General features: G+C 53.8%; 4 protein-coding genes and 1 long non-coding RNA gene across 8 annotated transcripts; 2 read left to right on the top strand and 3 right to left on the bottom strand.

Moving 5' to 3' along the window:
* Positions 1 to 4,849: 4,849 nt before the first annotated feature.
* Positions 4,850 to 10,255, bottom strand: RDH8 (retinol dehydrogenase 8). Its single transcript, XM_047849511.1, has 6 exons — positions 10,153 to 10,255; positions 7,533 to 7,694; positions 6,723 to 6,902; positions 5,661 to 5,754; positions 5,196 to 5,379; positions 4,850 to 5,065 (listed from the first exon to the last, which is right to left on the bottom strand). The coding sequence occupies exons 1-6, from the start codon at positions 10,253 to 10,255 to the stop codon at positions 4,850 to 4,852; spliced, it is 939 nt and encodes a 312-aa protein (XP_047705467.1).
* Positions 10,256 to 12,432: 2,177 nt separating this feature from the next.
* On the top strand, positions 12,433 to 48,457 carry COL5A3 (collagen type V alpha 3 chain). 3 transcript variants are annotated; one of them, XM_047849509.1, is made up of 67 exons: positions 12,433 to 12,655; positions 16,543 to 16,701; positions 16,796 to 16,985; positions 17,061 to 17,217; positions 17,820 to 17,924; positions 18,244 to 18,399; positions 20,203 to 20,316; positions 20,431 to 20,577; positions 21,624 to 21,671; positions 21,745 to 21,786; positions 22,101 to 22,163; positions 22,535 to 22,609; positions 22,703 to 22,786; positions 22,969 to 23,025; positions 23,117 to 23,170; positions 23,365 to 23,418; positions 23,987 to 24,040; positions 24,122 to 24,175; positions 24,360 to 24,413; positions 24,755 to 24,799; positions 24,907 to 24,960; positions 25,143 to 25,187; positions 25,348 to 25,401; positions 25,552 to 25,596; positions 26,521 to 26,574; positions 26,668 to 26,712; positions 26,857 to 26,910; positions 28,399 to 28,443; positions 28,545 to 28,598; positions 28,995 to 29,102; positions 29,544 to 29,597; positions 32,771 to 32,824; positions 33,280 to 33,324; positions 33,569 to 33,622; positions 33,743 to 33,787; positions 34,159 to 34,212; positions 34,313 to 34,366; positions 34,457 to 34,510; positions 34,652 to 34,759; positions 34,924 to 35,013; positions 35,273 to 35,326; positions 36,143 to 36,250; positions 36,367 to 36,474; positions 36,571 to 36,624; positions 37,072 to 37,125; positions 37,768 to 37,875; positions 37,950 to 38,003; positions 38,207 to 38,260; positions 38,376 to 38,429; positions 38,566 to 38,619; positions 39,170 to 39,277; positions 39,879 to 39,932; positions 40,095 to 40,148; positions 40,445 to 40,498; positions 40,636 to 40,689; positions 40,863 to 40,970; positions 41,117 to 41,170; positions 41,639 to 41,692; positions 41,890 to 41,997; positions 42,301 to 42,354; positions 42,435 to 42,470; positions 42,944 to 42,997; positions 43,414 to 43,633; positions 43,722 to 43,834; positions 45,379 to 45,447; positions 47,169 to 47,408; positions 47,490 to 48,457. In XM_047849509.1, exons 1-67 carry the CDS (start codon positions 12,568 to 12,570, stop codon positions 47,634 to 47,636), a joined length of 5,253 nt encoding a protein of 1,750 aa, XP_047705465.1. In that variant the 5' UTR covers positions 12,433 to 12,567; the 3' UTR covers positions 47,637 to 48,457. The 3 variants fall into 3 exon arrangements, with proteins under 3 accessions (XP_047705465.1, XP_047705464.1, XP_047705466.1); XM_047849508.1 differs by having other exon boundaries at positions 16,540 to 16,701; XM_047849510.1 differs by lacking the exons at positions 12,433 to 12,655; positions 16,796 to 16,985 and having other exon boundaries at positions 16,576 to 16,701.
* Positions 24,076 to 27,405, bottom strand: LOC125160519 (uncharacterized). Its single transcript, XR_007150272.1, has 3 exons — positions 27,215 to 27,405; positions 25,618 to 25,726; positions 24,076 to 24,155 (listed from the first exon to the last, which is right to left on the bottom strand). It is a non-coding gene; the product is annotated as an uncharacterized LOC125160519 (long non-coding RNA).
* A 13,637-nt stretch (positions 48,458 to 62,094) lies between the features above and the next one.
* On the top strand, positions 62,095 to 122,036 carry OLFM2 (olfactomedin 2). Of its 2 annotated transcripts, none has more exons than XM_047848969.1 (6): positions 62,095 to 62,197; positions 117,175 to 117,324; positions 118,646 to 118,792; positions 119,252 to 119,471; positions 119,804 to 119,910; positions 120,888 to 122,036. In XM_047848969.1, exons 1-6 carry the CDS (start codon positions 62,117 to 62,119, stop codon positions 121,563 to 121,565), a joined length of 1,383 nt encoding a protein of 460 aa, XP_047704925.1. In that variant the 5' UTR covers positions 62,095 to 62,116; the 3' UTR covers positions 121,566 to 122,036. The 2 variants fall into 2 exon arrangements, with proteins under 2 accessions (XP_047704925.1, XP_047704924.1); XM_047848968.1 differs by lacking the exon at positions 62,095 to 62,197 and adding an exon at positions 78,650 to 78,784.
* Positions 122,037 to 125,688: 3,652 nt separating this feature from the next.
* On the bottom strand, positions 125,689 to 138,343 carry PIN1 (peptidylprolyl cis/trans isomerase, NIMA-interacting 1). The gene is made up of 4 exons (XM_047850643.1): positions 138,232 to 138,343; positions 135,977 to 136,189; positions 127,199 to 127,309; positions 125,689 to 126,311 (listed from the first exon to the last, which is right to left on the bottom strand). The coding sequence occupies exons 1-4, from the start codon at positions 138,287 to 138,289 to the stop codon at positions 126,202 to 126,204; spliced, it is 492 nt and encodes a 163-aa protein (XP_047706599.1). The 5' UTR covers positions 138,290 to 138,343; the 3' UTR covers positions 125,689 to 126,201.
* Between the last annotated feature and the right edge of the window lie 486 nt (positions 138,344 to 138,829).

Genomic DNA, 138,829 nt, shown 5'->3' with positions numbered 1-138,829 from the left:
TTAGCTAGTCAAAAGCTGATTTTAAACATCCTCTGGCGGCGGGGGGGGGGGGGGGGGCGCCTGGGTGGCTCAGTTGGTTGAGCATCCGACTTCAGCTCAGGTCATGATCTCGCGGTCCGTGAGTTCAAGCCCCGCCTCGGGCTCTGTGCTGACAGCTCAGAGCCTGGAACCTGCTTCGGATTCTGTGTCTCCCTCTCTCTGCCCCTTCCCCGCTCATGCTCTGTCTCTCTCTCTCTCAAAGGTGAATAAACGTTAAAAAAAATAATTTAAAGATCCTCTGGGCTGTTGCGTGGAGAATGGACTGTAGGGGGAGCGAGTGCAGAAGCGGGGAGGGGGCTGGTGCAATGCTCCAGGTGAGAAATGATGGTGGTTGGACTAGGGTGGGGGCCCAGAAGGTGTTGCAACACGGTTGGTTGGATATATTTGAATCTATTTTACAGGTCAAGTGAGCAAGATCTGATTAGCCGTGAGGTATGATGACTCCGAGAGTTTTGGCGTGAGCAATCAGAACAGACTTCCCTCTGCTAAGATGGGGAGAGAGGACAAAGGAGCAGGTGTGAGTGCACAAATCGAGAACCAAGGGTTAGTGCGTCAACACCTTCTGAACGTCGGCCTATTTCTGTTGTAAGCAATAGCATCCAGCTAAAATGTAGTAACAGTCCCTGCCCCAAAACACACACTCTGCTTTTGCTTTTATGTTGCCATCTGGATTGGTGGTGATTCTTCTTTATATGCAACAGAAACTGGCTCAGGGTGATTTAAGCTGCAAAGCAATTTACCTGGTTGGATGCTGGGGGCTAATGAAATCACCAGCCTTCGAAGATGGACAGGGACAAAGTGGGGGTGCAGGGCAGGAGCTTAAATCCTCCTCCTGAGTCCAACCTGAAACTCTGGCTTTCCATGACACTTCCGTCAATGCCCCGTCTCTCCTGCCACCTCCCTTTCCTGATCCCTCCTCCTTTGGGGGGGGGGGTTCTCAACTCTAAATCCTGTACATCTGTTGAGTGGAATCGGGGTCACATGCTCACTTGTGTAGCTGCTGGGGAATCTGAGAAGAAGGTCTGGTATGTTCTCACACCAGGAGTCTATGAGTCTGGGGTTCGGAATACTGTATGCCCCACCTGTAAATAACTATCGAGTTTGGCTTCACGCACGGTGACTTTGATGGCTTTTCCTTGTTGGCAAGAAGATAAATTTGTCTTTTAAAATAATTTATTTGGGGCGCCTGGGTGGCTCAGTCAGTTAAGCGGCCGACTTCGGCTCAGGTCATGATCTCGCGGTCTGTGAGTTCGAGCCCCGCGTCGGGCTCTGTGCTGACGGCTCAGAGCCTGGAGCCTGTTTCGGATTCTGTGTCTCCCTCTCTCTGACCCTCCCCCGTTCATGCTCTGTCTCAAAAATAAATAAACGTTAAAGAAAAATTTAAAAATAAATAAATAAATAAAATTATTTATTTAAGGGAGTTTTTGGGTTTTTTTTTTTTTTTTAAACAAGAGAATATTGGACATAGAATTCAGGACAGTGGAGACTCTTGGGGTAAGGCAGGCATCAAATATCAATAATGTTCTAATGGTGGAGTCTGATGGTGGGCTCGTGTGTATGTGTTTTGCTCCCCTGGTCTTTTGCACACATGCATGATGTCAGTCAGAGTCCCGGATGGAAAGAGATAGTACACTCAAAGTGGGTAATTTGGGGCTCCATGAAGACAGGGACAATTGCAAAAGTAGAGACAGAAGGCGGGTAGCCCTATGGAGTGCAGTACCATTCTGCTGACCTCTGGGGGGTCCTATCACCATCTTTAGCTGAAAGGGGCAAGGGGGGAGTGGCTCTTAGACACTGGAGCTGGGGCCTCAGCTGGGACCATCTGTCATAAGGCAGTGGCCCCCATGGAGGGAGCTCTGGGGCGGGGTGGGGGGAGACAAATACTCTGGCCTTTCTCCTCCCAGCCTCTCATCCCCCGCTGATGCCTCCTATCGGCAGAGCCCCACACAACCAAAAACTAGATGTGGAGGAAACCGGCTGATGTAAACCTTGGGTGAACCTCTTGAGGCAGCCCAAAGACCTTTTTACACACGTGTGCCCCTTATATTCTTTTTAAAAATGTGTTTAAATTTTAAATTGAGATGTAATTCATATACCGTGAAATCTGCCATTTTAAAGCGTGAGATTCAGTGGTTTGGGTCAAGTCACAAGGCTGTGCAACGGGCGTCATGATCTAATTTCATACATTCTTTTGTAGGTATTTCCAACACGCTTGAGAAATCCAATGTCGGGGAGGGGAAAGAGGAGCGCATTTGAGAAAAAAATAGTAAGCAGCTCCATTATCTCTGACTCAAAGACACGTGTGGAGGGCCCTGGACTCAGTTTCCCTTTTCCTAGAAGATGTTACTAGAGGTCCCTGGAGGTCAGCATAGACTGAGTTGGAGAGACCCAGGCTTGATTCCTGCCCCTCCCTCTGCTCTGGACAACCTCGGTTTCCTCATTTATGAACTGGGCAGCTTCTGAGTGCCTCTGTCTACTAAGGTTGCAAGAGCAAACATTGATGAAAACCCCTTCGCCCGGGGCCTGGCCCTCCACGGTGGTAGCCAGACGTGAAGCATCACAAAGACTCCACCTCCAGCGCGCGGGACTCTTCCTGTCATTTCGGTGCTGTTACCGTTAGCTCCGCTCTCTGGGAGATGCCACCAGCACGTCACCTGCCCAGGGTCACCCAGTGAACAAGAAACAGAATCAGCATTGGACACGGAGTCAGTCCATTTGCTTCCGAATTCTCCACATGAGGACTAAGAAACTTGGTAATACTCTCTTGGGGGCTCCAGTAGGACCCTTATTGCTTAAAAAATTTTTAAGGTTTATTTATTTATTTTAAGAGAGCGAGAGAGCAGGGGAGGGGCAGAGAGAGAGGGAGAGAGAGAGAGAGTGAGAGAGAGAGAGAGAGAGAGAGAGAGAGTCCCAAGCATGCTCCACACTGTGAGCGTGAAGCCCGATGTGGGACTCAAACTCATAAACTACAGGATCATGACCTGAGGGGCGCCTGGGTGGCTCAGTCGGTTAAGCATCCGACTTTGGCTCAGGTCATGATCTCATGGTCCGTGAGTTCGAGCCCTGCATCGGGCTCTGTGCTGACAGCTCAGAGCCTGGAGACTGCTTCAGATTCTGTGTCTCCCTCTCTCTCTGACCCTCCCCCGTTCATGCTCTGTCTCTCTCTGTCCCAAAAATAAACATTGAAAAAAAAATTAAAAAAAAAATAAATAAATAAAATAAAAATTTTTAACTGTGGGGGTGCCTGGGTGACTCAGTCGGTTAAGTATCTGACATCAGCTCAGGTCGTGATCTCTCATGGCTCATGAGTTTGACCCCACGTGGGGCTCTCCTCTGTCAGCCCAGACCCCGCTTCAGATCTTCTGTCTCCTTCTCTCTCTGCCCCTCACCCACTCACGCTCTCTCTCTCTCTCTCTGTCAAAAATAAATAAACATAAAAAATAATGAAAAATAAAAATTTTAATTGTGATAAAATGTACATAACACGAAATTTACCATGTTCACCATTTTTAAGTGTTCAGTTCTGTGGCGTTAAGTACATTCTCGTGGTTGTGCAGCCCTCCCTACCGCCCATCTCCAGAACGCATTATGTCTTGCAAACTGAGACTCTGTCCCCCCAAAACACTGACTCCCCACCCCCTCCTGGAGCCCACCATCTACTTCCTATCTCTGTGAATGGGACTCCTCTAGGGACCTCATCCAAGTGGAATCCTACAGTATCTGTCCTTTCGTGTCTAGCTTATTTCACGGAGTATAATGCTCTCGAGGTTTATTCGTATTGTAGCAGGTGTTGGAACTGACTTCCTTTTAAGGCTGAAGAACATTCCATCGTGTGGATGTACCTCATTGTGTTCATCCAGTCTTCTGTTGATGGACCCGTTGATGGGGTTGCTTCCACATTTGGCCGTTGTGAATCATGCTGCCATGAATGTGGGTGTGCCAATATCTCCTTGAGACCCTGCTTTCAGTTCTTTGGGTCACACCCAGAAATGGAACTGCTGAGTCACGTGATAATTCTGTCTCGTTTTTTGAGGAACTATCACGCTATTTTCCACAGTGACCGTACCGTTTTACATTCTCACCGACAGTGCACAAGGCTTCCGATTTCTTCACCTTGTCACCAATACTTGTTGTTTTCTCGAGTGTTGTTTGCGCGGTTTATTTATAGCAGTCGTTCTAATGTGTGTGAAGTGAATCTCATTGCTTTTTAAATTTTTTATTTAGACATAGGGAGTTGAGCTTTATTAAATATTTAATATAGGGATTGCTAGTGGTAACAAATATATATTTGATAAAAAAATATACATGTGCCGCTGGTGAGTGCATGAAACATTTTGCTGATGGGCTGTGTGACCGGAAAAGTCTTGAAGACCCCTTAGTCAACTCGGTTCTATGTGGAGGGCGTTTTAGATCATCCTTGTATTTCCAGGCCCAAGATAATAAAGTCCAGAGGTTGAATGAGGCAGTCTATTTCATCTTTCAAGGTCCAGCAACAATGTCCCCTCCTCCAGGAAGCCTACCTTGCGTTCCCAGACACAGCTCCAGCCTCCCTACTCTGGGCTCCTCAGCCCAGGGTCCAAGGCTCCCTCTTTCTGCCCGAGCCCTGACCATGGGGGGGGGGGGGGAGGGCGGGGTGTGTGTGCCTTGAGGCTGAGGGATTTCTGGGGCCCCACCAAGGCCCAGGCACAGAGTGGGTCAGGCAGATTGCTGAGTGCATGAATGAATGAAGAGTCCGTAGAGGCCTCTGAGATCGGTATGAACTGAAGACGCCTGGCTGTGCAGGGGTGGGGAGGGTCGGGTGAAGCTCTGCTCACCGGGGCCATATTCGGATGCGGAGGCAGCCGCAGGCCAGACATCGGAGGCCAAGGTTGAGGAAGCGCGTCCAGCGGAAGAGCAGGCGGTGGGAGGTGCGCACGTAAAGGCTGCCGGAGGGGTCCACAGCCTTGAGTGCAGCCAGCGGGGTGTAGCGGGCGTTGGTCTGTCGGCGCAGGGGGGGTCTGGGTGAACTGATGACCTTGACGATGACCTATGGGGTGGAGCCCTGAGTTCTTGGATTCAGGGAGGCGGGGTTTGCAGGGTGGGGCACCCTCCCCTCCCCCCTCCCCCCTCCCCGAGCCGCGTCTTTGGGGCTCTGCGCTCCCCCTCCCCCCACTCACCTGGGCCACATCCCGTGGGCTCTGCCCTACGGAGCGAAAGAGCTCCCTGGAGGCTGGGAGGTAGAAATCTCGGAAGTAGTGCAAGGTGTCAGGGTCGGTGTCTGGGAACTCGGCCGTGGAAACCTGCTCCAGGAGCTTCCCCTCAAAGTCAGTGACCACTGGACCAGGTTCCACCAGGGTGATGCTGGGGATATAGGGAGGGGCACCGGGGCCTGGTACCCCGACCCCCTCGCGGCCCCATTGACGTCCCTCTCCTCCTCGCTCTCCCCATCCTTCCTGGTTCCCCAGCCCACCCACTGCCCTTCCCCTGGTACCGCCCATCCTCCTCCCATACCTCCATTTCCTGATTCCATTTCCCCACCATCACTGCCTTCCCACCCCACTCCTCCTCGCTGCCTCCGTTTCCCTTGTCTTTCCCCACCACTGTCTCCCGTTCCCCCTTCACTACCCAAACGCCCGCCTCACAAGATGTTGAATTGCAGCAGCTGTACAGCCAGGCTCTCAAAGAATCCCTCCAGGGCGAACTTGGAGGCTGCATAGACTTCATTGAACACGACACCTGAGAGGATTGGAGGAGGTTGAGCCCTTTGGGGTCTGGGTGATGGGCTTGTGGGTCCAGAGGGACATGGGGTCTTCAGGAGACAGAGCAAAGCGGGTTTGAAGATCAGGATGAGGGGCTATCGAGGGCCAACATGGTGAGTGTATGTATGTGTGATGGGAGCATATGGGCTCAGGATTAGGTTGTCCTGGGTTGCCCTGTGCTCCACCTGTCCTTAGCCCTGGAAAACCCTTCTTCCCTCCATCCTCTAAACCTCTGGGCCACTTGAGCATAGGATTTCCAGGGCCCCTGAAGGCAAGTCCGATTCACTGGGGCTCTTATCTGTTTTTATGAAGAGGGAATGTAGCCCCTGAGGTTAGGAGGTGCAGCTGGAAGAGGGACCAAAGAGATGGGGCTGAGTAGTAGAATCAGATTCTTAACAAGTAAGGGGGATTCTTTAAGGGGCCTGCTGAGGAGGGGGGCGGATCCCAGGGAGTTTCCTTGGGGAGGAAGGGAGTCTAGAGGGACTCAAGGAGGAAAGACCCAGGAGCCTGGATGGCAAACAGGTGGTCTCCATAGCAGGCCAATAGCAGACATCACTGAGCAATCACTGCTCCCCGTTTCTGCAGAACCTCAGAGCCCCAGAGCTAGACGTCGCCAGGGCTTGGTCGGAGGTGTTTGGCAAGAAAACGTCACAGAGGAGTTCTGACGGTTCTTTCGGGTTTGGGGAGATGGGCGAGACTTGTAGAGGTGTTGGGAAGTAGGTCTGATACTGGATGTGGATGGCCATTGGCCGTATTTGTAAGACCACTGCCTCCTCTTACAGTATGGTGGACATAGACTCTTCCCGAAATTCTTCCTTCAGAGCTTTGGAATCCTTCCCCACACAGGCTCATTTGGAGTATGAGCTAAAACCTATTTGCCATCCTTCCGGCCTGGGGAGGGTCAGACACTGGGGGGATTCGCAGGGATGGGTCCCCAGGGCTTACCCTGCAGCCCCATCACACTGCTGACCACCACAATGTGGCCCTTTCTCCTTTTCTTCATGCCAGGAAGCACAGCTCTGACGAGACGCACAGCCCCGAAAAAGTTGGTATCGAAGACGTTCTGCATGGCAGCTAGGCTGAGCCCCTCCAAGGGCCCCACCAGGCCCACTCCAGCATTATTCACTAAGGGGGGTGAGGTTACATTGAGGTCCCCCAAACCCCTCTAGTGCCACTCCTGTGGGGACACTCCCTGGATCATCCCATCCCCTGCTCCAAATTCAGGGCCAGGCCAGAGTATCTCGAGTGGAAGAGTGTGGAGCCCTGGTGATTTTTACATATAGTTTAACATTTGTTATAGGGACCCTGAACCCTGGGTGGGGGGGGAAGGGCTGCTGGGAACAGCCTCCCCTTAATACATGAGCCGTTCAGCTCTGACCCCACATTGCGTCAAAACAGCCACACCTGCCCTCCTTCAAAAGCCTCTGAGGGAACTTGTGTCGCTTCTTCAACAGAAGCTCTTTCCCCAAAATGACTCATCAGAGTAATTTTTCCAACTGCATATGGTTTTCTCCAAATGTGGGAAGTTCTATTCAATAAAATCCATCCTACACCCAGGACTCAAGTTTATTCTTGTATCCTTAATAAACAGGTACCCTGGGCTTTTAGCCGGCTTGTCTACCCCTTCTGTCCAGGGCTACAGGTTTCTGGTGAAGCAGGAAAGCTGGTGCTCAGACAGTGGAGAGGATTCGCTGGGACGAGGACCTGTGGTTAGGGCAGGGAGGGGAGTGACCCCCGGGGGCTGTTCGGTCTCACCCAGCACGTCCACTTCCCCTCCCTGGATGCAGCTGAGACACTGGGCCACTGACTCGTCACTGCACACGTCCAGCTGGGCCACGGTGAGGGTCTGCCCCAGAGCCTCTCCAGCAGCTGCTTCCAGTGCCCCCTTCTTTCCCAGGTCCCTCATGGTGGCCACCACTGGGAACAGAGACCGGTGTTGGGTCAGGCACTGGGCTCCTTTTCCCTCTGCATTCATTTGCATGTATTTCCATAATCTTGCATGAACAGTCACAGAGGGATGGGGACCCATAGGTTTACCTACTTACATTCACTACACGGCCACAAATGCATATTTGTGTACATTCACTTACCTGTACTTTCATCCATTCATTCATCCATCCTTTACTGAGCACCTACTTAGTATCCACTGTGCCCTATTCTAGGTGCTGAGACTATTGCATGAAATGAGATAGGCAAAGTCCCTGGCTTCACAGAATGTATAGCCCAGGAAGGACGCCAATAAAATAAACATAGAACATATTGCCTTGAGGAAAGAAATACATACTTAGGGTCAGTGTGTGTGTGTGTGTGTGTGTGTGTGTGTGTACATGCAAATAGCCAAGTTTCCATCATCTACAGAAATTTCAGCTTGTTGAATACCTGCCATGTGCCAAACACTGTGCTGAACACTTTTATAAACCCTACCTCTAATCCTAGGACTCTAATCCTCCCTATGATTAGGCCACTGACTAATTTTCCAAAGATGGCCACAATATCTTTCATCGCATACGCTCTTTGAGAACTTTGCTGCTCCCCCTCAAGTCATGAAATCTCATGTCCCTCTCCTTGAATCTTGTGACTAGCCGGGAGTCAATAGAATAGGGTGAAGGTAACATTGGATGGCTTCTGGGATTCAGCCAGAAAAGATGCTGCAGTTTCTGCCTTGTTTGCCGTAACGTTCACTCTCAACATCTTCAGCCACCTTGTCGCGGCCCAGCTATCCCGAGACTACCCTGCTGGGAGGAAGCCCAAGCTAGCCAGATAGAGGGACCACATGGAGAAGCCCTGAGGTTCATGCCTGCCCAGGCCCATGACTACCCCGCGCTGTTCCAGTTGTAGCCTTTGACCCTGAGCCAGAACTGCCTGGCCGAGCCCTTCCAAATTTATGGCCTTTGTAAAGCATGAGACACAGATGATTACAGTTGTTCTATTACACCATAAGTTTTGGGATGATTTGCTACTTAGCAATAGAAGCCAGGACAAGTAGGTGAAGTGGCTGACACACTGAGGCTCAGCAAAGTGAAGTTCCTCGTCTGTCCCGCCCCTACAACAACCTGGGTTTGTTGGCGTGCTGAGCTCAAATACCTGTGTACCTGTTTGTACCCCTCGTGCATGTACCCACAATCACACATGCACAGCCCTGGTGGGCACTTTCACGTGATCCGTGGGCCTGTGTGATTCATGGGTGTTGCACAGATGAATGGGACCACATGCATCTACATACAGTGACGAGTGTGGCCACAGGGACTGGGTTGCCTGGGTTCAAATCCGGGCTTTGCCACTTTCCAGCTGGGCGACCTTGGGCAAGGATCTTTGGCCCAATGTGCCTCAGTTTCCTCATTTCTAAGATGGAGCTAATGGTAATGGCCACCTCATAGAGGTGATACGGGGATTAACTGATACACGTGATGCGAGACACTTTGATCAGAACCTGGCACATTGTAAGCACTCGGTAAACATCCTTCACACCTGATCTTCGCCAAAAGGCCGGGAAGTGATTGAATAAACATCCTTCAGCAGTTTTACACACTCACTGCGTGTGCACAGAGACACATACAGTGCTATGGCTTCCTTGCACCCTGGCCCTCAGACTGTCACACCCAAAGCTGTGTGTGTGTCTAAGACAGAGGGCAGAGGGCTGGGAGAATCAGCCCCGCCAACTGGGGCAATGCCCTTGCCTTGCAACCTCCTCTTACGTAGTGGCCCTGTGCCCACTTCAGCTCCAGCGTGCTCTGGGTCAGAGGTTCCCGGGGGGGGGGGAGTGCAGACTGGGGCACTTTACTCCAGAGTTGCAGGACGCCAGGTCCCTAGATTTAGAGCCCCCCCACCCCCTTAAGCCCCGAAGGTCAGGGTCACTTAAGAGGCTTATTTCGGAGCGGTAATCAGGGGAGGGGTGGGGGAGGGGAGTCCTAGGGAATGCCAAGTGGAGCCTCCGGGAAGCCCTCCCCACCAGCCCTTTAAAAAATATCACCAACCTCCCACTTCCTACCACACTCTACCCTTGTTTTAGTTTGCTTCTTAGCACTTATTGGCACTAGACATATTATACAATTTTAAAATCTGTTTATTGTCTGTTCTCCCTCTCCTCCCTCACACCACTGCTCGGGGCAGAGATTTTTGTCTATTTTGTTCAGAGCTGTGTTTCCAGCACCTTGAATAGTGCCTGACGCCCAGTAGGTGCACAAGAAATATTGGTTGGATGAAGGGGTGATTCCTGAGCAGAGGTGGGAAGGGGGCCTCCATGTGTCCTGGGTCCTCCTCAAGCCCACAAATACAGCTGAAGGGATGGGCTAGTGGAAATAGTGCCAGGACGGCTGAAGGTCCTCAGAAGCCGTGCCCACCCCTGCCCTTCCCGGCCCCACCCTGGGCCTCTAACCTTGGTAGCGCTGCCTGTGGTCATGAGCCAGCTGTACTGCGAGCTCCAGGCCAATTCCCGACGAGCAGCCTGAGATCAGTACAGTCCGGGGTGCGTCGGCCATGTTGATCCCTCCCTGGATGGGTGACCTCTGCTGGCCAGCACCTGACTCCTGCCACCCATCCCTTGGCTCCTCTGCCCCCTCCTAGACACCCTCCAACGCATTCCCCGCAAGGCGAAGGGGTCCCAGATGATGCCAATTCCGAACGGACCCTGGACAGGCAGCTGGGAGGAAACTTTTAACCTCAAAATAGCCTCTTTCCTTTATCTGTGAAAAATTTCTTCTCCTCACTGCTACACTCATAACTAGGGTCTTTTTATTACGATTTCAAATTATTTAGGGCTGGGGGAACTAGCAGGGGTATTCCCTTCCTGTCTCTATTCTGGGCAAAGAATCTCTGATTAGAGGGAGAGAATGAGAGAAAATGACAGCGAGTGTGGTCCCAGAAAGGTCCTTTCAAAAAGGGGAATGGGCATAGATATGTCCGAAGATGGGCTTAGACTAGGAAGAACTTCCCAGCAAGGCAGGGCAGGGCAGGGCAGGGCAGTATCTTTATGAGAATCTTTTAGCAGAAGTCTTAGCCTCAAGGTCCCTGAGGAGGGAGGAGGAGCAGCTTGGGGAGATTCCCTCTCTCTCCCCACCCCACAGCCCCCATTTCACCCTCAGGCCAGATGGGGCCCCACCCCTCCTCTCCAGGGACACAGAGACTCTTTGTCCGTGGAGCCAGAGCCTGGGAGGGAGACACTGCCGGCTTCTCCCTCTTCCCCATGGTGGGGCAGTTTAGGGCCCAGGATACGCCCCTTGGGTTCCTCCTTGCAGAAGCACCCTGAGATCCTGCAAGTCTGTGCTTGTTCAATTGCACAGACAGCTCCATGTGACCCCCTGGGGTGGGGGGAGGGAACTTCACAGTGGGGGGTCCCAGTAGGATGAGAGACAGCTCTGCCTCACCCCAGACGTGGCAGGGATCCACCTCCCCGCCACCTCCCCCTGCGGCAGTGCCCTGTTTTCAGATAGGGCAAGACTCCCCCATTTAATAGGGGCATATGTGAAGATTTGGAATTGGGGCTAGGGCATCCATTTGGGGACCTGAGTCAGGGAGAGGGGAGAGGAAGGCTAGAGATGGAGATGGGACCCTTTGTTTCAAGGTTAAGAGTTTGGGGGGGGGGCGCCTGGGTGGCGCAGTCGGTTAAGCGTCCGACTTCAGCCAGGTCACGATCTCGCGCTCCATGAGTTCGAGCCCCGCGTCGGGCTCTGGGCTGATGGCTCAGAGCCTGGAGCCTGTTTCCGATTCTGTGTCTCCCTCTCTCTCTGCCCCTCCCCCGTTCATGCTCTGTCTCTCTCTGTCCCCAAAATAAATAAATAAACGTTGAAGGGGCGCCTGGGTGGCGCAGTCGGTTAAGCGTCCGACTTCAGCCAGGTCCCGATCTCGCGGTCCGTGAGTTCGAGCCCCGCGTCGGGCTCTGGGCTGATGGCTCAGAGCCTGGAGCCTGTTTCCGATTCTGTGTCTCCCTCTCTCTCTGCCCCTCCCCCGTTCATGCTCTGTCTCTCTCTGTCCCAAAAATAAATAAAAACGTTGAAAAAAAATAAAAAAAAAAAAAGAGTTTGGGGGGAAGTAGAGAGCTATGTTTTGGAATGCATGTCGAGGGTTTAGGGGTGAGGCCAGGACATCCAATTCTGGAATTTAGGTGGGGAAAAGAGAGTTTGGGGTAAATCTGGGAACCGCACTTTGTAACCTGGGGTGAGGTTGGAGGTGGGATCAGGATTCTCTATTTAGACACCTGAAGAGAAGGCCTTGGGATGAAGCTGGTACCTTTCATAGTGTGACTAAGCACTGGGGCAAAGGAAATGAGTGAGAATTGAGCATCAGGCTCGAACCCCATTTGGGGGCCTGGGTGAGACAGAATAGATTTGGTACAAAGCTATACCCCTTAATTCCAGGGCTTGGATGGAGGCTGAAAGTTTGAATGAGGCTCAGACTTCCCTTGAGGGAGCCTGTTAGGAGGAAAGAGTTTGGGGTAAGTCTGGGACCCCGAATTCTAAGGCTGGGTGGGAGTGACCCTTTTCCTCCACTGTGGGGTGGGGCATAGAGGACCCAGCTCCTTGCCCAGGGCTCCGGCCTTGGCCGGCCAATCAGCACTCAGCACAAACTTTCCCAACTCCCCCACCAGCTGTCAGCCACCCCCCCCCCCTCCCTCCAGCGAGCCCCGCCCGGCCGGGCTCTGGAGCGCAGGGCGAGGCCAGGGCGGGGTCTCCCGCAGTCTCCTGCCGATCCCGAGTGGAGCCGGCCGCGGCAAGTGAGCGCACGGAGCCCGAGGAGACGCCGCGCCCCGTAGACGCCCCGGCCGGTCCCCGCCTTGCGTGTGGGGCCCGCCGGGATGGGGAGTCGCCGAGGCCTGAGCCAGCCGCGGGCCGGCCTCTGCCTGCTCCTGGCCTCGCTGCAGCTTCTGCTCCGGACGCAGGCCGGTGAGTCCGGAGGGAGGAGATAGGAAAAAGACCCCGGTGCAGGATCTAACGAGGTCCTAAAGATGGGGTGGAGTCAGGAATGGGGGGGGCGTGCAGGGGGGGCGTGCGCGTTGCGCGTGGATAGGGTGTTGTGTTCGGGCTCGCGTGTCAGACTCTGGGCGATTTGTGGGTGTGACAGCTGGCGGGAGGGGGGAAACGTGTGGCCGTGTTTTACTGGTGGATGCGTTGGAATGAATGCGACGTAGAGTTGTGTGTGCGGCAATGTGTGTGTGAGGCCATTTGAAGTGAAATCGTGTGTGGGAAAGTGGGTGTGGGAGTTGACGACTATTGTATGAATGTGGGTGATGGGTGATTCCTGGCCAAGGGTATGGTGATTGTGAGTTGTGGGTGTGTCTGTGTGGGGCTGACCTAAGAGAATAATCGTGTGAGTGTTACGCGTATGATTGTTTGTCTTTGGGTGACCCGATGAGGGTCGGTTGTGATTCTGGGGCGTAAACAATCGCCCATGAGGACGTGAGTGGGTGATTTTGGGGGTGAAGGTGAGTGGGGACGAGTAAGGGAGGGGGCTAATCGGGGACTCAGAGTTTCCTTTCCATCTCCCCTAATGGCTGCATCCTATTCTTCCTCTCCCTCCTCTGCCTCCAATTGGCGCGCGCCCACCTCCTCTGTCCCCACTTCTCCCCCCTCCCCCCACCCCGCGCTCCCCAGAGCCGCGATCAGCACCATGGACAGGGCCTCGCGAGGGCCGCGGTGAGGGGCGAGGCGGGGCGGGGCGCGGGGCGGGGCGGGGCGGAGCGCGGGCGGGGGCGGAAGTGGAAGTTGCTCCCCCCAGCCGAGCGAGCTGCGGGTGTTTTTCCCGAGGAATTTCTCAGGGGCCCCAAGGGTCCCGGGGGCCGGCGGACGGGTGAGTCAGCGCTGACGCACGCCCAGCTGCGCGCTTTTGGCTGGACGCCGAGCTCCGCCCCACAGGGTTCGCGGTTGGGGGCGCCCACGGGTTTGGGAAGGTCCCTCAAGTGGCATCCCTGGTCTGAGAGAGGCTGGGCTAGAGCCTCCTGGAAATCGCTTCCTAGGGTGAGCTCAGTCCCCCAACACACACACACACACACACACACACACACACACACACACACACAAACACACACACAAACACACACACCCCATCCTGCACTTTCTCACTTTCTCTGGAGTTCAGGGAGGTGCCTGTTCACGTGGATTATCCTAAATTGGCTTATGTCCCATTCCCATGCTGACACATGCATACATTCGTGCCATCATAGGCATCCATTAAAAATATAAGCCCTCTGGGACACCCCAAAGTGAAACACCGGGGCCCACGCCCCAGGCAACCCCAGCAGCCACCCGCCACAGGGTCACAGCCTTTGTCACCCTCCTACACGTTCCAACTCTTGCACATGTGTGCACTGGTATCCACACAACACAGTCAGCATTCACAACCAGTCACCTGCTCGCCGACTTGTCCGTACTCTCCCATGTGACCACAGTTCCCCATCTCAAGTGTCGCCTATTATAATCACGGACTCACCTGCGTGACCAGCCGGACCGTGAACTCACTGCCAGGAGATACCCACCCACACATCAAATAGTTGCACCTCGGCTCTCCATTGTCGGCCAAATCCTTGGCCTATGCTGACAACGTGCTCAGCCATTCCCTGGTCCATACAGAGTCATGCACGTGCTTACACAATCTCATGTACACAGTAGCACCCACACCCACACCTGTGCTCTCCTGAACATCTGAGGAGATCCCAACCATGCCCCAGCCTAGTTAGGCCCTGCCTGCCTCCCTTCATATCCTAGACCCCATCCAACATCTTCCTGGGGCCCTGACCAGCACAGGAGAGAGAGTGGGGGAAGGTCAGGCTGGGTCCCTGACAGACCCCCACCCTCTGACCCTGCAGGCAGGACTCAATGCCTCTTGTGTGTCCCCTTGTCACAAAGCCAGTCATGAAAAGAAAGGGCAGTCAGTTTCTGAAAGGTCACTACAGAAGATATGCAAGATTGAAGCAAGAGACATTTGGGTTAGGTGCTGAGAAGGACTTTTTAAATGTGAGTGAGCAGCTGGTTGAGGGGACACCCATTCCTGCTGCATCGAGACAGGGGTCTGGGTGAGGGGAAAGCCTGGGAGAGCCACACTGTACGGGGTCGTGACTCTCAGCCCTCCCTGGGGCTCCAGCCTGGAGAGGGGGCAGCTGGGATGATCATTCCATGGGGGAGTGACCCTTGTGGTTGACAGAGCCTGGGAGCCCAGATCTTAGTCTCAGGGGACTGTAACCCAAATACCTCTTAATGACAGCCTAGCCAGAGAACAGGCAATTAGAGACGGGGCTGGTGGTGGCAGCAGCAGAACAGGGGTGTGTGTGTGTGTGTGTGTGTGTGTGTGTGTGTGTGTGTGTGTGGAGAGAGAGGGGGATGAGGAGAGTAACCCCTGCCAGTTATGCGGTATATATGTATATATATGTACATGTCTATCTATCTATCTATCTATCTATCTATCTATCTATAGAGAGAGAGAGAGAGGGAGAGGGAGAGAGAGGAGGGACAGAGGGACAGAGAGACAGAGAGGAAGGAGAACCAATGAAGTACCAGGAGACACGCAGAAAGAGCTAGGAAACAAGAGAGTGAGAGAGACAGACTGATTCAGAGTTGGATGCAGAGAAAGACCTGGAAAGACCAACACAGAAAGTGGGACAGAGAGAGGGCAGGGAGGGGGAGAGGAGAAAGACAGAACAGGAGGTTGGAGGCAAGAGTGAGTGGAGGCTGGAATAAGGGTCTGTAAATCTGGAGAATGAAGGGTCTGACCCAGGAGGAGCTGGGACGGGGGTCCCTCATCCAAGCCCCTGTCTCCCCCAAGTCTGGCCCCCCACCCTCACTCCCAATGGTGAGGTCAGTAGAACCGCCCCCAGGGTGAGGTCATGGACAGATTTGACAGAATCTGACTCCTGCCAAGAGGCTGGGTCAGGGGGTCAGTGGGACAGTCTGCTGGGGGGAGGGGAGAGCAGGCAGGGGCTTTGGGCCCAGAGGAAGCCCCCGCCCTCCCCTGCCCAAGCCATGTGGTTCCACTTAGCACTGGCCTGCTGTGTGGGGTGGGGCTGGTAGGATGGCCTGGATTAGGATCTGGTTGGGCCAGACCAGTTCCCTCCTTTGCTAGGATAAGAGGGATAGGGTCAGAGGGAGGAGGTCAGGAGGGATAGGGTCAGAGGGAGGAGGTCAGGAGGTTATTAGAGAGAGGCAGTCATCAGGAGGAGGTCAGAGAAGGTGATAAAATGGGGAGGTCACAGGTCAGATGGAGGAGACTGGGTTAGGCAGAAAGAGGAGGTCATGGGTGATGGTGATCAAGGAAGGAGGGGGTCAGAAGGAAGAAGTCAGGAGAGGTAGTGGTGAAAGGGAGTAGATCATGGGTGATGATCAGGGAGGAGGAATTCAGAGGAAGTGGCAGTCAAAGGAGGAGGTCAGAGGGAGGAGGTGGGGGAAACACACACTAGGAGCCCCCCCTCTCCAAGCGGGTTTCCCCTGGCAGGGGGCTTCAGGCTGGGAAGCAGCCCCAGGGAGTTGGTGCGGGGGAGAGCAGAGAGGGGGACAGTCTGGCTCTGGGGCTCAGGCCAGGAAGCCTTGATTCATCCCAGAAGTAGGTCAGCTTTTTTTTTTTCCCCTACCAAAAACCAAGCGGGGGGGTGGTGGGGAACAGGAGTCAACAGGCTGACGAGGCTGAACAGCTGTGGGGTGGTGAGATGGGTCAGGTCCTGCGCCCGCTCCTTCTCTCTGACCCACAAACACCGTGGGGGGCTGAAGCCCCCAAACCTGAGCTACTCACATGGAGTCCTAGATTTGTTTTAACTGCCCTGCACCCTGGCTTCTCTCTACAGCAGACCCTGTGGATGTGCTGAAGGCCCTGGGTGTGCGAGGGGGCCAGGCTGGGGTCTCTGAAGGGCCTGGCTTCTGCCCCCAGAGGGCCCCGGAGGGTGACCGGGCATTCAGGGTTGGCAAGGCCACCACACTTGGCATCCCTACGTGGGAGCTTTTTCCAGGTGAGTCAGTGCAGGAGGGGTTGGGGGGAGTCATCCTGGGAGCATGGGTCCCTGCCAGGCCCTCTAAGCTGCCCCTTTCCCTCTGCCCCTTCAGATGGGCACTTTCCCGAGAACTTTTCCGTGCTGATCACTCTGCGGGGCCAGCCAGCCAACCAATCTGTCCTTCTGTCCATTTATGATGAGGGTGGTGCTCGGCAGCTGGGCCTGGCTCTGGGGCCAGCTCTGGGTCTCCTAGGTGACTCCTTCAGCCCCCTCCCCCAGCAGGTCAACCTCATGGATGGCAGGTGAGTATAGGGAAGGTTGGGGTCCAGAGAGAAGTGGGGTGAGAAGCACCCCCCACTGAGACTGTCCTCTTGCAGGTGGCACCGTGTGGCAATCAGTGTGGATGGCAGGATGGTGACTCTGGTGGCCGACTGTGAACCTCAGCCCCCCACGTTGGGCCAGGGGCCTCGATTCATTAGCACGGCTGGACTCACTGTGTTGGGAACCCAGGACCTCGGGGAGGAGACTTTTGAGGTAGGGGTTCAGTGGTCGGGGAAACTGAGGCAGGGGACGGGAAGGCATTTTGTCCAGCTTCACCCCAGGTCCAGGAAGCTGAGGAGAGGGAGTGGAATGCATCATTGTGCATCATTGTGCGTCTTGTGGTGCGTGAGATTGTAGAGCCACAAAACAACAGTACGCGATAGTGCATACTTGACTCGTGGTAGAATACGGTGGAGACGTGGGACTGTACTGGTTGCTACGATGGTGTGTGACTGTGTGTGGTTGTGATGTGTGTCCCCTCCAGGGGGCCAGGGACCACATTCATCTTGTTCCCCTCCTTATCCCCAATACCTTAAAGGGCACCTGGCACATATTAGGTGTCAGGTGCCTGGGGGCAAAGGAATAAATGTGCCTCTGATGGGACAGATGTTGTAGGGTATGATTTATGGCTGTGATTTGGTGTGACCGTGACAGAATCTTCCTCCCTCTCAGAGGGATTGTGGGGGCTGTGGTGGGGCCACTCCCTCTTTATACTTATGGGGCCCTGGGTAGAGAAATACCAAGCCTTGGTGCTTGGAATAGGGTGTCAGAGTCAGCCTGTGGCTTTCTTTCCCTGGCCCCCATCCTCTCTCCAGGGAGATATTCAGGAGTTGCTGATAAGTCCAGATCCTCAGGCTGCCTTCCAGGCCTGTGAACGGTACCTTCCTGGCTGTGACAACCTGGACCCTGTAGCCACAGGGGTAAGTGAGGCATTTGTCCTGAGGTCAGGCTGAATCATCCCTGGATCCAGATCTCAGGAATGAGTGAATTCTGACCCCTACCTGGGACTGAGTGACTCCTGCCCTCAAGAAGATCCTAGGCATGAGTGACCTTGATCTAAGTCACATAACTGAGTGATTCTTGGATCCAGATCGTGTGTTTGACCCTAGGTCACAGGACTGAGTGAGCCCTGGGTTCAAAACATGGGATCAATGAGCCATGTGCCAGCATGGTCCCAGATGACTGAGCCATGGGGGCTCCACTGAGGGGCTCTGGACCTGATGGAGGTCCTCTTCCCAGGCCCCCCAGGGTGAGCCAGAAACTCCAGCCCCTCGACGTAAGGGGAAGGGAAAAGGGAAGAAAAAAGGGCGAGGTCGTAAGGGGAAGGGCAGGAAGAAGAAGAAGAACAAGGAGACTTTGACCCCAAGCCTACCTCCTGGCTCCCTGGAGAACCAGGTAAGGGATCTGCAGCCACTCACCTCTGCTCTTTGACTGCCTGACCTCTGGTCTCTGATTCCTACTGACTGCTGGTACCTCATCCAAGTTCTATGCCTTTGGTCTCCAATCCCTGACCTTTGACTTGTTTCAGCTGACTGATATCTATGTCTGTGTGGCAGGGGGGCTGGAACTGTCTTATGAGCTTTCTCATCTCTGCTCCTCAATGTCCAGTTTTTGGGGCTGGAGGAAAGGGGCAAACCCAGATGATTACCTTATATTAGGAGGTTCTTGATGGAGGCTACTGCTTAAGGGCAGCAATTAGCTGGAGTGAATAATGGGTTCATTAGTTAGAGTGTCATTGTTTGGGATTGATTGGTCTAGGTAGCTGGTGAGGGTTATTCATTGGAGAAGTCTAATTGGGGGGCACTATTTGGCTTTCCTGATAGAGATTGCGGGTTGGGAGGTCACTAAAGGGAGATATTGATTGAGGTTGATGTTTGAGAGGTTCCTAAGTGGGGGTCATTGTTGGAAGTCATTGATAGAGACCACTGTTGGTGTTATTGTTGTCACTGGTTTAGGGTTAATGGGAAGGGGCCATTGATGGGGATTATTAGTTGGGAAGGAAGGTAGGTCATCAGTAGGGGACCACTGATTAGAAGGCACTAGTGGGGTCACCAGTTATAGTCACCAGTTGGAGAAATGACTTTCAGGGGTCATGGATGAGATAATTGGTTTGGGAGTCCCTGATGGATTATTAGTTGGGAAGGCATTGATGGGTCACTGATTAGTGAAATTACTGTTTGGGTCATTGGTGGGGTAGCAATAGATGGGCTCACTCATGGTTGCTTGTTGTTGGAGGATCACTGGTTAGGGGAATAATTGATTAGGGGGTCACTGGTAAGGCTTAGTAGTTGAGGGTCTACTAGCTAGTACTTGTTGTGGAGGGGGTCATTGGTTGGGGAGGTCACTGGATGGGAGAGTAAATGGTTGTAGTCATTGACTGCAGGGGCCGCTGATGGATCACTAGTTACAGGAATAACTAGTTATAGGAATAAAAGCCAGTGATGTGAGTTATTAGTTGGAGGGGTCATTGGTTAAGTCCCTTAGTGGGATCATTAGTCAGGGGATATTGATGGGGGTCATTAATTAGGGAGTCACTAATGGGCCCCTGGTTGTAGGAATCATTAGAGGTCATTAATGGGAGATCATTAGCTGGTGAGTCACTGGGTAGGCATCCTTGGTGCAGGCCAATGGTTGGGGGAGAGTCACTGGTTACATTCCATCTGTTCTCACTGATGTACTAACTCAGTGGAGAGAAAGAAATGATCACTTCAGGCCCAGAAAAAGAACCCCTCCCCAACCCCTTCCTCAGGAAGGGCCTGGGCCTCTACTACCCTCTTTGTGCCCTTGACCAAATTTCTCTACAGCTGTCCAGGCCTCTCTAATTGTGGCCTGGCTGGCTGACCACTGAGCTCTGCCTTGGGAGAAGACATGTGGGGTGGGCTTCTTGGAGTCTGGCCCCGAGTACTGGACCTTGACTGTGGTTATCGAGCCAGCCCCACTCTGCCTTCTAGGTCTCCCAGACCTGACCCAGCCTTGCTCTTCTTCCACACAAGAGGCCTCCCCCTGCTGGCGGCTGTCCTGATCCAGTCAGAACACATTTGCCTCCATTGACCAGTCCCAGTCCCCTACCTTACACCCCGCTGATGGTTTTTTGGGGGACTCCTCCTTTGTTTCCTTCCTCGGACTGGGCATTGCTGGGGGCGGGGGCAGGGTCCAGCTTCCCCTGGGGGACTGATACTTCTTCTGTTCCTGCTGCAGACCTCCACTGACATCCCCCAAACAGAGACACCAGCTTCAACTTTACCTCCGATTCCCACGCCTTTGGTCATGACCACCACTGTGACTATTGGCCACAATGTCACCATGCTAGAGGTCGGTGGGAAGTGGACGGGGCTGGAAGGGAAGGGAAGGGAAAGTCCTGGGAACTGGTGGTGGCAGACAATGAGGACATCAGGGACAAACTTGGGTCTGTCACAATGTTCTCAGGGGCCTCTGGACCCTGACAGTGGAACAGAACTGAGGACCCTGGAGACTAAGTTAGCCAAAGAAGACAAAGAAGGAGGTGGCCCTACCATTGTCCCTGTCTTCCGGGCAGCAGAGCAGCCGTCACAGACTCAGTTCCAGATTTTTTCTGTGAGTCTGAGTATTTGGGTGGGGGGCGGGGCGGGGAGGAGGTCCTGCCTGGAACCACATAGGACCACATTTTCTCTTTTGCCTTCTTTTAATCTTGCCTAGAATGCCTTCCCACCACCCCACTGTAGTTGCTAAATATTATCACTATGCTGATGTGACAGGAACTTCGCGAATGGATGGCTCTGTGTATAGAATTATGCGTTTGGCCTTTAGTCCAAGCGTGATGAGAAACCTCTTGATCAAGCTCATGGAGCCTGATCGGACTTGGAGCTTTAAAAGCTCTTTCTGGCTGCTGAACAGCATATGGACTGTAGGGGGAGCCAGAGGGGCAGCAGGGAAACCAGTGGTCTGTGCAGCAAGAGCCTGGTGACCTGGAGCAAGGTGGTGACAGTGGGGACAGAAAGAAGTGGACAGATCTGGGCCTGTCTTACTACTGGAGATGGAGAAAGATGCGGGGATGACTTAGCCGATGCATGGTGGCACCTTTGAACAAGATGGGGACGCCTAAAGGAAGAGCGGGTGGAAAGCATCAAGGGTCCCATTTTGGATGTGCTAAATTGGCAACCCCTGCTTGGCATCCAAATGGAGATGCCAAGTGGGTGATTGTTTAGAAGATTCTGGAGTTCAAGGGACATGGTCTAGGCTGGAGATAAAGACTTGGGAACCCTCAACCGGAGGGATGCTACCTTTAGCCAAGGGATTGGACAAGATTGCTTCAGAAAATAGTGCAGACTGGAAAGGGTCCCAGGTTCTAGCCCTTGGTATTGGGCAAGGGAAGAGGGGAATGCTCATAGCCAACCTACCCTGAGGGCTTGTTATGTGTCCACCATTGTTTTCATTTATTCTTCTTCCTGGGGGACATACACTGTTATCATTTGCCTACTGACTCTGCAGGTGAGGCCATAGGAGTCAAATAAGTTGTTCCCCGTCACCAGATAGTGAGAGGCAGCTCCAGGATTAGGACCCCACAGCACACCCTGAAGTTCATGCTCTTCTTGACCATGATCAGGGCTCACATCTCTTTTCTGTTCATTCCCCTGCCCCAGGGTGCTGGAGAGAAGGGAGCAAAAGGGGAACCAGCAGTGATTGAACAGGTGAGGGGCCTGGGGCTAGGAGGAGGTGGAGAGGTCTGGGCTAGAATGGGGGTCACACTCATTTATCCCTCAGGGACAGCAGTTTGAGGGACCTCCAGGAGCCCCAGGACCCCGGGTGAGTGATGGCTGCACCCCCCTCTTCCTTTCTATTCTAGTTGGGGTATTTGAGACCCTGGGGTGGAGGGTTGAGGTGTAACATTGCCATATTGTTAAAAGATTATTGCATATTTGAGGCTCAAAGGGTGAATCAAAATAGGGGTTGGGATGTAAAGTTGGGGGGAGGTATGGGTCAATATAGTACTGAGGGGCCAGGAATGGCTCAGTGATGGGTGAGGAGGTCTGCATGGGGTCAGAGTCAGTGGTGGGTCGGAAGTTGGCCTGGCTCGAGCTTTGCACTCCTTATGAACCTCTGTTCTCTGTCCCCAACAGGGGGTGGTCGGCCCCTCAGGCCCTCCCGGCCCCCCAGGATTCCCTGGAGACCCTGGTCTACCGGTAAGAGACTCCCTCTGGGTTGTATCCTTTTTGGGGGGGTGAGGTTTTGGGCCATGTGGCCGAAGGTGGGCACGTGTATGTCTGAACATGGATCTGGGAGGCAGGGACTGAGGACACCACACTGAAGCTGGCACTGGCCCCACTTGCTCATCTCTCTTTCCATCTGTGAATTGTCACTCTGGCCCATGTCCTGTCTCTGGGGGTGTATCCCCTGCTTTTGTCCTTCCATCTGTCTCTATCCCTGAGTGTCCTTCATCTCTGTCTTTCTCCCTGTGTCTCGGTCTCTCCCCTCTCCCCCTCTATCTCTATCTCTCATCTCTGTCTGTCTATCTCTCTGCCTCCATCCCCCTCTGTGTCTCTCCCTCTCTCAGGGTCCTGCTGGCCTCCCCGGAATCCCTGGCATCGATGGCATCCGGGGTCTACCAGGCACTGTGATCATGATGCCGGTAAGAGGGGGATAGGGTAGCACATCCTTGGGGGTGTAGTCCTGACCCAGGAGGGGCCTCTCCTTGGGCCCCCTCATGACTAGCTGCCCCTAGTTCCAGTTTGCAAGCAGCTCCCTCAAAGGACCCCCAGTCTCCTTCCAGCAAGCCCAGGCGCAGGCAGTCCTGCAACAGGCTCAGGTGAGTGGAAGATAATCAGGGGACCAATGGGGGGTAATGGGAGGACATTGAGGGAGTGACAGAGATGGGGATAATGGAGGCTAGTTGGGGGGCAGGTGGATGTTTGTCTCCTGAAGATGCTCTTTTGGAGGGTGTTGGGGTTTTGTGGGAGACCTGAGGATCTCTTTCCCCCATCTTTCCAGCTGTCTATGAAAGGTCCTCCTGGCCCGGTGGGGCTCACTGGGCGCCCAGGCCCTGTGGTGAGTAAGGAGACTGTACAGAGGAGGGGGACACATCAGTGGAGAAAGGCAACCTCCCTCTAATTCCATTTCCCCATCTCTTTCCTCCAAGGGTCTCCCTGGATATCCCGGTCAGAAAGGAGAGATGGGAGAAATGGGGCCACAGGTGAGGCTGGTGGGGATGGGGCCAGGATTGGAGGGGAAGGGTCTTCTCCCGGAGCCACAGGATAAAGTGCTGTTTGAGGACAATGACAAAGGGGCTGACGATACCTTTGCAACTGCTGCCCTTCCTAGAGAATGATTAAAAATAAGTCCTTTCTCCTTCTTGTTCTCCTTTTTCTTCCTCCTTTTCTCTCCTAGGGTCCCCGAGGCCTTCAGGGACCTCTTGGGCCCCCTGGCCGGGAGGGAAAGATGGTGAGTAACTCGTAAGTCTTTAGGCCATCCCTCATCTATCCCTCAACACCCAACAGGAGTCTTGGCTCCGTGCCCACAGGGTCTGCTGGTGTCATTGGTGGGATAAGGGCACCGAGGACAGAGAATGGCAGCTCCACTGAGTTTGTCACAAAGGGATCTGGTCAGGTCACAGAGCCAAGGAGGACTTTCTAGAGAGAATGATGCTTGAACTGAGGTCTGAGGTATAACCAAGTAAACAGGAGAGGAAGGGCATTCCGGTAGAAGGAACAGCATGCGCGAAAGAAAAGACTGGTATACTGAGGGAGATGATGAGCAAGATAATTCCAGACAATTTTTAAATGCAGCGGGGAATGAAGAACTGGGACAATTAATGGAGACCGGAGATTTTAATTTTTGTGATCCTGGTGATGTGCACTCGGGGAAAGGGCCTGGAGATAAAGAACAGTGGACGGGTTTGAGATGTGTTTGGGAGGTTAAACTGATACACAGAGAATCCCCCAGGATTCTTCACGAGGGAGGAGCTCAACAGACAGCGATGGGTGTCTTGATGTTGTCACCTCCCTGACAGGGCCGCTCTGGAGCAGATGGGGCCCGGGGCCTCCCAGGGGACACAGGACCTAAGGTAGGTGATAAGGTCAGGTTCGGGACTTGGAGGGACGGTTGGGTCGAGGATTCGGGGTTCAGGCGGTGTCTCTTTGTGCAGGGTGATCGGGGCTTTGACGGCCTGCCAGGGCTGCCTGGTGAGAAGGGCCAAAGGGTGAGTGTGTGAGGCCCCTCCTGCATGTCAAGCCTCCCAGTATTCAGGATGCCCTCCCCACCCCCAGGGTCAGAATCCCCATCCCCATGTCCGAGCTCTCATTCCTGTGCCGCATGTCCTTCCCTGGGAGGCTGGTCTCTACCCTCACATCTCCACTCTGAACGCCCCCCCCTCCTAACTCCAGGGTGACTTTGGCCATGTGGGGCAACCTGGCCCCCCAGGAGAGGATGGTGAGAAGGTAAGTTTGGGGAAGAGAGGGAATGGTTTAGAGTGAGAGTCAGAGAGGAATGGAGTCTTCAGGGGCCGGGGTGAGAGGTGAGGGTCTGTGCTGGAGGGCCAGGATCGTCAGTGGGGCTCAAAAAGGTAGACTGAGGGCTGGGAGCTAGTACCAGAGTTGGTAGGTGGGACTCAGGTTTGGGGTCAGGGGCCCGAACTGAATCACGTGTGCTCAGTCTGTTGGTTACTGCCTTACACTCTGGCTCTGGGATCCCCTGGAAGAGGTGCCCAGATGAGGGAAGGTGGTTTTCTGAGGGTTATACTCCCCCCCCCCCCCACCGAGTGATGAATGCTTTCCCACAGGGAGCAGAGGGACCTCCGGGGCCCACAGGCCAGGCTGGGGAACCGGTGAGTACCAGGGCCCTCAGGCCCCTTTGCCTGGCCCAGGGGAGGGAGCCAGGACTCCCGGGGCCTCAGAGCAGGGGTGCTGGAATAATGCTCCTACCTCCTTGCAGGGACCCCGAGGACTGATCGGCCCTAGAGGCTCCCCTGGTCCCCTGGGACGCCCGGTGAGACTGTCGCTATCTGTCCACCTCTCTGCTTGTCTTCCTCTCACCTCTGTCTCCTCTGCGTGCCCATTTCTGTTACCTGATTCTGCTGCCTGCTCATCTTCCCACCTGTACCTCTCGGTGTCTCAGACTCAGGCTCCTGTGTGGTATCTGCCCAGGTCTCACACCCTCTCCTCCCCCAGGGTGTACTTGGGATTGATGGTGCTCCGGGAGCCAAGGGAAATGTGGTACGTGTCCCGCCTTCTGACCCCTAGCGCTTTCTGATGCGCTGACCCCGTGGCCATCTGTCCATATCCCTGTGCACTCCCCTGGCCCCCTTGTCAACTTCACTGGCACCTCCACGCTGGGGTCCCTTCCAGAGTCACAGCACCCCCACTTTCTCCCCAGGGTCCTCCAGGAGAACCAGGTCCTCCAGGACAGCAGGGAAATCCTGGATCCCAGGTTTGAGCTATCGATTTCAATAACCGGGGTTTGACAGTAGTCGGCCATGGTCACAGACCCCTCCCAGCCTCCCCACTCCCCAGCTCATTGCTCATTTCTCATGTCTTCCTTCACCTTCCTTTTTTTTTTTTTCTTTCTTTATGTCCCCAGGGACTCCCTGGCCCCCAGGGGCCCATTGGCACTCCTGGGGAGAAGGTGAGTGACAACCCCACCTACCACCACCTTCTCCTGTCTTCTTCCTTCAATTCTGCTGCAGGAAAAGCTTCCCACCAGGGCCCTGTGGTTAGCCCTGGATAATGGTGAATCGCAACAATCCTTCAGCAAGCTGAGAGTTTAAAAAAAAAAAAAAATCACTGACGGGAAAGGGTTGATTGGGAGAAATGGAAATAAGGGCACATTGTCAGGATTTAGGGGAACCCACAGAAGCCACCGTCATCAAAAATATTAGCGAGATCCATGGGCCCGGAAGGCCTTTCTCTGGGGTCTGTGGTGTCATCTTTATTCCCCGGCACATGTGTTCCCTCTCCCTCAAGCAGACAGGCTTTTTCCTGCACGTGTCTTTGTCCACCCCCCGCCAGTCCCGTTTCTGCACGATTTATCACCATTTCAGCCCCCAGCTCCGCATGGCCTTATAGTTTCTTTACCTAAACCCACCTGATCATAGTTCCTATGAAGTGAGACGTCGCTTACCTCAAATTCTCAGAAGAAAATGATTGGTTTAGTTGGACCCAGTGCCCGCCTCTGGACCTACCAACTATTTGCAGAACACAGGGGGTCACCTCATGCCTGCCTGGGCCCACCTCTCTCAGATGAAGGCGGAGGCACTTCTAAAGAAAGGGCTATAGCTGGGGAGTCCCCCAGCCCAACGTGTTCCTCACCCTGTTTTTACCTCCTTTGTCTCCACTCTCCCAGGAGTGAAGGATTTCTGAGGCTCAGAGAGGGAAAGGGGCTGGCCCAGGGTCACTCAGTAAGACTGGGCAGAGCTAGGGAGAGGTTTCGCAGCCCGTGGGGTGTGCTTGTTCTGTGGCCTTGATGTCGCTGCATGTCTGAGTAGGGCTGTTCTTGGTGGGATGCCAGACTGAGACTCTGCGTCTCTCCCTACTGTTCACCTTCTTTCAGGGCCCCCCTGGAAACCCAGGTATTCCAGGCATTCAAGGATCTGATGGCCCTCCGGTGAGAAGTGGGTGCTGGCAGAAGGGGGAGGGGGAGGGGGAGGCTTGGGAATTTGGATGGCAAATCCAGGTCCCTGACAACTTCTTTCCCCAGGGTCACCCGGGCCATGAGGGTCCCACAGGAGAGAAAGGGGCCCAGGTGAGTGGCCTGGAGAGAGGCCGGGTTGGCGATGAGGGTTGGTAGGGCAGGGCCAGGAGTCAGGGGCTCATGAGGAGAGGAATGAGGGCACTGGTAACATGGAGGGGGAAGGACAGGACGGCACTGACCTTATCTCCATCCCAGGGTCCACCAGGGTCAGCAGGACCCCCGGGCTATCCTGGACCTCGGGGTGTGAAGGTAGGTGATGTTTGGGGCGCATAAGTAGGGGTGATTCATTGGCATGAGCCCCAGGGCACCAGCTTCATGGTAAACCTGTGCACATGTGCTGAGAGGTATCGATCTGCAGGAAAGGCGTGGGGGGAGTGGGGTTTCAATCTGAGTGACAATATGTAGAAACGTGTGTGTTACCTGGAGCTGAACAGCCAAAGGGAGGTACCGTCATGTAGTTGTCACCTTGTAACTGAGAATAGTTAGGCCCATGAAGGGCCTAAGCTCAGTTCAGATCAGCACTCTGTAGTGAAGCAGACAGTTTATGTCTTACCTCAAGCCCAGGGCCATATGATCTTCAAGCACAGAAATGCTGGGATAAGCCAAGAGCCGTACTGTTGACCGAGGGCAGGGACGTTGGACTTCACATTTGTATGAGTCCAGTCACGTTGTAGCCAAGTATGGTACCTGTGGTCTGAGAACAGAGTTTGGTGGTAGCCAAGAGGCAACTTGTCACATTTTTGCACTGGAGGTAAGCTCAGTTATCTCTGAGCCAAGGAGGTGGTTCTATTGCAGCTGGCCACAGAGTCCTATGGGTGGCCAAAGTCAGAGTTATGTCGTAACCAGCCATAATTATAGAGAGCGAGTTGAAGGCCATGTTGTAGCTGAGTCTAGTTTCGTTGTAGCCAGGGTCAGAGAATCACGGTAGCCAAGCTTGGTTACACTGCAGTCAAAGGACTTGCCCGGAGGCAGGCGAGGGTCAAAATACTTCTACTGTATTTAAGTACAACTTCATTGTCGTCTTTGAGCTCAGTTAAACCTTGTGTCTCTGTGGCTGGAGACGGTCATGCTATCGTCAAAACACAGTTATGTTGTATCCAAGTGCAATTTCATTACAGTCTCTGAGCTCAGTTACATGTGTCTTTCTGTGGCTGGAGACAGTCATGCTATTGTCAAAACACAGTTAGGCTGTATCCAAGTGCAATTTCTTTATAGTCTCTGAGCTCAGTCGCATTGTAGCCAAGTGCAGTTTTCACTGCAACCCAAGCCCGGGGTTTGGGCACCTGGGCTTGAACTGAGCAGCCTTGGTGTAGCTAAGCACAGACTGGCTTTGTTGCCAGGCACAGAGTCGCATTGTAGCCAGCACAATGGGGAACATTCCTTTGCCTTTAGAATGAGACTGGGGCCTGGAATGTTCATCCTCATTCTCCTGCCAGAAGGAACTGTGGACACTGTGTCCCTGGGAGATTGGAATCAATTACTCGGAAATTTGGCCTTCCCTGCACACCCCCACACAGATGACCTTGGGAGGCTGCCAGCGGGAAGAGGGGCGGAGAGGCAGCCTCTTGCACACCACACTAGCAAGGCTTTGGAGAAGGGTCATCTCCTCTGAGGCTGCCCCCTTCCACTCGTGTCCAATATCCTTTTGGGACTGTCCTGACTGTTTTGGGACAGGGAACTGAGTTGGAAGGCCCTTCTGAAGCAGGAGCGGGACTGGAGGTCTCTTTTGTTTTTCAGGGTACCTCTGGCAACCGTGGCCTCCAGGGGGAGAAAGGAGAGAAGGTGAGAAGGAAGGGATTCCTGGTTGAGGGGAGCCCTAATAACGGGCTTCTGGTTGTGTCCCTTCCCTGAAACCCTGACCTCTAACACTCTCTCTCCCCCAGGGAGAGGATGGCTTCCCAGGCTTCAAGGGCGATGGGGGGCTTAAAGGAGATCGGGTAAGATGATTTCCAGATGAGGGATCTAGTGGTTCTGGGGAGTTTGGGGAAGACATTGGTGGGGGTGGGGGTGCTCGGGCTAAGACAGGGAGCTGGAGGCGGCCGGAGTGACACAGGGCCTGATACCGCCTTTCTTTTTTTTTTTTTTTTTTTTTTTTTAAATTTTTTTTCAACGTTTATTCATTTTTGGGACAGAGAGAGACAGAGCATGAACGGGGGAGGGGCAGAGAGAGAGGGAGACACAGAATCGGAAACAGGCTCCAGGCTCTGAGCCATCAGCCCAGAGCCCGACGCGGGGCTCGAACTCGCGGACCGCGAGATCGTGACCTGGCTGAAGTCGGACGCTCAACCGACTGCGCCACCCAGGCGCCCCCTGATACCGCCTTTCTATTGCAGGGACCCCCCGGGCCCCCCGGTCCTCGGGGAGAAGATGGTCCCGAAGGGCTGAAGGGGCAGGAGGGGCTGGCCGGCGAGGAGGGGCCCCCAGGCTCAGCTGGGGAGAAGGTGAATGGACCGTGGTCACCCTCTCCAGTCTACCCTCCAGCTTCCCATCCTGCAGCGAAGGTGTTCCCTGGCCCTTTGCCTTCTGCCCTTGGCTGTTTTGTCTCCAGCCTCAGGAGACTGCTACCTCGCTTACCGTCTCTGATTCCTTCACTCATCATGATAGAGAAATCGCACGTACTACATTATCTGATTTTTATCCCCACCGCAGGCGACGGGCATTTTTACCCCCATTTTGCAGACAAAGAAACTGAGGTTCGCAACAGAATGGAATGGAATGAGTTGCCCAAAGACATGCCTGTAGCAGGCAGGAGCCAAGACTTGAACTCACGTTTCTCTGAATTCTACGCTGTTGTCCCCGCCCCCCTGTCCCAGCCGTCCTGCCCTTTCTTTCCTGATCCTCAGGGTTCAACTCCTGACCTCTGTCCCATAATTTTTCTGCAGGGCAAGCTGGGGTTGCCAGGTCTCCCAGGTTACCCAGGACGCCCAGGCCCTAAGGTAAGAAGCTAAGGGGTTAGGGGTGGGCAAGGGCAGGACTCAGAGACTAATCAGCATCTGGAGGGCCAGGCTGTGGTCTGGGGCACTGAGCCATCCACCCCACCGGTCACTGAGAGACGGCGAAGACGTGAGCTTTCGCATCAGACTTGGGTTCAGATACCGACCCCTTACCTGCTAAGGGACCTTGGTCAAGTCTCTTGAACCCACTTGCTTGTTGCAAAATGGAGATCCTGTATTTGTCTCATCAACTTGATTATAGTAACATTGATAATTTTGGTAATCAAACTATAGGATCCTTCTTATTTGGTGTGATTGAGGTCGGTTCAAAGTCAGTAAGGAGGAGAATCACAAAAAATACACATCTGACCTCTCTCTCGTCCCTCTCTGCCCCTCCCCCACTCATGTTCACGCACACACTCTCTCTCTCTCAAGATAAATAAACTAAAAAAACAACACACACACACAAAACAGAAATGGCCTCCTAAATGGCTCAGTCAGTGAAGCGTCTGACTCTTGATATTGGCTCAGGTCATGACCTCATAGTTTGTGAGATCGAGCCCCACATCGGGCTCTGTGCTGACAGTGTGGAGCCTGCTTGGGATTCTTTCTTTCCCTCTCTCTCTCTCTCTCTTTCCTCCTTCCCCTCCCCTGCTCCTGCTCTCTCTCTCTCTCTCTTTCAAAATAAATAAACTTAAAAAATTTTTTTCAACGTTTTTTATTTATTTTTGGGACAGAGAGAGACAGAGCATGAATGGGGGAGGGGCAGAGAGAGAGGGAGACACAGAATCGGAAACAGGCTCCAGGCTCCGAGCCATCAGCCCAGAGCCCGACGTGGGGCTCGAACCCACGGACCGCGAGATCGTGACCTGGCTGAAGTCGGACGCTTAACCGACTGCGCCACCCAGGCGCCCCAAAATAAATAAACTTTAAAAAATACATATTTGACATATCTTGAATTATAACATATTAAAATGCACTTATATAAAATGTACATTTGTTTTGCCAATGTTTTGATGGATGAGGCTGCTGATTAGACATGTATTTCTGCCTAAACCACACCCTCATTACATCACTGATGATTTATAGTGTGGGTTTATATAAAATGAAGCAGAAACTTGGACACTTGGGAAGAGAGCTGAGTGCAGAATCCTTCCAGAGTGCCACAGTTTGTCATTTCCATCTGGCAGTCATCTTATGCGTGCCTAATTTGACAGTGACTTTTTTTTTCAGTGACTTCCCTCTCTATAGCGAGTCTTTTCCATTCGACTTAGGTTCAATAGATGTCTTGTTTTTTTTTTCCATTCTTCATTCCATCCGTTGTTGTAAAAACGTTCACTGAGTCACATGACTCTGAGAGCAAGGGCAACTGACATAAACCGATTTGGGAGGAAACTCAAGGCACCGTAACTTAGAATAGAACTCAATCTGCTGGAGCAGAAGTGCATGGGAGTTAGAGCAAAGCCTCCTAGCCACGACCAGTCTGTGTGTTTTGGGCATCGCGTGCTACACGGCAGAAGGCATGGTGTGTTGGTTGAGTTGAGGTGCCTTAGCCAGTGTCAGGGTCTTAGCGCTGTAACAAAAATACTTTAGATGGGGGGGGGGGTGCTGAAACAACAGAAATTTATTTCTCACAGTTTTGGATGCTAGGAGTCTGAGACCAAAGGTTTAGCATGGCAGTGGAAGAGAAAGAGAGACAAGGAGAGGGAAGAAGGGAGGGAGAGAGAGAGACAGAGAGACCTAGACTCCTTTTCTTTTTAAAGTTTTTTTTTTCTCATTTTATTTATTTTAAAGAGAGAAGGTGGCGTAGAGGGGCAGAGGGAGAGAGAGAGAGAATCCCAAGCAGGCTCCACACTGTCAGCACAGAGCCCGAGATGGGGCTCGGACTCACGAACCGTGAGATCATGACCTGAGCCAGTCAGATGCTTAACCGACTGAACCACCCAGGCGCCCCTCCAAATGACCATTCTTCAACATAGGGCTTCAGCATATGAATTTTGAGGGGACACAAACATTCAGTCCATAGCAGTCAGTGATAATCAGCATGAATGATGACAGCTGATATTTCATAAGCACTTACTATGTGCCACACACAGTGTAAAATGCTTCCTATCCATTATTCTGTTTAATCCTCACCAGGGACGCCTGGGTGGCTTAGTCAGTTAAGCGCCCAATTTTGGCTCAGGTCATGATCTCATGGTCCGTGAGTTCGCGTCCCACGTCGGGCTCTGTGCTGTCAGATCGGAGCCTGGAGCCTGCTTCGGATTCTGTGTCTCCCTCTCTTTCTGCCCCTCCCCCGCTCATGCTCCGTCTCTCTCTGTGTCTCAAAAAATGAATAAACATTAAAAAAAACATTTTTTTTTAATCTTCACCAAAAACTTGTGAGGGAGGTATCATTGGTGTCCCCAGGCTACAAATGAGGAAACTGATGCTCAGAGAGGGTGGGCCATTTGTCCAGGGCCACACAGCTAATCCAGTGGGGGGTCTGGGATTCAAAACATGGTGAGGAGTGGGAGGGGATAGCAGAACCTGTGATGTGTTCCTCTGTGGGGACGGGGGAGGATGCCTCCAAATGGGCAGGACAGCATGGACTGGGGTCAGTCAGTTAACCAATATCCAGTAAGCCCTGTCTGTGTACCAGGTTGAGGGGATTAAGATCAGGAGATCAGAGCACCATGTCAGAGCAGAGAAAACAGACAACGGATGAGTAAGCAAGTGAACAAGGTCATTTCAATATAAGTATTATGGGAAAACAAACTAGGACAAGGTGACAGAGGGTGACTTGGAGGACGTGGTGGTCAGGATGGTGGCAGAAGACTTCTCTAAGGAACTGACATGTAAATGAGATCCAGACCATAGGGATACCTGCCTGTGTGGGGACCTGAGAGACGAGCATTTTAGACGAAGGAAGCAGCCAGTGCAAAGGCCCTGAGGCAGGAGTGTACTGGTGTGCCTGAGTAGCATGGAGGAGGCCAGTGTGGCTGAAGTGGAGGGAGCAAGGGGTGAGCGAGGGGAAAGAGGAGGGCAGAGGGCTGCCTGGGAGGAGGATGGGCCTGGAAGGACCAAAGAAACTTCTGGAAAGGATGGAGTGGCTGAAGGGTGAGGGGTCAACTTTGCTGACCACCCACTCCACAACCATCACCCCCCATCTTTTCTCTCTATTTCTCTCAACTCAGGGATCTACTGGCTTTCCTGGGCCGCTGGGACCCTTAGGAGAAAAAGGGAAGCGGGTGAGTCCAGGGGCCGGGGGAAGGGTAGGGCTTATTCGGGGGAACACGTGCAGCTCTGCACGGCAGTGGGTAGGCCCCCGTAGCTAAGCCTGGAAGCACTTGTCTGCATGCACATTCCCATCTGCGGTGCGGGGCACAGGTAGGTGACCCCACCTCGCGTTACTGTGCGTGAGTCTGCGTGTACGGGTGCCTCTCGGTGTAGATCAGATGGGGTCTGGGTGTTACAACCCGCGGGCCTGCAGTAAACAAGGACATAAGCCTGCATGCACGTGCGTGGCCGTGGACATAAATGTGCGTAGGGGTGTGTGTGTGTGTGTGTGTGTGTGTGTGTGTGTGAAAGTCTTGTGAAGAAATGTACAGCAGGTGCCTTTCTGGGTCTGTGCCCGGTTGTGTGTGTTTCCCGTCTTTGTGCCATAACTGTCTTCTGCTTCCCCGTCACCTGATTTGTTCTCCAGGGCAAAGCGGGGCAGCCGGGCCTGGAAGGAGAGCGGGGGCCACCAGTAAGAAGAGTGAATGCTGGGCCTTGGGGGGCAGGGCTGCGAGGAGGGGCTGCAAGAGGAGGGGGGGGTCGGTGGGGGGGAATCGTGAGCAGGCAGGGCAGAGCGTCTGGGGTCTGGGTTATGTCCGTGTCCCTGGTGGGGCAAGGAGGGGTCACGACGGGAGGCGGCCCAGGCGAGTCGGGCTTGTCTCTCTCCTAGATTCCCGCACCCTCTCACTTCTCATCTTTGCTTCTTTGCTACTCAGGGCTCCCGTGGAGAGAGGGGCCAACCAGGTCCCACCGGGCAACCGGGCCCCAAGGTATGGGCTGGGTGGGCTGGGTGGGTGGCCTCGTGCGGGCCCCCCAACCCCCCGCCTGGGTTCCCCCGGCCCTCCCTGTGAGTTTGTCCTGCAGCCTGAATCCCATCCACTCTGTCCTAGGGTGATGTGGGCCAGGACGGGGCCTCTGGGATCCCTGGGGAAAAGGTGAGTGTGTGTGTGTGTGTGTGTGTGTGTGTGTGTGTGTGTGTGTGTTTCGGGTTGGGAGACGAACCCAGGAGGTGGTTAGGGTGCAGTGGAAGGAACGCAGCCTCTGAAGTCCGGAGCTGTGAGTTCAAGCCCTAGCTCTGCCACTCAGCTGCTGCGTGACCTTGGGCGAGTCACTCCACCTCTCTGGGCCTCAGTTTCCCCCTCTATAAAATGGGAATAACCACAAAGGGCTGCGGTGACAATTGGAATGAATGACTGCGGGTGCGTGTTTGGCCCCCTGCCCGGTGTGCAGAAAGCACTCCACGTGCTCGGTATGTGGGGCTCAGGGGGCAGGAGGGATGAGACCGTGGCTTCTGGTTCCCTTTCAGGGCCTCCCAGGTCTGCAGGGCCCTCCTGGATTCCCCGGGCCAAAGGGTCCCCCTGTAAGTGCGTGCACCCTGGGTGGGGGGGGGCCCGGAGGGAACCCAGGGAGTGGGGAGACTCCTTAGTGCCGTCTCATCTCCCTCCCACCCTGCTCCCCAGGGTCCCCAGGGGAAGGACGGGCGTCCCGGGCACCCTGGACAGAGAGGAGAACTGGTGAGTGGCCCCTTGACTTCTGACCCCTCACCCCCTGAGGCCCTCTGGTTCTCTCTCCCATGTGACACCCCTTTAAATTTTTCTCCCCAGGGCTTCCAAGGTCAGACAGGCCCACCTGGACCAGCTGGTGTCGTGGGTCCTCAGGTCAGAAGGGAGCCCACAGGTCTTTCCAGTTTTGCAGATATTTCGGGGGGAGGTGTATCTCAGACAGACCTTCCCCCCCCCCCCGCCACCGCCTCCAACCCTGGGCGGCCTCCATTCAAGAGAAGCTTCCTTCCTCTCCAGGGAAAGACAGGAGAAGCGGGACCTCTGGGCGAGAGGGGCCCCCCAGGCCCGCCTGGACCTCCGGGTGAACAAGGTCTTCCGGGCCTGGAAGGCAGAGAGGGTGTCAAGGTGAGACCCTACCCCCTAAGAAATCTGGCTGAGTGGCCCCAGAGATTGGCCCCATGCCACCCCAAGGCTCAGAATCAGCTCCGTGGGGGAGGGGCCCAGATTCACAGAGGGGGAAGCACCTCTGCACCTCTCTGGAGGCTGACCTTCCCCCTGCACTCCCATAGGGAGACCTGGGGCCACCCGGGCCCCTTGGGAAGGAAGGGCCGCCTGGACCCAGGGGCTTCCCCGGCCCCCAAGGAGCCCCTGGTGACCCCGTGAGTATTCTTTGGAACCCCTCCTAAATGTGCCTGGCTGGCCTGTGAAGCAGAGAAGGAAAGGGGGGCTCGGGGGGAGGGACATGGTGATGGCATCCCGGGTGCAGTAAAGGAATCATAGCCGGAGGGACCTAAAGGAGAGACACCCCTGACCTTCAGTGCCCAGGAGGAAGGTGGGAACTGTGAGCCCCCAGAGTGAAGACAGGACCTGGGCCACACCCTTGGGGGGGTCTCTTGACTGAATCATCTCCTCCCTCAGGGACCTATTGGTTTAAAGGGTGACAAAGGCCCCCTGGGCCCTGTTGGAGCCAATGTAAGTGTAACCCCATCTGCTGGGTGGGGGGCTGTGTGTGTGTGTGTGTGGGGGGGGCTTGGGGCATCTGGGAAGCTGGGCATCGCTATGATTAAGTCCACTATTTTGGGTGTCAAACAGGCCTGGGTCACCCTCGTGACCTCAGTTTTCTCATCTGTAACACAGCCCTGCCCCACAGACTGTAAATCTCAGTGAGATGATCCGTCTGACACATACTTACCTGCATGCCAGACATCAACATATAAAAACCTCCCTTCTCCTGGAGCTTCTGTTCTAGTTGGTGATGAATGACACAGAGAAGGGGGAGTAGGGAGAGAGCAGTTGAAATGGGTTGGTCAAGGAAGGCCCCCTGAGAAGGTGACATTTGAGCTGAGACCTGAAGGAGGTGAAGGAGGAGCCATGCGGATATACAGGGGAAGGGTGTTCCAGGCAGAGGGAATAGCATGTGCAAAGGCCCTGTGGTTGGGGTGTGCTAGCATGTTGGAGGAAATACTGAAGAGGCCTGTGTGACTGGAAAGAAGTGAGGAGGGGTGAGTGGGAGGCGGAGAGGGCAGGAGGTGATGAGGCAACTCGTGCAGAGCCTTGTGGGCTACCAGGAGGACTTCGCATTTTCTCTGAGTAAGGTGGGAGCCGTGGAGGGCTGTGGGCAGAGGGACATGTGTACCCTGACTCAGGTGTCCCTCTGGCCACTGTGCGGAAGGGAACAGATGGATATGACGCTGGTTAACTACCTGCCTCAGTGCCTGGTGGCTTGAAACCCCCTCTATCCATGAGAACTTTTGCTATTTTTCCCACACTTCTCACCCCTGTTTCCAGGGCCCTCCTGGGGAGCGGGGTCCTGTGGGCCCGGCAGGAGGCATGGGGCTTCCTGGCCAAAGTGGAGGCCAAGGCCCTGTTGGCCCTGCAGGCGAGAAGGGGTCCCCGGTAAGTGCCTGCCTGCTATAGTCCTCAAGCATCCTCAGGACCCAGCACCCCCCACATCCCCGGACCTTCACCTCTGCCCTGGCCCCTGACCATCCCCTCTTCCACTCCCCCATCAGGGCGAACGTGGCTCCCCTGGCCCCACCGGCAAAGATGGGATCCCAGGGCCCCTGGGGCTTCCTGGACCGCCGGGAGCTGTTGGGCCTTCTGGCGAGGATGGGGACAAGGTGAGTTCACGGACACAAGAGCTCGTGGAGGAGGGGCTGGGGGGCTCAGGGTAGGGAGAGGCCATGTTGGTCCTCCCTCACCTGTTTCCTCTGCAGGGGGAAGTGGGTGCCCCTGGCAACAAAGGGAGCAAAGGCGATAAAGGGGATGCGGTGAGTGTGGGGGCCAGTGAGGGAGGTGGGCCTGGGGGAAGGCAGAGGGATGTGAAGGATGAGGGGGATAGCTGGGACCCCAGGAGAATGGGAAGGGTGCTGAGATGGCTACCCTCTCCTCTCCCTTTCCTTGGTGGCCATCTCTCTGTCTGTGACTCTGCATGGCCCTGGGGCATCACCTCCCCAGCTTCCCTCTAGGACCTTCAGCCAAAGCGTTGCATCTGTGAGCCAGCTCAGTCCCTGGAGGGACTTCTGGGGAAAAGTCCTAGTGACCCAAGCATTGGACGATGTCTGTATCTGATCCCACTTGTTGGTGGCTAGGACGACAGGACTGTGGGGGAAGCAGCTCTTGCTTCCTGGCGGGGGCAGTGGGAAGCAGTGAATGTCATCTTGAGCGCGCTCCCAATCTTGAATTTGAGGTGTTTTTGGCTGTGTTCCCTCCCCCAGGGCCCGCCTGGACCAACAGGGGTACGGGGTCCCGTGGGACACCCAGGCTCCCCGGTGAGTGCTCTTGGCTTTGTGGCCATTGCCTGGATCCCAGATGGGAAGGGACAGCGTCCTCCACCATGACCCAGACCCAAACTCAACCCCACTCCTACCCCTCTGTGATGACACCCAACAGGAACTCATCCCAGAGTCTGGCTCAATCCCAACCTCAACCTGAACCCTGAAGGCCATCGCAGTTCCAGTCTCAACCCCACTTATGACCTGAACCTCAATCCCAGCTTAAACTTTATCTTCAAATCTGAGCCTTGACCCAGTCCTACCCTGAAGCCCAACTTTGACCCACCCTCCAGTGCTGACCCCAAACCTGGACCCAAACTTTGAATCTGACTTTGGCCCCAATGTCAAGCCCGACCCTAAATTTCACCTCCACCTCGTCTGAACACTGCTCATGACCTTGACCTCAACCCACCACCCAATGCCCATCTCACCACTCGCTGCCCATCTGAAAACTTTGACTCAACTCTTGACTTAATTCCCAAACTCTGTACCCTTAACCTGTACCCCCACCTCCAAGCCCAACCCTGACCCTTTCCAAACTTAATCCCAAACCTGACTGCAACCGTTAACCTGACTTTGACCCTGTCTCCAACCCTTGACCCACACCCTCACTGTGCCCTGTTTCTGTCCTTCTCCCAGGGAGCAGATGGGGCTCAGGGACGCAGGGGACCACCAGGCCTCTTTGGGCAGAAGGGAGATGATGGAGTGAGAGGCTTCGTTGGGGTGATTGGCCCCCCTGGCCTGCAGGTGTGTGTCTGAGTTTGGGGGCGTGGCCTCTTTCCCCACACTCTGTGCTCCAATCTTGCTTCTTTGTTCCACAGGGACTGCCGGGCCCTCCTGGAGAGAAAGGGGAGGTCGGAGATGTAGGGTCCATGGTATGGACAACCTGGGGAAGGTGGGAGGGCACGAGGATAGCAGGGTGGTGGTGACCGTTAGACTGATTTGGAGGTGGTGGTGTCACAGGGCACATTGTCATTTTAAGATGATGCTGGGAACCAGCATTAAGGATGGTGTTTGTGGTTAGTGGTGCCTTTGAGGGGTCATGAGGTCACTGGATGCTATTCTGACTGTCTCACAGGGTCCCCATGGAGCTCCAGGCCCTAGGGGTCCCCATGGCCCCAGTGGATCGGAGGTGAGGACCCTCTGTGGGGGGTGGGCAGGATGCCTGAGAGGTGGGGGCATCCAATTCCCAAGAAGGGGCTGTTGGCATCCTGCAGTCCCACTTCTACCCCTTGCTGTCTCTCCAGGGCCCTCCAGGGCTGCCCGGGGGAGTTGGTCAGCCTGGCGCTGTGGGCGAGAAGGTGAGAGAACGGGGGCAGGGGACTGCCTAGGGTTGGGAAGACACAGCCAGTCTTGCTTGGGGGTGGCTGTTCTGGGGAGCTCCTTCCTGTCTGTCATAATCAGACCTCTCCTTACGCTCAACTTCGCCTCCTACAGGGTGAGCCAGGGGAGGCTGGAGACCCAGGACCCCCAGGAACCCCAGGCATCCCTGTGAGTGACTGTGTCCTGTGCCCCTGCACCCATCTCAGGGAACCTCTGACCCCTGGGCATCTTGGGGCACCTTGACCCCTGGGCAGACCAGAGTTACCATTGACCCAGGACCTATGGGTAGCCCCAGTTGTCTTGATGACAGAGCCCTGGAAGGTCTCAGATAGGGCTGCTACACAGAGTTCTTCAGGTTGTACACTGCACAAGGGTGTGGGGCTGAGAGAGGGGGTGGGGGCTCGGATCCAAGCCATACACCCTGAGTTGGGGATGAACTTCCCAGAGGGATCCCCTTTTCTAATTCACTCCAATGTGGCATGTGGGCTAGACCAAACTTGGTCATGATCTCTGAGCACCTGGGCCATCCTTGCCCCTGACTCCTATAAGTCCTAGATCCTGTGACCTCTGACTCTTGGACAGTCTAGGCTACTCTGACCCCTGGCCCCAGGAAGTCCCAGACTACCCAGATTCTTCAGTCCAGGGATGCTGACCCTTGACCCCTGACCCTGGACTCTTGTCTAGGCTATTCTGACCTCCGACCTCTATTTCTACAAAGGGGCCCAAGGGAGAAATTGGTGAAAAGGGGGACTCGGGTCCATCTGGGGCTGCTGGACCCCCAGGCAAGAAAGGCCCCCCTGGAGAGGATGGAGTCAAAGGGAACGTGGTGAGTCCTCGGAGAACAGGAGGCAGAGATGGGGAGGGGCCTTGACCCTGCTCCCCGACTTCTAGAGCAGGGCTTCCCTCCTCCAACCTGCTGGCCCCCGAGCCACCCAGAACGTGGCTGACAATGACCAAAGGCACGCTTGTATGTCACGGGATGGGGTGGAAGTTGCTCCCACACAGAACCGATCTGGAAATGTTGGCAACAGAGCTGGGGCTGATGTGGGATTTAGCACCAGGGTGGAGGCTGAGACCGCCCCCCCTCCCCCGGCCATGGCAGAGGGGCTTGGGGTGGTTGGCAGGGCAGTGAGGAGCTCCGGAGTCTGTGGGACCTCAGTTTGCATCTCACCCCTTTTCTGAGGGTCAGTTCTATTGAGTCGTGGGCTGGGAGACACCTGATGGATGAAGTGAGGTGATGCATGTGATGCCCCTAGGTCACCACCTACACGCGTTAGACTGTAGAAAGCTCTGTCTCCCAGGGCAGGGATTTTGTGTTTTGTTCACTATGTGTCCTCAGTAGCCCAAACTGTGCCTGGACGCTGTTCGCCTGTCAGACAAATGCTCGGTAATTCAGAAATGTGATTATTCGTCATTCTGTCTTCCAGGGCCCCACTGGGCTCCCAGGAGATCTAGGCCCCCCCGGAGACCCAGGAGTTTCGGTGTGTGTGAGCCCCCCACTCCCACAATATATTCCTAATTCTGCCCCCATCTCGACTCCCTCCACAGACTTGGGCAAGGTCAGGGGAGCACATAAGCTTTATGTGTCCCCAAGCTTCACCCCAAACTCGTATTGCCTCCATGACCCCTCCCATCCCCCACAGGGTATAGACGGCTCCCCAGGAGAGAAGGGAGACCCTGGTGATGTTGGGGGACCGGTGAGTGGGGGAGCAGAGCATGTCATGCTGGCAGAGGGGGGTTGGGGCTGGTGAGTGGGTAGACTGGGGGGGCCGGAGGAGTAGGCTGATGAGGTACCCAGGGCCCCCATACAGCACCTGCTTTGCCGCTCTGGGCCTTCACCACGATGGTGAGCAGCTTAATGGAGGAGGTGGGAGACGGCTGGTGCTGTGGGGATGTCTGGGGAAGGCCGTCCTGGGATCACAGGCATCCTGACACATAACCCTGCTCAACTGACGTGAGCTAATACTACCCTGGTACTGTTACATATCCATAGGGTCCGCCTGGAGCTTCTGGGGAGCCTGGCCCCCCTGGGCCCCCCGGCAAGAGGGTAAGTGAGACCTGCCTCCTGGTTGACCTGGCTCCAGCTTTGATCCACTCACCCCCACAGGCCCCCACAGGCCCCCGCCCACCTCCACAGGCCCCCTCACCCCCAAAGCATCCCTCCTACACTCTTTCCCTCCTCAGGGTCCTTCAGGCCGCATGGGTCCAGAAGGCAAAGAAGGGGAGAAAGGGGCCAAGGTGAGTACCCCCCCTGCCCAGGGAGGGTCCCCGTGTTGATCCTCGGCCAACAGATGGGCCATCAGAATGGGTGCCCCAATTCCTTCCCCCTCCCTGATAGTTCTTGGCTGGGAGGCCAGGAGGAAGGAACTGTCTGACACTTTCTGCCCTTCCCTTGCCCTGGTCTGTTTCAGGGGGAGCCAGGTCCTGACGGGCCCCCAGGGATGACGGGCCCAGTGGGGGCTCGAGGGCCCCCTGGACGTGTGGGGCCTGAGGGTCTTCGGGGGATCCCCGGCCCTGTGGTGAGTAGGGTGGGATCAGACCCTCTGTGTGTGACCCACCTTATGCTTTCTAATCACAGCCTGAGGTGGCTGACCCTGGAGGGTGGTGGGGACATCTACACGGGGTCTGGCCGAGTGCAGCACCCCTACGTTCTGCTTCATCCTAGGGTGAACCAGGCCTCCTGGGACCTCCTGGACTGATGGGCCCTCCTGGACCCCTGGTAAGAGACCTCTTTGTCCCTGGTGTCTTGGCATGGAGAACCACACTGGGCATCCAGTGGCCACCTGGTGCCGTGGGCTCACCCCTCACTGACAGTCCATCTGACCACCTGTACTAACCATCTATCTTGGTGGTCTTATCCTGATGGTCTATACCGACCCTCCATCTTGGTGGTTTATACCGACCACAGTGACCATCATGACAAGCCAAACTGACCATCTATGTTGATAGTCAACACTGACCACCCACGGCGATCCTGACCACGGACCATTCATACTGGACCTCCTCCAGCCAGCCCTTCATTATCCCTTGTCATCACCCCTCTCTCCTGACCATCCCCATGACCACATCCCTGGTAATTCCCATTTGAAACATGAGTAATTTCCCATTTGACTACCCTCCAATCACCCACATGAACCTTGAGATTTTGTGTTTGAGCCTGACTAACTGAGCCTCACTCTCCTTCCAGGGGCCCTCTGGCCTTCCAGGATTGAAGGGAGATGCTGGCCCCAAGGGGGAAAAAGTAAGGATACCTCCTTCCATTATTCTCCCCCAGTTACCTCTGTCTCCTCCACATTTACCTCCCTCCCTGGCCAGAGGGCTGAGAATTTGGGGTCTCCTCTGCTCCCAACCTCATTACCCCGAGGCTCTAGAAGAAAAATCCTCCAGCAATACCCCCACCATATTTCTTTCCCCGTGTGTGCCTCTCTCGTCCTCCAGGGCCACATTGGATTAATTGGCCTCATCGGCCCCCCTGGGGAAGCTGGTGAGAAAGGGGATCAGGGGTTGCCAGGCGTGCAGGGCCCCCCCGGCCCCAAGGGAGAACCCGTGAGTGTGTGTTCTACCCCAAGTGGAAAGAATGTGTTCAGAGGAAGGGAGGGGTGGGTGGGTGGGTGGGGGCAGAATTGGGGCTTATTTGGAGACTGTGGGGGGCTTGGGAAGCCTGGTCTAGAATGATAAGAGTTGTGTCTGGGGAAAATGGCGGGGGGGGGGTATCTCCATCTAGGGATTTGCGGGTTGGAGGCTGTGTCTGTGGCCTGTTTTTTGAGGGGACCGGAGGCTTGTCTGGGGGATGTGCCTGGATCACAGGGGTGAACCCCATCAGTGATGACCTTGGTGTCCTTTCTCCAGGGTCCCCCCGGTCCCATCGGCTCTCTGGGCCCCCCTGGGCCCCCAGGTGTGGCGGTGAGTAAGAGGGGTTTGTGGGGTGGGGTCACCGTGGTGGGGCAGCTGGGACTCCAGCCCTCCCTGTCTCTACCTCACAGGGTCCTCTGGGACAGAAGGGCTCAAAAGGTTCCCCGGTGAGTATGCACTGCTCCCTCAGGCTCCCACATCCCGGCTTCCCACCCCTTTCAACGTCACCACACCCTCAATCCCTTTGCATTCATTCATTTACTCATTCAATCGTGCATTTGACTATTTACTCAACACCTACCGTTGTATTTTTATCAAATCTGAAATGCCACCGATTGTGAGATGCACCATTATTTTAGAAACTACTGTGAAGAAAAAAACAGTTCTGACAAGGAAACTATGACTTGCCAAAGATTTGTTAGATTTTGATTTCGGAGATGTTAAAATATGGAAAGGGAATGAGTGTTTTATAGTTGGAGCTAAAAAATTGCAGTTCCCTCCCCCAGTGCTGTGTGAGTGAGTGAGTGTGTGTGTGTGTGTGTGTGCGTGCGTGTGTGTGTGTGTGTGTGTGTGTGTGTGTGTGTTGGCAGGCAGGGGTCTCCATAGACAGCGTTCACTCCCAAGTGACTTCTCTCTACAGGGATCCTTTGGTCCCCGTGGCGACACTGGCCCCCCTGGCCCCCCTGGCCCTCCGGTAGGTTCCCCAGGGAGTATGTTGGGAGTGTCTGTCCCACTGGGTCCCCAAGTGCCCAGAACTGGGTGGGGCACACAGCAGGTGCTCAGGGCACCCAGGTGGGGAGGGAGGCGTCTTGAAAGCTGAGGGAGGATGCCGGCTCTGTTGAAGGGTTTGGGGGAACACCCACGGGGGCTCTGACTGGGTCTTGTCTTGCTTGACTCTGTCTCCCCCACCATCTCTCCCTCCGTCCCTTCCATCTCTCCTGGCCTCTGTCTCTATTTCAAATACTTTTTGATCTCTCTCTCCTTTTTCCTATCTATCCCCACCCCTGTGTGTCTCTGCCTCCCTTGTCTCTCTCATCTTTGCTTGTCTCTCTTCCTGTCTCTTCCTCCCGCATCTCTGCTCTCCCCTCTGCCGTCCCCGCCCTCGCTCAGGGTCCCCCGGCCGAGCTGCACGGGCTGCGCCGGCGGCGGCGGCGGCGGCGGCGGCGCTCGGTGCCCCTGGAGGGCCCGGAGGGCGGCCTGGAGGAGGTGCTGGCCTCGCTCACGTCGCTGAGCTTCGAACTGGAGCAGATGCGGCGCCCTCCCGGCACAGCTGAGCGCCCGGGCCTCGTATGCAGTGAGCTGCACCGCAACCATCCGCACCTGCCGGATGGTGAGGTCCCGCCCCTGCCTGGGCCCCGTGGGCAGGAAGCCGTCGGGTCCCGCCCCCGACTCACTGACCCCACCTGGCTCTGCGGCAGGGGAATACTGGATTGACCCCAACCAGGGCTGTGCGCGGGACGCGCTCAGGGTTTTCTGCAACTTCACGGCTGGAGGAGAGACCTGCCTCTATCCCGACAAGAAGTTTGAGACCGTGAGTGCCTGGGCGGGGTGGGGGCAGGGGGCGCAGGGAGAAAAAGGGCACCGGAAGCCGTATCACCCGGGGGGCCGTCCTCCCGCCTCCACCAAAGGCTGTCCCCTGCTTCCCCTCCCTGCCCAACACACACACAGGCTTTGTCTGGGACCTTATCCTAACTTCATCCGACATTTGTTGAGCACCTGCTGTATGCCAAGGCCTGTGAAGGTCTGAAGGTCTGGGACCACAGCCGAGAACCAAAACAAAACTCTGCTTTTATGGAGCTCACCTTCTACGAGAAAATCTAGTGAAGGAAACAATAATGGTGGCAAATCTTTAAATAGTGCTTTATGTGTGCCAGGCTGTTCTGAGCACTTAGCTGCATCAACACTGAGGCCCAGTTCTGCCATCATCCCACAGAGAGGGAAACTAAGGCACAGAGAAGTTACCCGAGGATTACCCAAGGCAGGTTAAGGGCTCTAGAGTCCCAGCCCTTAACCTCCTGTAGGCACTGCCTCCTGATCCGCTGAGGGGCCTGTGGACTCATTGCCCTCCAGGCTGTGGGCTGGGAGGTGAGACCACCTGGGCCCCCAGGAATACTGGGCTTCTCCATCAGGCTCAGCAGCAGAGGGCAGTGGGCAGGCAGCAGCAACTCTAGAACCCCGGGTTGGGATATAAACTGGTGGGAACAGGGTTTTTTTCGTCTGCAAAACGGAGCTCAGGAAGGTATGGACTGGCTGTACAGTTGAGTGCTGATGCAATGTATCAGGAACACTGATTAGACACTGACGATGGGCGGTGCTGTGCTAATGCCTCTGCTGCCGGTAAAGTATGTAGCCAGCACAGAACCTGCAAGAATGCATGGTGGTGTCCCTCTTATTTATGATTATTTTTGACCGGCCAGAGCCCTGGTTTAGTGGGAGCTCAACCCTCCGCCTCCCCCGCACCCTTACACACTAGTGGATGGGAATACAGACAAGCTCAGACCCCGAGGTCACGTAGGATTTGATCCCTAAACAGTTGCTGGTATCTGAGCCTCTCCCGCCAGCTCAGCTTCCTCCGGCCCAGAGGTGTTGGGGAGGGGTGTGAAGACTGATCCAGGTTTGGGTTCCTCAGACACAGACCGTGAGACAAAGACTTGAGGACGAGTCATTTATTTGGGAGGAGATTGCAGGAGGCACGCACCAGGAGAGGAGGGGGGAAGTGAGAGGGGACTGGGGGAGGCAGCCGATGAGGGTTAAAATGTCACCATTGGGCACTGAAGGCTCAGTTCCACTGGGAGACTTCTGGGAGATGGTGTGGAACAGGCACGTGGGGGAGGGAGAGGGAGCTGAGCATTTATCCATCCATTCTTGTCATTGGTGGAGAGCTGCCTCAGAGGGCAGGGACTCCCAACCCCATGGTCTGCCCTGTGCACCGGCCAAGCCAACTCCCATGGCCAGAGAACAACAGCTCAAGGGTCCGGGGTATACAGTCTGCAACTTTCAGTGCTGGGAGGTAAATACAGGAAGACATGGCCGGCACCCAGGCCATCTACACTGACTACCCCCTCCCATCCCCAGGTGAAAATGGCCTCCTGGTCCAAGGAAAAGCCGGGAAACTGGTACAGCACATTCCGTCGAGGGAAGAAGGTGAGTGGCTGGAGACCGAGGTGGGGGATGTTATGAAAACTGGTGGGAACTGGCATGGGGAGTTGGAGGAGGGGCTCTGAGGGATGAGAGGAACAGGGCAGACTCACCTCTGCCTTCATGGTGATTGCAGGCTTGGTAGGGGTAGCAGACTGGGGGCAGGGGAGGGGTGTGTGGAGCATCAGATGTGAAGGGGGGAAGCCCAGGGTATGGTGGAAATCCAGAGGCAGTGCTGCAAGTCCCAGAGGCGTCCTGGTAGCAGTCCCAGATCAACTGAGGCCTAAAGAATGAGCTGGGTTAGCAAGTTAGAGAGGACAAGGAAAAGTGTTCCAGGCAGAGGGAACAGCATACACAAAGGTCCAGAGTTAAAAGAGGGTCTGGGGAATTGAAAGAAAAAGCCACTCGCCCTGCTGTAGAAAGCGTGAGGGGGAATGTGGTAAGAAAGGAGGCTGGGGAGGTAGGTGAGGGCTAGGCCCACCTCCCCAGAAAGACCTGTGAGCAGCAGGGAGCCATGGAATGTGTTTCAGTGAGGGAAGGACCCAAATCTAAGCTCTCAGTTAGAAAAATGCTTCCGGGGCAGGTGGGGAGGGGGCGGTGACTGGCATGTTGGCCCAAAGGAGTGAAGAGGTGGCTCAGGCTGGAGCTGGTGCTATGGGGGTGGGGAGGAGGGCATGGCTTGGAAAATCTAAGAGAGAGGCCAATAGGACCTAGTCACTGATGAAATGGAAGGGAGGGAGGAGAAGGTTGGTGGGCTGGTGTCTGGTGACATTCTGAGATATGTAGATGAGAAGAACAGGTTTGATGGGTGCGGGGATTTGGGGTTCAGCTTGGGAACTGTTCACATGACATACGTGTATCTGCCAAGCACTGGGAATGTAGCAGCAAATAATGAACACGGTTCCTGACTTCATGAAGTTGATACTCTACCGGGAGCATAACCAAGGAAGCGGGCAGACAGGAACCCAAGAAGCAAAGCTGTAATATAACGTGGGGGTATCTTGGTTTGGGTTCCCCCCAAAACAGACCCTTCCACACAGACTCAGTTGCAAGTACTTTATCTGGGAGGTGATTCCAGAAAACATCGGTGGGGGCACATGGAAATGATACAGAGATGAGAAGGAGGCCAGAAGGGACGTATTACCCAGCAGGCTATCTCAGGCCCGTGCTATGTTAATAATATATTTTATTTGACCTAGTGCATCTAAAATAGTGTCATAACAATATAAAGGTTACTGAGGCATTTAAAATTTCTCCCCTACGAGTTCTGCAGAGTCTGACCCATATTTTACGTTTATAGCACATCGTAATTTGGGCACTAAATTTCATTGGAGGTTCTTGATCCATACTTAGATTTCATAAAATCTGCCTTTGAAAAAGTGGATTCGCATACTCGACCTAAGTCCTCTGATACCTGGATGGAGGCTCAGTTATTAGTTATGAATTAAAGTAAAAGCATAAATACAAATTTTTAATTAAACAGTTAAGTAACATGGTTGAAAGTTTCCATCTGATTGGCCGCATTTCGAGTGCTCGGTAGCCACGTGCGCCCGGGGGCTCACAGGGGAACCGTGGGGGGCTGGATGGCGGGTAAGGCCACCCCCAAAGAAGGGGACGTGGCAGAGGTCGTGGGTCTGCCAGCGGATGGAGAGCCTGGGAGGGAGGTGCTGCAGGAGGAGTAGGGGTGACTGGGGGCACCCTCACCTCCTGCTTTGTCCCACCCCCAGTTCTCCTACGTGGACGCTGACGGGTCTCCGGTGAACGTGGTGCAGATGACCTTCCTGAAGTTGCTGAGCGCCACAGCCCGCCAGAGCTTCACCTACTCCTGCCAGAACTCTGCCGCCTGGCTGGACGAAGCTGCAGGCGACTACGGCCGCTCCCTCCGCTTTCTCGGGGCCAACGGGGAAGAGGTGTCCTTCAACCAGACGACAGCAGCCACCATCGCTGTCCCCTACGATGGCTGCCGGGTAAGGGGAAGGGCAGGGGCCGGCCAGAGTGGGGAGAGGCTTTGGCTGCCCTCCTGCTAACTCACCGTTCTGTCTTCCCAGCTCCGCAAGGGACAGACGAAGACCCTCTTGGAGTTCAGCTCTTCCCAAGTGGGGTTTCTGCCTCTGTGGGACGTGGCGGCCACTGACTTCGGCCAGACGAACCAGAAGTTTGGGTTTGAACTGGGCCCTGTCTGCTTTAGCAGCTGAGAGTCTTGGGGTGGGAGGGATAATGAGGGAGCCCCAGACGGGGCACTTTTGGTGCTGAGGCTCTGAAGCCACCGTATTTATCGTGTCCTGTGACTGTGGAGCCGGGGGAGGGTCTGCTCATCACGGTCAAGCAGTCTTCCTTCTCCGTTCCAGGGGGCCGGGGGCTGCACTCCCCTGGCTCAAGTCTAGCCTCCCTTCACTGCACCACAGCTGACATACTGTAGTCTGGCTCTGCCTGCCCGCCCAGCCCTCAGCTCCCCACCCCCGAGGCCCCATGCAATGAACTTCTAACTCAGAGCTGATGAATGCCCCCCCCCATGCCTGCCTCCCCACTCCTCGGTCAGTGCCCCCAACACCTGGTGGTGCTCCCCTTTCCAATAGTTAAGCACTGGATGTCTCCTGATCCCAGGCTGGGACCCCTCCGCTCACTCCTATTTTCAGGTGGGTTCACAGTGAAGGAGCTGAAGTCAGGCTACAGAGGGAAGAGTGGGGCTTCCCTGGACTGAGCTGGGTGCTGCTTCCACTGCCTCAGCCCAGCTCTGAGTACTGCCCCCCCCCACACATCTCCCCGAACTCACCTTGCCATGCCAGGTGGTGGGGGAGCCAAGATGGTGGGGGTGAGTCAGGATCCTAATGGTGCTGCCCTATTTATACCTGGGTCTGTATTAAAAGGGAAAATCCCCTCTGTTGTATATTTAATCTGCTTCCTCCTTTAGGGAAGGCTGGGATATGATGAGAGAGATTCTAGCATGATCCCCACCCCTCCGGGGCCATAGGGCATATTTGGCATCTCAAGTCTGAGAATAAACCGGTGAACTGTGTCCCTGTGTCTTTCATCTAGTGCTGCCTATATCTTTCTTAAGGTCAGGCTCTTGTCTCACCTGAGGCTATCTGCCACCACCTGTCTTAATAGTGTCTTTTGGTAGAGGTGGTTTTGGGAGGTGGGGGAAACCAATTATAACGGTACTCACCGGAGACGATGGGTCTGTTTACCATTTCAGAACCCTAGAAGAAGAGTCAGAAATCACTAGATCTCTAAGAGAGATCTTAAATGTTTTCAGCACGCAAAAAAGAAATTTTAATTATGTGTTGTGATGCCAGTGTTAGCTAATGCTACGGTTGTGATCAGCATACAAGTGTATCAAATCAACAGGTTGTATGCTTAGACTTAGACAATGTCATATGTCAATTCTATGTCAATAAAGCTGGAAAAAAATGTGAACCTATTAGGAATACATCAAACTTGTGAGAGAGAGAGAGAGAGAGAGAGAGAATAGCTAGATCTTTCTGTTGATCTTGGTTAGTCCTGGAGTCATTGGCTGAGCTGAGGGTGAGGGAATGGATCAAGAGGTGACATGGCATGTGGTTTGGGTTTGAGATGAAATGACTAGAAGTCAAAGATTTGGGTGGCGAGTCAGGAGATGAGTTGAGGGGAGAGAGAATTGAGTTACAAGTTGAGCCTCGGGGTGAGTTGGGTGTTAGAGGGTAGAGGTTGGTTGAGTTATGTTGAAAATGGCTTGAAGATGAGTCATTGGAGGCTTCTTTGGAGTCAGTTGAGTGCGTTTGTGGTGGAGTAATGATGGGATCTGCTGAACTGGAGGTTGGGAAATCAGTGGATTGAGGTAAGGGTCTGGAGTTGGAGGTTGGACTGACGTGAATTAGGGTTGATGTGGGAGGTAGGATGAACTGAGAAGAACTAAGTAGGGGTTGCTATGAATGGGGAGTGAGGATCGGCAGTTTGGCAAGTCAAGATGGCACCAGTTAAGATCTGAGTTGGGTTTGAGGCAGCTTGAATTGGAGGTTAGATGTTGGGCTGAGGTTTTTTAAAGTAGATTTATTGAGATGTAATTCATTTACCATATAATTCACCCATTTAAGGTATACAATTAAATGGTTTTTAGTACACGTGCAACCATCACCACAATCAATTTCATCACCTCAAAAAGAAATCCCATATCCATTAGCAGTCACTTTCCATTTCCCCCAAACCTTTCAGTGGTGGGCAACCACTAATCTTTCTGTCCCTATGGATTTGCCCATTCTGGGCATTTCATAAATGGAATCATATAATATGTGGCCCTTTGGTTCTGAGTACTTCATTCCTGTTTATTGCTGAATAATATTCCATTGTCTGGAATTTTTCCATTGTCTGAAACAATTCCATTGTTTATCCATTCATCGGTTGCTGGACATTGCCCAATTGAGTGCCAAATTGGAGTGATGGAGGGCTGGTGTAGTTGAGTTGGGTCAGGTGGGATTGGGTGGGTATAGGTTTCAGGTTGGGGTGAATGGTCTCCCTCAAAGGCAGAGCTTACCCCATCACCTCTGCCACCAGGCCCCACAAGGCCCCCTGAATGCTTGCCCTGGATTCCCTCATGCATTCAATAAACATTACTGGATTGTAACTCTATGAAGAATGTTGGGGCTCAGAGGTTGATTGATGAGTTCACTCATTCATTCATTTACTTAGTTGCTTGTTTTATTGTCTCGACTATTTACTCGGTGCCAGGCACTGTTCCAAATGCTGGGGTAGAAGAGAGATGTGGGGATCTTACTCCTGAGGGAGACGGACTAGACAGACATACAGCTATGTAATGTGATTTCAGGAAAATCAAACAAGTTACAGCGTGATGGAGTGGTGTAAATTTGAGATGAGGTGGTCACAGGAGAGACCTCACTGAAAAGGTAATATTTGAGGACAGAGACCTGAAGGATGAGGGGAAAAGCCATGCGAAATTTGGGGAAGTATCCCCACACACAGAGAAGAACCCAGAAACCCTCAAAAACGAATGAAGACTCTTGAGGAGATGGTGTTTCCCTTGGTTCCCTCTTCTCCCGATTTGTTGCTTTTGCTGATTTTTCCACACTGTTCTATCGACCCCACTGTGCACCCAGGCCTGCTTCCCATTTATTTCCTCTTCCAAACCTCCTTAACTCAAGAATGCATATGGTAACACCAATGCTATGTGTTTTCCTCTTCCTGAGAATCCCTAATTGAGAACACATTTCCCAGCTTGCCTTGCAGTTAGGTTGGGGCACGTGCCTGGGTCTTGGCCAGTAGGATGTGGGTAACCATACAACCTCCTGCTTGATCCCCTGAGCTCTTTCAGTCCGTGATGGCCTCGGAGATCACATCTGTAAGTAAGAGGAGGGTCTCCTATGGAACCAGAAAGAAAGGAGCCACCCTCCCTGAGATATGCTTGCAGGAATACTACGAGGAGAGGTCCATCAATAACTTGATTGCGTTAGGCCCTGGAGATGTTGAAGGGTTGCTTATTACAGCAGCTATTATTAATTATCCTGACGAACCCAGCAAAGGAATCCAACTTTTACTAAAGGTCAGCATGGAAGCGTGCGTGCACACTGGGAGGTCCCATTGCAACAAGGTCAACAACTTAGAATTTAATATGCAATATCTTTGTTCTTGAAAGTTCCCCCACTGTAAATTTGTCACAGCTGGTATGTTTCCCCCTCCCCCCCCCCAGCCTGGATTTCCCACAATTCTGCTGCCCTCCGCCATCTTTCCCTCCCTGACACCTCGCTTGTCTACCCTCTTCACTCCCTTCCTCTAAGGCTGTCTACACTTAGATCAAATTTATCTCACCTTCTGGGGCACCTGGGTGGCTCAGTCGGTTAAGCATCCAACTCTTGATTTTGACTCAGGTCGTGATCCCAGGGTCGTGGGATCGAGCCCCACGTCCGGCTCCATGCTGGACATGGAACCTGCTTGAGATTCTCTCTCTCCCTCTGCCCCTCTCCCTCTGCACTCTTTCTCTCTCTCAAAAAAAATTTTTTTTTAAATCTCACTTTCTTACAAAGAACCATTCACGACATTTCTTGCAGACCACATCTTCACACCCACGCAATCCGTGATTAGCTCAACCAACACTGTTAATAATAAATGACCACTGATCGAGTATCTACATGCCAGGCAGCGTTCATCAAATGTTTCCCCTGGATGAATTTATATATTTTCATCACAACCTTTGAGGAAGGTTCTGTTATCATCCTCTTTTTTTTTAGGTAATGGAACTGGGGAACAGAGAGAGTAACTTGACCGGAGTCTGGAGCTAGAGATTTTGCTAAACAAAAAGCCGTCTTCTCCTTCAGGGGAACTTTCTCCCATTGTTTTAAAAAATTGCATCTAATACACAGCCCAGGGTTTACAAACACAAGTCGGCCTGCTTCTGGTTTTGCAACTCCAGTCCCACCCCTGGTGCAGGTGTTTTGGAAGGGAGGAACAATTAATAATGTAATGAATACTCTTTGATTAGCTAAAAGCTGGTTGAAGAATTAGAATCGCAGCCCTGCTAAATGAAGGTAATTGACAAAGGTGTAAGGAGGGAATTCTGGATCGCATGTGTATTTACCCAGCATCGTGGCCAGCACCCGGGCGGCTGCTGGGAAAACCCCCAGCTGATTTGCATATTCAGTGGCCATAATTAATCACAGCACTTGTGCTTCCTGAGCGCAAGTGTTCTGAACTGGGGGCGGGGCAGGGCGGCCAGTGTGAGAGCCGCCTGTGGCTTCACACATGGTTGTAGGGGGTGGGTGGAGTAGCGGATTTAACCCAGACGCACACGGCGTTGGAAATAGTCATGCTCGGTGACATACACCGACCAAGGGCCCACAGAATCAGACCCTCGTCTTGTCCCGCCCCAGATCACCAGGCAGACTCAGAGAGGCAGTCCCACGTTATACCCAGCCCTACACCTCCGGCTGGTTCCAGACGTGCTGACACGCATAGCAGGCCACACACACAGTTGCACACACCCAGTTGTGCCTGGACACACAGCCAAAGCCCACATCTCACACACACACACACACACACACACACGCACGCAGTCATGTTCATAAACCCACACTTAGATGTGCAGCCACACCCGAGATCCCCGTTTTCAGAATGCGAGCTGCTGCATCCTGGGGTCTGATATCCCGGGGTCTGCCAGGCAGGCAGAGGGACACACAGGCCCACACACGGAGACCTGCCACCAGCACGAACTGCAGGCACGGGCCCAGCTAAACTGACGTCGTTCACGTTTCGAGGTCCCCTCCCCCACACCACACATTCATCCATTCGTTGAAGCACCTGCTCTGTGCCAGGTACTACTGTAGGGTCTGGTGATCCAGCAGGGAATAAAACAAGGGTCCGTTTGCCCTCGTGGAGTTTACACTCGAGTGGGGCCAACAGGCAGTAAGCAAATACACAGGTGACACTTCAAGTGGTGCTATGAAGAAAAAGAAGGCAGGGGCGCCTGGGTGGCTCAGGCGGTGAAGCATCAGACTTTGGCTCGGGTCACGATCTCGCGGTTTGTGGGTTCGAGCCCCGTGTCAGGCTCTGTGTTGACAGCTCAGAGCCTAGAACCTGCTTTGGATTCTGTGTCTCCCTCTCTCTCTGCCCCTCCCTTGCTTGCTCTCTCTCTCTCTCTCTCAAAAATAAACATTAAAAAAAAAAAAGAAGAAGACAGAGAGGAGGACAAGAAAAAGGTGTTCTTTGAGACAGGGTAGTCAGGGAAGGCTGCCTGGAGGAGGCATCCTTGAAGCAGAGGCTCACACAGAGAGAGGGAGGGTGCTTTGTGACTTCTCACCGACACTGACAACAAGGTACAGATTTACAAACGGGCATGTGCCATGCAAACTTACAAGGGCCTGTCCCCACAAGAGCGGATGTGTGCCCTTGTGTCCAGGGTGCCCCAGACACCAGAGTTTTCTTTGGAGAGTGTGGGCCGGTACCTTAAAGGGACAGGGGAGATCCTAGGGAGACAGCAGAAGCTGAGCAAACAGAGGACCAGATTGATCTTGAGAGGCTGTCCTCTCCGTTCCAAGCTGGTCTCACTTTTATACATGCTTCTCCTCCACCCTTGGTATATTTCTTACTTGATTTCATTACTTCTGTGTTAAAAAACGTAAAATTTACCATCTTAATCATTTTTAAGTGTACACTTCATTACTGTTAAGTACATTCACATCGCTGTGCGACAGATGGACCTCTAGAAGTTTTTAATCTTGTAAAACTGTATCTCGGTCCCCATTAAACAACTCCCCGCGCCCGTCCCCCAGCCCCTGGCACCCACCATCTACTTTTAGTGCCTATGATTTCAGCTATTCTGAGGACCTCATACAGGTAGAATTATACAGTACTTGTCTTTTGCGATTGGCTTATTTCACTGAGCATAATGTCCTCAAGGGTCCTTGTAGTATGTCAGAATTTCCCTCTCTTTTAAGGCTGAATACTATTCCTTTGGATGGACATACCACATCTTTTTATCCATCAATAGACACTTGGGTTGCTTCCAACTCTTGGCTGCTGTGAATAATGCTGCTATTGTGAACATGGGTTTGCAAATATCTCTTCAAGACCCTGCTTTCAATTCTTTTGGACCTATACTCGAAATGTGTTTGCATCGGGGTGCGTGGCTGGCTCTGTCAGAAGAGCGTGTGACTCTAGATCGCGGGGCCATGAGTTTGAGCCCCATGTTGGATGTAGAGATTACTAAAAAAAAAAAAAAAATTAATGAGCTTAAAAAAAATTGCACAGAGGCATGCACCATATGATAAGACGCACGGGTCTTAAGTGTTCTGTGTGATGAATTTTGACGACGGCCTACATGCCCTAAAGAAGATATAGACTGTTTCCAATGCCCCCAGGAAGTTCCTCGTATCCCTTCCCATGACCCCTCCAAGACACCACCTCTTCTTGGGTACGTTTCTAGTGTTACAAAGCCAATGAATGAAACATGGAAGGTGTATGGAGGCAGTGTGGTATCTTGGCTAGAGCCAAGCCCTCTGGTCCGGGTTCAACTTCTTCACTGGGGCAAGCGTGACCTTCACTGTGCCCCACAGTCTCCACAGCTGTGACGACGGGGTGTCTGAGAGCATCTAAACGTCAGGCTGTGTGAGGGTTAAATTACTTAAAATAGGTCACTTAGAGCAATGCTCTAAGTCATGCGGCAAGTGCTGCCGTTATAAAAGTGTTGCCGTTATAAAAAATACATATGGGGGGAACTTTATGATAAATACATGCCCACCGCCCACCCTAAAAAATAAAACGCTGCACGCACATTTGAAGCTGTTGTACCCATTTCTGCCATCATCTGCCTTTCTTTCCCCTGATTATGGGTAAATGAGTGTGGAGAATTAAGGTGTTTAAAAAATGTGACCAAATATACCTCATATACCCTTTACCCTTTAGCCATTTTTAAGTGTCTCGTCTGGTGGCATTAAGCACGTTCACGCTGTTGGGCACACATCACTGCCATCCGTCTCCAGAACTTTGTCCTTTTCCCACACTGAAGCTCCGCCCCCATTAAACGCGATGCCCCGTTTCTGTCTTCCCTTGAGTGCGGGGATTTCTGTCCTCAAGAGTATTTCCCGGTGTTTACTGCACGCAGGGGGGGCTGTATCCATGGGTGATGCATAGTTTGGCAGGTTTTGAAACTATCTCTGACTGTTACAATGTTGAAGATGCTTTGGCAACTTGCTTTGTTAGCTCAGCCACAGGCTTTGTATCTTCTCCATCTAGACACAAGTATTTCTACAAGTATTTCTAGTCGTGTCTTTGTAAGTGCTTCCCTCAGCACGGTTATGGGTTATCCGTGGGACTCACAAACTTTTAGGTGCTTTCCATTTTGTTCCTGTTCAAACATCCCAGCACATGTCTTTGGGCACAAGGATAAACGGGTCTGGGGTGTATGAATATACCTGAATGGAAATTCTGGGTTATGGGGAAGGTACGTCTTCAGCTGTCCTGGGTACGATCTTCACACTGGCTGCCCCAACCACACTCTACCCCTTTCCACCCACCAGTCTTCCAAGCTTCCAAGGCTCCCTGTTGGCCCCGAGTTAAAGTCCAGGTCTTTGTACCTCGCAGCTCTGGCCTCACTTGTCACCGTCCCTCACCAGGAGAGCTAGCCTCCTGTGCTTTGCTGCCTCAGGGCCTTTGCATCTGCTCTTTTCTCTGCCCACTGAGCCCTGCCAGTTCTTGCTCAGCTTTTGGCTCTGAACCACCCTGCCCCCAGGCCAGATCAGGGCTCTCCAAACATGCTCAGAGAACTCTGCCCATCTGTTCGTGCACCAAACTCTCAATTATTTTAGGGCAGGAACTTTCTTGTTTGTAGCCACAAATCCAGTGCAGGTGAGGCCCGGGGCCAGTGGCGTGTCTCTACTGATGGATGAATGGAGAAGCCAGGGCTGCGCAGAGACCTGAATTCCAATCCCAGCTCGACCACTTCCTGGCTGTGTGACCTCAGGCAAGAAGCTTAACCTCTCTGAGCCCCTCAGTTGCCTCTCCTCTGAAACCCTTCCCAGGGCTGGTGCAGGGGTTGAAGTGAGCCCCAGCCAGGTCTGGCTCAGGGTAGACCCCTCTTGGTAGGAGCTGCTGTGATTCTGAGCCAAGTTCCGGGCCTGTAACCTCAGATTAGGGCCTTGCTTCTTCCTGGCTTGGCAGGGCTGGGAAGCGATGCTGGGTCTCCTTGTCCCGCCAACTCATGCCTCAATTCCCAGGCCGGTAATGGGAACCACATGCGCTGGACACAGGCCCACCCGTCCTCCGTCCCCCCCCCCCCTCCCCTAGAGAGGCCTCCTTAGTCATTCTGTCCACCTCCCTCTTCCCACAACCTCATTCCCACGCTGCCCTGGCCTGGGTTTGCGTGTCAGAGGGTGTCTGTGCAGTGTTGTAGGTCCCTGCGGGTCCCTGTGTGTGTGTGACGGGGTCTGAGGCGTAGGTCTGTGGGCGTGTCTTGTACAAGCTGTCTGCCTCTGTCGTGCGTGTGTGCTTGTGTGTGAACTACCTGCCTACTTTGTGAGTCATCGGGTAGGTTTGCACACGTGTTCCCGTATGAACTGTTGTGCCCGTTTTACGAACCTCCACACGGGGCTGCGTGGTTGTGGTGCGTCTGTCTTCATGTGGCTAAATTGTGGATTTGTGGGCGATGAGTTGTGGATTTGTGGGTGAACTGCATGTCCATACTGGGGAACTATGTGTGTGAGCTGTGTGCCTGAATGGTGGGGTTTGTGTATTTCTTGTGTTGGGGGTCTGTGTGTGTGTTGGGTCAGGTGTGTTTGTGAGATCATTGTGGCTTCTTGGGTAATTGTGGCTGGTTCCTCTCCGATGTTCTTCCCCCTTCTGACAGCAGATGTGTGTTTCTGTGGGCCCTTGAGCTTGGGATGTGTGTATCTGGCTGTGTGTTGCATGTGGTTGTGTGTGCTCGTTCTGGGTGACACCGTTGTGTCTCGGTGTGATGTGCCTGGACCTTGTATCCCAGTACAGTGTCCCTGGGTGGCTGTGTGCCCCTGTCGTGTGTTTGTGTGTCAGTTTGGGTAACTGGGGACAACTTCCTGTTCCTACAGCTAGGTCGTTCAGTGTGTGTTTATGTGTGTGCATGTGTGTGTGTTTGTGTGTATGTGTGTGCATGTATGGATGCTTATGTGTGTGTGTGTGCTTATGTGTGGGTATGTTTGCATGCGTGTGCATGTGTGTGTGTGTGTATGTGTGTGCATGTGTGGGTGTGTTTGTATGTGTGTGCATGGGTGTGTGTGTATATGTGTGTGTGCTTATGTGTGGGTATGTTTATATGCATGTGTGTGCATGTGTGTGTGCATGTGTGGGTGTGTGTGCATGTATGGGGTGTGGGTGTGTTTGCATGTGTGTGCATGGGTGTGTGTATATGTGTGTGTGCTTATGTGGGTATGTTTGCATGTGTGTGCATGTGTGGGTGTGTGTGCATGTATGGGTGCTTATGTGTGTGTGTGTGCTTATGTGTGGGTATGTTTGTATGTGTGTGCTTGTGTGTATGTGTGGGGTGTGTGCATGTGTGGGTGTGTTTGCATGTGTGTGCATGGGTGTGCGTGTGTATGTGTGTGTGCTTATGTGTGGGTATGTTTGCATGCATGTGCAGGTGCTTATGTGTGTGTGTGTGTGCTAATTTGTGGGTATGTGTTCATGCGTGTGCATGTGTGGGTGTGTTTTATGAATGTGTGTGCATGTGGGTGTGTGCATGAGTGTGCATGTGTGGGTGTGCGTGTGTGGGTGTGCCTGCCCGTGTGTGTGTCTGCGTGAAGCCTGGAAGGGAGGGAGTCCCAGTGCTGGCAGAAGCTCCCCAGTGAGAAATGCCCAACAAAAGGAAAGAACGGGGCTGAACCATGGAGGCAGCCTGCGGGGAGCCCCCGTGGATGAGGGCTGACCTCAGGAGCCTCTCCTGGGACAAGGAAGGAGGGCTGTGCTCCATGCTGCGCGAGCACTTGGAGGTGTGGGATTGGGAGCCCTGGACCCGAGGGCATTGGAACGACCCCCGTGAAGATGCATGGGCTTGGAAGGCCAAGATGCAATGCTCGACTCCCCTGGGAGGGGCCAGGCCTTCTCGACGCCATGTGAAGACCACAGGGTCTGGCCCAGGTATCCCCTTGCAACGCAGCATAAAGAACCTCATGTCAACAGGCGCCTGGAGGGTCAGTTGGTTGAGCATCCGACTTCGGCTCAGGTCATGATCTCACGGTTCCTGAGTTCAAGCCCTACATCAGGCTCTGCGCTGACAGCTCGGAGCCTGGAGCCTGCTTCGGATTCTGTGTCTCCCTCTCTCTCTCTGCCCCTCCCCTGCTCTTTCTCTCTCTCTCTCAAAAACAAAATAAACATTAAAAAATACGTTAAAAAAGAACTTCATGTCTGGAGTCAGACACGAACCAAATTGTGGTCTTAGCTCTGCTGTACGTCCTCTCTGTGGCCTTCATACAGTGTCTTAAGCTCTCTGAACCTCAATCTCTCCATCTGAAAAGTGGGACAGAGGCAGATGATGTCAGTGCCTTGCCCATATCCCCTTGGCTGTGACACGTTCCTCTGCACACTTCCGCCAGCCTCAGGGCTCAGTCCACATACTGGCCAGGCCAGAAATGCCGAAGAGTGGGCACCCCTGGGGACAACCCTCCCCCAATGACATGCAGGACCTGGAGAACAAACGGCCACCTCCATTGCCCTCAAGCAGGACAACTGCGAGGAACAGATTCCACACTCTCTCCCAAGGGTCCCCAGCAGGACTGACCCTCGGTTGCCTGTGTGGATTTGACAAGAAAGGAAAGACGCACAACAAGTAACCCAGTTTTGGAGATGAGAAATGGAGAAAGACAGAATCTTGATGATGTCCCAGGACCCCTGGATCCAGCCATGCCTGAATCCAACTACCCCTGGATTTTTTTTCAGCCGTGTGAGCTGATATTCTTTTTTTGTTGTTAAGACAGTTCTAGCTGCCTTTCTGCTACTTGCTACCAAAGGACCTCTGAGTAATAAATATACAGAGGGATCCGCAAGAGCAAAGGCATGTGTAGACACGCATGGCATAGATTCCTTCACTCATTAACTTCTTGATCATCTCCGTGTCAGGCCCTGTGCAGGGGGAAAACAAAGCTCTGGATGTTTCTTCCTCTGGCTAGACTCAGGAAGGGTCGCAGTAAAGACAATGGCTGCCCAGGCACCAATTAGGAAAAGCCAATGGTGAGCTGGTGAGAGCTGGCAGGGACCCAATGCTCCTTCGTCCTGCCTCCATACATCGTGGAGGGCAGACTTTGCCCCGAGCCAGACCCTGAGTCACCTGGTCCAGTGGTTTTGCCGCATGAGGTCTCTCAAGAAGCTGATCTGTCTTCACTGATGGTCCACAGTCCTGATCACTACCCTGACCACACAGGAAGGTAGACACCATGTTCATCATAGCATTGACCGTGGTGCTGACCTTGAAGTTGACAACAGTGCAACCAGGACGCTGAGTCCGAGCCTGATCAGGATGTGACCTGATCATAATTTTGACCTCGGCACGGCCAGGTCACTGTCGAAAGCAAGGTCAGAACAATGACTACAGCATGGCCAGGACAGTGATTGTGACCCTGAGGACATTCAGCCAGGAAACTGACCATCACGCTGACAACAACACAACCAGGAATGACCCGTAGAGACCACAGAACTGACCACAATGCTGACCCCAGTAGAACCAGGCTGCTGATAGCAGCACAGATCCCAGTTCAATAGGACATTGACCACAGTGTGATCAGGACGGATTGCTAGTGACCACAGCTGTGGCCGTGACCACAGCATTGAATGTATTGGCCAGGGTCCAGTGAGAAAAACAAAGCTCACACCAGGTGGTTCAGCAACAAACTTTCACATGGGGATTTAGCCACAGAGACGTTAGTTAAGCTTTTTTTAAAGAGTAAATGGGAGAAGTGAATTGATTCTAGAGTGAGTAGCAAGCCACCATCTTCCCAAGAGCTGAAGTAACTGAAGGGACGAAGTAGTTAGCAGAGTCCAGAACCTGCCACCACCTGATAGGAGCTGAACCACCAAGGGGACTCCAGTCCCAGTGGGGCTGAGACCACAGAGGAGACACAACAGCCACTGCCAGAAACACTGAAAGGAGAGAGAGGGGGAGAAATACTCTGGCTTCTTCCCACCCCCACTCCCCACCCCATTGGCTGAGCCTCGCCGGATGCAAGGGAGCCTGGGAAATGTAGTTTGCAGAGGCCACACCCCTGAAACAGCAGAGCTGGGAAAGGAGGGGGAATGGACCTAAGGACATACTGACCAATGTCAACTGCATAGCACAGGCCATGCTTGACCATGACAATGACATGAGCCCAGAGGATGTTGTTCATGGTCCTGAAACAGCTCTAACAAGGGCACCACTCTGTAGTAAGGGGACTGTGCAGGGCCTCCCCTCCCCCCACTGTTAACCACAGCCCGCACTCGGTCAAAAGCTTATAGGTTCCACTAACCAACAACATCCCTTTTCTTCTCTACACCTACTGCGGACTTGGCCTGAGTTGTCAGCAAAGGGCAATTTCCCATTGTTATTTTTTTTTAAGTCTATTTATTTTGAGAGAGAGAGAGAGAGAGAGAGAGAGAGAGGAGCACGCAAGCAGGGGAGGGGCAGAGAGAGAGGGAGAGAGAGAATCCCAAGCAGTCTCCACACTATCAGCTTGAAGCAGGACACAAGGTTGGAACTCGTGAACTGTGAAATCCTGACCTGAGCCTAAATCAAGATTCCGGCACTCAAACGACTGAGCCACCTAGGCACCCCAGCAATCTCCCATTTGGGAAAGGAGGTAGGGATGGATGGGATATGGGATGCCTTCCCTGACTCAGATTCTGTTCTGTGTCCCACACCCCATGGCCAATTCCCTCAACTCCATGCTTCACTGTGGTAACGTCCTCAGGGGACTGAGGGCTGGTTGGGGGCTCTATCTTAAGGGTCACAGATGTCTCCCTACAACTCCATGAGGAAACAGGTCTCCTGAGAGAAGGAAAGCTCTTTGCCTAAGGTCACATGGCCAAGACGTGACAGGACCAGGGTCAAACCCCTGTCCATTGGACACCATCCTCTTTTCTTGCTTTGACAAAAGCACCCATAGCGTGTTATATCTGCCTGGCATACGGTAGGGTCAGAGAAGTGCCAGGCCTCCCCACCCCTCTGTTATCGCTGATTCCTCTGTAGCCTGGCGGGCTTGCTTCCCCCCCCCCCCCAAAAAAAAGCCTCTGACAAGGAAGGGAAGGAAGACGACTGCGACTGTGACTGCGGAGAAGAGTGGGGAGAGGCAGAGAAAGGCTGGAGCCTGGACCAGGACGCCCTTCATATGCAAATGGCTTCTCGTTGGAGGCGCGTGAATATTTTGATCCTCTCAGGATCTGGGGATCTGGTCTCCCATCTTGGGCCATGGAAAGGGGGGTGAGAAACTCTCAGGTGTGGCGGGGGAGGGGGACTTTGAGGAGGAGGGGCCTGGAAAATGGGTGGGAGGGGGAGAGTGAAAACAAGGTACCCCGCTTTGCGGGCCAGCCCCCCCCCCCCCTTGGCCATCCCCAGCGGCCGCCGGTCTAACGGTCTCCCTGTTTTTGTCTCTCACTCCTCCTTCCATCTCCGTTCCACCTCCCTTGTCCCGGCAGTGACCCCCTTCCCTCAACGTCCCATTTCACAGCCTCTGCCTCAGTTTCTCCGTTGATTCTTGAGTTCTTTAAGGAGGGGGCCTCTCATGTTCTCTTCCTGGTTGCCAGGCCTTCCTCTTACTCCCCCCGCCCCTTGACCCCCATCCCACCCCTATTTTCAACGTGGGAAATGTCCTGGGAGGGTGAAATTTCCAAACACGTGACGGAGCCCCCTCCCCCATCCCCGTCACCCTCCCCCATCGGGCCTAGGGGACTGCGGGGCCTGGTCCCCAGCTCTCCTCCCCAGTGCCAGCTCCTCCCCCTTCCCCGCCCCCAGACCCACGCTGGGTCCGCGCCCGCAGACGAGCTGGGGGCGGGGCGGGGGGCGGAGCCCGCAACAAAGACTAGGAGCGCGCGAGGGGGGGCGGGGGTGGGGCGGAATCCCGGCCGCCGGCGAGGCGGGGGAGGCGGCGGCGAGGGTCGCCCCGGCCGGGCGGGCGGGGTCACGCGAGGTGGCGGTCCCCGCGCCCAGGCGCCGCTAGCGCGGGCGGGGGAACGGGACACGCCGGGCCGGGGGCGCGTCATGTGGCCGCTCACGGTCCCGCCGCCGCCGCCGCCGCCGCCGCTGCTGCTGCTGCTGCTGTGCTCAGGCCTCGCCGGACAGGTAGGGGCCTGGCGGGCAGGTGCAGGCGCGGGGGGCTCCAGGAGGGGAGAGGGTCCGAGCGGGTCCCGGCAGAAACGCGATTTGGGGGCTCCATAAGCCCCCCCGGGGCTGAGAGGGGCGGGGGTCGCAGCGGGGGAGGGGCTGGACGTGCACCCCGGCTTGGGGGGGGGAGGAGGGGCTTCACATCCAGCCTCAGGCTGAGATGCCTTGGGGGGCAGTGTGACCCCAGCTTCAGGGCTCTCACCCTCTCACTGCCCCGGAGCCCACACCCGCCATCTCACTGGGGCTGAGTGGGGTTGCAAGGGCAACTTCAGGGGGCCTTGGGGTGGTGCTTACCCCACACTTCCCCCGTTACGGCAGGAGGTGCCCGAATTCTGCAGCCGCCCCCCCCCCACTCCTCACCTGAACCCCCAGTGTGGGGAAGGGGGCGGGACTCACGTGTGAGTGACTGACGGGAACGTGTGTGAGGTGTTGGGGGGCTGCTGGGTAAACGTGTGTGTCTGTGTCACGGCTGGGTGTGACTGAGAGTTTGTGGGTTGGGCTGTGCGCGAGTTGGGGGTGTGATGGGAGAGGGTGTACGTGACGGGGGGTCTGTGTGTGACAGCGGGAGGCTGTGGCCGGAGGGTTGATGTGACCGTGGGAGGCTTGGGAGCCTGTCACCTGGAGTTGTGTGTCCGTGTGACTGGTGTGTGGGAGCGAGCGAGGACTGTGTTCATCCCGGCGGTATTTGGGCAACTGGGCTGTGTGCGAAGGTCTGTGTGTGTCCCCACGATTCCGTCCATCTGCCTGGGGGTCGTACAAAATGTGCGTGAGCAGGTGTGTGGCCGCGGAAGAGTCTGGGGTGACCGTGTGCTATTCTGCGCCTTTGAGTGAATCACTGCAAAAGGGGAGCGAAGGGGCGCCTGGGGGGTTCGGTCGGTTGAGCGTCCGGCTTCGGCTCAGGTGATGATCTCGCGGTCGGTGAGTTCGAGCCCCGCGTCGGGCTCTGCGCTGACAGCTCGGGAGCCTGGAGCCTGCTTCGGATTCTGTGTCTCCCTCTCTCTCTGCCCCTCCCCCGCTCGTGCTTTGTGTCTCAAAAATTAAAAAAAACATTAAATTTTTTAAAGGGGAGTGAAGAGCAGGGGCTGTGGGTGCAAACGTGTGCATCCATGCGTGTGTGCGTGTGCGCGCGCGCTGGTGCCTTGTGCACTCCATTCATGCTTTCACAGAAAGAAGCAAGCCTTCCTCTCCATAGTACCCCCATCTCTCCGGCAGGCTTGAGGGGCCTTGCAAAATGGGGGGAGGGGTCCCGGTTTTCTTCGGCTATCGGGAAACCTCGTTGCTCCTCCATCTTGGAGGTGGGAGCCCCTCAGGTTCTCAGATCTGTAGGAGCTCAGAGGGAAGCCAGAGTCTGAAATAACAATGATAATACAGCTAACGTTTATTAAGTGTTTATTATGTGCCGGGCGCACACAACCGGAGCGAAGGCGTTGAACCCTCCTGGCACCTCCTAGAGCACGTTAGTACTGCCTTCGCTTTACAGGTGGGGAAACTGAGGCACAGAGGAGTGAAGTCATTATGTCGAGCTCAGATAGCTAGGAGTGGCAGAGCCAGGATTGAACCAAGGCAGTCCGGTTCCTGAGCCCACACATTTACCTTCTTGTTAAATAATTCACTCCATGGGTGTAGACAGCGGCTATGTCGAAACTAGAAGAGTTTTTTTTTTTTTTTTTAGGTAGAAGCTCCTAGGAAAAATAGTGCTGTACCTTCTCTTTCCTGGTCAAGAGAAGAAAGGACTCAGACCCTTATCTCCACCCCAGGGGGCGTTGTGAGGGGTGGAGGCCAGACTCGAAATAGGATCTTCAGACAACTAGGAGAGGTTGTGGGGTCCCAGGGACCCACATCCTGGCTGGGTACGGAAGCGTGCTCAGTGCCTGGCTTCAGTCCGCACACGGTAGATAATTGATATGTCAGCCAGAGAGAAGTGGAGAGAGACCAAAAGAGGCATAAGGGTGAGAGAATGCTGGTTAAAAATACACCAGGAGTGAAGGTGAATTTGGCTTCCAAGAAGGATCCTGGGGAACCACCACCTCGGGATTCTCCCGCACCCCTGCTAGCCCCTGGGGAACTTTAGATTTCTTGACCTGTCGCCAACGTCGGCTAGGGGCGCAGGAGAGTGCAGTGAAAGGTGCTGGGGGCGGGGGGTTAAGTTTACAGACCCCAGAATGGGGAGGGACTAACATGGGGATTCTTGGAGGCGGGGCCAAAGGGGGCTGCGTGGGGGCGGGACCAGACTGGGTTAGGAAGGCGGGGCTAAACGGTGGGTGGAGCGGAGCTAGACTGAGGTTATCGGTTGGGGCCGGTGGGGGGGGTCCTGCAGCTGGTTGCAGTGCCTCCAGGCGGCCACCATGGGCACTACAGCGTCATATACTGGTCTCTGCCCCTCGCTGCCCACCCAGCCTGGCGCCCCAGAGAAGGAAGGGCCCTGAAGAATGAATGCTCTGTCCCCTTTCCACCTCCCCCACCATTTCTCCCCATAGCCCCCTTCTCAGTCCCTGATGGGCCCTGGGCTCCATGAATCCAGGCTAGAAAGCCTTCATGTGTCCATCCGATCAACAGATAGGAGTAAGCACTGGGGATATAGCCATGGACCAAGTTATCAAATCCCTGCCCTCCTGGAGCTGATCTTGTGACACGAGAGACAGGCAAGAACTGAACAAATATATAATACAGTGTCAACAATGAAATGAATATGTAAAATGCAACTGGCATGAAGAATAATGCATCGGATGAAGGGGATGAAAGAGTGATGGTGTGGGTGGCTATCTGAGCAGGTGTGGTCCAAGATTGTGTCTCTAAGGAGGCGGTACTTGAGGTGACCCCTGAGGGAGGTGAGAGAGGATGCCTTCTGAGTACCCAGGGGAACAGCATTCAAGGCAGACGGAACAGCAAGTATGAAGGCCCTGATGGGAGAACACCCTGGGATGTTTGAGGAGCAGCAAGGAGGCTGGTGTGTCTGGAGAGGAGTGAGTGGAGGGGAAGGGGCAGGGGGAGGTGGTGGTGGTGGTGGTGGTGGTGATGAGGCCAGGGAAGCCAGGAGGGGGCAGACCAAGTGGGAACTTGTGGGCAGTAGACAGGAGTTAAGATTTGCCTGTGAGAACAGGAGAATGGCCCCTGTCAGAGGAGCCTCCATCCATCCATCCATCCATCCATCCATCCATCCATCCAGGGTCTGTTCACGTGTTCCGGGTCTGGCCTGTGAATGCTCTGGAGACTACCAGACAGCTTTCTCTGTGAGAAAGAGGCCCACTTCCTAACACCTGGGAAGTCCTCCCTAAGATCTAGCTATATTCTTGGCCACTGTCTGGGTTTGAAGTCATTTCTTCCCGGGGGTCCCCATAGGATGGGAGGTGGGGAGTAGTTCAGTTTGTATTGCAGACCTCAGGGCCTTCACACTTGCCATTTCCTCTGCCTGGGACACCGTTCCCTCCCTCTCCTTCTGTTTAAATGACACCTCCTCCGAGAGGCCCACCCTGACCAACCATCTAAAATGACCTTCCCGTGGCCCCTCTCTGAGCTGTTACTCCTCTTTTTCTTCACAGCCTGTCACTACCTCTCCACTCATTGTCTGTCTCCCCCTCGAGCGGCAGCTCATCAGGGGCCAGTGGGCTTTGTTGCATCTCCAGTGCCTACAACAGAACCTGGCACACAGTAGGTGCTCAACAAATATCTGTTAAAATAGAAACTTGAGTGACTGGATGGATGAATGTCCCTCCTCCTCCCACAGGATCTCTTTCTTTCGGAAACAGTGGGACTCTTGTACCAAAGGAGGGGTGAGGGAACAACTATCCCCTCGGGCCATCCTGTACCCGTTTCAAGTCAACCACTGCTCTTGGATCGGAGGCATCAGGAAAACCCATCTTCTTTATCTGTGCCTCAAATTCCACCATTATAGGGCACCACTCTTTGGGGTTAACACACCGTTCTCCTGGGCTCCTTTAGCAAATGGAAATGTCCGGTGCTCGCTTAGGCAGCACATATACTAGAAAATGTAAATGTCCCAGGTAGAAGGCAGCAAAAGGAGGTCTTGAGGGCACTCAGAAAGTAAGTGAATTGGACATTTTCTTCCTAGGGAAGAGTGGGGTCAAGCCTGGGTCCAAGATAAAAGAGCTGGGCTGCCACCTAGTGGTGAAATGAGGTTTGTGCAGAGATTCTGTGTCCCCGTGGCCATGGTGAAGGTGTGCAGGCAGATAGATGTCCCGGTGTGTGTAACTGCCCTGGCCAACTGAGGTGTCAGTGCAACTGAGGCACTAGTCTCAGGTGCAGAACTGTAGGGGGTGCCCCCCAAGAAGTCAGAAACCAAGATAAATAATATCTTAAGAAAATCAAAATTGATGTAAAAAAAAATCTATGATACAAAAATGTCAAAGTTGTAAATAAACGTGGGAACTGACCCTGCACTTGAAGGACTCAGCTCTCACTTGCCTCACTCTGCCCTTGTCTCTATAGGAGTTCATCTGGTGTGTGTGTGTCTGTTTCAGAACCACGTCCTTGGCATTGACCAAGCTGGGCATAGGGACATGCGTGTGCCATAATCACATCCGTGGATATGTGTTCACAGTGACTCTTTTCATATGGGCTGACCATGTGCACATGTATGGATTTCTCACGAGCCTGGCATCAGGTGTGGGCCGTGGCTTTGTGTCCCTGGAATTCAGTGTCAGGGCCTTGTAGGCAGTCACTTGCTGTTTTCACGTATTCGTGCACTCACGTGTTCATTTAGAAAGCGTTCATTTGGAGTCTTCTGTATTTTGAGCCTCCCACTGGACACCAAGGTCTGGATGATGGTTTGAGCTCTCACGGGGTGCGATGTGGAAGATTTAGCTTCTCTGAAGCTGAGTCTAGCTGTGCTGGGGAGAAGGGAGTTGTGACAGGAGCAGGAGAACTCGTTCCCGTGTTTCGGGAACTCTTGTCCGAGAACGCGGATATGCCTTTGTGCTGAGTGGGAGGCTGGCGTATCGCACAACTTCATCCATCCACAGCTCAGCCGCAAACCAACGAGAAGCCAGGAAGAACAGAGACGAGTGAGAACAGATTCCATGGAGTCTGTGTGCAGAAGCTTATTTGTGTTGCTTCTGGGAGCCCCCGGAGGCTCTCGGTGCCTGTTGACTCCTACTTTACACGTAGTTCTAGCAACCCCCGGCCAGCTCGCATCGAAGCCCTGCTTAGCAGACGAGGAGACAGGGAGTCACAGCGTGAGAAGAAAGAAACCAAAAGGCAAAGACAATTGAAGCCATTGGAAGAAATGGCAAATAGCCCCTTGCCTTTTGGGCCCTGAAAAAGTTCTGGTTGTTCCCAAGAAAAATACATGATAAACCTGATTCTTTCTCTTCCTAAAATCTATGTTAATTCCCGTGTGAAAGACACCAGGCGAGCCACTGGGCATGTGGAAGGGTGTGACACAGCCCATTGTGGGGGTAGTTTTCAGGATTAAGGAAGTGTGTGTGTGTGTGTGTGTGTGTTTCGTTTTTTTTTTAATTATGGCAAAATACACAGAACATAAAATTTACCGTCTGAGCCATTTTTATGTTACTTAAAAAAAATTTTTTTTAGCCTGTTTATTTATTTTGAGAGAGAGAGAGAGAGAGAGAGAGCATGAGTGGGGAAGGGGCAGAGAGAGAGGGAGAGAACGAATCCCAAGCAGGCTCCACGCCGTCAGTGGGAGGCCTGCTGTGGGCTTCGATTTCATGAACCCATGATCCATGACTCAAGCCAAAAATCAAGAGCTGGATGGATGCCTGAGCGACTTAGCCACCCAGGCGCCCCTCCGCCATTTTTAAATGTGCGGTCCCCTAGTAGCGTTAGGTCCGTTCACATGGTTGTGCGACCGTCCCCACCATCTGTCTCCAGAACTCTTTTCATCTCGCAAGACTGAAATTCTCCGTCTTAAACAACTCCTCGTTCCCCTCTCCCCCAGCCCCTGTGAACCCCCTTCTGCTTCCCGTCTCTATGAATTTGATGACTCTAGGTACTTCATGTAAGTGGAACCAGGAGATATTTGTCTTTTTGTGAGTGGCTTCTTTCCTCGTGTCAGACCTTCCTCCTTTTCTAAGGCTGAATGCTGTTCCACTGCATGGATTTATCACATTTGGTCTTTCCGATTGTGCTTCGATAGACATTTGGATTGCTGTGGTGCATAGTGCTGCTGTGACGTCGGGTGCAAATATTTCTTCGAGACCTTGCTTCTAACTCTCGGGTGTGTACCCAGAGGTGAGATTGCTGGCTCATATGATAATAACATGTTTACTTTTCTGAGGAGCGAGAAGTTTCCCACAGCGGCTGCGCCATTTTAAATACCCACCAACAGTGCACGAGGGTTCGGGTCTGTCCGCTTCCTCGCCAGTGTTGTCGTCCCCACTTGACTTTTTGACTTCAGCCCATCCTGATGGGCTGTGATGTGACCTCTCATTTTGGCTTTGATTTCCATTTCGTGAAGAGTTAGTGGGGCGCCTGGGTGGCTCAGTCGGTTGACGGTCCATCTTCGGCTCAGGTCATGATCCCACGGTTCGTGGGTTCGAGCCCCGCGTCGGGCTCTGTGCTGACAGCTCAGAGCCTGGAGCCTGCTTCGGATTCTGTGTCTCCCTTTCTCTCTCTCCGTCCCTCCCCTGCTCACAATCTGTCTCTACCTCTCAAATATAAAATGAACATTAAAAATTTTTTTTTAAAGAGTTAGTGATGTTGGGCTTTTTCTTATGTGTTTATTTTTGTTTGTATAGCTTCCATTTGCCCATTTTTTATTAAAAACTTTTTTTTATACTTGGGAGAGAGAGCAGGGGTGGGGCAGAGAAAGAGAGGGAGACAGAGGGTCTGAAGCAGGCTCTGGGCTGAGAGCAGAGAGCCCGATACAGGGCTCGAACTCAGGAACTTTGAGATCATGACCCGAGCCGAAGTCAGATGCTCAACTGCTCCACTGACTGAGTCACCCAGGACCCCTCCTTTGCCCATTTTTGAAACCAGGTTGTTTGTTTTTCTTTTGGTTCAGTAAGAGGTTTTAAAGCCAGGAATGAGACAGGGCTGGATTTGTGTGAGGGCCAGAGCCTCTGGCTATAACGCGGAAGACACTGGAGCGGGAGAGTAAAGGCATGAAGACAGGATCACCTCAGGAGCCGACAGGGCCTGAAGCCCGCTGGTGGCAGCCAGAGGCCGAGCGGAACCAACACTTGGGGAATGTTGTGCCTCTCGCTGTCTGGGGTCTGAGGTCCTTGACAGGGACAGACGTCTCCTTCCCAGCCACCTCCTGGAGAATTCTGAGCCAGGCGGGAAAGCAGAGATGAGGGGAAGGGTGTGGGGCTCTGAGTCTTCCAAGGAGAAGGGGAGACATGTTTCAACACCATTTCCAAACACTTGTCACCGGACCCAACGCTGAAGGCGGGCACAGGCTGGAAGATGAACACCGTTTGTGTTCTGAGGCACGCAAAGCCGTGTATGTGTGGACGTGAATCCGTGCCTTTCTCAAGGGTGCCTGAGTACCGTGGGGGCCAGGATGGCCTCGACAGAGGGCACGTGGCTGACTGCAAAGGACGCTTAGTTTTGCTTGGTTTGCGTAATTTGCTCTTTTGCCGGAACGTTCTATTATGTTTACCTGCTGCACCTCAAACAGGGATGGAACTTATGTTTTCATACTTGATACCTGAATTCATATATTTGAGTACGTTTTCTTTTCTTTTTATTTTTTAAGTTTATTTATTTTGAGAGAGACAGAGGCAGCGTGAGTGGGGGAGGGGGAGAGGGCGGGAGAGAGAGAGAGTCCCAAGCAGGCTCCACGCTGCCAGCACGGAGCCTGATGTGGGGCTCGAATTCAGGAAACTGCAAGATTGTGACCTGAGCCAAAACCAAGAGTCAGACGCTGAACCGACTGAGCCACCCAGGCGCCCCTGAGTAAATTTTCTTCTTGACGGAAGTCCTATCTACAGAGCAATACACAAATCACAAAGGTGCAGCTTGATAAACTGTCTTCAAGCGACGTGGTGCTAACCGGCACCAGGTAAAGAACTAGAACTTTTCAAGTATCCAGAAGTCCCTTCGTGCTCCTTCTAGCTGCCACCTGTTCCCCAAGAGTTACCGCTAAGCTAACGTCTCTCACAATTGCACGGGGTTGGCTAGCTTTATAACCTTTTTTTTTTTTAATGTTATTTTATTTTTGAGAGAGAGAGAACGAGAGAGAGAGAGCGCGCACATGAGTGTGAGAGGGGACAGAGAATCCCAAGCAGGCTCCGTGCTAACAGCACAGAGTCCAGATGCAGGGCCCGAACTCACGAACCATGAGACCATGATGTGAGCCAAAGCCGGTCGCTTCACCTACTGAGCCACCCAGGCGCCCCGGCCAGCTTTATAACTTGAAGGCATGAAATATGTAGTTTTGGGGGCCCGGCTTCTTTTGCTTAACATTATGTTTGTAAGATTCCACATATTACTGTTTTGTTTTCGTTGCCTGTTTTCATCACTTGATGACATTCTACTATGTGACTCTCCCCTGATAGATTGATAGATTCGTTGTACTGTTTCTGGGCATTTGGACTGGCAAAGTTTCTGGCTGACACGAAGGGTGTGGCTATAAATATTCTGACGCTGTCTTTGGTGACCACTCATTCGCATTTCCATTGGGTATTAGTAAACACTGATTGACGCATTGAGTCGTCGCAGGGCTGGGTGTCTCCGAGCCTGTGGTCACACTTTTGTTGACCGACAAGATGCCGCCTAGTTTTATGTATGTTTCTGTTTAAAAAACACCTTGTTTCTTTTTTTTAAATTTTTTTAAACGTTTTTTATTTATTTTTAAGACAGAGAGAGACGGAGCATGAAGGGGGAGGGGCAGAGAGAGAGGGAGACACAGAATCGGAAACAGGCTCCAGGCTCTGAGCCATCAGCCCAGAGCCTGACACGGGGCTCGAACTCACGGACCGCGAGATCGTGACCTGAGCTGAAGTCGGACGCCCAACTGACTGAGCCACCCAGGCGCCCCACACCTTGTGTCTTATATATTGTTGATTCATTATGTCTGACTTAGGCTCCGGTCACGGGAGCCTCCGGTCACGGTTCGTGAGTTCGGGCCCCGCATCAGGCTCTGCGCTGAGAGTGCAGAGCCTGCTTGGGATTTTCTCTCCCTCTCTCTCTCTCTCTGCCCCTCCCTGCTTGTGTGCATTCTCCCTCTCAAAAATAAATATATACACTTTTTTTTTTTTTTAAACAGAGGTAAAACAGGAAGGCAGAGTATGGTCGTATTGGACTTCATTTGGGAACCCGTGTGTTGCTGACTCCATTTTTGCCCCTGTGGGCATGTCCATGAATGACCACCAAAGCCCCAGGAGTATCAATGTGGGGGTTACAAATAAGTTGGCATGAGTTGGTGAGTTTGCCAATATGGAATCTGCAAACAATGAGTCTCAACTGTATACCCTGAGGAGAAGAATTGCTGAGTTGTAGGAGTGTGTGTGTGTGTGTGTGTGTCCAGATTTTGTATCCGTGTCTGTATCTATCTATCCATATGTTATATAAATTAAAATTAAGATATGAGTGGGGTGCCTGGCTGGCTCAGTCAATAGAGCATGTGACTCTTGATCTTGGGGTTGTGGGTTTGAGCCCATGTTGGGTGTACAGATTACTTTAAAAACTCTTTAGAAGAATGGGGCACCTGGGTGGCTCAGTGGGTTAAGCATCCGACTCTTGGTTTCAGCTCAGGTCCTGATCTCATGGTTCATGGGTTCGAGCCCCGCGTCGGGCTCTGTGCTAACAGCTCAGAGCCTGGAGCCTGCCTCGGATTCTGGTCTCCCTCTCTCTCTGCCCCTCTCTGCCCCTCTCTGCCCCTCTCTGCCCCTCCCCCACTCACGCTCTTGTCACTCAAAAATGAATAAAGATTCAAAAAATCTTTAAAAAAATTGAATTTTCTGTTGTATGTAAGGATTGCAAATATCTTCTCCTACTCTGTGGCTTGTTTTTTCATTCTCTTAATGGAGTTTTGATCAATGGGCTTTCTCAATTTTTAATGTTATTTTATTTTAGAGAGAGAGAGAGAGAGAGAGAGAGAGGGAGAGAACGTGCGAATGGGGGAGGGACAGAGGGAGAGAATCCCAAGCAGGCTCCACGTTCAATGCCAACTGGATGTGGGGCAATCCCATGACGCTGGGATCATGACTCAAGCCAAAATCAAGAATTGGACGCCACCCAGGTGCCCCAGAATTTCTTAATTCTAATGTAGTTCAAATAATATTTCCCCCCTTTAAAGTTAGTGTCCTGTTTTAGAAATCTTTGCCTACCCTCAGAGTAATGAACATATTCTTCTACAGTTTCTTCTAAAAGATTTTGTGTTTACCTTTCACATTTAGATGTACAATCTATACGGAATCGATTTTTGCACAGGATGTGAGGTAGGGATCAGCATTTATTCTTTCCCCTGTGAATAGACCCAGTTGACCGTGCACCATGTAAACTCTGGAGCTTGACTGTCTGGTGTAGTATCCTGGGGGCCTTTGGGAAATATCTTAGCATCTCAATGCCTCTGTTTCCTCATTTTAAAAATGGGAATTATAATCCTATCTAGTCTTGTAATCCTGTCTACTTCTACTCAGTGGTAGTCTGAGGGCTAAGTGAGTTATTACATGTAAGTTCCTGCATATGATACCTAGTACACGGTAAGTACTCAACAAGCCTTAGCAACTACTGTTAGTGTTTCTGACCGTTATGAACTCTTCCCCTCCTGAGAGTCTTCAGGTGAAGGGGAAAAACATTTCTTTCCGTAGCTTCTGGTCCTGGTGCATTCAACTTGCTCTAATGGAATACCATGGACTGAGAGTCCTATAAACCACAGACATTTATTTCTCACAGTTCTGAAGGCTGGAAGTTCCAGATCAAAGTGCTGGCAGATTTGATGTCTTCTCGTTCTGTCCTTACACGGTGGGAGGGAGAGAGAGCTCTCCGAGTCTCTTCTATAAGGACACCAATCCATTCATGGGGGCCCCACCTCATGACCTAATCAGCTCCCAAAGGCCCCTCTCCAAATACCGTCACATTGGGGGTTAGGTTTCAACATAGGACTTTGGGGCGGGGGACATAACTATTCAACCTGTAGCACTCTCCAACACAGTGCTTAGAGTGAGAATGATGATGGAGAAGAAGGGATACTTTCTGGAGATATTTCTGCATCGAGATCAGGGGGCATTGGTGCTGGTTTGGATGGAGTAGGGAAGGAGAAGGAAGGGAAATGGGGGCACAGACTATACTTTTGGGTTGTTTTAATATTTATTTGTTAATTTTTAAAAAAAAATTTTTTTCAACGTTTATTTATTTTTGGGACAGAGAGAGACAGAGCATGAACGGGGGAGGGGCAGAGAGAGAGGGAGACACAGAATCGGAAACAGGCTCCAGGCTCCGAGCCATCAGCCCAGAGCCTGACGTGGGGCTCGAACTCACGGACCGCGAGATCGTGACCTGGCTGAAGTCGGACGCTTAACCGACTGCGCCACCCAGGCGCCCCTATTTGTTAATTTTTTTAATGTTTATTTGTTTTTGAAGGAAAAAGAGACAGAGTGTGAGTGGGGGAGGGGCAGAGAGAGACAGAGACAGAGAATCCGAAGCTGGCTCCAGGCTGTCAGCATGGGGTCCGGTGCAGGGCTTGAACCCACAAACTGTGAGATCATGACCTGAGCCGAAGTCGGACGCTTCACCAACTGAGCCACTCAGGCGCCTCGATAGTTTCTAACTGTGGATCTATTTGGGCCAGGACCAGGGTGAGGCAAGCAAGGAAACTGGGGCACAAAATTTAAGGACTCATTCTGACATCAGCACAACTGTAGGGCACCTCAGGGAGAGGGCTTGCAGGGGAAATTTAAGAATGCCCTCTTAACAGTTTACATGCCATGAAATCTACCTGTTTCAGTGTGCAATTCAGCGACTTTTTAGTAAATGTGTGGAGTTGTGCAAACGTCACCCCAAGCCAGTTTTAGGACATTTCTGTCACCCCAAAAAGATCCCTCATGCCCATTTGCAGTCCATCCCCCCCCCCCCCCAGTACCAGACAGTCACTAATCTAATTTCTGCCTCTGTTGATTTGCCTTTTCTGGACGGTGTGTGTAGATGGAACCATAGAAAACATGGCTTTTTGTATCTGGTTTCTTTCACCTAGCAATATTTTCTTTGTAATTTATTTTAATTAATTTTTAGAGAGAGAGGGAGAGTGCTTGCACTCATGAGCAGGGAGGGACAGAGGGAGACAGAGAATCTCAAGCAGGCTTCACGCTCAGCACAGTGCCTCATGGAGGGAGGGAGCTCGTTCTCACAACCGTGAGATCATGACCTGAACTGAAATCAAGATTGGATGCTTAGCTGGCTGAGCCACCCAGGTGCCCCAGCAAAATATTTTTGAGGCTCATCCACGCTGTAGTGTATATCTGTAGTTTGTTCCTTTTTATTGCTGAGTAACATTCCCTTGTATGGGCGTACCACAATTTTTTAATCCATTCGCTAGTTGATGGGCATTTGGATAGCTTCGTTCACGATGGAAAATACTCGCATGAATATTCACATACAAGTCTTTCCATGGATGTATGCCCTTATTTCTCTCGGGCAGATGGAATTGTTGGGTCTTATGGTAAGCTTCTGTTTAATGTGTTAAGAAACCGCTAAATCGTTTCTCAAAGTGGTCGTAACATTTTATATTCCCACTAGCAATAGGTTCCCATTTCTCCACATCATCACCAGCACTGCCTGTCTTTCTGATTGAGTTTTTGCTGGTGGGTGTCATGTGCTGTTAGTTCTGTGAGAGACAAATGGAAATGCCCACGAAGCTGATGGGCAGAGGGGTCTGAACTCCAGTTGGAGAGCTGGGCTGTAGATATACCTTTGGGAGCCTCAGCCACGGGTTCATTTAGTCAGTCAGTCAACAACATTTTTTTGAGCACCTGCTATACACGTGCCAAGCACTATTCTAAGCCCTGGGGTTTCGTTGTGAAAAATACAGGCACGTAGGTGCCCTTGTGAAGTTGAAAGTCTTATGGACAAGACAGATCATAACAAATAAAAGTAACGTCCCACGGTGATCAATGCTGTTCAAGAAAACAGAGCAGAGTAAGGGACAGAGAGTGGTGTGGACTCATATCATCAATGAGGTGGCCAGGGACGGTCTTTTCAGAGTGGCCGTGTCACTCAGAGCTCAGCGAGGGAAACGAAGCACTCTAGGTGTTTTCAAAAGAGGAAATTCAATACAGGGAATTGGTTAAGTGTAAGATGGAAGAGTTGAGAAGCCGAACTGATGGGATGATCAGGGAATCCAGCAATAAGCCACAGCACAAGGCTGCTTAAGGGACCCGATAAATGGGTGTTGTGGTGAGGAAGGAGCTCTTGTGTGGCTGTGGGACCATGGAGGGGGTGTGGCCACTGTAAGAACACACCACAACCCCAAGCAGAAAGAGAGGGGAGAAATACCTTGGCCTCTCCCCTCCTCCCTCCCCTCCAGTCTCCTTTCAGTGCCTCCCTTTGGATGAACCTAACAGGAAACCAGTGTGCAAGGGAACCTGGGAAATGTAGTTTTCTGGAGAAAGGTAGGGCATGGCTCTGACCCACAGAATAATAAAGCAGAGATATAAATGAAGTAAAGAGGCAGCTATATGCGTATCTGTGGTAATAACATTCTGGGTAAAGTAGACAGCAAGCAGGGCACAGCAGGTACAAAGGTCCTGAGGTGGGAGTATGCCAGATAGAACCAAGACTTTGCGAGTGGGGGTGATGATCCAGGCCCAGTATACAGAATGAGAGGAGTGGGGACCCAGGACAAGACCCGGTGAGTTGCAGACATTTAGGGAGAAGGCAGGAGACTGAGAGGTGGAGGCAGAACTAGGAAATAATAAAGTGTCTCCGAAATCAAAAGGGAAATTACTTTTAAGAAAGAGGGAATGATCCGTGAAGACTAACCTGTGAGACTAAATGGGACTGTGGGACTGGCAAATCGGAAGGCCGCCACTGCCTTCAGTGAAAGGAGTTTGGAAACATTCAGGAGATAGGAGGTGAGGGAGTGGAGGCAGCAGATGCAGATGGGAGTGTAGACCACTCCCTGGAGAAGCTTGACAGGAAGGAGCTAGGGTAGTTTCCCACAGTACCCATGGTGAGAGAGTGAGAGGGTATCAGTGGGTTCCAAATCCTCTAAGCTGGGAGACCTTGGAGCCCAGTGGTTTTGGAGTCTGAAATCAGACAGACCTGGGCTCAAACTCTGGGCCCCCTATTTACCTGCTGGGTCACCTTGAGCTGGTCCCCTCTCCTCTCTGAGCCCAGTTTCCTCACCTGCAAATAGGGAGGTTGCAGCCGGTGCTCAGCCAGCACATTTGCAAAGCGTTCAGCACTTGTAAATGTGAGCTGTAGTACAAGGAGGCAAGGACACATCTCATTTTTTAGAGCTTATCATCAGTCGCAAATAATAACAATGGCAGCGACTGCTTATGAAACACCATGTCCCAGACACCCTGCAAAGTACTTTAGAAGCCCGTCTTCCCCCTCCGGACCCCACTTTCCTGCAGCTGGCTCTCCTCCAACCACACTGGCCTGTTCCTTGAATACTTGTGTTCCTGCCCCAGGGCCTTTGCACTTGCTGTTCTTGTCTGGCACTCTTCCCTCGGATATCCCAATGGCTCCCTCCCTCACCTTCTTCAAGTCTCTGCCCAAGTGTCACTCCCCAACCCTCCTGGCTAAAGTTACTCTCCTATTTGGTCTGGATGCCCCTTCCTCCCCATAGCCTATATATTTTACTTTCCCCTCTCCTGTCTCTCGTCAGTCTCACCCCATGTAAAGTTCAGCAGCTCCACAAAGACGGGCATTTTTTATCTGTTGTTCACAGTGCCTTGCACATAGTAGATGTTCAATAAATCTTTCACTTGGCTCTCAGGACACCCTAGCCCTTTACCACCACCCACATTGCAGGTGAGGAAACTGAGGCGGAGAGGTCTTTGCTGGAGGTCACAGAGGGTCAGCACCTGCCTCTCCGTGTTAAGCTCAGAAAGAAGGGCAGTTCAAGCCCCCTACCCCCTTGCTCAGCGCTTGTCCCTCGGCGAGCCCTCGGCGAGCGGCCACGGCCGGGAAAGGCCTGAGTCATCGCCGCCTCCAGACGGCGGCGGCCGCGGGCTGCGGGCGACGGCGGCGGTGGCGGTGGCGGCGGCCGGGGCGGCGGCGCGAGGTGATGCGGGGACGCCGGGAGGGGGCGTGAGCGCAGGGAAAAGAGAGGAAATTAAAACCCGCCGGGCGCTCCTCGCGGCCGCCTCGCCACCCCCGCGGCAGGCTGGTGCGTGGGCGGGTGGGGGCGGCTCTGCACTCCCCCACCGCGGAGGGGGCGCACCCCCGAGCCCCGGGGCCGCGAGGCAGGTGCGAAGTCTCAGTTCCCCGCCCCCACCCGAGTTCAAGTTGCGAGCGGAGACCCGCCGGGGACCTGCCTGCACGGCGCCGGCTCCTCGCTCTCAGCCGCCCCGGGTTACGATGCCGCCCCTCGGTGCGGGGGGGAAATCCTCCCGCTGCCGGGGTGACCCCCACCCCCGCCACCACTGCCGCACCTCCATCCCAGCATTCGCGTCTACCGGCTCCGGACCCGCCACTCTGGGCTTCCCTGGTCCCGAAAGCCCCGAGGGGTCCCCAGAGTGGTACCGGGGGAGCCCCTTCCCCTGGAGCGAGGAGACCCTGGGCTGCCCGTTCACGGGCGCGCCCTAGTCTCGCCCCCAGGGGCCCCCGACGCCCGCACTCCCGGGTCCCAGCGAGCCGGGGTCGGCGTCCTCACCGTAGGAGGGTGGGGACTTGTGACTCCGGCCCCCTGCCAGCCTCTGGGGGGGGGGGCCGCTGGTGGGGGCCGCGCGCTGAGCCCCGGAGGGGTGCGTGGGGGCCGAGGGCTCGGAAAGGGGCGGTGCGCCCAGGGTGGCCCCGGAGTGCCTCGGGGGGCGGCTGGGGGGGGCCGGGGGGCGGGAACACCGCTGGGGGGCGGGGCTGGGAATGCCGCGGCGGTGGGGGTGGGGCAGGTGGGGAACGCCGCCGCGCGGGGGGGGGGGCCCTCCCGCCGCGGGGCGGGAAGGGGGGGCGGGGGCGGTCCCGGCGGGGCGGCGGCGCGGCCTGGGGAGGCCGGGGGGGGGGGGGGAAGTCTGGGCGCCCCCCGCCCCCGCCGGGCTCCGGGCAGGAGCCGTGTGACGTCACGGCGGCTGGAAGTGCCCGGCGCGGAGGCGCGGGAGGGGGTGGGGGTGGGGGGGGTGGCCGAGCCGGCGCTTTATAAGCGGAGCCCGCCAGGCGCGCGGAGCCGCAGCCCGCGTCCCCGAGCCCCCCGGCCGGCCCCGGCCCCGGCCCCCCAGCTCGCGCTCGCGCCTCCGGGGCGGCTGGGCGGCGAGGGACGGAGCGCCAGGCGGCGGGCCGGAGAAGGGACGCGCGGCGGGCGGCCGCGGGGCATGAGGCGGGGGCGCGATGTCGGTGCCGCTGCTCAAGATCGGGGCCGTGCTGAGCACCATGGCCATGGTCACCAACTGGATGTCGCAGACGCTGCCCTCGCTCGTGGGGCTCAACGGCACCGTGTCCCGCGCGGGCGCCTCCGAGAAAATCGTGAGTGGCTGCCGCGCGGGGGGCGCTCCCGGGGGGGCGTGGTGCCCGCGCCGCCGCCGCCACCGCCGCCGCCGCCGCCGCCGCAGCCCCCGGGGGCCCCCGCCCCCCCACCCCCAGCTTCCCTGCGCGCCCGGCCGGGGGCGCCCTCCCGGGGGGGCTGGGGGCGGGACGCGGAGAAGCCCCGGGACCCCCAGCCGCCTCCGCGCCGCTTGGTCTTGTTATTATTATGATCGCTTCCCATTAGCAGTGAGCAGTGTCCGAGCGCCAACGGTGTACCGGGCTCGCTCGGCCCGGGGCGGAGGCGGCGAGGGCTGCGGAACCGAGCCCGGTCCGGCTGAGTGGGGCGGAGCGGGCGCGGAGGTTCCGGGGGCCCGGGAGGGACCTTGCCTCCGAATGCGGGAGCGGCGGGCTCTCCGGGTGTCTCCACCTTCCGGATCTCTGCCTGTCTGTGCATCTCTGAGTCGTCCCGTCTCCCTCTCTGTCTTTTTCTGTCTCTCTCTGTCCATTCTTTTGCCTCTGGTTTGCCTCTCTCTGTCTCTCCCTGTCTGTGTCTATCTCTGTTGCGCTGTCTCTGACTTTGTACCTATCTCTTTTTTTTTCTTTTTCTCTCCCCCGCACCCCCCACCCCGCATCTCCTTTCTGGTTACCTGCTTCACCATGTGCTGAATATTTATCCCCAGAACTCGCACTCTCTAGGAGGCAGACGGGTCTCAGACTTGGGGGGGCCGGAGCGAAGGCTGACAGTGCCCCCAGAAGCACGGGACTGCCCCTTCCCTCATCGCATTCTATCCTCCTCTATCCCCTTCATCCTCCAGCTTCCCTGGCCACAGAGCTTTTGGGAGGGGTGGGTGGCAGGGGGACTCCATCGTGATCACTCCCGGTGTTCCTGGTGACCTGGGGAGAGGGGTCAGCCTCCACTACAAACTTCCCTCAGTCTCGTCCAGACTTGGTCCTTCCCTCCCATCTCTTCCCCTCTTCAGTCTGTTTGCGGGACCCCTCCCAGTAGGTGGGACTGGGATGCATGGAGCTCCCTGTCCTGCTCACTGTTTCCTTAACTTCGCCAGCTCCCCCGTTCAGCCCCCAGTGGCCTCCACACCACGTCCTTCTTTCCCCTTGTGGAAAAGAAAAGAAGTCTTTGCTCCCAAGGGTTGAAGGCAAGTGGAGACGGGGGTGCCGTGCCCTATGCCCAGGCTGTGCCCAGCTCCTGGGGGGGGGGGAGGGTGCAGTGGCACCGGGCTTGGCACCGGTGAGGGCTTTCAGCCTGAATCCTCGGAACTGAAGCCACCGTGTGAAAGTGTCTTTCTGCGTGTGTCTCACATCGAGGGATATTATGTGAGTATGTCCTGGAGCGTCTTATCCAGGCCTGAGTTTTGGTGTGTGAACAGTGCTGTGTGCGAATTGAGGGAGAAAGTTTATGAGCTTTGCCAGCCTGAAGGTCCACGTGGATCTTCCTGTGTGTGTGGAGGTGTGTCCCAGAATGCGTGTGAGTGTGTCCCTGAGTGAGTGCGTCTGGGTGTGGATGTGCCTAAGTGTGTGTCTGCAGTCTGTGTCCCAGACTCTGGGTTGCGTGTGCCCATGCGAGTTTGGACACGTGAGTCTGTGACAGCTTTCTTGCTCTTGCCTTCTGAGGGGGAAGAGAGATGGTGTCTCATTGAAATCAGAAGCCAGATTCCCCTCCTCCACCCTCAGAGAACGTGAGTCTGTGTGAACGTGTGCGTGTAACATGGGCAGCATCCGGTGTGTGGGGAATGTGTGCGTAAGGGTGGAAGACTATGTCTCTAAGTTACGATTTTGTGTATTGCATGTGTCTGTGCACCTGTAAGTGTAGACACGTGTGGCTTTAGAAGTGTGTGCACATATGTGGAAGCGTGTACCTATGAACGGTGTTCGTGCCTGCCTTGTATGCCTGTGGGTAGATTCCCGTGTGAACCGTGTGTTTTCTGTAAGTAAGTGTGTGTGTGTGTGTGTGTGTGTGTGTGTGTGTGTGTGCACACGTGTATCCAAACAGACCTGGCCTCCATTCTGGCCCGTCTCTAGCTAATGGGACCACAATCCACTGCTTCCATGAAATCACCTGCTGAAAGGTAGTGTTTCCTCCCTCCACGATCCCCTCTCATCATCCCTCGGGCCGCAAGCACTCTGTGGAGTGAGGTGCCAGGGGACTTAGGGGAGGACCGGGGAGGGCACGGTCACCTGAGAGCACTCTGGAAAGCATCCTGGGAGTCCGGTAGACTAAGGTTGGAATCCACTCTCAGCCTTCTTGCTCTATGACTTGCTCGTGACTCTGGGCGCCCGTGACTTCACCACTCAGAGCTGCGGTATCCCAGATATAAAATGGGAATGATAATTCCTACCTGACAGGACTGTTGACAGATCTCCAGTCCAGCTCTCCACCCATCCATCCTTCCATCTGTTTCTTCTTCATCCATCCATCCATCCATCTCTCTATCCGTGTTCCACTCATCCCTCTATCCATCCATTATCTGTCATCCAACCATCTCTTCATCTGTCCTCTATATATCCATCCTGCCATCCATTTTGTTTATTCAGCAAAACTATTGATTGCCTCCTCTATGTCAAGCATGTTTATGCCTAAAAGCCCCAGGTCAGTGGCTGACACAGTAGATAATCAGTTAGTGATAGGACTCTAAGTCAAACACATCTGGGTTCGAATTCTGGCCCTGGGCTTTACTACCGGTATGCCCTTGGGGGAAATTATTTAATCTCTCTAATCTTCAATATCCTCATTAGTCAAGGAGAATCTTAGAGTCCCCATTAGACCCTAGGATCCATGAGGACCCACAGACGACATCATTAGTGAACCCTAAGGCCCGATGCATAGTAGGCCTGCGATAAATATTTGTCAAGTGACTGAATCAACAATCACATCTTCGTTAGGATTCATGGATTCCACCTTCAAATGGACACAAATGGCTGGGTGCATAGTAGGTGTTCAGTAAGGAGGAGTTGCTTGTCATTGTAACCAAGCACATAGGAGGCACAGAATAAATATTTGTCAGGTGTCTAGATCAAGAATCCACCCTCCTAAGGACTGAGGGGAACATTTGAGATGCTCCATAAGAAGGAGTTGTAGAAAAGCGTACACCACCAACATGGCTTAACTGAACCCAGGTAGCGAAATCCCCAGTCGTAAGGCAGAAGATTGGATGCTGATTTTGACTTAATAAAGGGCCTCAGTGGTGAGGTGGGGGTGAGCCCAGACCCTCTGGCCATTCTCATCTCGGGCTCTCCCTCCCCGATTCGTTCTGGAGAGGCAGCTTAGCATTCTTTTTAAGAATTCTAAGGGTGCTGTTCCAGGCCATTTCTGGAAGGATGCAGGGAGGAAGCTGCCACCACCACTACTCCCTTTGGCCATCTCTCAGCCATAAACCATCCCCGTGGGATGGGAGCCTTCAGCGGAATGACTTCTCACCTGGGGGTTGTAAATCCAGAACCAGACTAAGAACTGTCAGCCCCTTGCCAGCGGCTGCTGTCATTACAGCACCCGAAGACAGTTACCTGGATCTTCTATGTTATGTCCTTGCCCATCCACTCACCGCTCTTTAAGGGCTGGAAAAAGGAAGGGGAGATAAGAGTTGTTCTGTGTGGGGAAGACCCTTTTCCCCATGGGAGAAATGGGGAGGGTCTAAGCAGCCATCCACAAGAGGCTCTTTGAGGACTTCCTGCAAAGAACCAAAGCCCAGAATCCATGTCTTTCCTTGACAGTTTCCTCGTGGGGGTGGGAGTGGGGAGAAGGCCCCAGATACTTTGTATCAGTCAGGACAGGTCAAGTTACACTGTGGTAACAAGCAGCTGCAGTTCTCAGTAGTTTGATACAACATAGATGTATTTCTCCCTGGCACTATGTATCCATGGTTGGCTGGAGAACTTTGTCCATAGTAGTCATTCAGGGACCTGGGATGTTGGAGGCTCTGTGGTGACATGATCATTGAAACAGAAAAAGGTAGGCGCAGCAAGCCCCCATCAGGTCTTAAAGCTCTACCCTAGAATGTTACTTTTGCTCACATTTCATTGGTCAACACGGGTGACATGCCTAACTTCAAAGAGGGTGGGAAGTGTGGTCCTACCATGACCAGAACAGAGAGGAGTAGACAGATATTTGTGAACAGCCATAAATAGTACCCCAGCCTGCTCATCCTTCCCCCCTCTTATCCTAAGTAACAAGAATTCTTAGAGGGTATCTCCATTGGTTCATTCGCCCATTTATTTAACAAATACTTACTGAGCATGTACAATGTGCTAGACACTATTCTAGGTGCCTGGGATATAACAGTGAATGAAACAGACAGATATCCTTGTCCTCAGGGCACTGGCATTCTAGAGCAGGGACAGGGAGAAATAAATAAGTATATAGATAAATCTTTATTTTAGATGGTGATACATGTACTATGAAGAAGCATAGAGCAGTATAGGGGGAGTGGAGTGTGATTGGGGATTATTGCAGATGGAGTGACCTTTCTGAGCGGGTGGCAGTTGAGCAAAGATCTGAAGAAATTGCGAGAGGGCTCGTATCTAAAGAAAGAGAGTTACAAGTAGAGGGAAGAGCAAGTGCAAAGGCCCTGAGGTGGGCATATGCCTGAAATGTTGGAGAAACTGAGGAAACCAGTGGCTGAAGCAGAGTGAGCGAAAGGGGAGATGAGGGCAGGGAGGTGGGGAGATGGAGGCGGTGTAGGGTGGGGAGGGCAGGGAAGTGGGGGAGCCTTGTAGGGATTTTACATTTCACTTGTAACTCCTCATGCTTTCCTCTCCTCTGTTGTGCTTTTAAGTTTCTAATATACTCCACATACTTGACTTTTTTATCTTGTTGTCTGGCTCACTGCCCCCCCCCCCATAATGTCAGCTCCCCAAGGGCAGGGATTTTTTAAATTAATTTTTAAAAAATTTTTATTAACTGTTGAGGCGACTGGGAGGCTCAGTTGGCTAAGCATCTGACTTCGACTCAGGTCATGATCTCACAGTTCGTGAGTTTGAGCTCCACCTCCAGTGCTGGCAGCTTAGATCCTGGAGGCTGCTTCAGATTCTCTCTCTCTCTCTCTCTCTCTTAAAAATAAATAAACATTAAAACAATTTTTAATTTTTGTTAACTGTCGTAGCCCTGGTGCCTTGCATAGAGTCTAACAGCAGTAGATATTCAATAAATGGGATCCCAGGAAGAGTTCTGAGCAGAAGAGGGACAGGCCTTGGCTCAGGTGTTCAGTTTCCCTCTGGCCCCTGGGAAGAGGGCAGACTACGGGGGATGAAGGCAAGAGCCAGAAGACTGGGGAGCAGGCCACTGTACTGGTCCAGGTGAGTGATGAGGGGGACTGGACCAGGATAGGGGCCAGTGGGGTGGAGAAACGTAGGCATATTGTGGATTTGGCCCCCACCTCCCATATTTACCTGTTCCTAAACTGTGGACTTCCAATTCCTGCTCAAACACTTCAGAGTGTGAGGGAACATTTATTGAGCTCCTACTTTGCGCTGGGAAGGGTCCCAGACTATGGGATGTAGAGATGAATAACATCTCTGGCTTCAATCAGTTTGCAGCCTCCTCAGTACTTGTGACACAACATGGTCTGTGTGGTGAGAAGACTATTTCTGGAATGTTATGGGGGTTGCAGAGGAGGGCACTGAAACCAGCCAGGGTGTGCAATGGAGCTATTCTGGAGGTGGTGATACTCAAATCGAGTCTTCCAGTTGAGAAGGGATTGGCCAGGTGAAGACAGAGCGAGAAGAAACAGCATGAACAAAGTCTTAGAGGTCATGGGCATCCTGGTGAGCAGGGAGAGACCAAGGAGTTCAGAGTTCCTGGAGACGAATGTGCCAGGCTGGGAGGAGTGTGGCCAGAAGGGTCCATGTCACAAAGGGATTTGGCCTGAGGCGCCTTTACTTCCTTCTGAGTATCAAAGGAAGGGATATCTGGAGGGGGTTAGAGCAGAAAAGGTGTATGAAGTTGCCTGTTTCACTTCTAAAAAGACCCGTAATCATTAGAAAATCATTCTAGATTGTGTGTGTGAAATTTGCCTCCTCTGAACTTTTGCCCACCTCACTGGAACCAAATCTAAACTGCTTCTCCTGGTCGAACTCATTAAGCCTCAGTTTCTTCATCCACAAAATGGGGATAATGGTGGAATGTTCCATATAACGTCGTGCTCAGCAGGGTACCTGACATACGGAAGGTGCCTATAAAGGTTGGTTATTGTAATGATTATTGCTAGTATTACAAGACCGCACCTTCCTGAGTCAGGTCTTGGACCACTCCTCCATCCCTCTTGTGTTCCTGCCTCTGGAACTTTGCATTTGCTGTGCCACCCTCCGGGAACCTCCTCTAGCCTGCTCAGGTCCGGGCTCAAATGTCACCTCCTCAGAGAGACCTCCTTTGACCACCCCAGCTAAAATGTCCCCACACTGCTATTTGGACCTGTTCTATTTTCTGCCCAGCACTCATAATTATCTGAAATCATCTTGGTAATTGTTTGCCACCAACAGAATAGAAGTGCCATGCAAGCACTTTGTTCCTTTTGTTTATCACTGGGATCTTCTCATTTAGGGCTGTAGGTACTTCCTGAATGGTCTCCGTTCTTTCTGCCCCCGTGGGACAGCCCCCCTTTCTGCCCCCTTCTTCCTCCTGATGACACCTCTGAACTTTGATGACTATTTCTGTGGTTCCTGAGTCTTTTCCAGTGGATCGGAAGCATCTGTTTCTTAAAGCTTCTTTTCATGTGTCCTTGTTTCTCAATCCTTCTCTGTTTGGATGGATGTCCAATGAATGTGCACTTTGCCAACTTCCCACATAAAGATATGGGGTAGTCTTGCCACCAGAGAGCACAGTCATTCCCAACCAGCAATCACTGAGTCCCTCTCTATGCCAAGTCCTGTGCGGGGGGGGGGGGGGGGGCTGGGAATAGAGCAATGAACAAGGGAGACTGTCGCTTCCCTCTTAAAACTTCATAGGGAGACATCGTGAATGTGGAATTGGTGCAAATGGCTATGTAATCACAGTTTGTTACGGGTCATGAAGGGGAAGATATGGAGCCATGAAGGCATGTAATTGGGAAGGGGTGGTCAGGGAAGGCTTCTCTGAACAGGTGACATTTGCTCTGAGACATCAAGGATGAGTAAGAGTTGGGCAGAGACAAAGCTGGTAAGGTGGAGGGAGAAAGGCCAAGAGAACAGGGCGTGTGAAGGTGTCGGGGTGGGGATGGTAAGTGGTGTGTCTGAGGATGTGGTGACATAGGTAGAAGCCTTAGCCCACTGGGTGTTCCTGACCACCGCCCTAGACCCGGTCTACCTGGGTCTGACGCCAACGTAAGAAATGGTTTGAGGTGCAGCCTTTGCCTATACCGTCAGCACCATGGACAGCCACTAAGGGAGGGTGGTCTAGGCCTTGGGGCCACTTGAGTGTGGCTAAAATAGTCTTCTTCCAGAGGGATGCTCTGGTTTCTGCCTCTTGGTGTCTTTCGTGCCCCCAGCATCATTCTCCCCTCTGACTCTGGGCAGCTGACGCCTTTGTGAAGCAACAGTGGGGAGCAGTCCCAAGGCTGGGCAAGGAAGAAAAGCAGCCATCTGGGGGAGGTCCGGGCGCTTTAAGAGAGTTTGATGTGGGGTTGGGTCTGTCTGTGTGTGGGAGTAAAGATGCTACCACCTATGGGGGCAGGCTGGTTCCCGATCTTGTTTTTTTTTTTTTTAATTTTTTTAAACTCATTTTTAGTTTATTTATTTATTCTGAGAGAGAGAGCAAGAGCCAGGGAGAGGCAGAGAGAGAGTGCGAGAGAGGGTCCCGAGCTGTCAGCATGGAGCCTGACACAGGGCTTGATCTCACGAAGCATGAGATCGTGACCTGAGCCGAAACCAAGAGTCGGACGCTTGACCAACTGAGCCACCCAGGCACCTCTGATGCTTCATTGCTGTTAAATTCTGTCTTTTGAGTCTCTGCTTCTGCATTCTCTTTCTTGTATCTTTGTCTTATTAACTGTATTCCCCTCTCTCTGTCTTAACTGTGTATTTACAACACATGGTTGCCATTCAGGAAATGTTTGTTGAGTGGATGTTGGCGATTACCTCTGTCTGCCCTTGTCTCTTTGTCATGCTCTGTCTTCTCTCTATGTTTCTGTCGGTCTCTAAGTTCTCTCTGTGTGTCTCTGTCTTTGTCTCTGTGTTTCTTTGGTCTCTGATTCTGCCATCTCTGCCTCTTGGCGTCTCTGTCTCTATATCTCTTTCATCCCCATCTCTAGGTCTATATCTCTCTGTCTGCCTCTGTTTCTCTCTCTCTGGAATCCCATTTCTATATCACCATAGTTGCTGTATCACAATCCAGGACTCTGACAGGGGGTGGGGAAGAGACCAGGATTCTCAGACCTGAGAGGGTTATTGAGACAGGACAGAACCAGAACGAGTGTTGGGTGTGTTCAGGATTCAGTGAGTGGGACAGGATGAGCCAGACCAGCACGAGCCCTTGAAGGCCCCAGAGGGGGCCCGGGGTGTCTGGACCCCTGGGGGTGGTGGTGGGGATTGGAGCCAAGCTTCAATGGGAGTCCAGGGTGGGCTGTGGGTGGGTGCCCAAGCTCCAGGTGAACCCCTTTCCTCCACCTCCTATTCGTACTCCCCCGCTCCCACCTAGGAGGGCCTCCCTCTAGGACCCAGCCATCAGGCCCCAGCGCTGGCTCCAAGATGGAACAGCTGTCTGGGCTGCAGCTGCGGAAGCTCGTTTTGAACAAGGGAGATGATTGCAGGGGTGATTGGGGGAGGGAGAGAGAAGGGGAGGGTAGCAAGGGCCAAAGAGGAATCAGGCTTGATTGTTGCTGCTGCTGCTGCAGCGGGTACTTTGCCCAAGAGATGGGCAGACCAGGCACGGCAGGAAAAGGCAGAGGGAGGTCTGTCTGCCCAGCCACGGTCCATCTGTCCCCACTTCTGGTCTCCCTGTCGTGAAGTTTCTCCGTCTTCCTGCATTTCAGAGCCTGCCACCCGGCCCTGAGGGTGTTGTTCAATCTCCCTTTTGCCTGTTGCCCTACCTACCTGCCCCGTGTTTCAGTTTTCTCATCTCTCTCTGCCCGTATCTCCCTGTCTCTCCGCCTGCCACTCCGCCTGGATCTCTGTGTCTCTCTCCGAGCCTCCCCGCCCGTCCCTTGGTGCAGCTGTCATTGTCAGAAGCACGACTAGGGTTCAAGCAGCCCTGTGGATTGCTCTTTCTTTTCTTGTCGTTTCTGCAATACTCAGGGGCTGGAGACAAATAGAGACGGAAAATTCCCAGGAAATGATGGGATTGTGTCCTTCAATAAAGGGATATTTACAAAGATATCTCAATTAGGACTAATTAATTAAATGAGCCACTTCCCCTGCCCTCTCCCCCACCCTGTGGTCCCGAAGCCTCCTGGGAGAGAACCAGCCAATGACTAGATGGCAGCTTCTGGTGCTCAGGCGGTGTCTCAATGTTTAATTTATAACAGCCTTCTCCCCGCCGCCCCATCAATCCATCCGGAAGGGCAAGGTGGCCATGAATGTGTAGACTCAGGGGCAGAGGCTGGAGACCTGCCAGCTTCCCTGGAGCCTGCTGGGGCGTGTGCCTGTCGGTTGGAGACCCACATGTCGTGTGTGGCACAGTATGTTCGAACGTGACAGGGCATGTTTTCGTGGCAGGTATGCCCCTTTGTATAAGGAGAATCGGATGGCCGCTGGTTTTGTCTGAGCCCATGGGACATGCTGGAGCAGGTCAGAATGTGTCTCTCACATGGGACTGTCCGAGCATAGCGCGTCTGAGCGTGTCGGGGTGCAACAGGGGCGTGTGGAGCACAACAGAGGATGTGGCCCATGACAGGACCTGCCATAACATGGCTCATGTCCTGTGCTATGAAGGTCTGCACTTACAGGTTAGACATCTGTCCCCAAGGGCATGGCAAGATACATCTTGTAGACCTCCCTGGCAGGAACAGCGGAGCAATGACAATATCTATAGCTTCCAGGAGGAGCTAGTCAGGGACCCCTTCAGCCACACACTCTGAATCTCCCCAGCCCCTTCAGCACTGGTGGATCAGAAGGGTTGAGTTCCAACTCTTATTATTATTATTTTAATGTTTGTTTATTTTTGAGAGAGAGAGAAAGAGAAAGAGGGGGAGGGGCAGACACACACACACACACACACACACACACACACACACGAAATTCTAAGCAGGCTGCAGGCTCTGAGCTGTCAGCACAGAGCCCGACACGGGGCTCAAACCCACGAACCACGAGACCATGACCTGAGCCGAAGTCAGATGCTTAACCGACCGAGCCACCCACGTGCCCCAATTTCCCCAACTTTTGATGTACTATTTTCACCTCTGTGGCTACCCTTCCCCAGTGCATAGCTTCAGAGTCCCCAGTTCCCCCCATTGCTGTAGTCCTACAGTTCCCTTCGGATTACTTCTCAGCCTCGCCTCCGCCTGCCCCTTCTCACCCCACACGGAGGAGTTATCAATGAGGAAGGAAAATGTCACTTCTCAAGTTTTACTTTCTAGTTACAAAGCCCTCAGTATAATGCTCAGCCTGGGATTGGGGCCCTCAGTGTTAGGACTAAAAGGATGATTCCATCTTCACATAAAGACAGGTTGGATGATGCAACCCTCAGTGTGATGCCCAACAGGGTAATGCAGCCTTCAGTGTAATGACAAGTCTGTTGATGCAGCCCTCAGTGTAGTACCCTGATGAGTGATGCAGCCTTCAGTACAATGACAGATCTGGAGATGCGGTCTTCTGTGTGAGTGATGCCAGGGTAGTGTAGGGACCATAAACATAGCTCGACAGGCGCTGGCTGGGACACTCGGTGCAGTGAGAAGGAAGAGGAGTTTGCTCATTATAATGAGTGCATTCTCTGGCTATTCCAGGAGGCCAGGATTCCCCAAAGCTGCTGGCTGTGGCTGGCTCCATTAGCCCTTGTAAGTGGCATGTGACCTCAGCAGGACACCAGGTTTATTAGTAAAGCATAAATTCTGCAGGAATATTTCAGGACTGACTGCAATGCTAATGAGCTAGTCAGGGAGACTTAAGAGTGCGGCTGACAGAATATACACAGATGTCAGTTCCTACTGAGAGAATGTTGATGGATACAGGTAGACACAAACGGACATAAGGAATTAGGAAGAGCATGAGTATTCTTTTAAAAAAATTTTTTCAGGGACGCCTGGGTGGCTCAGTCGGTTAAGTGTCCGACTTCGGCTGAGGTCATGATCTCGTGGTTTGTGAGTTCGAGCCCCGCGTCGGGCTCTGTGCTGACAGCTCAGAACCTGGAGCCTGCTTCGGATGCTGTGTCTCCCCTCTCTCTCTGCCCCTCCCCCCACTCCTGCTTTGTCTTTCTCTCTCAAAAAATAAGTAAACATTAAAAAAACTTTTTTAATTTAAAGTTAATTTATTTTGAGACAGAGTGGGAGAGGAGCAGAGAGAGAATCCTTTAAAATTTTTGTAAAGTTTATTTAATTTAAAGAGAGAGAGAGAGACAGAGCATGAGTCGGGGAGGGACAGAGAGAGAGGGAGACACAGAAGCTCCAAATTCTGAGCTGTCAGCACAGAGCCCAATGCGAGGCTCGAACCCACAGGCTGGGAAATCATGACCTGAGCCAAAGTCGGACACTGAGCCACCCAGGCGCCCCTAGAATCCTTTTTTTTTTTAAAGTTTATTTATTTATTTTGAGAGAGAGAGAGTGAGAGAGAGAGAGAGAGAGAATCCCAAGCAGGCTCTGCGCTCTCAACACAGAGCCCGACATGGGGCTTGAACTCACCACAAACCATAAGATCATGACCTGAGCCGAAACCCACGATCAGGCACTTAGCTGACTGAGCCACCCAGGTACCCCTGGTATTCTTGAATAGACACAGATGTGTAAGGTGTGTGGCTTCTGGGTCGACCTGCACATGGGGTCACACAGAAGGTCATGGGTATTTATAGGGAGGTGTTCACCTGGGTGATTTCACACGGTGGCAGAGCTGTTTGTGGGTATAAGCGATATACATTTACATATACGTCTGTAGAGCCACACGTGGCCATGAATGCTCGAGGAAAAAGCAAATAGACACAAGTATACCCGGGGTACACGTAAAAAGAGCAGTTATGCAGATTGACTTGTGGGCTCATGACTTGTTCACAGAACATATGGGAGTAGAACACTTAGGAACGTGTCAGAGTGAAGGGACTGTTCATGGCCATGGGCGACAGTTGCTGATGCACATACACTTGCACTTGTTCACTGCCGCGCACCAGCATTTGCCTGGATTTTCGCTGCCGTGCACTCTGTTATGACTAGTCACAGATGTGTCCAGATGTTCCATGTATGCCCAGAACATGGATGCTCACAGGTGCCTGTAGACACACACAGATGCCCACACAGAGAACTCCTGCGTATCCTAATACCCACATGCTACTATTTAGGGAAGTGAATGACCAATTCTCTCCTCCCCCTACCAGTTCTCTGGACTCCTGGCAAAGTGAGATCTCAAAGCCAAGAGGACTGGCCTTGGAACTGCCCCCAGGCCCTTTTCGGAAGAACAAGGAGGGGAAATCCAGACAGTCACATGGGCACCAGGGTGACCCGGCAATGCCATCCAGGACTAGAGTGCCCTGAGCCCAGCCTCACTCACCAGATGTCTCAACTGAGATTCTCCCCTGCCATCAGAGATAATTATGGTGGCCAGTGCTGACAAAGGGCTTAGAATGCCTGGGACAAGGAAGAGTTCAGTGAATGTTAGGGACCATCATTATCATTGGATAGAATCGTTATTACCATTACGAATATTCGCCTTAAAATGCAAAGAGATCCTGGTTCTTTGTATCCAGTTCTCCAGCCTTTTCTGTCATCCCCCCTGCCTGTCTTGTCCTGGCACCCACAGCAGTGTCCCTCCGGCCTTCCAGCTTCTCCTGTTTCTCTCCTGCTCTCGCTTGAGAGAGTCAGTCCTTGAAATCCATGGTTTCCTTTCTCATTGGTTGGCTCTTCCCTGACATCTCTGTTTATTCTCATTTGCCTCTAAGCATCATGGTTTGATCTGTCTGCCTGGGATGGGTGGGTGTCAGAGAGTGTGATTGGAATAGAAAGCCCCTTAAAATGGCCTCGTTTAAGAGGACCTTTAGGTAGGGAATGCAGGGAATCTCACACAACCCAATACCTGGGGCTCCAGGGCCTTGGAAAGCCATCACTGCCTCACTCACTTATCACTTCAGTCAGCAAATATTTACTGTGCACCTACTATGTTCCAGGTAGATAAGACGGGACACTTGCTGTCATGGAGCTGGCATTTTAGTGACAAGAGACCAGAAACAAGCAAGAAATTGTTATCCTATAACCGCACTGTGCAGAGAGTTAAAACAGGACGAGGGATAGTGGCAGAGGCAGGGTTACTTTGGACTCAGGAGAGAGTCCCCACTCTCCTGTCCCCCTCCACTCTGGGACCCCCTCGCTCCAGCTCTGGGTTTCTGTAGCCCCTGATCCCCCGGGCACCTTCAGCTCCAGGCTCCACACCATTTATTTATTTATTTACTTACTTACTTACTTATTATTTTCATGTTTATTTTTGACAAACAGAGAGCACTAGTGGGGGAGGGCCAGAGAGAGAGGGCCAGAGAGAATCCCAAGCAAGTTCCACGCTCAGTGTGGAGCCCATCCTAGAGCTCGATCCCACAACCATGAATGAGATCATGACCTAAGCCAAAATCGAGAGTTGAACACTCACCTGACTGCGCCATCCAGGCGCCCCAGCTCCACACCTTTTAATTGCCTTGACCTCCGTGTTCCAATTCCATCTCCCTCAACTGGAGAACTTGCCTCTTTCAATGTGTATCAGGAATCCACTTGTCCAGTTGGCTGAGACTGGACGCCTCGGGCACCTGGGAACATGTGGTTATGGAGGTGTCTTTCTCAGTAGGGATTTACAGGTAGGAGCCTTCTTTTGGAAAGAGTACTGGGAGGGAAGGCCATGATAGACACCATCACCTACGCATTCATTCATTCACTTGGACAAACTGAGTGAGTGCCTGGAGTCCCGGGCACTGTTGTAGGTGCCGAGACGCAGCTGTGAACAGGATAGATCTGTTTCAGTCTTGTCATGTGTATTTTCTACTGGACACACAACAAACATGTAAGCAAACAAATAAACAAGTTCGTGTTGGATAGGCAAGCGCTGTAAAGAAAACGGTGAAGAGACGTGAAAGGAAGTAACCAGGGAGCCTCATTTTGTCAGGACGTCTCGGTAGGCTCTCTGGGGAGGTGACATTTTTTTTCCATCTTTAATGAGATATAATTGGCACATAACATTGTGTAAGTTTAAGGTATACAACAATGTGATTTTATACACGTGTATATTGTGAAACGATCACCACAGCAGGGTTATAATTACCTTTGTGCACGCTCGCGCACGTGTGTGTGTGTGTGTGTGTGTGTGTGTGTGTGTGTTTGGTGACACTTCAAGATCTACTCTCTTAGCAACTTTTAAGTATATAACACATCATCGTTAACTATATTCACCATGCTGCACATTAGATCCCCAGAAGTTATTCGTATTATCACTGGAGTTTGGGGGAGGTGACCTTTGAGCAGAGACTTGACAGATGAGAGGGAGTTCGGTCATGGAAAGTGTGCGAGAAGAGCGTCCTGGGAGCATGAGCTAACAAGTGCAAATGCCCTGACATGGGAACAGGTTTGGCGCCTTTCTGGAAAGACAGGGCCTGGGTGGCTTGAGAGAAGGAGGGGATGGGGTCGTACAGGTCAGCAGGGTCCCCTGCAGACAGGGCCTCACAGGCCAAAGAGAGTTATCAGTTTTTATTCTAAATGCAACGTGAAACTGTTGGACAGTGGCAGAGGGGAAGAGTGCCATCATCTGACTCATGTTGTTTAAAGATCCCTCTAACTTCCTTGTTAGGGAATGGGTTTCAGGGAGTGAGGGTGGGAGTGGAGAGATCAGGGAGGAGGTAACTGCAATAGTCCAAGCAAAAGCCAGTGGTGGCAGGGCCAGAATAGAAGCATCCAGAATGGTGAGCAGTGGGCAGATTTGGCATATGTCTTAAGTAGAGCCACCAGGATTGCTGATGGATGATATGTGAGGGATGAGAAAAAGGAACATAGGAAGGGGATGGTAGCTGGAGGGAAACATGAATCCTAAGGAGAATTTCTAAAAGAAGAAGGGACCAGATGTCCTCTGGGTCACCCTGCCCCTTAATAGCCAGGAAGAGATAATGGTCTGCACCCCGTTTTGTGCTCTGTGGAAAGCCAGTGTCTTCCAAGATTCCCTCCATCCCAGGGGGGACCTGTATTCTCTTGGTCATCCCTTATCTTTGACTTCCTGCTTCTGCTGAATTATTATTCTCCATTTGGCATCTTGTGCCCTTTGGTGTCTGCTCTGACCTTTACATAGACTGAGAGTTCAGTCCTCAAGGTGATGGAGAGCCTCAAATGCCAGGGCAAGACAAGCTTGATCCCGAAAGCAGTTGGGGCCATTTTTCTATCCATGTATTTATTCAACAAGTACTTCTGAGGACCTAATATATACATCACAGGAGAGAAGATGGTGAGCCAAGCAGACAGAGTACATGGGGCTTCCTTCAAAATAGGGAGACAGGTAATGATCCAATATTCACGAATAAATATAAATGGCGGCCGTGATAGCAGCTAGGAGGAAAAGATCCCTGGTGTTATAGGAGCTTCTAATAAGGGGATCTGATCTAATTTGAAAGGTTGGAGGAAGCAAGAGCTGGGATCTGAATCTGAGAGCAAGGGTGCTCTGGGCAGCGGGAACTGCTTATGCAAAGGCCCTGGGGTGAAAGTATGACAGACTAAAGAAGACCTTGGAGGGGAGAGACTGTGTGGGGTGAAAGAAGAGGTAAGTAAAGAGTAGACCCACAAGGCTTCATTACTATGTTAAGGAGTTTTGTCTGTATCTTAAGAATAAAGGGAATATACCGATGAGGTTTGGGTTGGGAGGATGTTATGATCAGATGTGCATTGTGAGAGTTCCCTGAGGTTCTCATGTGTAGAGTGGACTTTCAAGGGAAAGGGTCCATCAAGGTAGACCAGATAGACTTTCTGAAGTGTGAGGGTGGACCATTTGGACTCAGTTGGACTATTGAGTGATAGACAATCATTCAGTCCATAAAGATGAACAACCATGCATGAACACAAAGTATTGAGGAGTTAAAGTCAACTAGACTTGGTGAGGGAATAAAAATGGGGGAGAGGATAATGCCTGGGCATCTGACTTGGAAGCAGTTGGAGGGGGGATGCTGTGAGGATGATGAGAGTTAAGCTCTGGAGAGGAGATCTTGCATTTCATTTGAGTGTGTTGGGATTGAGATGCTTTTGAGACCTCTGAGGGGGTGGGGCAGGTCAAAGAGTCAGAGGTATAAATGGGTTTGGAGTTCTGAGGACATTTGTGCATGCAGGTGGTGATGGAAGCTTGGCAAGGGGAAGTGGCTCTCAACTAGGAGGCAATTTCACACTCAGGAGACATTTGGCAATGTCTGGAGATGTTTCATTGTCACAACTAGGAGGAGGTACTAATGGTGTCTAGTGGGTGGAAGCTGTTAAACATCCTACAGGGCACAGAATTGTTATCCAGCCAAAATATCAACAGTGCTGAGGTTGAGAATCCCTGGTCTAGAGTAACACTCAACGGCTAGGTGGAGGAAGATAAAAAGGAGGCGCGTTGAGGTAGGAAGGAACCATGTAAGCATGTGTCATGGCATCCAAGGGAAGGAAATGTATCAAGAAAGAGAGAGAAGGCAACAGAGTGAAATCCTGTGGAGAGGTCAAGAAAGATGGCGGGCTGAAAAGCATCCATTGGATTTAGAAACATGGAGGCCATTGGTGGACTTTGCAAGAGTTGTGTCGGCGGTATGATGGGGTCAGAAACGAGATAGGAATGGTGGAGGAGGGAGTTCAGAAAGGGAGGAAATAGAGGCAGTTAGTGTAGGCAACTGGGAAGAGGGGAGAAGTGGGAGACAGATGGAAGGAGGAATCAAGTGAGGCATTTTAGTTTTTTAATAAGGGAGGCTTGAGTTTATTTAAAAACTAATGAGAAAGTTCTGCCTGGGAGGGAGAAGTTGAATATGCAAGGCAAAGACAGGATATTGATTGTATAAGACTCCCAAGACAGAAGAAAAGGGCCAAAACAAGATTAGCTGCATGAACCTTACGATGAAGGACAGCTCCTCCTCTGTTACAGGAGGTAAGGACCAGGAGGGGGAAGAAGTTTGCAAATGATGGCAGGAGAAGAGGGATTCCATGTCATGGCTCTTACTTTCCCTGGGAAATCAGGGAAGGTTGGAGGAGAATAGAGAATGTGTAGTCTTTCTGCTTCACTCAGGTTGCCCTGTGTTGGTGTGCCGGCCTTCCCCATGGTACACAACCATGAGGAAAGCCTTCTTCAAAGTCCCCTCTTGAACTCCTGGCCTGAGGTGTGACCTCTGAGCCTAGCAAGAGCTCATCTGGGGGAATGTCCAAGTCCAGGATTTATGAGGTAAGACTTGTGATGGGTTGTCATAAAGTCCCCCATTCTTGAAGATTAATACTGTTTATAATAGCCCATCAAGAAAGCCTTGTAATAATCCTTGAAGAATACCCATAAAATCCACTTTGATGAATTTTAGATAATGGTTTCAGAAAAATCAAGTCCCCCTACCCTCATTGATCCTGGAGCATGACAATCAGTTGCAGTGGACATCCATCCCAGAGGCCTGAGCTCCAGGGGGGGCAGCGCTCTGTGAGTGGGGAGATGCTGAGAAGAGGAACCTTCAGCTAGTAGATTTCTCACCCAATTGTGAAGGTCGAGCTCAGGCAAGGTGGACCCATATACTGAGATAGATCCGGGGGAAACTGAGTTTTGAGATAGACCAGGCTCAACTTGGGTTCCAAGACTGGGGATTAATTCAAGTCCTGGGACAGAACAGGGAGACACCCCTGAGGTCTTAAGATACTCCATGGTTGACTCTGAGACAGATGAGGGTCAGGCCCAAACCCTGGGTAGACAAAGGCTGAACTTGGGTCCAGGGATAGACCAAAGATAAACCTGGTCCCAGGAAACCAGGAACAAATGCAAGTCCTGGGTGAACCAGGGCTACAGTGGAAGCTTGAGCTAGACAAAGCCAAACCCAGGTCCTGGGATAGAGCAGAGCAGAGCTAATGACAACAGAAACGGAAAATAGGCTTATCTTGGGGGAGTTGAATTACACACTCACATCAGGTTTGCCCTGTGGGGATCTCTCTAGTTGTTGGGACACTTCCATGAAACTGTTGGGTCCCTCTGTGGTTAATGCCCATTGCACATGACACGGTGTGTCCCAGGACTAATAAGTGGAAGTGAATTATTTTCCAGTGTAAGGTCATCCTAGGACCCGAGTTTGAGCCAGTGCAGGCGCCTGAGCCCGGAAACACGCTCAGTAGAGCCAACAGCTTGGGAATGCCCAGGGTGGCCGTCCCTGCCTCCATGTTGATGGTGGCCACTCTGATGCAGACTAGAACAATACCTGCATTCCACACAGGCACGTAACACACAGGGGCTCACACATTCACACTGCGGTAGACACACACACAGACACACAGAGCACCAAACCCACGCCTGTGCCTCAAACACACAGCCACATGCCTTGCACGGACATGGACAGTGACACAGCAGCCACACACAGATCCTCGGGCACACATACACGCTCTCGGCCAACCTAGGCAGCACGCTCAGACGCAGACTCCCACACGATGACATTTTCACATCCGTGAAGCAGGATTCTAGAGGGAGTGTTGGGCTCTGAGAACAGCGCCCCCTGGAGGGTGTGTCGTTCAGTGCCTCGCCTTCCACGTTCACATTCCCCCCACCCCCCAGGTGCAGTCGAGCACACTCTGACTCATCCCTGCTTTATACACGCATTTGTGTAAGTGCATACACTTGCTCGTGCTCACACACTCAGGCTTATAAAGGGCTATGCACAGCTGTGCGTTCTTGGCCACACAGACACAGACGTGCCCCACGTCCATCACACTCATCAAATGAGCTCATGCTGCAGGCAGTTGACGGGGGCGGGGGGGGGGGGCGTCTCTGCCTCGTGTGGTCATCTGGGGACCCCAGCTGACAGAGGCTTCTCATCAACACGCACTTCCAGGTCACGCACTGGCTCTTAACACTGTCACCGGGAAGTCACTAACACTCACACGGCGTTGGCTAAAGGGAGTCACGGGGCCACACCAGGGAAGCACAGTTCTATCTGGGCCCGAGAGAGAAGAGGCGGGAAAGTTGTGAACAGTTGTATTGACTGCCCCAGTTTCTAACACGTCTAGAGAGTTACACACTCACACACGCACGCTTGATCTCCTCCCGTATGGACCAGTCTCTATGACCCGCCCCTCTCCTTGGGACCAGGCAGGGGGCCACACATGCCCTCCCCGTGGTTTGCCTGCAGAGCCCCCTTACCTCCTGGCACATCTGAGGGGCCTGCCCCTCCCTCCTGAGCTGGGGGTCCCAGGGTAACGAGTTTCCAAGCCAGAGCTGAGAAAACAGCGCAGACACCTTCTCTGCCCCCGGAGTGGGCGGTATTTTTCCACAGACACTGGGAAAGAATAATAATAGGCATTGGGAGATCTCTGTATTGGCTGAGAACCTTCCCCGTCTTGCCAGCTGCAGCTTGGAAGGGGAGCCCGGAGGGGAGAAGGCAAATCCAGAGAGACCCCCGTTCTCCCCACCCGCGTGTCCTCCCAATGCCACGGGAGACCCTCTCCTTCCCCTCACGGTCCACCCACTCCTCCTTTCGACTACTTAAATATTCCGAGGCAGGAAGCTCATGAATATTTATAGGGGCCTGGCAGTGAGAGAGATAAAAAAAAAAAAAAAAAACATTCGGAATTTATGAACCAAGATCCGTCTATAAATAACAGGCCTGTGGCTGATGGGGTTCTTCCCTCACCCACCAATTTCCTTTAAGTTCAGTTCCAACCCCAGCCAAGCCTCCCAGAGCTACCCCTCCATACACGCACGCACACCGCCTGGCTATGGGTGCACAAATCTCCATCCTCCAGGACATCCTCCAGGACACTGTCACACACACATACTCACACAGCAAGGACGCAGACGCGCGTTTGCACCTGCCTGCGGTCTGGCCCACTGCCCCCCTTCCACACACAGACACTCACATGCAAAATCTGCTTGAACATGTCCGGGGCAGCCTCCTGTGTTCACATTCAGGCAGATACAGCCCCTCGGGCTCAGACCAGCACACACAGTCGCACACACCATAGAAACGCCCATGCTCCCAGCTCCTGGGCCTTCCCATGGCTTCTCTCTGGGCCTTGGTTTCCTCGTCTGCATAAGGGGAACACTGAGAGTCACTGCCTCCTAGGGTGGCCGTGCGGAATTTAAAAAACTCACAAGCCAAATACCAAGTACCTGTTGTGTGTAAGGTGCTATTGTAGGTGCGGGCGACACAGCAGTGAACAAAAACAGGTCAAAATCATCCCTGCCTGGCATTCTGGAGGGAAGAACGATGCACACGAAATCAGCGCACAGATGAGGTAGTGTGTCAGAAGTTGGTAAGGTAGAGAGGGGGTGGGTAATGCTGAGACACTTATAGTTTTGACTGGTGGGGGAGCCGTCCGGGAAGGGCTCTGGAAACAATGACATTTGAGTAAAGATTTGGAGGAGGCGGAAGGACATTCCAAAGGAATAGCCAGTCTTGAGACTTGAGATAGAAGAAGCGGGCTTGAGGTGTCGCAGGAACAGGGAGGAGACTCCTGTGACTGGAGCAGAGGGAGGGAGGGGGAGAGAGGGGTAGGGGGACAGGGCAGGGAGGGGACGGGCCCCGTGGGCAGTGGTGAGGATTTGGGCTTTTACTCAGGGGAGGTGGGAGCCATGGAGGGTTCTGAACAGAGGAAGCATATGGCCTGACTCAGCTGCTCACAGACACCCTCTGGCTGCTGTGGAGCGAGGGGGGCCGCAGGGGGTCCAAGGCAGAGGCGACTGCCCTGGGGAGATGAGATGAGGAGAAGGGAGAAGGGAGTAGATTCTGACTGTAAAGCTGTAAGAGAGAGAGGTAATTAAAGCTGTCTCTAAGTGAATGCATTCAATAATTTGTTCTTTAATTCCAGAAATGTTTATTGGGCACGTACTATGTCCCACGCACTGTTCTGGTTGGAGAACACAGCGATAAACATCCCTGCCCTTGGGGAACTGACGGTATCTTGGGGGAGACACGCAAGAAACAGGATACATTTTAATGTAGGATCAAGGGGTAGTACATTTTCTGTGCAAATTGTAGCAGAGCGAGGCTTGCAGAGCGATGGGGGCTGCCCGTGGAGATTGGCTGCACTGGGCAGGATTCGGGATGCATTTCGAAGCGAGAGCCGCTCTCAGGATTGGCAGGCGGATTGCATGTGTAGGTGGCAATGACAGAACTTAGTGCCTGGGTGTGAATATGAGCTTGCAAGGGACACCCACGCAAATGCCCTCTTACGTTGAATGTTCATTGTTTGCCCCCGTCTTAGGTTGGGTTCCTGAGAAGCAGAACCTGAGACGGGAGTTCGGAGCATATGATTAATTGTGAGTGGAGGGTGAGGAAAGCAGGAGCGGGCAGGGGATGGGGGTCTCAGGTACCTTCCAGGCTCGGCCTGATCCATGGGGGCGGAGGTCCCTCTGGAATATAAATTGGACCACTGTAGCAATGGTATCAGTTCCGTTTTGGCTGCTCCTGGGGGTAGGGAACCCCTCCCATGCCTCTCCAGGGTGTGGTGACTCCCAAAAGCCAAGGGCAGGTCTCCAGAAAAGGTCACAGGTGCTAGCTGGGAGCTCCCACTCAGCACATGCAGGGTGGGTGTGCCCAGTGAGGAGATCGGGGCAGAGGCCCAAGAACATCTCCTGTACCCCCAAGGCTCCAACGAACAGGGTCACAGGAGCACCAGCCGTTTATGCCAATCATAGTGCGGATGTCTGTTCTCAGCTCTCTCGGGATGAAAATCAGGCCAACTTGGCGCTGGGGCTCCCCTGATACAGCCGAGATCCTTTCTGGATTCATGAACTGCTGGAGACTCAGCCTTCCGCTTCCCGGACTTGCCTGGGAATTGCAGAAGGGAACTGAGAAGAAGAGACGCTGCCCCGAAACAGGTCGGAATAGCTCATTTAATTCCCCCACAGTCCTCTCGAAAGACGCTGCTATTGTACCCACTTTGCAGATGTGGAAGCGGATGCGCAGAGAAGTTAAGTCACTTGCCCAAGGCCTCACAGCTAGCAAGCGGAGGAGCCAGGATTTGAACTCAGGCTTTTAGGCTCTGAGGTTTGTGTGCTTCCAAGCTACTCTCAACTGCCTTAGGCCCCGTGACTCCTTCAAAACCCAGAGCCCTCGTAGCCATCCTGGGAAGGAAGGAGGAGAAGGGAGTTGAGCCCGAGAGAATGGAATAGAGGGTGTGAGCGGAGTGGAGGAGAAAGAGGTCCCATGGGAGACTCGGAGTATGCAGGAGGCATTTGTTCTTCCGTCCGTTCGTTCACTCATTCATTCATTCATTCACCTCCTGATGAGGCCTGCCTACTCTGTCCAGCTTGTGCTGGTATTGGGGCCACAGCAGGAAAGTAGACCAGCCCTGCCCTTACGGACCGCACCGCCTAATAGGACACAGACACACCCACCCGGGCAAGGGAAGGTATAAAGTATAAGAACCTTGTGAGAGGGAAGGGGTAGGGAACGATGGAGGCACACACAGGAGGGGTCCCTGATCTGTCTTCAGGGACAGAGAAGCTTCCCGGAGGTGGCGATGTTTGCTCTCAGCCTTGAAAGATGCACAGAGTTGGGAGAGTCGTAGGGTCACCTGTTGGAGAGTAACAGAGTAGAAACACCAGCATCTGTATAACCCCACAGACCTGGGTTTGCGGTTCTAGCTCCACCACCTAATACATAAAGAAGCAGCATTGTAAAAAACAAAAGAAACTGTAGAAATGTTTATTGAGCACTTACTCTGTGCCAAGTGCTGTTCTAGGCACCGGGGACATGGTAGTGACCAAGATACGAGGTGTTTGTACTTGTATGTTTGCTTCCTCGTGGAAAGGAGCCATACCAGCCAACAAATTATATATAGCATGGTGTCTGCCATGAGAAGTGCCAGACAGGGAGATGAGGATCGAAAAGGGCTTCTTTAAGGAGGTAATCAGGGAGTGCTTCCCTGAGGTGGTGACTTTTAAACTTAGCTCTTAACTATGGACAAGGAGGATTCAGCATTATCACTGTTCCTTCAGACTTACTGTGGGGCATGAAATGGGACAGTTGACTTAGGCAAGTGCTCTGTAAGTTTGTAGCTTGGTAGTTAAGACAACTTTAGGGAGAGGCAGCATGGGGCCACAGTCCTGTGGGCTTGTTATTTACCTGGTGTCCCTTGGATCTGCTCCTTGCCCTTCCTTTGTTCTCTGTATTGCGGGACAGTTGACCCCTGAAAACTACATCTCCCAAGTTCCCTTGCTCACTGGCTTCCTGTTGGGTTCAGCCAATGGGAGGCTGTGGTGGCAGTTGGAGGTGGGACGAAGAGAGAAGCCAGAGGATTTCTCCCCCTGTTTCTTTGCTTCGGGCGGTGGCTTTGTCTCGTCCCTGGGTCCAGCTCCCGGCTGCCATCCACTCAGGCAACCACAATTCCTGCTTGGTGGTCCCTGGCTCTGGTAACACCCCTCCTCCTTTTGCCCCTGCTAACCCTGAAGTTTCTCGCATTTACTCTTTTTTATATCATTTCGCTTTCCCCACTTCCTCTTTCAGCCTTCCTGGCTCCTCTGTATCACACTTGCCCTATCGTATTCCCTCCGTGGAACCATCTAGCGTGGCCTCTGTTCCCCCTCTGTTCCACAGCAGTCTCTGCCACTTGACTCTTCCTCCCCAACCTTCAGTTTATAACAGCCTGACACCACACAGCTGTTGTGAGATGAATGGGGACAATACTCTCAGTAGCTGAGCCTACACGGTCCCCACTGTGTAGGGTTTGAAGCTGTGCACACGGGCACTCATTTACGTCCACAACAATCCGACGAGGTGGGTGCTACTGTTAGCCCTGTTTTACAGATGGGGAAACCGAGGCACAGTGAGGTTCAAGTCACTTGCTCAGGGTCACGTGGCTAGGAAGTGGCACGAGGGGGGGTCCGTCATGCATGCATTATGCGTGTAGAGTGCTTGGCACACAGGCAGTGCCTGGCAAGGCTGGTGACAATAATAATCATTACATGTGGAGCCGGTCTCCGGTTAGTACTGAGGCTGGAGGTGATGCTGGAATGCCACCTGGGACGGACACCACAATGCATGCTGATTGAAGGCTCTTCTGGGACTGGCCACCTGGCAGAACAATCTTCAGGATCCTGCTGGCTCTCGTCCCAGACCTGGAAGAGAAGGGGCAAAGGGCCTCTCTCCGGCAGCTTTGGCTGGGAGCAGCTGCTCGACGCTTAGCTGGGATCGATTTCCCTTCAAGTGGCCCATTCTCGCTAACAAAGGGCTCCGGTGACCCCGGTGGCTGTCGCTGCCCCCTCCCCTCTGAGAGGGGGACGTGTCTCCCGGCTAGAGCTGTTTTCTGTCTTTGAGATTCATTTCTTTGAAAGCCCTGGAAAACTCACAACGATGGGCCAAATCAGCCTTCCGATGTGCTCATCTGGTGGATTTCTCTGCCTCTCGGTCTTGCTCTGGCCAGTCCGTCCTCCATGATGTTCCTGACCAGATCCTTTCTCTACTCACACATGGTTATGGGGTGAACCGTGTTCCTCCCCCCAGACTCTCTCTCCTCTGCCCCCCTGTCTCCTGTGGCTGCCGTCATTGGCCAGGCTCCATTGAATGCTGGAGGGCAGGGGATTCTGGGAGATGAGGGCTGGAGAGGTTAGCCTCCCAGAGCACAGAGAGGAAGGAGGACTGGGGCGAGAGGATCCGGAGAGACCAGCAGAACACCCAGCTCACCTCCCGCCTCCCAACTTGAGCTTCGGCACCTCATTGAACAAGTTTCAAGTGTGCCACACATCTTCCTACCAGAGTGGAACTGACACGAGGGCGGGGATCTATGTCCCATTTGCTGCTGTGTCTCCAGTGCCTACAGCGTGCCCAGCACATAGCAGGTGCTCAGTAAATACTGGTGGGATGCACAGTTGCTCTCTCCCCTCCGGGTCTTTGCCCACGCTGTTCCCTCTGCCTGGAACCCCCTCACTCACCCTGCGGAATCCTGCCCATTCATACTATTTAGCTTTGGCTTCTTCCGGAAGGCTGTCCCTGAACCCTCAAAACCGGGCTCCATAGCCAACCAGCCTCTGCCTACAGCACCCTGTACTGCCCCCAGCATGGCACTCGCCAAACTGTTTTATAATCGCCCCTTCACTTGTCTCTCAAATATTTTAGCTCACTTACCCCTCAAAACACCAACATTGTCATCACCTCCCTCCCCTTTGAGAGATAGACAGACTGAGGCTCAGAGAGGGTAAGTAATTTGCCCAAGGTAACACAAGGCCAGGATTTAAATGCAGACTGTCTGGTCCCCAGATACTGAGCTGCCTTTTTGTGTTCCCTGTCAGCACCTATTCGCTTATTTTTATTCTATGATCAATTTCATTGCACTCGTGTATTACATTGCCTGTGTTAAGCCATTCGAATATATTAACAACAATCTCAATAACATCACTACCATTCTTTTCTTTTAAGTTTATTTTGAGAGAGAGAGAGAGAGAGAGAGAAAGAGCAGGCAGGGGCGGGGCAGAGAGAGAGGGAGAGAATCCCAAGCAGGCTCCACACTGCCAGCACAGAGCCTGATGAGGGGCTTGAACTCACGAGCCGTGAGATCATGACCTGAGCCCAAACCAAGAGTCAGATGCTTAACCGACTGAGACGTCCAGGCGCCCACATCACTGCTATTCTTAAACTTTTTTCAACGTTTTTTATTTATTTTTGGGACAGAGAGAGACAGAGCATGAACGGGGGAGGGGCAGAGAGAGAGGGAGACACAGAATCGGAAACAGGCTCCAGGCTCTGAGCCATCAGCCCAGAGCCCGACGCGGGGCTCGAACCCACGGACCGCGAGATCGTGACCTGGCTGAAGTCGGACGCTTAACCGACTGCGCCACCCAGGCGCCCCTGCTATTCTTAACCCCATATTACAGATGGGGAAATGGAAGCTCGGGGTGGTTGAGTCACGTGCCCAAGGTCACGCAACAAAGCTGGAACTTCTACTCAAGTGACCGGCTCCAGAGTCAGAGCCTTCAACGACTATGTTCTGTGGCCTCACTTTGGCTGGAGGAATCGAATGCCTTTGCGACTCACTCTTTGAAACCCCGGAATGTGTGTCAGAGATGCAACCAAATGACAAAGGGTCTGAACCCCGCATTAACTTGCCGCCCGCAGGGACATACACGGAGCCCGTGGAACTGGGTTTTCAGGCAGTCACGGCACCTGGCTGCCCCTGTGAGTTATTAGCTGGCAGGTTGGTCCCTTGTCACCTCCCGGCCACGCTCTCCAGCCTTCAAGGTTTCCTCCCTCCAGCCCCCACCTGGGAGCCTCGCAGCAAACACCTCCATTTTGTGCAGGGGCGTCCCTGGCGGTGGCATGAAATGTCTCAGCCAGCCACGGAAGATAAATTTCCCCCACGACGACCTTTTCCACGCGCCGACGGATTGATTTCAGAAATCCATCCCCGGCCAATATGCCGAGCCCCAGCCCCCGCCGCGGGCGCTGATGGCTGCAAATTTATGCCCAGTCCAGAAATTGAATTCCTGTAAGTCGAGGGAAGTGTCGGAAAAGCTCACCCAGGCTCATTTTTACTTCTGACAAACTTCAGGCGAGAGATTAAACCCCAGCCAGTGTCTTCCAGCAGCAGGGGCTGTGGTGGCGGGGAAATGACCTCGATGGGGGCATTTTTCTCCCATCCCTGCTTTCAGCTTGGCCTGCCAGGGCTGAGGAATAAAAAGCAGTCAGACCCCCAGGCCTGGGCGGTTAAAGGGAATTCCCATCTCTGCCCTGCTAATGTTAGAAAAGGGGCATGCTCTGTGTACCCGAAGGCAGGCCCCTGGGTCCCCATGGCAAATATTGAACCGTTCAGAGGGATGGGAAAGAAAGCTTCTAATTCATCTCCATCACCAGCCAGCCTCCTGCACCAGCTCCTGAGGCTGGCTCAGTCTCGGCAACTTTGTGTTTTTTTTTTTTTTTAATGTTTCTCCATTTACTTTTGAGAGAGAGAGAGAGACAGAGCGTGAGAAGGGGAGGGATACAGAGAGAAAGGAAGACACAGAATCTGAAGCAGGCTCCAGGCTCCGAACTGTCAGCACAGAGCCCGACGTAAAGCTCGAACTCACGGAACCGTGAGATCATGATCTGAGCCGAAGTCAGCCGCTTAACTGACTGAGCCACCTAGCCACCTGTGAAATTCTAATTAAGCTTCCTGGGCCTGGGACCGAGAGGACATCAAAGTGTGGATGACTCGCCCCAACCCCCCACCCTGCCCCTGCCAGAGACCCAAAAGCCGGGGAGGGAGAAGCAGAGAAATCGAGTGACAGATCTGGGAAGGAAGAAACCCATCCTGCTATAAAGATCTCTCTCACTTGCCTTGAAAAACGAGACATCTGATGCAAATGTAGCCGCTTCTATTTGGTACAAAACCCCCCTAAATATTAAAGAAATAGATCCTTGATGTCTACAAAGAAAGGATCAAAAAGGAACCCTTCTGAAGAGAGAAGAGCTTTTATTTCGCTCTGAACTTTTCTACATCTAGCCTCTGGCAGGGATGCCTACAGAACACGGGGTGTGGGAGAATAAAGAAATGATTGCCATTCATGTATTCATTCATTTAGGAAGTGTCTGTGAAGCAGCTACTGTGTGCCAGGCATCGGGCTGTGTGCCAGGAAACCACAGGGAGAAATCAGGACCCGGTTTCTGCCCTTCAAAGCACAGGGGCATGTGCAAAGTCCTTGACCACTAGTCTTCAAAACTGGCAAGGTCCTGAGAAACAGGGAAAGACCGAGAAACTATCACAGAATGGAGGAGATGAAGGAGCAGTGATAACTAAATACAACGTGAGACTCTGGGCCAGAAAAAGGACATGAGTGGAAAAACTAGGGAAATCCAATAAAGCCTGGAGTTCAGTTGTAGTGACACACCAGGGTTGTTTCCTTCGTTGTGACAGGTGTACCGTGGGTATGTAAAAGGTTAGCATTGGAGGGAATTGGGTGGGTGGCGGGCATATGGAAGCTGTCTGTCCTATCTTCACAACTTTGCTGTCAATCTAACATTATTCCAAAATAAAAAAAAAAATAAAAATAAGTCAGCAGGGGACATGGAACTATTCTAGAACATTGCTGGTTCTGCGGGTTGATATAAAAGGTCCTACCGACTGGGCACACACTATATGCCAGGCACTGTGGTTGACTCTTGACATGTACTAACTCCTTGTCCTGATGACAACTGTGTGAGGCCTGGCTTTTATGATCACAATGTTTAGATGAGAAAGCAGAGAGGTTAAGGAAGGCACAGAAGGATTGGGCTACTTGCCCCAAGCCACACAAAAAGGAACAGATCAGAATTTGGACTGAAGCAGCCTGTGTTGTAAAACTCTATGGCTGCCTGTATTAACATGTACTAACTGTATTACATGTATTAACTGAGCAGCTATTATTCTCTTCAGGGTCTGACTAAAGAAACAAATCTTTGAGGGATTTTATGGATTTTAATATGGGGAATTGTTTACAAACATGGTGCAAGAGATATGAAACTAAACAAGGGATGGAGATGAAACCCAGAGATTAACAACAGCAGACAGCCTCTATCCCCCAGGACTTGGCGTCAAGTAGAAAAGGTGATACAAACAGAGCTTGGGAGTGGAACTGTTGGCGGAAGCTTAAGCCACAGAGGAGATGTAGCTATGGCTATAACACAGGAGGCAGCAAGGGGGAAAATACCCCTGCTTATCCCTTTGTCCCGCCCTCAGATCATCCATGAATTCCTTCCATTGGCTGCATCTTCCTGGAAGCCAGAGGGCAAGGCAGTGTGGGAAATGTAGTTCCCAACCATACAGAGCAGGGGCAGTCATCAAGCAGCTTACGCTTAAGTGTGTTTGTGTGTGTGTGTGTGCACGCGCGCACATGTGCGTGCACTCAAGGGTCAGAGGACATTTTTAATCTCCATTTTACAAATGACAGAGGCCAAGTGATCTGCTTAAGAACTCACAAAAACTCAGGGGAGGCTGAGAATTCATCCAGGCTTGACGGGGCAGGACTAGTGACTAGCTTTATATGGAGGGCACCTGGAGCTATGCAGGGTTCAATGTGGAGGTGACCTGTTGAAAGCCAGCTCTGGCTTCTCTGGGGAGAATGGATCAGAGGTATAAGTCTTGAGGCCAAGCTTCTATGGAGGGAGAGACTTTTCTTCCCTGAGCATAGTGACTAAGCAAGTATTTGAGAGTCTGAGAGGCCAGCATCCAGATGCGAGCTTGGATACTTACCAGCCCTGTGAGTTTGGACATCTGACTTTCCTCTCTGTGCCTCAGTTGTTCCATCTGTAAAATGGATCTGGTGTTGGTGCCTACCTCATTGCATGAGGGGAGGCTATAAGGACTTCATTTTTGTAAAGCAGCTTAGACGAATGTCTTAGTCTGTCCGGGCTGTATAACACAGGTAGTATAGATGCAGGGCTTAAGCAACCAACAGTTACTTGTCCCAGTTCTGGAGGCTGGGAAGTCCATCAAGGTGCCGGCGGATTCGGTGTCTGATGAGAGCCAGATTCCTGGCTCATAGACAGCATCTTCACATGGTGGGAGGGATAAGGGAACTCTCTGGGGTCTCTTATGAGGGCACCGATCTCCCTCCCATAGGGCTCACCTTCAAATACCTTCACACTGGGGGTTAGGTTTCAACATATGAATTTTAGGGAGACAGAGAGACGTTCAGCCCATAGCAAAGGGCACGCTCTACAAGAGTTAAGTAAACTATGAAACCTCAGTGGCTGCTCCTCTCCTTCATCCATTCCACGATTTAAATCCCATCTCTCTACAGGCAGCATCCAAATGCACATCTCAGACCAGACTCTTGATTGCCACCCCCCCCATCTTCCCCTCCCCCTGCCACAGACCCCCTTCTCCAGCCTTCTCCATCTCAGTAAATGACACCCCCACCACCCACCCTGCTGTTCGGCTCCCCCGTTTTCCTTCCACCCTCAGCAAATCCTGTGAGCTCTGACTTGTCTGTCCCCATGACATCTACCCTGGGGAAAGCTCTCATCATGGCTCACCTGAACAACTGTGCAGTGGGCAGCAAGTTCAGAGGCCCTGGGGTGATAAAGACTCAGGAGTCATTGAGGATCTGAAAGGAGGCCTGTGAAACTCAGCAGGCTTAGGAGGGAGTTGGTTCCCTCCCAGAAAGCTCTCTTCAACTCGGGTGTTCTTGAGTGTTGGGGGCGGGGTGGAAGGGACTTACAGTTTCTCAAAACAAGCTTCTCTGATGACTGGCATGACCCTTGTATGAGAACTTGTAGCCTTGATGCAAACCTCTGTCCATAAGCCCTACTTTTAGGACTGTCTGCAGGGATCCATGGTGGTTCCAGTACAGTCTGGGCCACACTCGGAGGGAAGGGGCTGAGTTTGTAAATACTTGCACAATGCAAGCCTTCCTTGGACTTGAGTGGGGGAGGCCAGTCGAACGGAGAGACCTGTGTCTCTTCCTGTATTTCCCAAGAAAGTCTATGTCATTGATTATTGGTCCACACTGGCACTATGATGGCAGAGCCCGAGACGTCCTGGAACATAAGTCCTGGCTTGACAGGGGCTCCAGGGGTGCTGAGGGCCTCCTGCCAAGGCTTGGGGTCTTCCGAGGGTAAGAGGTTGTGCTGTGCTGCCGGCTTGGATAGCCTCTCAGGACAAGGCGGGTTAACTGCATTGAGAGTGAGTGAATGAATGAATGAGCTCATAGTCACCACCAGCCACAGGCTGTCACCGGCAAAGCCCCAGCTGCTTAGGCTGCGGAGACCCAGTTGGCATAGGTGAGCTGATAATGTCCTTAACACCTGTCACGCTTATCACTCAGGGGGGGCATTTGCCCAATACCTCGGGGTCTGACAGGAGCAGTCTGCTATTATCTCAAGCCCTCCAAAGGGACGTGGCCCCTGTCATGGCTCAGACGTGGCAGACAGGCATGTCCCTGATTATTCATCACGGCCCTTCTGCCATCGCGGCCGTCAGGGAGAAGCCATGCCTGCTTCTGAGCCTGCCCGGTGTCTCTCTCCAGCCTGACATCACAAGATCCCTGATCCCTCCCTAGGACAGACGGAAGCTAGTTTGGTGGCAGAAGGGGGAATGGATGGTGGACCTATCAAGAAGTTCGCTCTCTGTCCCGCTGGCCAACCACTGTCCGATTATGCAACGAACATTCAGTGTGGCAGGCCCGGGGGCTGCAGTTGATGACAAAGCAGACAGAATTCCCCACCCCCATGCCGGTTCCCGTGCAGGGGCAGAGGCAGGCTTTGGGCTAGTGGTCACGCCCGTGAGGTCCTAATGGCCATCGGGCTCAGGCCCTGAAGGAGGACTGAGAAGGTGCGACGTGGAGGTGTAGACCGTGGAGTCAGATGGCCTGCGTTTGAAGCCCAGGACGGTACAAGAGACTGTGACGCTCTGGGGAAGAGATTTGAACCCTCTGCCCCAGTTTCTTCCCCTTACCAAAGGCAGAGAACGGCAGTGCCTGCTGGTCACCTACTTACAAAGTCCCTAGAACGATGCTCGACATAGAGTAAGAAGCAGAAATGTTAGGGAAAGCCAGCCCAGGATGCCTTGAGAGATGGGTGACATGGGGCAGGGACAGCGAGACTGCTTTTGGAAGAGACATTTATGCGACAGCCCCAGGAACGGGAAGAGTTAGCCCGGCTGTGAGATGGGGCAAGAGTGTTGATGGCAGAGGGTGCCGCCAGGGCGAAGGCCTGGAGGCGGGAAAAGCAGGGTGTTCGGGCAAGACCAGAGGACGGGCCAGAGACAACGGCCGTGCCACCTTGTTGCTTGCTGGCTTAGGAGATGCTCCAGGACAGGGGGCCGACTGAGCCACACGGGGACGAGGACGGGGCAGGTGTCTCTGCCCATCTTCCATGGGGCTCACTCCTCTCCAACATCGGCCTTTCAACTCTTCATCATCCTGCAGCCTCCGCCCCAGCTCCACGGGACTCTCCCGGGTTCTTCCGGATCATCTCGGTTCAGTGCCTGCATCAAGGTCAGACCATTTTGACTTCAGGAAGCTAGCAAATTGGCTTTAGAGTCACGAGGGTAATAATAATAAGGGCAAACACACAGCACTTACTACGTGCCGATGACTGTTACCAGTTGCTCGCACAAAAAGCATGAATTCATTGACGTTTCCCACGAGCCCTATGAGGTAGGTACAATTACCGTGTCCATTTTCCAGATGAGGAAACAGAGGCTGTGCATTTAACAGAGGTTAAATGACTTGCCCAGGCCAGACAACAAGCGAGTGGCCAAGTCAGGACATAGACCCAGGCAGCCTGACCCCCGGACTCTGCGGTCAACCACCGGGCTCTTCTCTACCATCCGAGTGGGAGTAAGAAACAGCCAAAGGAAATGAGTTGTTTCTGGATAAGTTTTGTTTTCTTTTGTTTTTGTTTTTTAAGATTGTATATTTTTTTAAGTAATCTCTACACCCAACACGGAGCTCGAACTCACAACCCCGAGATCAAAAGTTGCATGCTCCATGGACTGAGCCAGCCGGGCGCCCCTGTCGTGAGGTTTTTTAACTGGAAAAATATGCAATGTGATATTAGTTTCAGGTGCACAACAAAGCGATCTGATGATTCTATACATTATGCAATGCTCACCCCGAGAAGTGTAGTCCCCATCTGTCCCCGTCCAACGTTGTTACAATATATTGACTACATTCCCTGTGCTGTACTTTTCATCCCTGTGACTTATTTATTTTAAAACTGCAAGTTTGTGCCTCTTAATCCCTTCACCTATTTTTCCCACCCCCCCTTCCCCCACCCCCCCCCCCCCACCCCCCGCTCCTCCCCAGTGTAAGAATGTTGTCTGGAAAGATCCTGGTGCCATCACAGGGACTCCTTTTTGGGAGGATCGTGGGAGAGATCCTTGCCTGTTCTTGGGACCGAAAATAGTTAAGCTCGCTGCTAAGCAGCTGGTGTGCTTTTGTTTCAGGACACTGGGAACCGCATAAATGACCAGCTTTCCCTTTTTGAGCTGGCTGCTAAGGAACCTAGAGCCAAATTTATGGCTTGACCATATGCTGGCTGTTCGGGTTTTAAAGGGATGAGTTTTTCTTAGCCTAATTTTTGGCTCTGTCTACCTCCCCACTTTTCTCTTTCTTCCTCGTCTCCGTTGCAAAAAAAAAAAAAAAGGGGGGTGGGGTGGGGGGGAGGAGGTTGAAAAATCTTTCCAAGACCAATATGTGCTCACTGTAGGAAACTTAGAAGATAAAATCAATCTGAAGATGACGATAAAAATCCCCGCTGATCTCCTATTTTCACGGCTGCATAGTATTCCCTCCTGCGCATACACCTTACGTTTTGAAATCAAGCCCCCTGCCGTCAAAGAACTGCAGGGAGAAAATTCTAGGGGTCCAATTTTAAACAGCGCTTTAATGAGCATCGTTGCAGCAGTCACGTGCTTGTCCACATGGTTTCCCTGGGCCAAATTCTTAGACTCGGATTGGCTGGGTTAAATACACAAGGAGAAACCTGGAGGCTGTCGCTCTGGATTGGCAGACGGCCCTCCAGAAACATCTAATTCCTACTCTCCTATCTAATTGGAGCTATCGTGTGGTGGTTTACATACCCTCGTAAACCACTTGCAGTCCCTCTCTGGAACAAGGCAGGGTACAAATAAATATATATGCCCCAAGCCACTTCTGCCTCCTGATTAAATTACCCAGCCTCAAATGCAATAATATCCTTGTCTTATTAAGAGGCAGCCGCTAGCTCTGTTCCTGTTGGGTAAACCCCGGTAGCCAGTGCTCCACGGATGGCTGGCCCGGGATCCTGCAAGCGATCCTTCCGCCCCTGGAAGAGCCAGGAATTGTTTTTGAACCAAGATGTAAGTGGCAGAGCCGTAGGCCGCGATGATGAGCCAGGGTGTGACAGCGAGAGGAATTTTTCCTGCGTGTCAATCCTGGACCTGTCACGGGGGACTGCTGCTTTAATTGGGGCGCAGCATCCTTGGTGAAAGTATTTGAAAAAATCGCAGCCAGAAAAGACGATTTGAGAAGCGGCTACTTGAGCGCATAGCTTACCCGCTTAGAGCCCATTAGCAGGAATATTAAACTCAGTACCAGCAGCTCGGCCAAGAGAGCAGCTGGCTTCTCCAGTACATTTGCCCCCGCAGTGGTGAGACAGGCCGCCTGACTGGAGGTTTCTGTACCTGGACGGTTCCTGGGCTCGCACACCTGCTGTTATAAGCATTTTTCTTAGGGCAGGCCCTTCTCTACCCCTACAACTGTGCCCTCCACAAGTTCATGACGGGGTTCTGAGCTAAACCTAGTCTGAGAGAGCTGGCATGCGGACTCTCAAACAAGGAGCCTTCCAGGACTCCAGTGGGTCCCGGGGACATGAACTTGACTGCGTATTTGAACTTGAACCCGCCAGGCAAAAGTCCGGGTCTCTGCTGTGCGGAGATTTGGCAGCCGAGCCTCAGGCATTTAATTACATTGCTGCAGAGAACATTTCAGCGAGATGCGTCCAGCGCAGACAATTATTTTAGGAAAGCCGTGGAGGCCTTCCCTCCTTGCCACTTAAATCTTGCTTCTCTTTTAGAATTCAATATTTCATATGTTGAGAGAAAATGGCTTGTTTGCTTCAAAGGACACACTAGGAATTGCAGAAAGGAGATGTTAATTATGTTGAACCGGCTGCTTTGTCTCTGCACGAATGAGAATCTTAGGAGGGGGGTGTTGTCCAAATGGCTTGGGGATCAGAGCCAGGGGAACATGGATGGGGGTGCTTAGTCTCAAGTTCGTCCTTCCTTCCTTCCTTCCTTCCTTTCTTTTCTTGTTTCATTGTAAAGAACTAGACTTGTCATGAAAGGAGACAAGGCTAGTTTCACATTCTTCTGGAACCAAGGGGCAAGGTGTTCTTGGACCGCCCTTCCGGTCCTAGGTCAGGCTCCCTGCAGAAGCAGAGCTGGTGGGGAGGAGTTGAGCGTTAAGTATCCACCTGGGGGGTGATGCCGGGAGGAACCAGTAGGAGAAGTGAGGAGGAAGTGAAGGACTCCCGTGCAGGGTGAGCTAAGGAACAGGGTGTCCCCGTGGGCACCTGGGACACAGCCCTGGAAAGCTGCCTGCGGCATGCACCTCAGAGCTCTCCTACGGGACAGGCCAGAGGGCTACTGGTCTCTATCACTGGCTCCTATGTGTGGCCTCGTTGGGGACTGCTGGGTGGGAGGGGCTTGCCCAGTGCAAAGGCAGAGCAGGCTGGGACTTACATACAGAGGAAGCCTTTGCAGTGGGGGATTCTGGTGTTTCTGCAGTTAAGGCCTGGGAGGCTTGAGTGTTGGTTTCCCGCCCCCCCCCCCCGCCCCCGCAATCATACCTGCATGCAAGGAAGGCTGGGTGACTTCACTGCTCCATGGGGGAGGCGTGGACTGTTAAAAAGGGGGATTCCCCCCAGGGGCGCCTGGGTGGCTCAGTCGCTTAAGCATCTGACTTTGGGTCAGGTCATGATCTCGTGGTTCGTGGGTTCGAGCCCCGCGTCGGGCTCTGTGCTGACAGCTCGGAGCCTGGAGCCCGCTTCGGATTCTGTGTCTCCCTCTCTCTCTGCCCCTCCCCTGCCTGCTCTCTGTCTCTCCCTTAAAAAATAAATTAACATTTAAAAAATTTAAAACTAAATAAACATTCAAAAAGGGGGACCCCCCCAACTTCAAAAAGCGTGTACATAAATAAGGCACAAAGAATATCTAATTACAATCATTTCAGATGGCGTTTATGAATGGCTTACTTTTCTTATAAATTAGTGGGGGAGTCAGGCTCATCTGTACAGTTACATCAGTCGCTCACTTTACAATAAGCTTAAAAAAAAAAAAGACTTCACCGAGTGGGAGAGAAAAAGGTGGGCTATTAGCTGGTGTCTCCAAGATTGCTCGTAACTCACGGTCTGGCTTATCTCTGCTACGGCTCGTGGGAACAGCTTCTGCGGGGCGATCAGTTAACCGCTGTCCAAATGAACAATTATTGTGAGGCTTTGTTTCTCTGTAAAACACTGGGGTTTTATGAGGACTTTTTCCGGGTATGTAGGAACGCATCCTGGATAGGACCACAGTCTTTCATTTCCCACCTCTCCGGCTACCACACCCATCCTTGTTCGCTGGGACCGATGCAGTCTCATTTGCCCTGGTCTTCTGCCCTGCCCCCCCCCCATCTGTCCCCAGCAACCGCCCCCCCCAACCACCTGTGTCTGTGAACACCTGAGTCAGGTGACATCCCTTCTCGTTCAGAACCCTCTGTGGCTCCCACCTCACTCAGAGGAAAAACCAAAGTCTTCCCTGCCAACCCACAGGTCCTGAAGATGCGGTCCTGCCCCCTCCCTGCTCTCACCCCCCTACTCACCACCCTTCACACTCTGCTTCAGCCACGCCAGCCTTTTCCGTGTGCCCCGAAGCTACCAGGCGTGGCCGTGCCTCAGGGCCTTTGCACTTGTTCTTATCTCTGCCTGGAACCTCCTTCCTGAGATACCTGCATGGCTCATCCCTCGCCGGCTTCAGGTCTTGACTCAAATGACACGTTGTTGGAGCCACCCTGACGTTGCAGATTCCCTGTGTGGCACTCATCACCCTTTAAATATTTGGCATTTACTTGCCTATTTCTGTCTTTGTCTAATGTAAGCTCCTAGAAGAGCTTTTGTGTTTGGGCATTTTGTTTACTGCTGTGTTTTCAGTATCCAGAATGGAGCCCGACACACAGTAGGAGCTTAACAAGTGTTTGGTCGAACAAAGGAGACCGTACTTCCCTGATGAAAACAAAAAGATTGGGGCTTGTGACTAAGTCTGGTATGTTCTGGTGAAACTCCAGGGGGCCTGATCTGGGGGCCACCATGTTCCATCCTGTGATCACTCACTTCTTTTCGAACGCTGTTGCTCAAACACGTCCGGATATTGATTTGAATTTGTGGTGTCAAAAGTGTCCCCTGTCCTTTCGTTTTCCCCTGGCTCACTCTGAATGTCCCTTCTCTGAGGTACCTCCTCTGAAATCCCAGCCTGACGAAGACCCCCGTTACTCCCTGCACTTTCTTTGGAGCATTGACTGCAGTGAATGGTTCCAGAAGTATCCGTGGATTTTCATGTTTGATGTCTGTTTCCTCCATCCATGGACAACGGGCCAGATATGTTTTCTTTACCCCTCTTTTCCTAGCCCTATCCCAGACCCTATGCCAGGCATAAAATAGGCACTCACTAGGTATTTTCTAATAAGTGTAGAAAATTTTGTAGTTCCCTGAAGCATATTAGCATTTCAAAGGCTCTGATAAGTCCTGCATCAAAGGAACACGTTTCACGGAGCAACGCACAAATTTATTTGATCACTGAGCACGCCTGGAAAGATTGCTAGTGTTCTGAAGGAGCATGGCTCAGGAAACGCAGCCGTGCCTGATCCCTGAATTATATGAGCATCCTAAATTGACCTGAAATTTATTTTTTATTTTTTTTCCGTTTTTTAAAAAAATTTTTTTGAACGTTTTTTTATTTTGTTTTTGAGACACAGAGAGAGAGAGAGAGACAGAGCAGGAGCAGGGGAGGGGCAAGAAAGAGAGAGGAGACACCGAATCCGAAGGAGGCTCCAGGCTCTGAGCTGTCAGCACAGAGCCCGACGTGGGGCTTGAACTCAGAAACTGCGAGATCATGACCTGAACTTAAAGTCAGACGCTTAGCCGACTGAGCCACCCAGGCGCCCCAACCTGAAGTTTAATTTAGGAGTCTGAAATGATGCCTTCTATTCAAGGGCTCGGAAGTCTCTGTGAGGATTCTGTCGCCCTCTCGCCATTACCTTATCTGGGCTTCTCGAGCAGGGGTGGAGGGTGGGGATGACAACAGTATACCCAGAGTCCGTGTGTCACAGTGGGCTGGGAAAGCAGAGAGGGAGCTCCAGGTTTGGGGATCAGTACAAGTGGGTCTGCGTCCCACTGACGGTTATGGAGGCAGTGCTGTGTGTATGCGAACACGTGTGCGAGGATGAATTCCTGTCTTGTGGAAGGGCTCGAATCCCACAACTCCTTGCCGCGTTCCTGAACCGCCCCCCCTCCCCATACCTGTCTCATCATCTGGCAAATGGGTTTCCTTGAGGAGGGATTGAGATCACGTGCACCAGGCGCTCAGCACGTGGTCCAGCACATTCCAGGGCATCTGTCGTTTCCCTGGGTCCCCTTTCTCCCCCAGCATGGGCCGGGGGAATCCCCTATCGGGCTCCTGCTCTCTGACCCCCCGACTTCCCTGCAGACCCTCTTCCAGAGCCCGGAGGAGGGCTGGCAGCTCTACACCTCGGCCCAGGCGCCCGACGGGAAATGCATCTGCACGGCTGTGATCCCCGCGCAGAGCACCTGCTCCCGCGATGGCCGGAGCCGGGAGCTGCGGCAGCTGATGGGGAAGGTAAGAGCAGACCGTGAAAAGCGCTCGGGTCCCACCCTGCCCTCGGCCCCCGTCCAGGTCAGCCGGGCACAGATCCAGCCATCCAGATCGTTCAGAGCTGGTGGATAACCCGGCTGCCCTCCAGGTGGATATTTTCTTCTTTGGAGGCGAAGCTGAGCGTTGTGTGGGGAGGCAGCATCCGAGTCACCAGACTCGCCTGCTAAAAGGTGTCTTGTGTGTCCCTTGGGGAGGGGTCTCACCCTCCAACCCCAAGAGGTTTATGTAAGATTCCATCCCCTTGTGATTGGGGCTGATATAAAACAGTCCCCATTCAACCTCCCCCACCCCCAGGATGCTCTGATGCCCTTTAGGGACTGGCTGCTGTCCCTTGATAGTATCCAGCTGAACTGCTCACTAGTCAGCTCCGATGTCAATGTTGAAAGGGACCAGCTACCTCTCGTCATCACCCTATAGACGAGGAAGCTGAGGGTTTCGTAGAGAACGGAAGAGACCCTGGTCAGCACTGGAGTCTCCCGGCCACTAACCCTGCAGGATCCTGGCCCTGCCCGCGACACCGGAACTGCCCTCCCCGCCAGTTTGGGACATCCGTGTGGCATCCCCTGATTGTTGACGATGGCTCTAAAAACGTTCTGTGGCGTCGGGGTGGGCGTCAGGCCGTTAGGTTTCTGAGACCTTCCAAGTGTCATGTGAACAAGGGGTTCAGGAGAGTGTGTGTTGTGACAAGCAGCCAGGATCGTCTGAGTTCACCTTAGGCAGGGAGAAGTGGGAGCTGGGGGTCCTCACTCTGGGTTAGGAGAGGCTGGGGCAAGGGAAGCTGGAAAGTACTTGCTGAGCATCTAGTTTAGGCCAGCGCCGGGCCCCGGTGATTTAGCTGTGGACAAGCTAGACGCGGGGCCTGCCTGTGAGGACCCCACCTGAAGGAGGCAGAGGGCTGGAGCTTCGAGTCTGTCAGAGGAAAGGGGGCTGGTGGCCGCAGTGGGAGGACATGAAGAGGAGGCAGGGGAGGAGGGAGGACCAGCCCGCAGGGCCTGCAGGGGAGGGTGATCCCGTGTTCCTTTCGCAAAGCTGCCTCTGGCTGCCGTGTGAAGAACTGACTGCTGGGGGCCACAGTGCAAGCAGGGAGACAGGGAGGCAGGGAGGCAGGGGAGAGAGGTGGGAGCTGACGGATCGCCTGGGCATGTCATTGGGAGGTTGCTGGTAAGAGCAGGGGAGCCCTTTGGCTGGGTGTTTGGCCTCTGGCTCCGTCAGGCCCGGTCTGTGGCATCTCAGGGGGGCGGGGAGGGCAGGAGTCTGGCTCTCCCTAACCCTCCCAAGCTCCTAGGTCCAGAACGTCTCCCAGTCCATGGAGGTCCTTGAGCTGCGGACGTACCGTGACCTCCAGTACGTGCGCAGCATGGAGACCCTCATGAGAAGCCTGGACGCACGACTCCGGGCGGCCGATGGGTCCCTCTCGGCCAAGAGCTTCCAGGTAGGTCCTTCTGGGTCAGGTCAGGAGCCGAGGAAAGAATTGGGATCAGCGCCCATTACTTCTGAGAGTAGTCATGTCTGAGGAGGACCAAGGGTAGGCTGGGATCTAGGGTCTAGTAGGGACCAAACGTCAAGAGCTAGGGGTGCATCAAAGATAAGGGGTGAGGGGGTGCCTGGGTGGCTCAGTCGGTTAAGTGTCCGACTCTCAGCTCAGGACATGATCTCGTTTTGTGAGTTCGAGCCCTGCATCGGGCTCTGTGCTGATGGCACAGAGCCTTCTTGGGATTCTCTCTCTTTTCCTCTCTGTCGCTCCCCTGCTCATGCGTGTGAGCTCTCTCTCTCTCTCTCTCAAAAAAAAAAAAAAATAAATAAGGCGTGAAGCTATGGGTCAAAGGTTGGGGTCAGGCCTGGGTCAAAGGTCAGGGGCTAGGATCAGTGAGGGTTCCGTGTTGGCGGGCAGGAACTGAAGGACAGGATGTCGGAGCTGCTGCCCCTGAGCTCAGTCCTGGAGCAGTACAAGGCGGACACGCGGACCATCGTGCGCCTGCGGGAAGAAGTACGGAATCTCTCCAGCAGCCTTGCTGCCATCCAGGAGGAGATGGGCGCCTACGGCTACGAGGACTTGCAGCGGCGGGTGATGGCCCTGGAGGCCAGGCTCCATGCCTGCGCCCAGAAGCTGGGTATGCCTTGACCCTTGACTTTGACCCCTGACTTGCACGCCCAACCCTAATGCCAACCGTGTGCCCAGAAGCTGGACACGGTTTTGACCTCCAACTTCTGAACTTTGACCTTTGACTTCCCTACTCAAGGCCCAAAATAGACCCAGAAACTGGAAATGGCCCTGACTCTTGACTTCCAGTCTCTAACCCTCAACCTGACTCCATCTTGGGACCAGATTTCTGGCTCCTCCCTCAGCCCTGGTCCCAGCTCTTCCCAGTTTGATCGAACCACACCGTCCTTGCCCTGCCTCTTCCCATTCTCCACCCTCATCGGCCCTGTTCCTGCCTCCCAGGCTGTGGGAAGCTGACTGGGGTCAGTAACCCTATCACCGTTCGGGCCATGGGATCCCGCTTCGGCTCCTGGATGACTGACACGATGGCCCCCAGTGCGGACAGCCGGGTGAGTGACTGTGCCCACCCCAGGGGTCAGAGCCTGGGGAGACAGCCTGTGACCACCCACAGGTGCCCAGCAATTCCACACCAATTCTTCTCTTGTAGCCTCAAGTGTCGTAAGATCTCCGGGGCCCTTGACCCTCCCCTTGACTGTCTCGTAACCATCAGGTGACCAAAGGCCTTCCAGCCCTGAAAATCGCCAAGTCTGTTGACCTTTGGACTTCTGGTGGTCCCCATGGTCACGACTGCCTATCACCTCTGACCCATTAACCGGAACCATCCATTAACTGCCCTAGTGACTGATACTGGTCACGAGGTGGCCACTGAGTGTCCCGGATGAGAGGTGGTGAACAGCCAGTGCCTCACGATGATCACTGGCCTCCCAGGGATTATGAGGTCCAACCAAGGGGTTAGGAAGTTGGGATGGGGAATCACACTTGGATGTGCATCCCGCTGCCACCAATTCTTAGAGAATCTTGGGCAGGTTCCTTAAGGTCTCTGAGCCTCGATTTCCTTATCTTCAAAATGGTCGTGATGCCGTTGGCATTAAGGGTTTTAAAGTGCTTATTAGCCCAGCAGTCTGCCCCAGGGAGGGCCATCTTGTGGCTACAGGGGTTGCCCACCGGCAGTGAGCGCAACTGACCTCATCACCCGAGGGCTGTCCGGTAACCGCTCACCGTCCCGTCTCCGATGACCGGTGAATTCCTGGGCCCCGAGAGTCACCAGGGGCTGCAACTTCCCCTGATCCTTAGGTAGCAAACACCATCCACTCGGTGTCTGTCTTAAGACCGGTGGCGGGTCCCGACCGAACGATCCCGCTACTGGGGCTCTGAGGGGTCATGAAGGGTCACCGGACATCCCACGGCTGACTGATGGCCACTCAGCGACTGCTGATCCCTAATGACCGTGGGTGGTTCCCGTGTGGTTGCTGGGGCCTTCGGGTCCCTGGTGGTGGTCCCGCAGCGACCAGCGGCTCTCTCGTAGGTCTGGTACATGGATGGCTACTACAAGGGCCGGCGGGTCTTGGAGTTCCGCACTCTGGGAGACTTCATCAAAGGCCAGAACTTTATCCAGCACCTGCTGCCCCAGCCGTGGGCGGGCACGGGCCACGTGGTATACAACGGCTCCCTGTTCTACAACAAGTACCAGAGCAACGTGGTGGTCAAGTACCACTTCCGCTCGCGCTCCGTGCTGGTGCAGAGGAGCCTCCCGGGGGCCGGCTACAACAACACCTTCCCCTACTCCTGGGGCGGCTTCTCGGACATGGACTTCATGGTGGACGAGAGCGGGCTCTGGGCCGTCTACACCACCAACCAGAACGCGGGCAACATCGTGGTCAGCCGGCTGGACCCGCACACCCTCGAGGTCGTGCGGTCCTGGGACACCGGCTACCCCAAGCGCAGCGCTGGCGAGGCCTTCATGATCTGTGGCGTGCTCTACGTGACCAACTCCCACCTGGCCGGGGCCAAGGTCTACTTCGCCTACTTCACCAACACGTCCAGTTACGAGTACACGGACGTGCCCTTCCACAACCAGTACTCCCACATCTCCATGCTGGATTACAACCCCCGGGAGCGGGCCCTCTACACCTGGAACAACGGCCACCAGGTGCTCTACAACGTCACCCTCTTCCACGTCATCAGCACCGCCGGGGACCCCTAGGGGCCGCGGTGGCTCAGGCTGCCACACGAGGGCCGGGGCCCTTCTGCCCCACCCGTGTCCCTTACTCTTTGTCTCCGTCCTGCCCTCGCTCTCCCCTGTCCCGTACGTTTTTTTTCCTCTCCCTCCCGTTTGGCCGGGCTTTCGTTCTCTGCCTCCCCGTTTCTCTTAGTGCATTCTGTCTGTGTCTTTTCTCCTTTGTTGGTCTCGAATTTTGATCCTTCACTCTTTCTGCCTTTTTATTAGTGTCCGTCTCTTTTCATTGATCTACTCTCCAGTTCTTTCCCTGTCTGCCTCTCTGTCTCTCCCTTCCTTCTTCCCCTCCCTCCTTGTTTCCCACTCCTTCCCCACTCCCTCACTCCATGCCCCGCCTCCCTGCCCCCCACTAAGAGTTGAGTGCATGGATCGGTTTCTTTTTTTATTTACGCTCGTTCTTTCCGGGTTGCTGGAATAAACGGGACCTTTGACATTTGACGCTTTCGTTGCTCTGTGTGTCCAGACGGAGCAGAGGAGGCCAGGTGGAGGGAGGCTCAGCCCCAGCCTGGAGACCCATCCCAGCTGGGCCCCCCTGTGTCCCATGCCACAAGCTGTCCCAAGCCCAGCCTCGGGGTGCGGCAGAAGGGGGGCACGGCTGGGCGAGCCCTTTGGGAAGACGGGCGAAGAGACCCCCATCCAAAGTTGCTTTGTTCAAAAACAATTTGTTTCAAAGCAATTTGATTCAAACAACCGAGAATTCTATCACAAAGATGAAAACAGGCCTCAGATGAATATTCTCCATCACTGGTTTTGCATCACTGAGCCATCTGGCAACTTTTTAAATGTGTGTGTGTGTGTGTGTGTGTGTGTGTGTGAGAGAGAGAGAGAGAGAGAGAGCGAGCGAGAGAGGGAGATTTTTTTTTTTTTTAACAATTTGGCTGCTTTTAAGAATTTGGGTATGAGAGAGTGGGACACAATAGTATTTTTCCTTTTCTCTTTTTGCTTTGTGATTTCAAAATCATTTTACATGAGTTGCACCTGTTCCTAGTTCACTGAAAAAAAGAAACAGCCTGAAGGCGCACTGGGTACCTTCAGCCGACACACCCACACCCCACACCTGGAGCCCATTTACCTGGAGGGGGCTGGGGTAGCCATGGGCCTAGAGCTCCTGGAGGGAAGGATGGGAAAAGCTAGAAAGTATGGGAGGCAGGAAGGGGCATGAGAGGGAGTTGAAGAGGTCGGAGACGCAGAGGCCCATTCCTTAGGAGCCTTGGTAATGTGACTAAGGGTGGGGGCGCCGGGGGAGGTGTTGGGGGGTGGCGTGCACAGAAGGGAAAGAACAGATGAGGGCTTTATTTTAGCCAGACCCCTGGTGGCCGAGGTGAGACAGACTGCAGGAGAGGGTAGAGTCACCTCTGGGGCGGGTGATCGGGGAACAAAGGTTGTGCTGACCACCACCCCACGTTCGCCCCACCACACGGCCCCCACTGAAGCCAGGGAGGAATATTACGCAAAGAGCCCCCACAGGCCTAGATCCCAGCCCACCGGGACCACGGAGGAGGCGAAACCGCTCTTCTGGGAGCTGCCCCCCACCCCCATCTCTAATTAATGACCTCTGATTAAATCATCTCCGCTCCATGCTGCCATCTCCGGGAACTCGGGACACAGGGCCATGCTGCGAATGAAACCAATGAATAATAAATGGGACTGCCTAATGCACTCATTTAAAACCAATTTTTAAAGAAATCTTCAAGAAAAGCAATTAATTTCCATTTAAATTGACAAGTTTGACATTGAAAAAGAACTGATTCCCAGATAAGCCCACGGAGAGGTGCTTTGTACCTGCTTAAAAAAAAACAAACAAAAAAAACACAGGGCTGGGACACTTAGGTCCCCTGAGCCCCCGCCCCCATACATTGATTTGGAGGCAAATCCCCCAGATAGCTCACAGTGGGGGCGGGCAGAAGTTCATTGGTCTCTCCAACTCCCAAAGTAAGGTTGGGATTGAGGGCTGCTGAGTCTCTGTCCCAAACACACACAAACCTGGAACCCGGCACAGAGTACTGGGCGGGCCGTGGGTGGTGGTCCCGTCGGTACGCCTGTCCTCCAAGTGATGCCCAGAGCGCCCGGCGCCCTAAGCGCCCTCTCCCCGCGTCACACACAGAGGCAGGCCCCAGCACTCCTGACGCTTGTTTGTAGCTTTTGTGCCGACCAAGGTAGGGCAGGAGAGGAGTACCCCTCCTCCCCAGACCAGGCCAGGATCTGTGTGCCTTAGGCTGCTGCTGCCAACTCTGGCTTTCCCCCTCTGGATGTGTGCCTGGCCACCCTGGAGAAGCTTCGCGGCCCATCTCGTGGCAGAGCCCGCGTCACCCCGAGTTGAGGTGACCTACTCCGGCCCTGCCGCGTGGCCACAGAAGCCCGAGCTGGTGCCTGCGGCAGGAGAGGAAACCACCCCCGTCCCCAGGGCATTTGGGGCGGGGAAATGCCCCACTAAAGGGCCAGGAGGGACGAATGCATCTCCGTCGTTCCCAGAAGGCCTGGGATTTACAGCCCCACCTGCAGGCAGGAGGCAGCGGGTGGGAATGTGCAGCAGGTGAGGGGAGCCACAGCCTGACACTGAGCCGACTCCGGGCACGTTTACTCAACAGCCATATTCTTTTGTTTGGACAAAGGGAGGAGGAGGTCCACGGAGGGGAGTGGTCACATCCAGTTGGGGGGACTCCCAGTGTCACCCAGGACACACACCTAGGGATAACTAGAGTCACATGGCCACACACACACACACACACACACACGCGCGCCCAAAGTGACAGAGAATGCCACAAAGACCATTTCCCTGCCAACCCCACCCAGGAAAACACATCACACTCCCCAGCGGTGTCTCAACCCACCCCCTCTCCACACCCTCCCCCCCGCCCCGCCCTCTTTCCTGCCCCGTCCCAGAGGCTCTGCTGTCTCAGTGGGGTGGGGGTGGGGGGGTGAGCCCTCCGGGACCCCCCAAAATTGTTGGTGCAAACGAGGGACGGGCTGCTGCCTGCCTCGTGGCCCCCGCAGGCGATGTTAAGATTCTGCTTGGAGGTGCAGCCAGCCCGCCGGCTCCCCCCACAGCCTGCCAGAGCTGAGAGGAAACCCATTAAACCTTCCTAATGACACTCTGGCAGGCAGTGAGCAGAGAGCGATCGCTCCAGAAACCAGCCAGATGGGAGTTGGCCCAGGTGACTGTTTATGAGACACAGTCTCGGGGGCCTCCCTTGGGGTCAGTAGGGCTGGGCAGGCCTTTATTTTGCTCAGGTCCCTGAGCCCTGCTAGCCTGCCATCCCCCACCCCCCACCCCCCCGATCCGGACTGGTTCCCATTAACTGAGGGGGCAGAGTGCGTGAAACCCACAAACCCCCTGAATGAACTGGGCCCGCAGCCTAGGCCCTGGCACAGGGGCAGCTGTGAGGTGATGGAAACCAGGGGGGCCACACCCGCAGGCCACCGGGCAGGTGCGTCCACCTGATGTGCCACAGGGATCCCCTCTGCTCCCAGGACAGCCTTTTACCCACGGTCCAGTCCAGGGACGCCCTCCTCCAGAGGGCCGGGCGGGACGCCCGCTCTCAGAGGTGCCTGGCAGTGGCCCTTCTCCCTTCCCACCGGTTCCGTGTTGCTAAGGTAACAACATCTGAGGAGGAGGCAGGACCCAGGAACAACCTGCCAGAAGCATTTGTGGTAACAGGGAAGCAGGCATCAGGGTGCTGGATGTAATCTGTTCTATTTAGGAGCGGCCTGTGGAGGGTATGGGTGTGTGTGTGTGTGTGTGTGTGTGTGTGTGTGTGGAGGGCACCCAGCGCAGTGGGGGCAGGAGGCTTCAGTCTGGCTCTCCAAGGATCCCCTGCAGATCCCCAGCTCCACCTGGGTCTGCTGCATGCAGAGATGTGGGGCCAGTGCACTGCTCTTGCCTTCTAGAACATTCTTGAACACCCGAGTTCGAGGACCACTGGCGCTGACTGGTGTCTTCCCCGCTAGGAGCCCCTGGGGCCCAGGATGAAGAGGAGCTTCTCAGGGAGGAAATGCAGCTTGGACACTAGGGACGGCGGAACAGGACTGCCACTCTGACAGCTGCCCCCTCGCCTCAGCGGGGAGGGAACGAGACACAGGACAGCAGAGCAGTGGTTCCAAGTTTAATGGAGGGCAAGGGGGGTGCTGCACTGATGCTCAGCGAGGCCCCAAGGCGGCTGGGCGGCCCGGGCCCCAAGTGGAGCATGTGCTTTTTGCAATTGAATAGAGGAACATAGCATAACCAGAAACAACCGGGGGCCTCCTGCCCCCATCCTGGACTTGGGTCGGGGGACGCAGGGGGCAGCTCAGCTGACTAGGCCTTCTCTTTGGGACGGGTCACCCCCACCCCTTCTGTCTGGGAGCCTCCCCACGCAGCCGCCCTTCTGAAGTCAATTCCTAAAGGGGAGAGGAGTCTGGCAGGGACAGCCCCAACTGGGGGCAGAGAGGGAGCCCCCAGTGGTGAAGAGCTCCCCCACCCCCGGCCATTTTGGGAACAATAAATACTGTGACATTAGCAGGGAGGGGCACCTGGTGGCCAGCAGGGAGCAGCAGGGTCCGTGGGCCCAGCCACCCGTCTAGCCCCGCCCTACCCTGCAGGCCGGGCCTGGGCCACCCACACCCCTCACTCCGTGCGCAGGATGATGTGGATGCCGGAATCCGTGAACACGGGCCCGCTCATCTCCCCCGTCCGCAGTGCAAAGGAGGCGTCTTCAAACGGCTTCTGCATCTGACCTGGGGAAGCATGAGGGATGGGGCGTGGGGGTCAAGACATGGCCACGGGCCACGACCGGGCAGGGCGGGCAGATGGGGCTCCCACCTGCGCCGAGCCTCTTGCTCATCCATCACGCAGTTTACGGCCCTGTCACTGTGGGGCGGCAGGGCCATTAAGAAGCCCCAGGAAGCCTGAGGACAGCATGAAGGATGGCAGGCAGAGGTGCTGCTGTGCACTTAGAGACACATTTCAGTGATGAACTCACCTCCCTTGGCCTCCCGATCCCAGCCCCCGCCACATCATCTGTCCTGCCTGCCTCAGCTCACAGCCCCTTGCCAACACCGCCCCCCTCCCGCCTCACCCCATCTCTGGCCCGGCCCTGATGCTCTGCAGACCCCAGTATGGAGGGGGAGAGGAGGAACAGGAGGGGGTGGTGGCTGATCTCCTCTGTTCCTCCTGTTGCACTGCCTGAGCCAGACAGGCCTAAAGCCAGGGCTGCTACCCTCCCCTCACCCTCCTCCTTCTCTCCTGCTGTCCCCACTCCTGAAGGTGGTGTTGGGAGGGGCATTCTAGGGGACAGGCCCTGGGGCGCTCAGGGGACTCAGCCTTATACCCCCAACAGGAGAAGAGTACCTACCTTACTGGGTCCCTGATGGGGACAACTGCACAGAGACACGCAGACCAACCCCCCCACCCCAGGACTGAAGGACACCAGGCAGGAGGCTCTGTGGCCCAGCCATCCCCAAGCAGGGCAACCACTGAAGCTTGAGGGATTGTGCTGCCACCTGGTGGAGCCTCAAGGCTTCTGCAGCAGGGACCACCCCTCCCAACCTCTACCTGGCTAGGGGACCCCCACTGATGGGACAGAAGCCCCCCCAGAGCTCGGCAGTGCCCATTCCTTGCGCACCTCTGCTGAAGGCACCCAGGTCTCCCCTGGCCTTGGCCGAGCTGCAGTCGCTGAACTGTGAGGCCAGAGATTCAAAGTCTTCCTCTCCTGACTTGATCTTCTGGATGTAGCCTGTAGACATACACGAAACAGGGACACACAAGGAGACGGCGCGTCAAAGGCAGGCCGGGACGAGGTGGAGGGCTCCAGATGGAGGGCGGCATGCAACCCCTGCCCTACCTTGCACACATGCACATGTGAACACTGGCCTCACACACATCCACGAACGCCTCCCCACCCCCGACGTGTGTGCAGTCACACTGTCCAAGAAACAGTGCCTTCCACATGTGTGCACACCCTGGCCCTGCAGTGGCCTCGACAGCCATGCTGGGCTCGCCCCCATTCTTCCACCCCCGCTGTCACTTCCACCGCCTCCCCCCACAAACGGGACATGAACACAGCATGACCTCTTCCTACCCTGCACACATACATCGGGGAGGACAGCAGAAGGCTGGGCTGACATTGAAGAGAGATGCTGGGACCCAGGCTCCCCCTCCCACCCAGTCCAAGATCCCCCGGGGACAGGGATGGGGAAACTTTCTAGAGACTTTTAGGAGAAAGGGAGGAGCCTGGGAGACCAGGCCAGCTCTGCCACAGGAGCCGGCTAACTCCTCAGCCCCTGGGCCTCAGTTGTCCAATGTATAGAAAGCGGGATGAAGGTCCAGGCTGCTCACTGGGGCATTGTGAAGAGACCACAAGGCAGCTTAGGTGGGACACGTGTTGTTCACGTCGACTATGGCCCCAGAGGTGGCTGACACAGTTCCCCCAGCTGCCCCTAAAGGATGTGTTGGTACCAGGCATTGGATTCACCCGCTGTGGGGTGCGAACTGTCTCCACTGGGCGCCGATTCTCCCTGTGGGGACAGGGAGGCCGGGGGCAGCACAGCGCACCTGGGTGACTCACGTGTGGGGCGCAGAGCGCGCGGGAGGATTGTGTGTGCACCGTGGGGAGGAGCCCCCAGTCGCTCTGGAGTCCAGGCAGGAGCTCCTGCAGCCAGGAGCCTCCCTCCTGCTCCAACCAGCTGGCCTGGCACATGAGTGAGTGTTCCTGCTAGTCTGGTCCCTGCATCACCACCACCCCCCACCCCACCGCAGGTGCACCCACTGGGCGGGGCCCCCAGGACATCCAGCCCCAGACCACCAGAATGGCCCTTCACCTTGAGCTGCTCCCACGTGGCTTCCCTGACAGCTACTCCCCTGGGGACATTTCACACACCCACCCAGCCCACACCGCAGGTGAGGATCACCTGTCCTACCTGCCAGTGCGTTTCTGAACACCACCGTGACACTCCCTCCACTGATCCTGTCTGAGCGCCAGAGACACTGCTGATTAATCTCTCTCTCGTGCACTGAAGCCCAGAGACCCAGGCAGGGCCATCTGCCTGACGCTGAGCTAGTGCAGACTTTGCGAGGACCACGACCAAAATACACAACCATGACCACACACGTATCATTCCATCTTGCTGCACGTCAAGGCAGCAACCGATGTCCTGGAACCTGATCTGCCTGGCTGCTTCCACGGCTGTCCCCACCACCCTGCCTGTCCCGTGTTCCTGTCACTCTCGTCATGTCCTGACCATCCCTTTGCCTCTGAACCATTAGCCACTTTCCAGCAGGCCACAGTGACACACAGCACGGTGCCCGGCACGGGGACCTTGACAAATGTCACTTGCTGTCACAATTCTCCCTTCTGTGAGGGCTGTGCATCCCAGTGAGAACGCTACCCCTATTTCTGTCTGATCTGCCCATCCCTGGTCTCCCTCGCCCGCACGTCTCAGTCTGGTCCGGTCGTCAGTGTGATACGCTGCCTGGTCAGAAAGGCTCGCCGATGTCACACAAGTCCCACCCCCTGTAGGCTGTGGTGGCCTCTGCCTGTACCGCCCTGGTGTGGTCGAACACGTCCCTGGGGTGGCTAGGGGGCCCCCTGTGCCAGCTGCGTCCATCCGTGATCCAAGCTGAACCGGACATCACGAACACAGGCCTCCTTCTCCATTCCCTGGACTTCTGCTTATCGTTCCTTGTCTCACCTGGGCAGCCTCAAGATTCTGCCTCCTTTCCTTTCTGTGTGGACCCCAATACGCTGGCTGGAGAATCCGGAGCGCGGTGCTCCCCGCTGTACCTGCCTGCCTCCGGGAAGCATAAATGTCCGCACAGGCCCCGCACCTGCAGGGCCAGGCCCAGCCCCCCAGCCCAGGGCGAGCCCCTCCTTGCCACATCCTCCAGCAGCTGGGGCCGTGAGTCAACAGGGATCCCTGAGACTAGACGGCCTGGCCAAGGTACACATACACTGAAAGCAGCCTAAAAATCTAATAAAAGCCAAGCTTTTACCTGCCACCATTCACAGCACCCAAATCTTTCCCTGGCCAGCCAACTCTCAGAAAACATTCTGCTTGGACAGGAGCCTTAAGTGACAAAACAAAACAAAACAGGGGCGCCTGGGTGGCTCTGTCGGTTAAGTGTCCGACTTCAGCTCAGGTCATGATCTCACAGTCCATGAGTTCGAGCCCCGCGTCGGGCTCTGTGCTGACAGCTCGGAGCCTGGAGCCTGCTTCAGATTCTGTGTCTCCCTCTCTGTCTCTGCTCCTCCCCTGCTCGTGCTCTGTCTTTCAACAATAAGTAAATGTTAAACAAAAAAATTAAAAACAAAACACTCCTTTCCAATCTCCCCTTTCTAGAAGTTGGCCTTCAGGAGTCTGGCCCACAAGCCAAGATGCAAGGGAACCCTCAGAACCCTGTGCATCCCCTCAGCTCAGTATTACCCCATCCCCCATGACGCCCCTCCCAGTCCTGCCCTGCCCCCAGCACCTCAAGGCCTTTGCTTAATGGTCTCCTCCTGTCTGCTGTCCTCTGGCCTCACTGAGGAGACTTTCTTAAGACCCCCACTGCATGAGGAAGCCTCCGTGCGTTTACCAATGTCCTGTCTGTGGTCTGTCAGTCACCTCATACTGAGAGGGCAGGGCTGAGTTGGCCTTGCTCACTGCTGGGTTCCCAGTTCCCAGCTCTGTGCACAGAACAGGTGCTAATGCTGAAGAAATTCATGAATAAATGAGACAGAAACAGGCCACGGGGAAGGAGGGAGAGGGATCCCCCTCAGCTCTTCAGGCAGAAATGCTGGAACCTCGTGTCTTTTTTTTGTGCATCTCAGATCCAAATGCTCAAGAGAGGGTAAAAAGGAAACCCTCCCCTGCCCGCCTGGCAACGCCCTGGCCTAACCTGCCCACATCAACACCCCTCACCAAGACGGCACCCATCCAAAGGGGCTCCAGTTGAGAGCGAGGCAGACCCAGGGGCAGCCTCTCAAGGACCTCCCAGTCTGGAGTGGGGAACTTCCACCTGCTTCAGGAAGGGCAGATCAGGAGCCCCGGAAACTGTGTGCACGACAGCAGGGCACCTGTCGCTGCTGACAGATCATGGGCTGGCCGGCTCAGTGCGTCTCTGAGGCTAAGGAGGGTAAACTCTGGACCCCAACTGTTGCTTTCAGACCTCAGTTCTTCCCATCCTGAGCTCTGTGACCCTCTGTGGGGGTGACTGCCTCTCGGAGCCTTACTTGCCTGGCCTATAAAATGGGCTGATTATAGCAGCTCCCACCAGAAGGGCTACCAGGAGGGGTAGTTACTGCTGGAACAGTGGCTGGGGTGAAACAAGCCTGACAGTTACTACTTGTCAGTCCATATGTCAGGGACTGAATTGTGTCCCCCCAAATTCATATGTTGAAGCTTCAACCCCCAATGTGACTGTATTTGGAGATGGGCCTTCATGCAAGTAATTAAGGTTAAATGAAGTCACAGGGGAGGCCCCTGATCCCATAGGATTAGTGTCCTTATAAGAAGAGACACCAGAGAGCTCCGTCTCTCTCTCCACACGTGCACACGCCAAGGAAAGGCCACATGAGCGCGCGGCGAGAAGGCAGTTGTCTCCAAGCCAGGAAGAGTCTTTGCCAGAAACTGGATTGGTCAGAACCTTCATCTCAGGGGTGCCTGGGTGGCTCAGTCAGTTGAGTGTCTGATTTCAGCTCAGGTCATGATCTCACGGTTTGTGGGTTCAAGCCCCGCATTGGGCTCTGTGCTGACAGCTTAGAGCCCAGAGCCTGCTTCAAATTCTGTGTCTCCCTCTCTCTCTGCTAACGCTCTTTCTCAAAAATAAACAAACATTGGGGCGCCTGGGTGGCTCAGTCGGTTGGGCGTCCGACTTCGGCTCAGGTCATGATCTCGCAGTCCGTGAGTTTGAGCCCCGCGTCGGCTCTGTGCTGACAGCTCAGAGCCTGGAGCCTGTTTTGGATTCTGTGTCTCCCTCTCTCTCTGACCTTCCCCCGTTCATGCTCTGTCTCTCTCTGTCTCAAAAATGAATAAATGTCGGGGCGCCTGGGTGGCGCAGTCGGTTAAGCGTCCGACTTCAGCCAGGTCACGATCTCACGGTCCGTGAGTTCGAGCCCCGCGTCAGGCTCTGGGCTGATGGCTCGGAGCCTGGAGCCTGTTTCCGAGTCTGTGTCTCCCTCTCTCTCTGCCCCTCCCCCGTTCATGCTCTGTCTCTCTCTGTCCCAAAAATAAAATAAAAACGTTGAAAAAAAAAAAAAAAAAATTAAAAAAAAAAAAAAAAAAAATGAATAAATGTTAAAAAAAAAAATTTAATTAAAAAAAATAAACAAACATTAAAAAAAAAAAAGAAAAAAAAAGAACCTTCGTCCCAGACTTCCAGCCCCAGAACTATAGCAAATAAATACCTAGTCTGTGGTATTCTGTTAGAACACCCCGAGCTAATACACCATAATCACTTAGGTGAAAGTGAGTGAATAATGGGGTGGCCTCTGACTCTAAAAAGGTTCAGGGACAAACTAGGGAAGGGGCCTGGACAGAGAAAAAGGTGACAGGATTAGGTCTGCTGTCCCACAAGACCCAAGATCCAGAAGGAGGAGCCCAGAGAGGCCAGAGACCCAGCCTGAAGCCAGCACCCACCCCACACCTAACTAATCCATTACCCAGTCCTCCTGATTCTGCCTTCTCAACTCTCCAGAATCTGCTCCCGTCACCCCTCCCTGGCCCGTGAGGTCACACTACTCGGAGCTGCAAGGCCCCCAGGCCATCCATGCAGGTACATGCAGCCAGCCCCTGCAATGCTCCTGAGTCACTGACCTTGTGTGGGGACACTAGGTCAAAGGTGCTCACTGACCCTCAGACCCCGGGTGTGAGTATGTTTGAGGGGACTGCTGCTCACACCGGGGCCTCCCTGGGACCTTCAGGGACGGGGAGCAGGTGGAGAGGGCTTCTCCACAGCCCGGCCTCCTTACACAAGGACACTGGCAATGACAGGCAGCTGGTCCTCAGATCCCTGACAGGGCCTGGCCGTAGCCCAGCAGCTGCAGTGGAGCCGACACTGGGAAAAGGTGCCTCAGCAGAAAATGCGGACACTGGTTCTTACTGCGGGCAGCCCGTCCCCTCGGGGCAGTGGGGGAGCGCCGGATCTAAATGCGTACTGGTGAGAGTCAACCCCAAATCCTGATCTCCTGATCACCCGGACCGAGCCCAGGACGCAGGGAACATCCACCTTCACGAAGAGAAAACCGGGCCCCGACACCCCAAGCTTGCTGGCATGGCACACCCGAGCGTCTGGTTACGAAGCGCACCGCGGCCTGGGCCATCTCACTGCGCTCTCCTAACGACCCCCCGGGAGCCTGTCCCAGCCCCGCTCCAAGACGCCGAGTCAGCAGGCCAGGGTCACCGGAGGGTCTGCACGCTGAGCGCACCAGGCTCCCGAGCCCCTGCCTAGACCTCCGCACCCGGCCGTGCGTGCCCGAGTGACGGGGGTCGTGTGGGGACAGCAAGCGCCAGGCACTGAGCCCAGTGCTCTGCTGGCCAGTCAGCTGTCGGCCCCTGTATCTCAGGCCATCCTGTCTCCATTCTACAGATGATGCAGCTGAGGCTCAGAGAATAAAGACACTTGCTCAAGGCCTCACAGCTGGCACCAGGCTCCATCTCCGTGTGACTCCGGGACGGGCCACACTGCTTCTGACCTTACCCTACTCCCACCCAACTAATCCGTTACCCAGTCCTCCTGATTCTGCCTTCTCAACTCTCCAGAATCTGCTCCCCTCACCGCTCCCTGGCCCAGCAGGTCACACTGCTTGGAGCTGCAGGGCCCCCAGGCCATCCGTGCAGGTACGTGCAGCCAGCCCCTGCTAACACCCCGGAGTCTGCGCCAACTTAAGGTTAGGCCCCAGAGCCCGGCTGCTTCCTGGGAGCACCGCCCAGTTACCCCTTCGCCAAGGCCTAAGCTGACCTCAGCACCCGCCCCCCCCGCTCCCACCACAGTATCAGCCCACCAGGCACACACTCGTCCCTCCTGGAGACGGGGAGGCACCCTCACCTGCCCCTCCCAGGCAGTCCCCAGGGTGTGACAGCCTTCCTTCCAAGCTGCGCTCAGATCTCCCCGTGCCCACCTGCCTCAGCCTCCTGCCATCTCTCGCCAGGATCGTCCCAAGGGTCTCCCTCTCTGGCCTGGGTGCTCTGCTGAACCTGGACCCTCTCGCAGTTGCCCCCAACAGCTCTTCCTCGGGCTCCTCAGATTTCAGGAGTCCCTCCCCGGACTGCGCCCCTTCCCGAGTCCCCTCCGCCAGTGGTGGCACCTCCTGTCACTCGATCTCCAAATGCCTATTACCTCTTGCCCACTCTCGTGGCTCCAAAAGCCTCAGGACAGGGACCATTTGAGCTGGGAGGACTCGAGAAGTCCCCTCGTGATTCTCTGGGCTTTCCCCACCTACTTCCTCTGCTTCCCCTGAGGCGGGCAGACCCCCCCTCGTCGCTCACTGCTAGACCCAACCAGCTGGGCTCCGGGCACCCCCGGCCTCCCCGGCCCTTCACCCTCCAGCCACACAGCTCTCTCCTGAAAGCAAAGCGTCACAGGCCCAGCCCCCAGGCACATGGAGCCGGGTGTTTCCTGCCGGCTCCAGAAAGGACCCAAACTCTTCAACTCATTCAGAGCCCTCCTCAACCTGGCTGGGACATGCCCTTGAAGGGTCTTTCCCCAGAGTCCTGGCTACAGCCTTGCCCTAGGCCTTTAGTTCTGCCATTTCCTCTGCTAGGAATCCTTCTCGCTTCCCGCTGCTTCCCGAAACAATGCTGTGAGCAGGGACTCTAGGCCAGGCTGTGTGTTGAACGCTGGGAATGTGGTGGGAAGAAAGCCAGTCCCTGCCTTCACGGAGCTCAGTCCAGATTCTGTGCATGAACTCTGCTCCTCTCTATAATGCTGAGGTAGGAGGCTCACAGGGGCCATGCATGGATCGTGCTAGACACCGTGCGGGGGGGGGGGGGGGGGGGGGGTTTGGGTAAGTAATATCCTATAGGCCAAATACTGGGATGGGATAGTAAAACAGCCAATACTGACCAAGTGTGCACTTGGCCAGGCCTGGGCTAATAACAACCACCCTAATGACCGCCAGCAACCAGAGAACATTTCCTGGACACCAGGAACTGTTATTCAGGCTTTACTGCATTAGGTCAGAGTGCTCACAACTACCCTAGGAGATAGGTTCCATGGTCAAAATACTCATTTTACAAGTCAAAAGACAGGTTCAGAGATGTTAAGTAACTTTCTCAAAGTCATAGAGCCAGGGCTGGGGCAAAGCCAGATGGGAACCCAGGCTGTCTGGGTCTGGGTAAGGCACTGGTTATATGGGGTAAGAGCAGGCCAGGAGGGGTCTGGGGTCTGCGGTGGCAGAGCCTGGATGGATGATAAAACCACACACGAGATCCAGACCGGCACCACCCAAAAGAACTTGCCGTAAGGATAGAAATGTTTTCTATCTGCGCTAAGATGGCAGCCGCTGGCCACATGTGGCTACTGAACACCTGAAGTGCAGCCAGTGTAAGGAATAGTCTCTAATATTAGTTTTAGTTAATTTAAGTGAAAACAGCCTTGTGTGGGGAGGGGCGGCCATACCCAGCAGCTCTACACCAGGGTTTACAACTTATGGCCCCTAATCAGCTAAGTTCTGCTTTTGTAAATAAAGTTTTATTGGCACATACACAGTCGTTTGTTTACGTATTATCTCAAGCTGCTATCAGTTACAAAGCAGAGCCGTATGCCTGCAAAACCTAAACTAGTTATTACCTGACCTTTTAAGAGAAAGTCTGTCTGCTCACTACTGCTTAGACCATGGAGGAACCATGGAACAGAGACAGGAACAGCCTCTTCTCTCAGGGCAGAATTAATTAACCGAAGTCTGCTAGCAAGTTCTAAGCTGCTACCTTTCCAACCTCTCTCCTGACCCACCCACATATGTGCCCCAGAACCCTGATCGATGACATTACCAGCAACAATAACTCCCACTGGCCAAGGGCCCACTGTGCACCAAACACTCTCACCTCACTGAATCCTCACCATGGGCCTCAGAGGCAGGTGTGTGACGGTGCCCATTTTACAGAGGTGAAAACTGAGTCTCAAAGGAGGTTGCACAAGTCCCCCAAGGTCACAGAGCTTATGGGGCATGGCTACCATCTGAACCCGGGTCTGCCAGCTCCCAAGGCTGGGCCCTCCCTTCCTAACCTGGCTCACCCTCCCAGTGCCAGAGAGAAAGAAAAAGGAGAGACAGATGGGTGGGCGAGGCTCAGGTCGGGTAGAAGCACTTCTGTGTCAGCCAACGCTGACGGCTGAATTAGCTGGGGTGATTTCCACAAGGCCAGCTCTGGCCCCCAAGGAGTGGAGACCCCTCCACACCCCCCCACAACCCGTTTCCAGCCCTGCTCACCATTAATCAGCTCCAGGGCCTCCTCCTTGGTCCTGGTGATCTTCTCCTGCCGCCAGGACGAGGGCCGCCGTGACTGGCTGTGCTTGACGAGCAGGTGTGAGCATCGGACCCTGGTGGGCTCGCCCTGTCCATTTTTGCCGCCGCTGCTGCTGTTGCCACTCGGCCGCTCCCACTGGCTGGCGTTAGTGATGTGATTAAAGTAGTACACCCTGCCTGGGGTGGGGGGGGGGGGGGGGAGGAATTCAGCTGGGACCTGCTCACAGGACGCCACCCTGAGGCCAAGATAAGGGACTGGCCGATGGGATGCCTTCATGCAGCAAATCCACTGTGTCCTACACCACGTGCCACTGGCCCCTCAGGGAGCTAACATTCTAGGTGGGGGCAGAGAGGCACCAGACAAGCAAATAAGACAACATCACAACTCTAGTTATTGCTAACTTCAAGGAGGAAAATAACCCAGGGTGACAGAAGAGAGGAAGCCAGGGGGACACGGAGCGGACCGGAGCACGTATTCGGCAGCCAGACTGCCTGTCCAAATCTGGCTCTGTCACTCACTGGATGAACTCCCCTCCCCGGGCCTCCACGTTCTCAACGCATAAAATGGAGACACCGGTACCCGCCTGTCGGGCTGTTCGAAGGGAATGGGTTCGCATCTGTAACATGCTCAGGATAGTGGCCGGTACACCTGAAGAGTGTGATAGCTATAACCTCCATTTTAGAGACGACAAAAACGAGGCCTCCCTTTCCCCATCTTTGGTAACGCTTCCTGAGTATACACTCTGCTCCAGGAACACCGGGTTGGAGGCAGGAATTACACCCAGGGTGTCAAACACAAAAGCTCTCTTCTTAATCCGTACTCGGTGCACAGTGCTGCACAACTAGGGACCGGCACGGCTGGGGGCCAGACATTACCCAGGGCCTGAGGAGCATGAAGGAGTGAAGGCTGCAAAGAAGAAGACTGAAGTAGGACCCAGTAGAGCCCAGGCACCATTCCGGGGGCTGACATTTGGCCTGGGCTGCGTGGACAACTTGCACCCTGCACCAGGAAGAGCTGACTGTCACCCCTGAGGAAGACCATCAGGGAGGGAGGGGGCAGGCAGAAAAGGCAAGAGAGGGGGCCCAGAACTGGGCCGAGCATCAGATTCATCACGAGGTTGCAGCCACAGAGCAGGGCTGGAGCAGGCTGGGTGAGAGCTGAGCCACTGACCGACTCTAAAACCTTGGCAACGGCCTCTATCCCCCCGAACCTCGGTTTTCTCATCTGAAAAGAGGGAGTGAAGCGAAAGAATAAGGACATAACTTCATGGGGTTAATGTGGAGAATAGTGACGATACACGTGAAGCGGTCACCAGAGTGCCTGGCATTCAATTAACAGAAATAACTGTGACTGCAATTTTTATGGGTTATGGAGGCGGTGCAGTGAAATGCTGGGCCTGATCCTCAGGAGTTTGCGGTGACAAGGGCAGGGGGGGCTCTGCAGTCAGACTGCCTGGGTTCTAATCTAGCCCCTGCCCCCCTGGAATGAATGACCTTGGGTGAGTTCCTTAAGTTTCCCGACCTCAGTTTTCTCACCTGCAAAATGGGGATAGTAACTACCTACCTCCTACAGTTGTGGTCATTCAGAGAGCGAGAGACAGAACACACTTAAAACACCTGGCACAATGCTGGACGGTGAGATGAACGCGCCCTGTTATTGATATTATTATTGTGGATAAGCCTGAAATCGGGCTCCCAGCACAGGGACCATCCTGAGGCAGAACACCACCGAGAGGATATCGCAGACTCAGCATTAGGTGGGGATGGCAGGAATAGGCTGTGCACCCGAGGCCGAGCACCACCCTGGAGCCACGCCCTGAGCATGGGGTTGGGGTGTCCTTCCCCAGGAGTGTCCCCCGGGCCCAGCGGGGTGCACAGGCGTTCCCCGGGGACGTCAGGTGCATTAGGCCAAAAGGTGTCAGCCGGATGGGCAGGGCTAGGGCCATCACCCGGGGGACTGCTGCGGAATCACGGGCCCTTTACCCCCCCGGAAGCGCGCAGGGTCTCTCCGGGCCCGCCCCTTGCCTCAGTTTCCTCCGGCATCCCCGCTCCAGAGGTTCGCAGCCCCCACGGGGCGGGCCCGGGCCGTTACCCTGGGAAGACGCGGAGAAGCCAAGACCCCACGGGAATCGGGCGGCGGCGCTGCGCCCGAGGGGCGAGCTCGAGCCCTGCTTCCGCGGGCCCGCGCGGCCCCGCCCCAGCCCCGACCCCCGCGGCACCTGAGCTGCGGCTCATGCGCTTCTCCCAGCCGGGCGGCAGCTTCTCTTCGTCCGCCATCTTCCCTCCTGCCGCAGCGCCCGCTCCGCCTCCGCCGCACCGCCTATGCCGCCCGCGCCCACCCACCGCCGCCGCCGATTGGCTCGGAGCTCCTCGCATCGGGGCCTGGCGACGATGCTCATTGGGCACCCCAACAGTCCGGAGAGGTGTTCTGGCCTCCTATTGGGTAGCACCAAGACTGGGCGGATCCTCCCCTCATTTTACCTGGGTCCCGCCCCCGTACGGCCTCACCCCGGTCCCGCCCCCTTCCTCACTCGGCCCCTAACTGGTAGAGAAGGGAAAGGAGCCCGTCCTTCTCAACGCCCTTTGGCGAGCTACAAAGAAGTCCCGACCCCATCTTTTGCGTCCTTCGCCACAGGCCCCATCCGATTGGTCCCTGCGTCAGTATCCCGCCTTCCTAAACTGTTCCCGCAAACCCCCATGCGGAAGTGCCTGGGTGGTTTGGGGGTGACGGCAGCCCACGAGGTATTTGAAAGAGTTGGTGCTGCCTTAGTTGTTGCCATAGCGACGTGGTCGCCTTGGTGATGAGCCGCGAAGAGC

The sequence above is a fragment of the Prionailurus viverrinus genome, chromosome A2 (genome assembly GCF_022837055.1).
Source record: "Prionailurus viverrinus isolate Anna chromosome A2, UM_Priviv_1.0, whole genome shotgun sequence".
Classification (NCBI taxonomy): Eukaryota; Metazoa; Chordata; class Mammalia; order Carnivora; family Felidae; genus Prionailurus; species Prionailurus viverrinus.
Note: the sequence above shows the minus strand (reverse complement) of the source record. Positions and strands in the feature narration are given on the sequence as shown.

Coding starts and splice junctions, on each gene's coding strand:
- PIN1 (XM_047850643.1), bottom strand. CDS start 138,289: ATGGCGGACGAAGAGAAGCTGCCGCCCGGCTGGGAGAAGCGCATGAGC. Junction 136,190..138,231: donor GCGCATGAGCCGCAGCTCAG/GTGCCGCGGGGG, acceptor CCCCCACCCCAG/GCAGGGTGTACTACTTTAAT. Junction 127,310..135,976: donor GGCCCTGGAGCTGATTAATG/GTGAGCAGGGCT, acceptor GTATGTCTACAG/GCTACATCCAGAAGATCAAG.
- COL5A3 (XM_047849508.1), top strand. CDS start 12,568: ATGGGGAGTCGCCGAGGCCTGAGCCAGCCGCGGGCCGGCCTCTGCCTG. Junction 36,475..36,570: donor CTGGCGAGGATGGGGACAAG/GTGAGTTCACGG, acceptor TTTCCTCTGCAG/GGGGAAGTGGGTGCCCCTGG. Junction 45,448..47,168: donor CATTCCGTCGAGGGAAGAAG/GTGAGTGGCTGG, acceptor TCCCACCCCCAG/TTCTCCTACGTGGACGCTGA.
- OLFM2 (XM_047848968.1), top strand. CDS start 78,650: ATGTCGGTGCCGCTGCTCAAGATCGGGGCCGTGCTGAGCACCATGGCC. Junction 118,793..119,251: donor TCTCGGCCAAGAGCTTCCAG/GTAGGTCCTTCT, acceptor GTTGGCGGGCAG/GAACTGAAGGACAGGATGTC. Junction 119,472..119,803: donor TGCCTGCGCCCAGAAGCTGG/GTATGCCTTGAC, acceptor CCTGCCTCCCAG/GCTGTGGGAAGCTGACTGGG.
- RDH8 (XM_047849511.1), bottom strand. CDS start 10,255: ATGGCCGACGCACCCCGGACTGTACTGATCTCAGGCTGCTCGTCGGGA. Junction 7,695..10,152: donor CCACAGGCAGCGCTACCAAG/GTTAGAGGCCCA, acceptor CTCTGTTCCCAG/TGGTGGCCACCATGAGGGAC. Junction 5,755..6,722: donor CAGTGTGATGGGGCTGCAGG/GTAAGCCCTGGG, acceptor CAATCCTCTCAG/GTGTCGTGTTCAATGAAGTC.